This window comes from Lynx rufus, unplaced genomic scaffold (genome assembly GCF_022079265.1).
Source record: "Lynx rufus isolate CCGP_SWC_20201006 ecotype Redwood Valley unplaced genomic scaffold, mLynRuf1.p SCAF_7, whole genome shotgun sequence".
Classification (NCBI taxonomy): domain Eukaryota; kingdom Metazoa; phylum Chordata; class Mammalia; order Carnivora; family Felidae; genus Lynx; species Lynx rufus.
In genome coordinates, this window is record NW_025814889.1 from 99,217,361 (window position 1) to 99,361,539 (window position 144,179).

Below are 144,179 nucleotides of genomic sequence, written 5' to 3' on the forward strand. Positions count from 1 at the left end.
CTTAAATTCTCACTTTTCTAAAAAACTGTTATCCCAGTTTATTTCCTACCGTTCTTCCATCACCTTTTTGTATCCACAAGTTACCATGGGAATAGTTATTTTGTTATCATGATTCTGTCTCCCTAGTTTGGGGATGATCCACTGACCACAGGTGGGCACAATCATTGCTTTTGGTTTGGGGATCCAGACAGACATTCAAGACAGGTTCTTCTTAGTGTCCTTAGTGGCTCAAGTTTTTATTTTTTTATTTATTTTATTTTTTTAAATGTTTATTTATTTTTGAGAGAGACAGACAGAGTGTGAGCAGGGGAGGGTCAGAGAGAGATGGAGACAGAATCCGAAGCAGGTTCTGAACTGTCAAATAGAACCTGATGCAGAGTTCAAACCCACAAGCCATGAGATCATGACCTAAGCCAAAGTCAGACGCTTAGGAGCGCCATCAAGTTTTAATATGTAAATCTCTGAGGCTGTTTAGCAGACTGTATGGAAAGAAAGAATGGATACAAACAGAAGCAATGAAAGACTGTTGTCCCTGATACCTGGTTTTATCCCCACCTTTCAAATGTATTGGTTTTTTTCCAGAATATATCCTATTTTCAGCCAATAAGTTTTCCTAGGTTATTTTGAGTTGGATTCTGTAACTGATTCCATGGGTAGGATATTCTTACTATAAAGTTATTTTCATTAAAATGTTCATTATTCTGAAACAGCATGAACAATAATGGCTCTAAAACTCAAATCCTTCATAGAGGTCCCTCATAGCATTATATGGTCAAAGGAATAGAGTGTCTTTTTAAGTTTTATTTCCTAAGTCTTGGTTCTCGATATCATCTCCAGCTCTCCCAAAACCACACACCCTATGTTCTTAGAACATTTACTTTTATCTTTATTACACAAGTTACAGGTTGACTCCCTACATAAGGGATCATTAGCGTGAATCCCAGGGGTGTCAGGGAAAATTACTCTTATTCAATTTCCATGGCACTGAGTTTCAGGAATGTACTTTGACCAGGATGTTCTGGCCCAAATAGTCTTGAGTGGTGAATGAGCATTCAGTTCATTCCTTAAAGTACCATGTATTCTATTACACATTGTAAAACTTAGACTGTTGAAATGTCCTTGGCAATAGCCAGCAAATGTCTATACTACATTATGTGTAGTATATACTTACCCTTGGTTTAGTTAAGGGTTGGTTTAGTTAAGGGTTGAAAAAGTGTGAAAGACTCACTACACTCCACCAATAAACATTGACATAACATTAGTGATCCAATGCTATCTTGAGTCCTTCATTTAATTGGTCCAGGATCAAGTGTGTCATTCCTTAAAACCAGATAAAGGTAAAGATTGTTGGTTCCTCAACTTCCCATAGCAATGAGTTACAGGGAGGGTGGTAATAGACACTACACAAAGGGAGCCCAGGGAAGAGCAAGAATGAGTAAAGAATGTTCACAAGGAACAACATACAGAATGGGAATGGGAAAGAAACTGGAGTCATAAGGGCTTGGCGACTGTAGAAGGGGTAGGACATGCAATTATTTAAGATAGCCATGAACTTTTTCTACATAATTCAACATAATGTTGCTGAGAAATCAGGTTGGCCAGCATTGGTAGGTTGGGGTAGAGTGGAGGGCATTGGACAGTGCCTTTTCTTTCCCTTCCCTAGCAGAAGGAATTGCCAAAAGCACATGCCCACTCAAATACAAAGTACCACCTGACTGAGGGAAATAGATTATGGACAGTATTAGACAAGATCTCTAAAAATATTTAAAATCTGAGGAACACTAATGATATTCCTGTTATTAAACAGATTGGATAGAGGTGCCTGGGTGGCTAAGTCAGTTAAGCGTCCAACTTTAGCTCAGGTCATGATCTCACAGGTTCATGAGTTTGAGCCCCATGTCGGGCTCTGTGCTGACAGCTCAGAGCCTGAAGCCTACTTCAGATTCTGTGTCTCCCTCTCTCTCCTCCCCTCCCCAGCTCTCTCTCTCTCTCTCTCTCTCTCTCAAAAATAAACATTTAAAAAAATGTAAACAGATTGGATAGACTTCATCACTGGAGCGAGACCTCTGATGGGATGCTGTATGCTTATATGGCGTTCTATTCCTGTGGCACTCAGGAAACCCACACACGATGATGTTAGCTAAGACTCTCGAGGGCAGTAAAGTCACACTCATACCCAGGAAAGATGTCATAATAAGTGTCTATTTCAATGAGAATGAACCACTGGCTTTTCCAGGATGGAAGGAGTCCAATGTAGTCAACTTGCCACCAAGTGGCAGTTGGTCTCCTCAAACAATAGTGCCATGTTAGGGACTCAGAATTCACCTCCGTTGTTGGTAGAATCTACATACAGAGGTACTTGGAGCAACACTGATAAATGAAAGTCCATGCAAATGGACCAACGTGTGCATTCCATGTGTTCCATTTGTCTGCCCATCATGCTAACTTTGCATGGGGAGAGGACAAAGTCTAGATAATCTCAACTGATAAATTATTTCATCTACTTGTCATTCAATGCCTCTGGTGGGCAATAATACGTAAAAAATTTCTGCACACCATTCCCACTCCCTTGTTTCCATTCACATGCCTCTGCCCCAGACCTTCTTATTTCTCCCCTTTCCATCCTTTTCCTTCTAAACTCCTAACCTCTGGCTAGATATTTGCTGCTGTCCATGTGTCCATATTGATTCTCATCTCAAGCCACTTGTGTTTCCATGCAAAGTGGATGGTCAGATGTACTACCCTGAAGATTTTCTCTCACTGCTCACTTTCAAAGCCACTCCCTGTGTATGGCTGTAATGCAGCCATTGTCCATTTTCAGCTTGCACCCATATCTTGGACCAACTGATCGATAAATTAAGATTTTACTTTTAAAAATTACCTTTATTTTTAGGTACAAGACCCCTCTCAATATAGTCACAAGTGTGAACTGAGACAGGGATGTTGGTATAACTGATGGGTGAAATTGAGGTCTAGGTTATCTGCTCATGTAGCTTACTCTTGCCCTGTGGTTCCACTTGGATTCAATCACATGATAATGCTTTGGTTCAGTGTCAGCTCAGATCATGTGTCCAGCAGTTTCCCAAATATGTGGATATTCCCCCTTTGCAAATATATACTCATTCAAGTAAATGTCCCTGGGTCCCTTTTGGAAAGTACTAGGAAAATCTTTAAAGTGCATACTAGTGGCCTCCTAGGAACTCAGCCACCTCTTCAGTGGTTTCCCCATGTAAAAACTGGCTCAGTTCCAGTACCTAAGCAAGGGATCATGGTTTCTTACCACTTGCTTCATTGGATCACTACTGAAACCAACTGTGCCATTTCAGATCCTCCTGAAGCCAATGTCAAGGCAGAATTATGGGCACACGGGTGGCTCAGTTGCTTAAGCTTCCAACCCTTTATTTCAGCTCAGGTTATGATCTCATGGTTGGTGGGATCAAGTCCCACATGGAGCTGACAGCACAGAGCCTGCTTGGGATTCTCTCTCTCCTTCTCTGTCTGCCCCTCCTCTGCTCACATGGGCACCTACACATGCTCTCTCTCTCTCGCTCGCTCTCTCTCGCTCTCTAAACTCAAAAATAAAAAAAAAATAAAAACAAAAAACTTAAAAAAAAGACAAAACTGAAGTATAAGAGGTTTATTAGTTGATTCCTGTAAAACTTGAAGTATCAAAGAATATAGTATGGGAAGGAGGGAAAAAAAGAGTAACTTTATAGTGGAGAAACCTGATAAACCCTCCCTCAGACACAAGGTCGACATCAGCAGGGTAAGTCATGTTAATATTATGTATCTTTGATATGATATGATGAAAATGGCATTTTATCTTTGTGATCTTCTCAAAAACATAGAATCCCAGTCAAATCATGAGAAAAATATCAGACAAATCAAATTAAGGGATATTCTATAAAATACTGACCAGTTCGCCTAAAAACTTTCAAAACTTTCTTTATTTCATCAAAAATAAGGAAAACCTGAGAAACCATCAGAACCAAGAGGAGTCTAAGTTTAGACGAATGACTGTTAAATGTCATATGGTATTCTGAACAGGATCCTGGAACATAGGGCATTAGGTGAAAACTAAGAAAATCTGAATAAAGTATGTACCTTAGTTAATGAAAATGTATTGATATGCATTCATTAATTGTGTCAAACATACTTAAGATGTTAATAATAGGGGAAAGTGGGTGTGAGGTCTTTGGGAACTTTGTATGATCTTCATATTTTTTTCTGTAAATCTAAAATTGTTCTAAAACACGGTTTTTAAGAAAATAAAAAATATGATATATGAAAATTACATAAAATTCAAATTGCAGTGTCTATAAATAAAGTTTTATTAGAATACAGAAACACACACAAAGGGCCAGAAGAGCAGGAGTAGATAGGGAAAGACTTCAGACTATAATGCATATCTGACACCTGTGAAATTCAGTCAGAAAGAGGCTCAGACTGCAATGTAACTCAGAAAATCTGAGCCCACAAAGGCAGGGAGCTATGGTACGAAAATCCCCTATGTAAATCTTTTGTGTTAGGAGAAGTATGTGTTGGGCAGTGTGTCAGAATTTTAATCTGAAATTAAATCAGAGGATATGAAATGGAAAATCCCATGCATGTCCCCTCAGGAACACAAAATTTAAGGAGTAAGAGACTGCTTTCCCATAAATGAATGATTTACAGAAAACTCATATTATTGGAATTTGCTTTTTTTTTAATGTATGTTTATTTATTTGAGGGGGGAGGGGGAGGGGCAGAGAGAGAGGGAGAAAGAATTCCAAGTAGGCTCCAAGCTCAGTGCAGAACCCAACATGGAGCTTGATCTCATGATGGAACAAATCAGTAACAAAGTCTGTTAGGAATCCCAGAGCTCATTGTTGGTGAGGAGGGTATGAGTCAGTAGGAGAACCTGCTGCTGCCACCATGGAGCAAGTGACAGAGGGTTCTTTACATGGGAACCTTATAATAGTCAAAGCTGAAAGGCATAGGAGAGTTTAACAACTCAGACCCTGAGGGACACAGTAGGAAATTGTACTTCTGGAAGAAGGCTGGGGAGGGCTACAGGGAAGAACATTGCGCTTTTGGACCTAATGATCTTTGATCCACCTATTCACCACTTTCCCTTTGAAATACAGCCATAGACATTCTCCAGGGTTGAATGCCTTGGTTGAGACTTTGCCTACTCATAACGATCTCCAATAACTTTAAGATCAAAGATTCCAGTAAGAACCTGGGCATTGTCAGAAAAGCATTTGAATAAAAAACAGGCAGCTCATCAAAGTGACCCAATTAAATGGAAATGACACATTCGGAAACCTGTCTGTAAGTAAGGGAAGCCACCTCCCCGGGGCCAAGACTGTCCCCAAAAGATGATTTACTTCTAACACTGAAACTTTTTCCCCACCAGATGAGTTTCTATGTTCAGAAAGAAAAAGAAAGATGGAACTTGATTTGTGGATGGCAATGCTTGACTGAGGGAGGAGATATGTTTCTGAAAGAATGCCAGCTAACAGAAAATTTCTAGTAAAAGAAAAAGAGGTGAGTAATCAGCTAAATGGACAGTTATATACAGTGTGGCTAATACAAACCCTTACTGAGATTGATTGATAGATATGATAGACAATGACTCAGTCAATGACCAGTTGTCTAACCATTTGTTTTGGCAAGTGAGACACATAGATTCAGACTTAAAAATACCATCATTTGGATGCTGGACTTAAAGAAAAGCCATGAGCTTTTTTTCTTAAAATATAGATTACTCACATGTGGTTGAAAAACCCATCAGTCACATTCAAAGGAGAAAAATGCTAGTGACTGAAAAAACAAGATATATTTATTTGTGCAAGCTTTGACAGGTTTAGGTCCCTGAGATGAGTGTACATGAAGTTGTAAACCAAGTTTCAATAGACACATTTCCAGGACTTGCTCTTGTTTCCTGTCCAGCTTATAATTTACTGAAGACATGTTTACATTTTAGTCCTTAAACAGACCCCCAAGTTACATGGCTCATCACCCATGGGAATAATAAGTTACAACGAGTTTTTCTCTGCTATTGACAATTTTAGGGGTTTTGACTTTGTGACTGAGGCCTTGTCAAAAACAAGAAAGGCTAAAAGACAAGATTACCCACAAATATAAACCCAAACTTAGATATCAGCCCATCAGGGAATAGCATTTTATAGCACAGACCGTACAAAACACAAAGGAGCAAGAAATTTAATATGAACTGAGCCTCTCAACAATTCATATCGATCACAAAGCAGAGGAATAAACAGAAATTTAAATGGACACTTTAAGTAATTGAAGCTGCCTTGATCTTATAACTAGCGTGGTGACCTTTAACAGGTGTTCTTAATTTTATCTGATTGATTTACTAACTCTCCTATTATATCTTCTAGAAGGAGAATAGAAAGCCCTTGCACGTCACAGGACAGGAATTAGACCTCTTGCTCAACCGCCAGACACTGAAAGCTGTAAAGAGGCACCACTAAATCTACACGGAATCAGGAAATGTTACAGGCCACTGCACCCCCTCCCTAATTAACTACGCCCAGTCCCTTTAAAGCCCTCTTGGCTAGGCAGAAACCATGGAGCTGGCTTTTGGACCAGAGTCTGCCTTCTCCCCAGGTGGCCGGCCTCCTGAATAAAGCTCATAGTCCTTTCCAACCAACATGGGCTCTTGGGTACTGAGCAACAGGCAGAACTTGGGTTCCACAACACAATTACTAGACAAAGCAGGTGGGGGGAGAGGGTGCATTGTGATGTAGTATTGAGTAATATCCCAGATTAAAAGATGTGTTTCAATTCATGTTGCAGGGCTATAAAGGTAGATCACCAGGTGAATGGTTTCTAAGAAAGGGAGTTGGCAAGATGGGATAAAGAGGAAGGATGCAGCTCTCTGAATAACTTCTCCAGAGGTAACTTACTTTTCTGGCTCCTACACAAAGCAGAAACTAGCTATCTCCATTGTGTCCGCAGTCTGAAACAGATACCACCTGCCCCTCCTCCTTCTTCTTTGTACTTGGAGTGTGGAAGTGAAGCCATAGATGCAGCAGCAGTCCTGTGACCTTGAAATAAGAAGCACGAGTGGAAAATCCACATGCTAAGGATGACGGAACAGGAAAATAGAAAGAGCTGGAAATAGTCACATCATGTTGCTACTACACCAGTCCTACACTTCCGACCTTCAGACTTCTTATTATTATTTTAGAAAAATTATATCCCAGCCACCTGGGTGGCTCAGTCGGTTAAGTGGCTGACTCTTGATTTGGGCTCAGGTCATAGTCTGGCAGTTCATGAGTTCAAGCCCCATGTGACTAACAGTGGGGGCCTGCTTGGGATTCTCTCTTTTTCCCTCTTTCTCTCTGCCTCTCCCTGCCTCTCTCTCTCTCACTCTCTCAAAATAAATAAAGTTAAAAGAAAATCTCTTAAAGTATACCCCGTTGTAGTTAAGTTACTGTGGATGAGTTGTTGTGCAACTATCCTTCTCTTCAAAAACCACCTCAAAACAGTGAAATTCAAAATGCAGCAGAGAGAGGAAACAAAAATTGCCAATATCAGAAATAAAACAAGGGATACAACTAGAGATCCTAGGGGAGAAATTAGAAGGACAATAAATGCAAACAATGAATAACTTTTTGTCAATAGATTCAACAATTTGGTTGGAATGAGCAAATTATTGAGTGAGTCCACTTCAAAACCAACATGAGAATAAAGAACAAATCTAAGTAGCCTCCCATTAAAAACAAAACAAAACAAAAAAACCAAGAAAGTTCTGAAATTGTGTGTTGCCTGCAAACTAACAAGCTTGTCAACCAGTTTCAAGGATATTGAAAGAAAATACAGTACTCGTGGGTCAGATACAAAGGTCAATATTTTACTCAACAATGGTTATGAATTAAAGCTTTTAAAAACATTTTTGTTTCTTAAATTGTATTTATATTTAAGAAATCACATAGTCCGATAAAACCTGAAATAAAAATATAGTTGCCCCTGGAACCAGAGCTGACAGAACATGCTAAAGATGCTTTAGCAAAGAAACTGCAAAAAGAAAACAACAACAAAAAAGTTAAGAACTAGAACATTCAAAAGAAACACCAAAACCGCTGTTGAACCCACCATTTCCTTTGGGTTGAACAAGTTCAAAATCATTTTCTTCTCAGAATTGAGAAATTACCTAGGCTAAAAGTCTATAGCTACTTGAATAGTGTAAACATTAATTAAGTCAATGCTATGATTCTATTGGTTACATTATCTCTTCGAGCATTTATATCTTGTATTCCTACCTGAAACACTTGGGTTATGTTTAGATACCTAAGAGTTTCTAGTGCTCAGGTATGTGACAAGTTTAACTTATGCATGATTAAATCTAGCAGCATTATACAACACAGTGTAAGTACTTCATAAACACCAGCATTAATCTTTTAACATTTATTTTCGTATGTGTATAGATTTAGAAAATATATTTATCCTTTTTGTATTTATAATAATTTTTAAAGTTTAGCCATTACAATTAAGATAAATTGGTTTCGTGGGGCACCTACATGGCTCAGTCTGTTAAGCACCCAACTTCAGCTCAGGTCATGATCTCACAGCCTGTGAGTTCAAGCCCCACATTGGGCTCTGTGTTGACAGCTCAGAGCCTGGAGCCTGCTTCAGATTCTGTGTCTCCCCCTCTCAGCCCCTCCCCTGTTCATGCTTTGTCTGTCTCTGCCTCACAAAAATAAATAAATGTTAAAAAAATTTTTTTAATAAATATTTTTTAAAAAAGATAAACTGGTTTCAGAAAAGGACTGTTTAAAGGAAATATACTTTATTTTTTAATGTTTATTTATTTTGAGAGAGATAGAGAGCAGGGGAGGGGCAGAGAGAGAGAGAGAGAGAGAATCCCATGTAGTCTCCATGCTGTCAGCACAGAACCCGACGCAGGGCTTGATCCCTGGAACCATGAGATCATGACTTGAGCCATGTCTCAGTTGCTTAACTAAATGAGTCACCCAGGCATCCCTAAAGTAAATATACTTTAAATGAGAACCAAAATTTCTAAATAAAATGTGGCAAAAATTATTTAAATGGAGTTTTATTTTGAAAAATGAAAGTAGTGAAAATTTGGAAATTGAGCTTGTTTTTTTCATATTTAACAAATGTTTAACTGAGAACTGCAACTATGGACTAATTCTTAGAAAAAAAAGAATAAAATGAGTGTTAATTGATCAGCATAATTTTTCAGGAAAGTTATATGGTACAAAAGAACAGCATATTTCACTTCACATTAGACTTTCAAAGTAGAGAGGATCATTTTAAAAAATAAAGTTCAGTAAAACCTTGGTTTGTGAGCATAATTCATTCTGGAAACATGCTTGTAATCGAAAGCACTCGTATCTCAAAGTGAATTTCAAGAACCAATGACTCAGTTGTGATCATGTGACATTCAGCGTCGCGTACTACTCGTATTGCAAGACATCGCTCGTTTATCAAGTTAAAATTTATTAGAAATGTTTCCTCGTCTTGCAGAACACTCGCAGAACAAGTTAATCACACGCATACTGATATGTCAGAGGTCTTCAGAGTTCTTCATCGATTTTCTCAAGAATTCTTACAATCTTTTGACATTTAAATTGTTCTCTTTTTACAGACGAATAGTCATTATTTTTTCATTTGTTCTCCTTCAAATGTTAACTAATTTAATCCTAGACAACATTTTATTTGTCAATATCTTTTGAATAAATTCCTGAAGTCCTAAATCTTTTGCAAGAATTGCAATTTCATATTGCAATTGCATCGTATTGTAGCACGTTGACAGCATTGCACAATTAACAAGACACTTATAAAGGTGTTGACTCTTCCTGCAAGGATTAGGTGTTAGTGATAATGGAATAGGTATATTTGAATTGGAAATAATTGTGTGTAAATTTATAAACAAGTTTTTGTGTATGTTTCATGACTGCTTTAGCTGTCCTTTGCCACCTTGTAATTGTGCTGATTTGAATGTGAATATTTTCACAATGAGGATATGTATATATTAATTGTTTTACAAGAATATTTTAGGGCAGAATCTATAGTATCTTCTAATAATGGAGCAAGGTAGCATTGTCACCAATATCCTTTTAATCCTATTCTCATATTGATAAGAAACTTGAATTTACTATGTAGATTTCAGAATTATAAAAAATGGACGATTCCTGTAAGTACAGGTTTATACAGAGTTGCTGGTTGAAAATATTCCTAGACTCCACTAGGATGGAGTGTTAGTGTGTTAGTCACTATATTCATACTGTATATCATGGAGTATTTAAAACATTATTAATAGAAATATAATGCAAGCCACACATGTTATTTTAAATATTTTTGTAGGTATATTAAAATAAAATAAAAAGAATCAGGCAAAATTAATTTTACTAACAGACTTTATTAATCCAAATTATCCAAAATATTATTTCAACATTCAATCAATATTAAGAATATTAAAGAGATGGGCACCTGGGTGGCTCAGTTGGTTGAGCATCCGACTTCAGCTCAGGGCATGATCTCACAGCTCGTGAGTTCGAGCCCCGCGTCGGGCTCTATGCTGAGAGCTCAGAGTCTGGAGCCTGCTTCGGATTCTGTGTCTCCCTCTCTCTCTGCCGCTAACCCACTTGCATTCTGTCTCTGTCTCTCTCAAAAATAGGTAAACATTAAAAAATTTTTTTAATAAAAAAAGAATGTTAAAGAGAAATTTTACATCCTTTGTTTTACATAAAGTCTTTAAACTACAGTGTGTATTTTATACTTAGAACACAATTCAGTTTAACCTAGCTACATCTCAAGGGCTCAGTAAGCCCCATGTGACTAATGGCTATGACACTAGACAGCACAAATTTAAAGACTGAGATCTTGCAAGTGCCTCAGCTCTAGAGCACATCCTGTCCAATATCCCATCAGGCTTCTGTTTACTTAATGTGATTTGAAGTGAGGATTCTGAATCAGAGGGCATTCTGACGAAATGTTTGCACCCTCTCCAGATTCACACATTGAAGCCCTAACTCCCAAAGTGATGGTATTAAGAGGAGGGGCCTTGAGGAAGTAATTAAGTTTAGATGAGGTCATGAAGGTGGAGCCTCATGATAGGACTAGTGTCTTTATAAGAACAGGAAGAAACCAGAATTCTCTCTCTTGCTCTCATTCTCTGCACTATGTGATGACAGAGTGAGAAGGCATTCCTCTGCGGCAAGCCAGAAAGAGGCCCTCACCAGGAACCGAATCAGCCTGCACACAGATGGTGGCTTGTCCCACCAGTAAAGTTTTGTTGTTTAAAGCACTCAGTCTGTATTTTGTTATAACAGCCTGAGAAGACTAAGGCAGAGGGAGAGACAGTAAGAGGTGATATAATGCAGCCAGTTCGCCTCATAATTTAGCAGAAAAGGAAGACGTGTGTGTAAAGGGAATAAGAGAGCACAGAGGAAAGGAAGGTCAGAAAATGCAGCAGAGAAAAGGCAACATTTGAGTTGAGCTTTAAGGGATGAGTAGCAGTTTGACAAAGAAAGGAGTAAGAAAATGACAGTTGAGTCAAAAGGAACAGAAACACTGAGTCAGAGAGGAACTTGGCATGTGGTGCCTGCTGAGAAGCTTAATGAAGCCAAAGTACAGGAGAGCAGCTCTCCAGGGTGGGTAGGTGGCTTGAGGATTGTGAAAGGTTTGGATAAACCACTGCAAAAAAAATAAAAGTAACTGATTTAAAATGCTGAGGAACAAAAAAAACATTGATGATGCCCAGCAGCATGGGTTTTCTACTTTCTGTAGTTCTACTTAGTAGAAATCAAACCAACACACATTTTTGGTCAAGGATTGGCTGACCAAGCTCACAGGGAGATCCTAAAGTGAGGCTATGGGAGATACTGGTGTGAACATGCTTATGATTCCTGATCATTGGTACCTAGGTTAGATAGAAAAAAGGAACAAACAGGTTAGAGGGTGGGGTAGGTGATGGGTGAGAGAATAAGATGAGAAGCTTCCGAGTCACCAAAAGCACAGAGAGCAGATTTAGTAGCAGGGACTGTGCCAGCACTTGAGAGGTGGGAGGCAGAAGATTGTAGGAATTTGGAGGTAGGGTATTTCAGTTGGAGTTTGGAAGCAGAGTAGCTCTAGCTGATACATCTATGTGAGTGATTGTTAAAATCAATGAAGTAGAGGGGCGCCTGGGTGGTTCAGTCGGTTGAGCGTCCGACTTCAGCTCAGGTCACGATCTCGCGGTCTGTGGGTTCGAGACCCGCGTCGGGCTCTGGGCTGATGGCTCAGAGCCTGGAGCCTGCTTCCGATTCTGTGTCTCCCTCTCTCTCTGCCCACCCACCCCCCCCCCCCCGTTCATGCTCTGTCTCTCTCTGTCTCAGAAATAAATAAACGTTAAAAAAAAATTAAAAAAAAAAATCAATGAAGTAGAGTTGGCTAAAGAAATTTGTGGGCAGGGTGTTAGATATCCAAACAGAGACTACCACTATGGACCACACACAGTCCACATCTTCAAGGATTGTAGGGGGCATCTGAGGATGATGAGGGTAAGAATGGAATTCAATGCAAATGAATGTCATGTACTTAGAAAATCTTACTGAGGAAAGCTCATGTAGCGATGGTCCAGAAGCAGCAGTAGAAAACTAGGAGAATTTTGGCTCCACCGTCCTAAGATACAGGAAATGAGAGTGAATGAGTGCCCTCAGCCTAAGTACTCTGCCAGAGATAAGATGTCATTAGGACAAAGAGAATCTATGTGGTGAAAAAGAGTGGTTCTCAAACTTTGCCTGTAGCTTCGAAACACTAGGGAGAGATGATTAAAAGCACAGGAGAATTGTCGTGGTGCGGGCCACCTAATGCACAAGGTGTATGAGTCATTGGTACAAAGAAGAGAGATAACCCTTAGTTTAATTCACTTTCATTTACTCACTGTGAGCTTGAGCAAGTTACTTAACGCTGAGGCTCAATTTCCTCATCAAAAATTTAGCTGTACGAGACATACTTTCCAGGATCACAATGAGGTAAACATTAACTCAGAACATGGTAGACCATGATATGCCACGCCATGAAAAGTACACGACCATGGATCTCTGTCTTGTGAAGGGACCATAGTGACCTAGCAGAAGATAGCCATCTTTGTGTAAGTGAAATGGTCCAGGATATGACTATCAGGCTTCTCAGGCTTGGACAAGATAAAAGCCAAAGGGCAGAATGTGCAGGCATGTTGCTATGGTAACTTCATACCAGCTGTCTCAGCCTCTCCTCCTGAGAGCTGGTCTTCCTGCACACAATTTGCAGTTTGTGCAAAGATCTTTGTTGGTTTCCGGAGAGGCTGGTAATATAACTGCTGTAGCCTGTGAAGCACTCTCTGATGGAGTCCCTGCAGAGAGGCCCTGAAGCCACTTGATGGTATGCACAGTGACAACTTCCTTTTTGCTTTATTCAAATCAGAACAGCATCACTCCATAGAGAAGCAGAGAAGGTAGACCCAGGCAGATTTTTATGCTGAAACTCAGGTCATATTTGGACTCTTACTGAACTAAGAAATGCAGAGAATATGAACCTTCAGTAATGTTTTTCTCGGGAATATGCCCGTGCTAAGGAAAGTTTTTAGAAATATGTATAGAAAGACAAGTTTAGCAATGCTTAAGAGTTTAGAAATGCGTGTTACTAATTCTCATGGTAACACCTTTGAGTTCATATTTTTAAAATGACTACTCTGTTTAAGTTTGAGCAGAATTGATTCCAGTGCTTGTAAATTTGGTTTGGATGTTGTCTCTCTCGTTACACCAAAGGCAAAATTTAGAAGTTCCACTGTGACTTCCTTTGGAAAAAACTGTTCCTTGAGGTTTGTGCGGCTAAAGCTGAAGTTAGGAAGTGATAAACTAACATCTAACGTACAAAAGGATAGAGAACAGGAAGTACTTAAGTTACATACATTAACAAGACACTCTTCTTGATGAGACTTAGTTAGACTCCTCTAAGCTGTCCTCTTGACTAGACCTCAACCTTACCCCTACCCCCTATCCTTGCCAGACCAGCATAGCCCAGTTTTATCAACAGTCCTGTCAGTTGAGAGTGTTGGGGAGCAAGAATTCTGTCCCCTTCAAGGTCTTTCTAGCTTACTAAGAATCAGGGGTACCTGGGTGGTTCAGTTGGTTAAGCATCTGACTCTTGGTTTCAGCTCAGGTCATGATCTCATGGTTCATGGGTTCAAGCCCTGTGTCTTGGGATTCTCTCTCTCTCCCTCTCTCTCTGCCCCTCCCCTGTTCACTCTCTATCTCTCTCTCTCAAAACAAATTGAAATTTTGAAAAGGAATCTAAGAGATTCTTTGAGACAGACTAACAGGAGAAAATCAAATTTAATAATGTATGTGAAAGGAATCCACATAGACATGGAAATTCCAAAGGCAGTCAGGCAAAATGAGGTATTTATGTCACCTTGAACTAAGGAGAAGGGGGGAGGGGTCTAGGACCTCAAGGAATGCACTTCACAAGGTGAGAAGAAGAAGGAGGACTTGGGTGTAAATTTTAAAAATAATAAGTAAGTAAATAAATAAATAAATAAATAAGAATTTTAAAAAGTTAGAATAAATAAACTAAATAATTCCCACCACCCACCACCCCCCTCAAAAAAAAGAAGAAGGAAGAGGAGGAAGAAATGTTTGGTAATTAGATGTTTGCCCTTCCACACAGATGGTTCACTCAAGTACAAATTATCTCTGCTAATAAACCTCTATTCTGGAAAAGTCCCCCATTTTAGATGCTTCTATTTTGTTAAGGGAGGGGCAAATGGTCTTGATTGCTTGCAGGTCAAAATAATCTTTACAACGAAGTGGGCTTCCCTTGGCCCCAGCAAGAGAAAATCTCCCTCACCCTTGATATATGATTACCCTCAATATCTAATCAAATTTCTCACCCCTCACCCTTGATATCTGATAAGTCTGGCCTGCTCTTTACAATTTTTCATCCACTAACGCCTCCCCCACATCCAACTCTGCTTCCTGTCTGTAAATCCCCAGCTGCCTTTATTGTTTTCAGAACTGAGCCCAGTTCTATACTGGGGCCTCTTTTCCCCTTTTGCAATAGTTTCTGAATAAAATCTACCTTTACTGCTTTAACTAGTGTCTAGCTCTGGTTCTTTCAGACAATACGCTCAACCAGGTTCATATATATACATTGTTCCAATATTCAGGGTAATATATGATCTCAGTGCCCACATGATGGTGTCAGAAGTATAAATTAATACAAGTTCTAAGAGGGTAATTGGACACTCCATATTTGAAATCTTAAAAACACTCATACCTCATTATCCAGTAATTCTATTTCTAGGAATCAATCCTAATAAATTTGGAATAGGCCTTATGTATAAATATAATCATGGCAGTGTTATTTATAATAAATAAAAAATGAAAACAATCTAAATATCCAGCAATAAAAGCACAATGCATTCATTTGAGAAAACACTGTACAGTCCTCAAAATGTTTATGAAGAATTACAACAGCCAAAAATATACTCATGAAATGATAGTAAGTAGAGAAAAATAAGCAAGATACGAAGTTGCATAAAACTATGCCTTCATTTAACAAATAAGTCTCTGAATGTATATAATTTAATATGTGTGTATATATATATATATATATATATATATATATATATATAGTAAAACCCTGGATTGCAAGTAACTTGTTCTGCAAGTATTCTGCAAGACAGGCAAACATTTCTAATAAATTTTAACTTGTTAAATGAATGATATCTTGCAATATGAGTAGTAAGTGACGCCAAATGTCAAATGATCACAATTGAGTCAATGGTTCTTCTCTCTCCTTCTTTCTCCCTCCCTCCCTCTCTCTCTCTCTCTCTCTCTCTCTCACTGCAGGATTGTGGGTGATTGCCTCCCATGCTCAGATGCTCGGTCTCAGGCCACAATGTTTGGCAGAAATCAGTGACTTTTCAGAACATTGGCAAGTGCCCACAACTGGCATTAGTGTATTTTTTGTCACTTCAAAGCACAAGAGTAAGCTTAGGAATACTTTGCTTCATTCTAGATCAGGCTGCCTGCAGATATAGACCCTTTCCTCTGTTGCCTTATCGCCAGTTACACTAAAAACAGTATATGACAAGAGTTTATTAATACTGTACTGTGCCAACATCCATGCAAGTGTATATGATGGCTTCCATGCAGGAAAAGATGCCATTGAGCCAATAGATAACAGTGATTCCATTAGTGATCATGAAAGTCATCCTACACAATAAACCTCCTCTCTCTGGTCTCCCTCACACCAGTCACAAAGGTTTTCAAAGGTAAGTGCAGGTTAACTTATTTTTCTATATATTTTGTATTTTCTTCATTATTTTATATTATGTATTGTAATCATTTTTTTTTAATTTTTTTTTAACGTTTATTTATTTTTGAGACAGAGAGAGACAGAGCATGAACGGGGGAGGGTCACAGAGAGAGGGAGACACAGAATCTGAAACAGGCTCCAGGCTCTGAGCTGTCAGCACAGAGCCCGACGCGGGGCTCGAACTCACCGACCACGAGATCATGACCTGAGCTGAAGTCCGCCACTTAACCGACTGAGCCACCCAGGCGCCCCTGTAATCATTTTTATATGAATATTTTTGGATTGCGGAATGAACCATCTGCATTTCCATTATTTCTTATGGGGAAATTCGCTTTGATATACGAGTGCTTTGGATTACAAACATGTTTCCAGAATGAATTATGTTCGCAACCCAAGGTTTTACTGTATTTTAAAAATATACATATGTATATGAAACATTGAAAGTACCCCAAAATGTTAAAAAAAAAAGGAAATCTTCTGAGAGGTTTTTTTTTTCTCCTCAAAAAGTCAAGATTCTTAGTTGCAAACAAAAGAAGTCATTCTGACAAAGTTAAGCAGCAAAGGCACTTATAAGAAATTGACAGGGTGATTGAGGGCACTGAAAACACAGTCTGCAGGCAAAATTCAGAGCAATGCCTAGGTCTGGCTGATAAGAAAACCATCACCACTGTTGCTGTCAAGTAACAAATGCCACCAGCAGGACACAACTGTTGGCTGTCAGAAATTCTAGAAAGCTACCACCTTTTAACCACAAACCCCCAGAAGCTGTACATGTCTGTTGCTAATCACCCAGCAAAAAAACAAACAAACAAACAAAGGAAACAAGGTGGAGGCTATTTCTTCAAGTTGCTCAACTCCAAATCAAAGTCATGGAGGGTTTTGACATAACTGACTTAGATTATGAAGGGATACTTCTGACTGCTGGCAGGAAAGTATAATGTAGGGGCAGAGGAGAAAGCAAGGAGACAACTGAGGAAGGTAGTGCAATAATCCAGGTTGGAGGTGAAGAGAGGCTGATTGAAAAGGGAGTGGTGAGAAGTGGATGAATTCCAGATCTACTTCAAAGATGAGTCAATCAGATTTACTAATGGATTACATACACGTGAGGAGTGAAACAGGAATCGAGGGAGACTCCAAGATTTTGTCCCGAGAATTTGGAGACTGAGTTGTAATGTACTGAGATGGGAAAGATCGTGTATGGAGATGACAAGCAGCAGCTGAATACATGACAGGAGCTCAAGGCTGGAGATAGAAATATAGAAAATATTTTTGCATAGTGGCTCGTACCTCTTGAACAATGGGTAGGGATTTCCTGTTGGGGCCAAGTACAATCTGGGCATACCTGGGCATGTTTGGTTGAAATCCCATTTTCTTAAAAATATTTTTAAAATGTTTATTTATTTTTAAGAGAGAGAGAGACAGAGCATGAACAAGGGAAGGGCAGAGAGAGACAGAGATACAGAATCTGAAGCAGGCTCCAGGCTCTGAGCTGTCAGCACAGAACCCAATGCGGGGCTTAAACCCATGAACCAAGAGATCATGACTTGAGCTGAAGTCAGACACCTAACCGACTGAGCCACCCAGGTACCCCTGAAATCCTATTTTCATGAAGACTAGGGAGCCCTCCAAGAGGGCACTTAGGTTGAGTTGGAACCAATGGAAAATTATTTAGACTTTGACAGTGAGAAAAGATTATGAACAGCATGGGGACTATGATTTGGATTCATCTTTTAATCTAAACCCCGTAGGAACACAGAAAGGGTTTAAATAAAATCTAAAAGGCACCTGGGCATAGAGCACTGCCCTGGGATTCACCCTGATGGCCTGGTTCCTTTGTGGAATGGTGGCCACACAAGAGAAAGGACCAGAAAAGTAGCACATGCCTAGAAAAGTAGCACAAACTATTGGTGAAAATGGATTCATTCACCAGCTAATGTAAAACAAACACTTGGACACCATCTTATGGACGGTTTTGCAAGACTTTTTGGTTCTATGTTAGGTAGTAAGGACAAGAAACCAGGGTGTGTTACCAACCTAACGATGCAGTTGGCTCTGCTTGGGTAAAAAAAAAAAAAAAAAAAAACTGGTTAGAGTATGAATTTTTACTAATAAAGAGTTGAGGAAGGGGCACCTGGGTGGCTCAGTCAGTTAAGCATCTGACTTAGGCTCAGGTCATGATCTCACAGTTTGTGAGTTCAAGCCCCATGTCGGGCTCTGTGCTATCAGCAGAGTCTGGAGCCAGCTTCCGATTCTGTGTCTCCTTCTCTCTCTGCCCCTCTCCTACTCATACTCTGTCTATCTCTCAAAAATGAATAAACGTTAAAAAAACTTTTTTTAAGGAGTTGAGGAAAATGAAGGAATTCAGAATATTTTTCCAAAATGTGCCACTTTGGCATGTGGACTATTTTGAGCTGAAAACAATCAAGACCCTGTGGTCTCAGGGGAAAATTTTGACCCTCCATTAGTTGCCTAGAAAAATAACATAATAACCATACTCTTGTTTACTGTGCCTTTCCTAGTAACTTCTCATAACTGGCTTTCCCCTCCCCAGTCTTTGGTCTTTACTGGAAGATGGTGTTTAAGGCAGTGGCTTGGGCCATTTTAGGGAGCTACTCAGTTTTCCTGGGTATCTTTCATGTGTACAGGAGGTATACATGTTATTAAACTTCTGCTTATTTTCCAGTGTTAATCTGTCTTTTTATTATAGGAGATATCTCAGCCAAGAATTTAGAAGGGTAGTGGGGAAATAAATCTTCCTTCTTCATAGTTACAAGAAAAGTTTCAAGATAGTTATAATTATTCTTGAATACACAAAGATAATTCACCCAGTCCTGAGAACTGCACATAACCTCAAGCCCCCAATCATCCAAGCTAGGCAAAAGAAATGAAAGTAAAAATAAACTTTATAAAGTTACAGGTTTTAAGAAGGCAATTTAAAAAATTTCTTATTTATTTTTTGAGAGAGAGAGACACATACAGAGCGTGAGCAGGGGACAGGCAGAGAGAAAGGGAGACACAGAATCTGAAGCAGGCTCCAGGCTTCGCACTGTCAGCATAGAGCCCGATGTGGGGCTTGAACTCACAAACTGTGGGATCACAATCTGAGCTAAAGTTGGTGCTTAACTGACTGAGCCACCCAGGCACCCCAAAGAAGGCAAATTATATTTTGAAAGTGTATCTTCAATTGTTGAGTAGAGAAAAGAAATATATTTTTTTAAAAAAAGAGAGAGAGGGGCGCCTGGGTGGCGCAGTCGGTTAAGCGTCCGACTTCAGCCAGGTCACGATCTCGCGGTCCGTGAGTTCGAGCCCCCCGTCAGGCTCTGGGCTGATGGCTCGGAGCCTGAAGCCTGTTTCTGATTCTGTGTCTCCCTCTCTCTCTGCCCCTCCCCCGTTCATGCTCTGTCTCTCTCTGTCCCAAAAAATAAATAAATAAACGTTGAAAAAAAAAATTAAAAAAAAAATAATAAAAAAGAGAGAGAAAGAAAGTGGCATTTGCCTACCATTTTCCATTTAATCTCCAAAGATGTTTAAAAGCTAATTATAAAATATCAATTTGGGTGAGTCCATTCATTTTAAAATTAGGAAAATAAATAATTTAGTCTATCCAAATGAATATCAAATGCAGTGGCATAAAAAATCAGAAGATAAAGAATTTATTAAGAAACAAATTAACACCATTCTGAATAATTTGCATCAAAATCCACTGTGAATCTATAGCATAATTCTTATACTGTCAAGATATATTTTTTAAGCAATTAGCCTATCTAAAGGTAATGCTATAAAGTATGAAAATGTTCTAGGTTAAACTTAGTCTCAGTTGTACCTATGGGAAGCACATATGCATGCCTAAGTTATTAAAGGGAAGTAATAATAATAGTTAATAGATACAGTACTTATGTGTGCGTTGCACACAGTAAACATTTTTTTAACGTCCATTTTTTTAAGTTTATGTATTTTGAGAGAAAGAGAGAGTATGAGTGAGGGAGGGGCAGACAGAGAGGGAGAGAGAGAATCCCAAGCAGGCTGTGCACTGTCAGCACAGAGCCCGATGTGGGGCTCGATCCCACAAACAGTGAGATCATGATCTGAGTGGAAATCAAGAGTCAGATGCTTAACAAGCCAAGCCATCCATGCACCCCAAACACTGTTTTTTTACAAATAATTTCTTATCAATTCAATGAAGTATGTTATTACTATCCCATTTTTTTGAAGATAAGGAAGTCAAGGCACAGAAAACTAAAATGCTCAGTCATTTAGCCAGTATATAGGAATTGATTTGAACACGGACAGCTTAAAGAAATTGTGCTCTTCACTGCAAGTAGGATTTGCAATCAGGCAGACCCTATATTAATATCAAGTGAGGGCAGGAGACCAAGGCCTCTGTAAGGCAGCTGTACTTGGCTCTTGCTCTCCACCTTATTCATGCAGTGGCAAGGAGGGCATGTTCAACCTTCCTACAAACCATCCATCTTGAACAGTGTTCATTTTGCCAATGGAAATTATTCGTAAACATCCTTATACTAATTAACAAACTCTCAGGTGTCAATTTTCATAACCGTATCTAAAATACTAAGAGCACCTTTGGAGTCTGGATTCCTGATTAGAGTGCTTCAGTGCTAACTAATTGTTCCTAGGATTTGGATTAGACTTAACTTGTACACACTAGCATACATAAAACCGGCTTATACCAAGTTATTATTGTGTGAGGTATTGTGAGAAGTAAGGGAGATGATTCATTTTCAGAAATACCAAATAAAAGCTGTGTTGTCTAGTTAACAGTAGGTTTACAACCTTTTGGAAATTTATATGAACACCCCCCCCCATAATGGAGTCCCCAATTTTAGACACTTCACTCCCTGGTTCTTCTTCCCTTCTCCATTTCTCAGGCTTATTTTCAAGGGCTTTGCAATGAGCATGCACCAAAGAACAAAGGGAGGGCGTACTGAAAGTCGCTGCATCCCCTCAGGGAATGTACATTTGTTCCAGTCAGACTACTTTTTGCCTTCCATGGGCACAGGTGATGTCCAGGTAAGGCTGTAACCTCTGTAGTACTCAGCCAATGAGGAACCAGGGGAGGGACTTGCATGCCAAGAGACAAATTGTCTGCTATAACTGCCCTGAGTGTGCCTATCCATTAGACACCCACTCTTGCCATAACATTGATTAAAGCCTCACTTCACTGAAGTCCAAGTCTCCCCGTCCCTCCTTTCATTGGGTCAATAGGCTTATTATTTGCTTTTTTTTTTCATTGTTCTTTTTATTTATTTAAATCCAAGTTAGTTAACATATAGTATAATAATGATTTAAGGAATAGAATTTAGTGATTCGTCACTTACATATAACACCCAGTGCTCACCCCAACAAGTGCCCTCCTAATGCCCATAACCCATTTAGCCCATCCCCCGACCCAACACTCCACCAGCAACTCTCAGTTTATTCTCTGTATTTAAAGTCTCTTATGGTTTGTCTCCCTCTCTGTTTTTATCTATTTTTGCTTCTCTTCCCCTATGTTCATCTATTTTGTTTCTTAAGTTCCACATATGAGGGAAATCATGATATTTGTCTTTCTCTGACTCATTTTGCTTAGCATAATACACTCTAGTTCCATCCATGTTGTTGCAAAAGGCAAGATTCCATTCTTTTTGATCATCAAGTAATATTCCATTATATATATATATATATATATATATGTATATATATATATATATATATACCACATCTTCTTTATCTATTCATCCATAGATAGATTGGGCTCTTTCCATAATTTGGCTATTGTCGATAGTGCTGCTAGAAACATTGGGGTGCATGTTTCTCTTCAAATAAGCACTGTTGTGTCCTTTGGATAAATATCTAGTAGTGCAATTACTGGATCATAGGGTAGTTCTATATCTTAATTTTTTGAGGAATCTCCATACTGTTTTCCAGAGTAGCTGCACCAGTTTGCATTCCCATCAGCAGTGCAAAAGGATTCCTCTTTCTCCGCATCCTTGCCAATGTCTGTTGTTGCCTGAATTGTTAATGTTAGCCCTTCTGACAGGCATGAGGTGGTATCTCGTTGTGGTTTTGATTTGTATTTCCCTGATGATGAATGATGTTGAGCATTTTTTCATGTGTCGGTTGGCCATCTCCATGTCTTCTTTGGAGAAGTGTCTATTCATGTCTTTTGCCCATTTCTTCACTGGATTATTTGGTTTTTGGGTGTTGAGTTTGATAAGTTCTTTACAGATTTTGGATACTAACCCTTTATCTGATATGTCATTTGCAAATATCTTCTCCCATTCCATCTGTTGTCTTTTAGTTTTGCTGATTGTTTCCTTCACTGTGCAGAAGTTTTTATCTTGATGAGGTCCCAGTAGTTCATTTTTGCTTTTGTTTCCCTTGCCTCTGGAGACATGTTGAGTAAGAAGGTGCTGCAGCCAAGGTCAAAAAGATTGTTGCCTCATTTCTCCTCTAGGATTCTGATGGCTTCCTGTGTTACATTTAGGTCATCCATTTTAAGTTTATTTTTGTGTAAGGTGTAAGAAAGTGGTCCAGGTTCATTCTGCATGTCACTGTCCAGTTTTCCCAGCACCATTTGCTGAAGAGGCTATCTTTGTTCCATTGGATAGTATTTCCTGCTTTGTCAAAGATGAGTTGGCCATACATCTCTGGGTCCATTTCTGGGTTCTCTACTCTTTTCCATTAATTCATGTGTCTGTTTTTGTGCCAGTACTATAATGTCTTGATGACTACAGCTTTGTAATACAGCTTGAAGTCTGGAATTATGATGCCTCCAGTTTTGGTTTTCTTTTTCAATATTGCTTTGGCTATTCCTGGTCTTTTCTAGCTCCATACAAATTTTAGGATTGTTTGTTCTAGCTCTGTGAAGAATGCTGGTGTTATTTTGATAGGATAGGGACTGCATTGAATATGTAGATTGCTTTCGGTAGTATTGACATTTTAACAATATTTGTTTTCCGATCCATGAGCATGGAATGTTTTTCCATATTGTTGTATCTTCTTCAATTTCTTTCATAAGCTTTCTATAGTTTTCAGTGTATAGATTTTTCACCTCTTTGGTTAGGTTTACTTCTAGGTATTTTATGTGTTTTTTTGGTGCAATTGTAAATGGGATCAATTCCTTTATTTCTCTTTCTACTGCTTCATTATTGGTGTGTAGAAATGCAACAGATTTCTCTACATTAATTTTATATCCTGCCACTTTGCTGAATTCATGCATCAGTTCCAGCAGTTTTTTGGTGGAGTCTTTTGGGTTTTCCACATAGAGTATTATGTTGTCTGTGAAGAGTGAAAATTTGACTTCCTCCTTGTGGATTTGGATGCCTTTCATTTCCTTGTGTTGTCTGATTACTGAGGCTACAACTTCCAACACTATGTTGAATAACAGTGGTGAGAGTGACCATCCCTGTCATATTCCTGAACTTAGGGGGAAAGTTCTCAGGTTTTCCCTATTGAGGATTATATTAGCTGTGGGTCTTTCATATATGGTCTTTATAATCTTGAGGTATGTTCCTTCTACCCCTACTTTCTTGAGGGTTTTTATCAAGAAGAAATGCTATATTTTGTCAAATGCTTTTTCTGCATCTATTGAGAGGATCATGTGGTTCTTATCCTTTCATTTTTAATGTGATGTATCACACTGATTGATTTATGGGTATTGAACCAGCTTTGCATCCTAGGAATAAATCCCACTTGATCGTGGTGAATAATTATTTTAGTGTATTGTTGGATCCGGTTTGCTAGTATCTTGCTGAGAATTTTTGCATCCATATTCTTCAGGGAAATTGGTCTGTAGTTCTGCTTTTTAATGGGGTTTGGTTTTGGAATCAAGGTAATGCTGGCATTGTAGAATGAGTTTGGATTTTTTCCTTCCATTTCTATTTTTTGGAACAGCTTCAAAAGAATAGGTGTTAACTCTTCTTTAAATGTTTGGTAGAATTCCCCTGGAAAGCCCTCCAGCCCTGGACTCTTGTTTGTTGGGAGATTTTTGGTTACTGATTCAATTTCTTTAGTGGTTATGGGTCTGTTCAAATTTTCTATTCTTCCTGTTTCAATTTTGGTAGTTTATATGTTTCTAGGAAGTTGTCCATTTCTTCCAGATTGCCCAACTTGTTGGCATGTAGTTGCTCATAATATTCTCTTATTATTGATTGTGTTTCTGTGGTGTTGGTTGTGATCTCTCCTCTTTCATTAGTGATTTTATTTATTTGGATCCTTTCCTTTTTCTTTTTGATCAGTCTGGCTAGGGATTAATCAATTTTGTTAATTCTTTCAAAGAACCATCTCCTGGATTCATTGATCTGTTCTGTTTGATTTTGGTATCATTGATTTCAGCTCTAATCTTTATTATTTCCCTTCTTATGCTGATTTGGGGCTTTGTTTGCTGATCTTTCTCCAGTTCCTTTAGGTGTAAGGTTAGGTTGTGTATTTGAGACCTATCTTCCTTCTTTAGGAAGGCCTAGATTGCTATATACTTCCCTCTTATGACTGCTTTTGCTGCATCTAGAGGTTTTGGGCTGTTGTGTTTCCATTTTCATTGGCTTCCATGTACTTTTTAATTTCCTCTTTAATTTCTTGGTTAACCCATTCATTCTTTAGTAGGAAGTTCTTTTATCTCCAAGTATTCATGGTCTTTCCAAATTTTTTCAAGTATCATAGCATTGTGGTCTGAAAATATGCAAGGTATGATCTCAATCTTTTTATACTTGTTGAGGGCTGATTTGTGACCTAGTATGTGATCTATTTTGGAGAATGTTCCATGTGCACTAGAGAAGAATGTGTATTATGCTGCTTTAGGATAAAATGTTCTGAAAATATCTGTTAAATCCATCTGCTCCAATGTGTCATTCAAAGCCATTGTTTCCTTGTTGATTTTCTGCTTACATGATCTGTCCATTGTTGTAACCAGGATGTTGAAGTTCCCTACTATTATGGTATTATTATCAATGAGTTTCTTTATGTTTGTGATTGATTGATTTGTAAATTTGGGATTCCATGTTGGAGGCATAAATATTTACAATTGTTAGATCTTCTTGGTGGATAGTCCCCTTAATTATGATATAATGCCCTTCTTCATCTCTTGTTACAGTCTTTATTTTAAAATATAGTTTGTCTGATATAAGTATGACTACTCCAGCTTTCTTTAGATGACCATTGGGATGATAAATGGTTCTCCATCCCCTTACTTTCAATCTTCAGGTGTCTTTAAGTCTAAAATGAGTCTCTTGTAAGCAGCATATGGATGGTGTTGTTTTCTTTTCCATTCTGATACCATATGTCTTTTGATTGGAGGATTTTGTCCATTGACATTTAGAGTGAGTACTGAAATGTATGAATTTAGTGCCATTGTGTTGCCTGTAGAGTTGGTGTTTTTGGTGGTGTTCTCAGGTCCTTTCTAGTCTTTGTTGCTTTTGGTTCTGTTTTGTTTAATTTTGTCTTTTCTCCACTCAAAGAGTTCCCCTTAAAATTTCTTACCGGGCTGGTTTAGTGGTCATGATCTCTTTTAGTTTTTGTTTTTCTGGGAAATTTTTTCTCTCTTTCTATTTTGAATGACAGACTTGCTGGATGAAGAATTATTGGCTACATATTTTTCCAATTCAGCACGTTGAATATATCCTGCCACTCCTTTTCTGCCCTCTCAAGTTTCTGTGAATAGGTCTGCTGTGAGCTTGATCTGTCTTCCCTTATAGGTTAAAGGCTTTTTCCCCTTGCTGCTTTCATAATTCTTTCCTTGTATGTATATTTTGTGAATTTACTATGATATGCCTTGGTGATGGTTGGTTTTTGTTGAATCTAATGGGAGTTCTCTGTGCTTCTTGCATTTTGATGTCTGTGCCCTTCCTCAGATTAGGAAAGTTTTCTGATATAATTTGCTCACATAAATCTTCTGCTTCTTTTTCTCTCTCTTCACCTTCTGGGACTCCTATAATTTGGATGTTATTTTTTTAATAAGTTACTGAGTTCTCTAAGTCTTGTATCGTGATCTGTAGCCTATGTTTCCCTCTTTTTTTCTGCTTCATTATTCTCCATATTTTTTTCTTCTATATCACTCATTCGCTGCTCTGCTTTGTCCAGCCTTACCATCATGGCATCCAGTCGAGATTGCATCACAATTATAGCATTTTTAATTTCAGCCTGGCTAGATTTTATTTCTTTAATCTCCACCCAAAGGGATTCTCTGGTGTCTTCTATGTTTTTTTCAATGCAAGCTAGTATTCTTATTATCGTGGTTCTAAATTCTAGTTCAGACATTTTATATCTGTGTTGATTAAGTCCCTGGCTTTCATTTCTTCCTGTTCTTTCTTTTGGGGTGAATTCCTTCATTTTGTCATTTTGGGGGAAGAAAAAATAATAAAATAAAAAATTAAAATTAAAAAATTAAAAATAAAACAAAAAATCAAATAAAGGAAGCTGGATCCCAGGTATGTTTTGGTCTGCTTGTTGAAAGAGGCTTGACAGAATAGAGAAGAAAGAGAAAGGAAAGAAGAAAAAACAGTAAGAAAAAAATGTTTTAAATTACAGAATAAAATAAATGAAATAGAATAAAAAATTAAAAATAAAAAATAAAGTAAAAAAATAAAATTTTTTTAACTAAGAAAGAGAAAGAAAAGAAAGAATGAAAAAAGAAAACTTTAAGCAAATACAGAAGCAAAGAAAATGAACAAATAATCGAACCAGTGAGCAGAATGAAACGTGAATGGTTACATCCAGTTTCTCCTAGAACTGAAAATATGAAGCACTCTATGGTCCATATACTAAGCAGGTAGAGTGACTTGCAATGGTCTTCTGGGGGGTGTGCTTAGAGGGCACTGTTAGGCAGGGCTTAGTGTAATGGTTCTGTTCTCCACTAGGTGGCGCTACTTAGCTCACTGAGGTGGATCGGTGTACGTGTGCCCATGCACCGGTACCTGAGAGGTGGAAATGGCTTTACCCAGCTCCCTAGTCACTGGCGTAGGAACTTCATGCTCTCACACACCTTGGATCAAGCACCTCTACTTTGTCTCAGGTTTCTATCCACTCCCCACCTATAACAGGGGGCTTATTTCTGGCAATTTGGGGGCTTGGCCGAGATTCACGTCAGCAGGCAGGGTCCAGGTCCTCTTGTGAGAGGGGAGACGTGTCCCACCTCAGTTTGGGTGGCCTTTTTGCGGGAGGCCCCTGGCCCTTGGGGGATTCGTGGAACTCAAGAACTTTTTTTTTACCTATGGAGATAGAAGAAGTGATGCTGGGTGTAGCCTATGGCAGCGACCTGGTAATTCTGTGCAGGGACTAAGGTAGGCAAGTTAGCCTATAAGTATTACCTTGGGAGTCTGGAAATCCTCAGAGGCTGAGTGTGTGTGACTGAGACGTATCCTAGATATAAAGCGAATGCTGAGTCTTGAGTATCCTAGATACAAAGGGAATGCTGAGTCTTGATCCAAGGTTCCCTTCTCCTGCAAGGGAAACATCTGGAGACAGACGAAGCGGGTTCTGGAGAGTTCAGGAAACCTCCATTAAGGGTGGTTGAACATCCCAGGGAAACTCAGAAGCAGGAACTAGCCTGGTCAAGGATGGGGAACAGAAATTCTAGTATTAGGGGTAAAGGAAGAGACACCCAGAAAGAGGTGGGGACTCTTCAGATTCCCCCAGATAGTCCACTGGGACAAATGCTACAGTACTGGGTGGACGCTCCTTGTCTACTGGTTTGTGTCCAAATCTGAGGAAGGAACTGGAACAACGTGGGAAGGACATAGAGAACTTCCCTCTTCCCTCCAGGGGCTCAGGAAAGGGTTCTAGGTTATTCTCATTAAGGGAGGTCCCTTTGGGACAGGTAGAAATTGGCTTTGTCAGTGCCCCCCTCACCAGTTCTGAGGTAAGGAATTTCAAGAAGGAAATAAAACCACTGTTGGAAGCTCTATTGGGCTTGGCAGATCAGGTTGATCAGTTCTGGGGACCTAATGTTTATTCTTGGGCTGAGCTGATGTTTATCACAAATATCTTATTTACCGAAGAGGAAAGAGGAATTATCATGAGGGCTGCAATGTCTGTTTGGGAAAGAGAGCACCCACCCAGCCTGGATGTTAGGTGAGCTCAACAAAGGTGGTTGTAGACCTGGTTGGGATGATCCTGGGGACAGGGTTAGGATGCAGGATCTAAGAGAGCTAATAATGGGATCAGGGAATCAGCTCCAAGATATCAGGATGTCGCCAAAGCTTTTGAGATATAGCAAGAGAAGGAGGAAACCCCAACTACTGTCTTACAGAGGCTTAGGGATCAAATGAGGAAATATTCAGGCCTCTACATTCAGAGAACCTATTGGGCAGGGTGTCCTGAAGGTTAATTTTGTCACTAGAAGTTGGCCTGATATTGCCAGAAAGTGCAGAAGATGGATGGATGGAATGAGAAGCAAATAGAAGGATTGCTCAGGGAGGCACAAAAGATATTTGTAAAGAGGGATTGTTATGCCCAAAATTCGTGATCCCCAAATACTGCCAGGGAGCCGAGTCTGATGCAAAAGCAAAAGAGCCTTTATTCGAGCTAGCTCGAGCTCAATCCCCTCCCTACCTGCACCGACGCAGCGGTGAGATACCGAGGAGAGAGAGCGAGTTTCAAAAGCACAAAGGTTTTATAGGGGTCTAGGGGCAGTTGGTGAGGTAATGGCTGTGGCCTCAGCTGATTGGCTGGGGAAGGGTCGGAGTCCTGTTACGCAGGTCACTGGGCGTGTTTTGATCAGGAAGTTTGAACAGGTGAGCGGGAGGTTACTCAAGGGGAGGAGGCGTGGTCTAGGTGAAGGACACAGAACAAGATGGAGTCCGCCGGCATAGGCCGCCCTTTCAGGATGAGGAGAAACAAAAACAGAAAGCAAAGATGATGGTAACAACTGTGGAGAAGATGATTGAAAGGAAAGGGGGAAATAGAGGAGGGGGGAGGGGGGAAGGGGGAATAACGAGGAAAACAAAAGCTAGAGAGATGTAACTTAAATAAATCTCCTTGCAGATTGCAGCCCACTGATAAACACCTGAAACATGCAGAGCATGACCTTCCTTGCGGCTGCCTTAGTGCCTCAATGTCGTTTTATTACCTAGGCTTACTAAAGGTCAAATAAGCTCGTGTTATCTCTGTTGCAATTTGTTAGCAAAAAGACTTAAAATGATGGCCAATTCTATTTATTTATATTGAGAGAGACAAGGCAGCATGAGTGGGGGAGGAGCAGAGAGAAGGGGAGACAGAGAATCCCAAACAGGCTCCATGCTCTCAGCGTGTCAGGGAAATCAAAGAGCAATGTCCTGGGTTAGAAGATTATAGGGAACGCATTGCAAAGCAGAAAACTGCTTTTTGGCCTTGCTGAAAACAGCGGCCTTGCTTTGCTCATCTAGTTTATATCTACGGGTTAGTTAATGTATATCTATGGGTTAGGTCCTGCCTGTGTTCATAAATTCCTTAGACCATGTTATCTCATGGGATATTTTATTCTGCCTTGTTTTTCTGCACGCTTTCTATACATTCTTACTGGCACGTAGCCCACTGATGTATTGTGCAATGTTTCCCTAAATGCAGACTCAATGAATATGGGAGTTTGGGAGCAGCTGGGGGAAACTTCCCTTAGACTCCCTCTCACCTCTCTTGACTTGAATGGAGTTTTGAGTAGTCCTTTCTGCTCTCCTCAGCTTTGCTGGACAAAGCCGGAAGCCGAATCCACAACTGGTGACACTGACGCAATAGTGATAGACTTGAGAGGAAGATTTTCAGGGGGCAGAATGGACACATTCAGGCAAAGAAAGTGAAATTGTCCAGACTTCTGACAGACCACATCGCGGTAAGGGACAGCAGTACCCGCTTGGGATAGCTGCCAACGTGTCTAGTTTTCAATGAGAGTATTTTTCTCTTTCTCTACCATGAGCCAAAAAATGCCAAAGGACCAGCTATTATATTTAAAAACTTTACAGCAGCTTTTAAAGGTGGCTCATTGTATGGTTACAAAAGATCAATTAAGTAAATTGTTATGAGCAATAAGAGATGCCTGTTCCTGGTTCCTCAACCATGGTACAGTTGATTTAGATCTATGGGAGCTAGTGGGAAAAAATCTAACAAGAAAACTTGAAAAAGGAGAGAAGATTCCTGATTCCATTTTAGTGACCTGGAGTTTAGTCCATACAGCATTATGTCACTTACGTGTATCTCCAGAGAAGGAACAAATTAAGAAAGAAAGCCTAACACCCACCTCTCCTACGACACCTCCTACTATGGATGATGACCCCTCCACCGCCCCTTCTGTGCCTACTCCTCCCAATCATTCATTCATTCATTCATTTCCCTGGTTAATGACTATGATAATTGGAGCCAACTGTGGTTAGTGTACCTCAGGACAGGGACTTTAAGGAATATCTCCAAGCAGCTGCTAAAACCCCATTTGGTTCGGGAAAATTCCCTGTCTTCTCTGGCCTGACATGGATTGCCTAATTCCACTAGTTGATGGAAAACAAAACAAAACAAAACAAAACCTGGCGTCTGCTCCTCTGAGCTGACAGGCTTTAGGACCCGGAGACGTCTTTCTCTGCTCTCTGGGCATTTATCTGCTTCCAGGCTTCTTGGCCAAACCTCACTGACTCATCCTTCCCCTCCCCCTTCTGTTTCTGCAGCATCTGGGGTGCGGCCCCTGCATAACTGGTTCCTATCCCACCCTCAGTGCCTCAGGCACCGCTAGTTCCTCCTCCTACCCTCCTGTCCGGGAGCAAAGAGCACCCCCTTGGGCCCCCCCCACTTCATATTCCCCACCAGCATTCCAGGTAAAAATTAACCATGGAGAACAAATTGTCTTAAGTGGACCCAAGTAAACCGTATTCAGTGTTTAAGATAATTTAAGTTTGTTGGGTTTTGATAGACCTGTTTATCAGCATTAAATATGGAATTTATTCTATCTAGGTTTGCTGAAAGTCAAGTAAGCTTGTGTTATCTCTGTTGCAATTTCTTAGCAAAAGGATGACTTAAAATAATGGTTAATTTTGTCTGTCTCAAAGTTGTCATGGGTAATTGTGGAGATAGCTTTCAGTCCTTGGTAACCAGACGTTAAAGTTTTGTTTGCACAATAAATGGGATTGAATTCATTGGCTATCTAATGAGATAAAAGGCTAAAGCACTGATGACTAGATGTAGGTTTGTGCTTTTGACTTATTGCAGAGAAACTAAGACTATTTGGGTCTGATAAACATGCTTCATACTTTATTAAAATTTTACAATGGAAAACCTGCATTGCGCTCACTTGATAAACTTACCATCTGAAAAAAATTCTGATACAACAGTTCTCAATTGGTTACTGATGAAATTTTGGGGTGATAATGGGATGGTCTAGAGCCAAGAGTCAAGAAAGAATTCTTGAACACCTCTTTGGTGCAAAAAGGTTATTTTATTAAAGCATGGGGACAGGACCCATGGGTAGGAAGAGCTGCACTGGGGTTTGACAGGTAATTCATTATATACCCTCAGGTTGGGAGGAGGTCAGGGATAGAGTAAGTCTGTACAGAATTTTGGAAGCAAGGTTTCCAGGACCTTGAGGGGCTAGCTGTTGCTAGGGAAACTCCACTAATTACAGTTTAATATCACCTTAGTTATGAGACCCTTCAGTTGTATATCAGGGGACCATAAGCTTGGAGTATGATTGCCAGCATATATTTTGGGGCAGTTGAGATACAGGAAGTAGATTTACAGGATCCTCCCGTTTGGGACACTGTTAACCTAAGGTTCTCTTTTGCCCCCAGCAAAGTGTCATCATTGAGTCAGCTGAGCTCCTAGAGAGATGTCACTCTGCCAGTTTCAAGGACTTGTCAATGGGCAGTAGGCATTAAGGGAATTTAATTTTTCATTTACCTTAGTTTCTCACATCAGCATGGCAAGCACTTCAACCCCTTTCCTTTGTTCTTGGGTAGCCAGGAATGTCAAAGGAATATCACACATATTACACCTGGGGTGGGGGGTGGGGGAGGGGAGTGTGTGTGCCAGGCTGTATTTTACCCTCAGCTTGCCCCACACTCCCTCATCAGTTACGAAGTTTTCATTGGAGACTAAGGTTTCTAAAAGCTAAAATTCTGCTAAGTGTACTAAAGACTGATGGAAATAAGGAAAGCAATTCCATATGTAGAAAAGTAGGAGATATGTAAGAAAGATTAAAGAATGGAAATACATTTTTTTGTTGAAGGTAAAAGAAAGTAATTTTGTCCTAAATGAGACTGGTTGTTGGCAGAGAAATGGCTTGGGACAAAATCTGAATGCAAAGGAAAGTTGTAGAAGGTTCGTGAAGGGAAATATTTGGAAAGGAATTTTATGTGTGGTCAGGATGGACTAATGTTGAAATGAATAGATTTTAAAAGTACACTGGTATAAGATTCAAATTCTGCTTTTCTCTGTGTTCAAGAGACTAAGTTTTCTTGGACTGTTGACCTGCTCTTGATAAGAAAATGTAAACAAAGTTGTTGGTTTTTTTTCTCTTTTGTCTGCTGGGAAAACCAAAGCTTATGTTTTGTCTTTTTCAGGTCTTTATTTAGTTAAAACTTCTCAATGTTAAAGGAGCTAAGTTTTGCTAACAACCATATAACTCTACTGGACAAGCTATTATAAAATGTACACATGTCACTTTAAAACAAATGCTTCACAGGTGCACCTGGGTGATTCGGTCAGTTAAACGTTCAATTTCAGCTCAGGTCATGATCTCATGGTTTGTGGGTTCGAGCCCCATGTCTGTCTCTGTGCTGACAGCTAGGAGCCTGTAGCCTGCTTTGGATTCTGTGTCTCCCTCTCTCTGACCCTCCTACGCTTACACTCTGTCTCTCCCTCTCTCTTTCTCTCAAAATAAATAAACATTAAATTAAAAAAAAAAAACTGCTTCACAAACAAAAAAGGGTGAAACTGCACAATGACCCCCCACCTTGGAATTCACTGTACAAAGCCTTACACGCTCTAAATTTTTTAAATTGTGATTCCCATGGCCTCACAGCTGCTGAATGGCATTTTGCGCCACATCTCCTGGCTCAAGTATCAGAGCCTAAGTGCTACTTAAAGATATATGAGGCAATAATTCATGGAAAGGACCCTATGAACTGATAACATGGGGATGGGGACATGCATGCGTTCTCCCATCAGGACTGCACTGGGCACGTGCCCATCTGATCAAACCATACCATGATTTGGAAGGCTCAGCCTTTCAACTCGCTTCCTCAGATGGCTGATTTGTCTTTGTAAGGGGAGATCATGCCCACAAACGACCAAGGCAAATGATGTCAGCTGGGAACAACTTAAGAAGCTTGATCAACATGTCAGTGAGGTCATAGGCCGTGTCTGAGCGCCACCAACCCCAGAAAACAGGTTTTTAGCATATTTAGCTGTAGTTTCTCAAAACTCAGCTAACATAATGATTTGCTGAATCTTTTTCTTTATCCGGACCACTACTGCTTTTTCATCACTGTATTGGGTTGATATCATAGACCCCCCTTTCTTTCAGCTGTTTACATGGTGGGATGCAGACCGTCCACTAACCAGTAATGATTCTTTTTGGACTGGAGGCATCTGGCTTCTGCCAAAAGGCCCTCTTACTAAATGGAGAGATTGGTTAAAGCTGAATACTTCTGTTCCTTTTGTGTCCTTAATGAAGTTTTGGGATGATGGTAGGGTGGTCTGGAGCTGACGGCCAAGAAAGAATTCTTGAAGTCTTTGGTGCAAAAGGTGATTTTATTAAAGCACGGGGATAGGACCCGTGGGCAGAAGAGCTGCGTGGGGTCATGATGGGTAACTCATTACATACCCTTAGGTTGGGTGGGGGTCAGGGATAGAGTAAGTCTCTGAGGAATCTTGGAAGCAAGGTTTCCAGGACCTTGAGGGGCTAGCTGTTGCTAGGGAAACTCCATTTATTACTGTTTAGTAAAACCTCAGTCATGAGACCCTTCAGATGTGTATTGGGGGCCATAAGCTTGGAGTATGATTGCCAGCATCTATCTTGGGGCAGTTGAGATTAAGGAAGTTTCTAAAGGAATTTTTATATGTCAAAGTAGACTTACGGGATCCTGGGTGTCAGGATAATGTTAAGCTAAGATTCCCTTTTACCCCTAGAAAGTGTCATCATCGAGGCAGCTGAGCTCCTAGAGGGAAGTCACTCTGCCAGTTTCAAGGACTTGTCAATGGGCTGTAGGCAGTAAAGAAATTTAACTTTTCATTTGTCTTAGTCTCCCACATCACCATGGCAAGTACTTAAACCCCTTTTCTCTGTTCTTGAGTAGCCAGGAGTGTCCAAGGAATATCACACATAATCCACCTAGGGGTGGATGGGGTGATGTTAGCCTGTGCTTTGCTGTCAGCTTGCCCCACATCATCATCACATTTCCCTCCTTTTTGTGTAACCTGGATGTTTGAAAACCTTCTGGATGTTTAAAAATCACAGCACAGATGTATCTTCGCCACGTGCCTAAAACACAGGACCACAAGGCAAATTTGACATTTCAGTAGCCTCCTTCGCTACATCCACCTCCACCAAGGAGTCTCATCCACTCCTCCCCACTGATCATTGCCACATAAAGAAGATATGGTCCTCTTGTGGCTCTTCAGTCATCTAGCAGCCCTGCCAGACCTCCCTTGCCCATAAAGAGGAATTTTTTTCAAAATCTTACTCTCATTAACTAGGGTCCTAAAGGACACAACCTCAGTGGACAAACCAATTGGGTTTTCAGAACCTCGCAACTTCTCCATCCTTTGCACTGATGGTGGACTTTCAGGGCCAACATTAAGAATTGAAAACAGGTTCACATAACCTGTGGCATCACAACTTACAGCGTCTTAGCCTTCCCGTTTTGTTATGCCATCTCCCTCACAGGCATTATGCTAATAGTAATGGTACCTTTCATATGAATCTCACACAGATTGTCTCAGACAGCGTCGTGATCTGTACACCTCATCCCTATGTTTTCATAATTTCCACTAAGCTGGTTAATACAAGATTCGACAACCCATATTGTTTTTGAAGTACCTCCTCTGGCTTGGTACACAGCCTGTAGCAGCCATTATAACATCACCAAACTTTCTGTCTCGCCTATGTTTATCTTAAAAGGATAGCCTCAAATTTGGTTGCCGGTAAATCTAACAGGGCCCTGGGAAGGGTTCAAGGGTATTGCTGAATTAGCCCAAGCCATTTCTAAGTGAAGACCTAAAAGATTTGTTGGATGGCTCATTGCCTTCCTTATCTCATCTGTTGTCATCTTAACCATAGCCTCTGTTGCCGAGGTCTCCCTGACAAAGTCTATCCACAGTGCTAAAGTAGTCAATCACGTAATGACTGATATCACCAAGGCAACGACTACTCAAAGGCAGGTTGCTAACAGTATTAGGCAGAGATGACAAGCTGCTGAAGCAGCCCTCGAATGCATGGGGGACCGCCAACAGGCACTTGTTGATCATCAAAGTATACAATGTGACCGGCGACATGACAAAATTTGTGTCACTCCCTTACAATATAATATGTCTCAACACTCCTGGGAGTTAGTGAAAAAACACCTGCAAGGAGCTTCTTCCCCCAATTTACAATCTGAGATTAATGCTCTGTCTTCCCAGCTGCATCAAAACCATTAGATATTCAACAGGAAACACAGATACAAGTTGAACAGGAGTTATCTGACAATGTGAAATGGTTAAATCCAACCAACTGGTTCCATGACCTCAATTTATCTGGATTATTGGAGCTCTCCGCTTATTAATCTTTTTTGTCTTTCTCATAGCCCTGTGAATGATCTACACCTTAGTGGCCTCCTCATGACATCGTGAACAATGACTGGTTACCCTCCTCAACTTCCATTTGTTTGAGGCCTCTTCAAACAAAAAGTACTGGGATACTCGATAATCCTTTAGCATTTTATCTATGCAAGCCTTTATCAGCAGTCTATATGAGTTAATTTGTGTACGATTATAAAGATCCCATGGTTCTCCAAAATAAAAATAGTTCTAGGGTGTTTTTTTTCCTGATTACTATATGCTTACTGTAAAAAAAAAAAATTCCACAATAAAGAAGAGGAGGGAAGTAAAGAAAAAATCTAAACTGCTACCATTCAGAGAGATTAACACTGAAAACAAGTTTCTTTCTTAACACACATGCGTACTTTTCAAGGACACCATGGCAAAGACCAGTGTAAGAACAGGAAAGACTCAGCCAAGTTGTAAGCCTTCTTGAAAAGAAGCAGAGGCTTGCATTTTCTCCTTGCTAAAAGTTCCTGTTCTGAGCAAACCCTCTTCTGTGGGCTTTTGTTGTGGAGACCTTTCTGTTTGCGGAAATTAAGAAGTGTTGAGGGTTGTAGCTCAGAAGAGCTAATTTGCCTGGCATAATAATGTAAAAAGAGTCTCTAAGGGCAGACATTCCCTTTTGCTTGCTATTTTCAAGAAATTAGAGAAAAAATTGATTAGTTCTTTTCAATACCAAGATAATATTCTTATTCTTGGGAGTTGTATGTGTGCAATGGGGATTGCTCAAGCAATCACAAAATGTCACTAAATTTCCTTGTTTGCAAGGTCGCATTTTTCTTGTTCTGGTGTTCAAAACTCAGACAATCTAGCTCACAGAGACTCAGAAGAAGGTGGGACACAGTCCCAGGCCTGCATCTCACCTCAAGCTGCAGGAATGTCTCACTGTTGACTACCTTGATCAAAAGGTTACCTCTGAACCCTAGACAAGAAGTCTTAGGTCAATATAATGGAAAGAAATGCTGGTACCAATTAGGCAGCCTGGACACAATTGAGATTATTTATGAGTATTTTGTGAGGTTATCGGGGGTGGGCAATACATTCACCTCAGAGTTCTATAATGTTTCCTTTTAAGAGTTTCCATCAAAAATAATCACCCCCAAACCTGTTCCATTCTCCACATCTCTTGGTTTTCTAAAACACTATTGTTTCTAAAACCAGATCACACCCCAACTACAGCTAAAAAAACAAACAAAAAAACCCTTCTATAACTTCTCATTCGATTCGTGATAAAATCCAAATCATTGGCAGAAGCCAGAAATTTCTCCCTGATCTGCCTCTTACTGCTGTCTCTGTCGTGAAAGCACTATTTGGATTCTAAATTCCATGAGAACCAGGTACCATGTTTCCTACCAGCCATACTTGAAGACCATCTCTGTAGAGAGAGACAATGTGCAGTGGCTCTTTCTCTATTTTGTTTCCAACTTCACAGCTGGGTATGAGACACAGAAGCTGAAGAGACCTCATGGGGAAAAAACAAAAAAAGCCATTTTTTTTCCTTTGCTTCTTTTCCAGTTTCTATTCTTGCTAGGACCTGCACCCACATTCTACTCTACACATGCCTTGTAATGCAAATAGCCTATGTTCTCCTTTGTTTTTTTATTTTTTTATTTTTTTTTAAATTTTTTTTTTTCGACATTTTTTATTTATTTTTGGGACAGAGAGAGACAGAGCATGAACGGGGGGAGGGGCAGAGAGAGAGGGAGACACAGAATTGGAAACAGGCTCCAGGCTCCGAGCCATCAGCCCAGAGCCTGACGCGGGGCTCGAACTCACGGACCGCGAGATCGTGACCTGGCTGAAGTCGGACGCTTAACCGACTGCGCCACCCAGGCGCCCCTCCTTTGTTTTTTTAAAGTAGGCTCTATGCCCAACGTGAGGCTTGAACTCACAACCCTGAGATCAATAGTCATATTCACTACAGACTGAGCCATCCAGGCTACATATGTCTTCCTTGTAAGGGACAAAGAGATAATAATATGTTTGGAGTCTCCCAGCACAATAAATCTAAGGAGTGATGAGGCAGGATCATCATAAACATTCTCTAAGACTACTGACTCCAAACACCTTGGTGCCAAGACCCACGACTTCAGGGAATGAGTGACTTATGAAGGACACCCGGACTCTGTCCTGGTTCTGACCAGTTCCTAGATGCCTAAGAGGACACATGTACCTGACTATAATTGACAGTAAAAACCCCAGACCCCAAGCAAAGACGAGACTCATGCTCTTTTCCTTTCCAGGATACTCTGTCCGAATCTCTCTCTCTCCATATATATATATATATATATATATATATGTATATATATATCTTCAATAAACTCTACTTTCACCTCCTGCTGGCCCACATCTGATGTCCACCTTTCTCAAGCCAAGAACCCTCTGGGTCCTTGGACCCAGCCTGCCTGCAGCAGATATATGGTTCCTATTCTCCAATTCCCTTCACTTCCTTATTTTTTTTTTTTTCACTTCAACACCAGTCTGATTCCAGCTCAGCAAAGACCTCACTGCTGTTGTAGGAAGCCATTTCAACCCGTGTCAGAATGGGGTAAGCATCCTCCATAAGTCCTCAGCCCCTGGTGCTTCCCTCCACCCAGACCTTCAACTGTCCCTGGGCTTGTCACCACCCCACAGCTCCTGCTTCTCTCGGCTTCTTGAGGGCAGCGTGTTTATCTCCTATTACTAAACTGAATACCCAGTGCAGACATTTAATATGTGTTAATATATTGGCTAGTTCATTAGATCCTCCCAAATCCTCTCTGGTTAAGGGGCTAGAAAAAGTTTTATTTGCTTCATTCAGTAAATAGGCAGCTGCAACTAGTGAGGAACAGAACTTAAACTAAAATCTGAAATTGAGACCAGTGCTCTCTCTACTATTCTCTCTCTCTGCCCTCTTTGCCATGGTTACACACACACACACACACACACACACACACCACTGTGAATGAATTCTAGGTCAAGTTAAGATGTTAGCCAGATATTCCAACCACTGTGCTGATACGACTCTAAACAAGTTTGAAAAGCATTTTGCAAGACATTTATGGAAGTAAGAGATATGTTTTTATTTAACCACCAGAACCTCCATAAAAATTGAGACTGTTATTTCTGGAGATTCCAGAATTGCCTTTGAAAGTATCCCCCCTAACTCGAAAGAAAGTCTGATGCAGCCTCATAAATATCTATGTTGTAATAGGTGCTGTGTCACTGAGAACCACTGAAACGGCAGGGTTAAGAGCACAAAAGTGGCGGCAAACCATATATGGTGAAACCCATTTCTTTAAACTTGTGATGAACTCAAGTTCTGCTTTCCATTTTCTCAAAGCTGAAATCAGCCACGCTTTGTCAAACTGAGAGAGGCACACGCATTCAGAACCTTCACTGGCTCCGGTTTCCAGCCTCCGAGGGCTCCATGCCAGACAGACTGAGCATGCGGGCCACACTTGCCATGACAGCCTGGATGGTTTCCTTAGTTTCCAGCTATGAAAACACAGCAATTAGTTTGCCAGGTATCGAAAATGAAGATTTCATCAAAGACTGTGTTCGATTTCATAACAAGTTCCGATCAGAAGTGAATCCAACAGCCAGTGATATGCTATACATGGTAAGGAAAATATCAGTATTCGTGATAGAAGTAAGCTAACGTGTGTTGATTTTAGAGGTCAGTCCTTGCTAATCCTAAATGCCTTTTTGTTCCCATTGTGATTAACGTGTGCAGTAAATTCACAATCTGTGATCAAAACGAATCCGGTTTAGCTCTGTTGACTCATCTTTTCTAAGCAAGCTCAGCAAGTACATTTTACTTCTCTTTTTAAATCCTTCCTTTCCTCTGGTCAGAAAATGTTACTTTTTTTTTTTTTTTTGTCACTTTCTTCCCTGTTAATTTTTTGAGGGCTTTTTTTGTTTGCTTGTTTATCTCTAAGTTTACTTTTCTGTTGTTGCTGGCAGAGCATATTGACTTTCTCTGGAAGGCAGCATGGCATCTCAGGAAAGGATAGGATTTTGAATCAGTCAGGCATGGGTCTGAATGCCGGCTCTGTGGCTGTGAGCTGGTTTTTAATCTTTCTGAGCTCCTCAGGATACGGGCTGTTGTGTTTATTAAATTATATATACGATGTGAAACACAGCCTTAAGTATTCTGCACATAACCGGCCCTCAGTGAAATGCTGATCTGTGTCCCTCATTTAGATTCTAAATTCCACAAAACAAGATCATCAGGTTTCTCAGTGGCCTTATTCAACACTGGGAGACCACACGTACAGGGAGGACCCTTCTCTATTCAGTCATCGCCATTATCATGCCTCATTCCCCCCTTCAAATTCTCACTTTGCTCATTCCAGTTACATTTTTTGGTAACAGTTTTCATTCTTTTTGAATGAAGCTTTACTCAGGAGGCCGGCCACCTGATGAGAAGGCAGACTCTGGTCCAAAAGCCAGCTCCACGGTTTCTGCCTAGCCAAGAAGGCTTTAAAGGGACTGGGCGTGGTTAATTAGGGAGGGGGTGCGGTGGCCTGTAACGTTTCCTGATTCCGGGTAGGTTCAGTGGTGCCTCTTTACAGCTTTCAGTGCCTGGCGGTTGAGCAAGAGGTCTAATTCCTGTCTGTGATGGGTGAGGGCTTTCTGTTCTCTCATTAACTGTATGATGCCACATAACCCTCTGGTCATCAGTTCCTCATCTTCCAGTGTCTGTACTGATCCCTCTCCAAATCTTTTTCCTCATTGTAGTTGAAAGATCTTTACAAAACCCAATTTTCATTCTCGACCCTCCTACTGTTTAACGTTTCTTTTTGCAGACTTGGGACCCAGCACTAGCGCGAGTTGCACAAACATGGGCAAGAAACTGTCAGTTTGTACACAACGTTCAGCTGCATTCAAGCTACAAGCTGCATCCAAATTTCTCCTCTCTGGGAGAAAACATCTGGGCTGGGTCTCTATCCCTGTTTTCTGCATCTTCAGCCATCACAAACTGGTACGATGAAGTCCAATACTACGACTTCAGGACTCAGAAATGCACCAAAGTCTGTGGCCATTACACTCAGGTAAGTATCTGCCTGCTCCGTATTCTCTTGAAACTATCTCTTCAAAGGCAAAGAGAAAACTGGAATCTGGTGTTAAGAAAATATAGAGTAAGCTGGTGTGCCTGTACATGTCAGAGAGTAGAGCTTACAAGCTTACCTAAAAAAAATAAAAAAAAAATGGAGCAGACTTCAATAGCAGAGGGGGTGGTGCTTGAAGAGGTTAGTTATGTGTTTAAACGCAAAAGGTGAGGCTCACCAATCTGGACAGACTTTGAGTATTTTGGTAACAGCTGCCTGCCTGGGGCACTTTGTTCCATTTGTGAGCAATCAGAGGACTTTATGAGTGAATGGATTTTCAGGTATGCGTCCTCTATAAAATTTGAGGCAGTTGATTAGGGTCTATAAAATTGGGAGAAACAAGCCTCTCAGACAGAAGCATCAATTCCATAGCCTCCTATTCCTTCAAACATGAACCGAGAGCCTGTGATGGGTCACACAAGGAAGAGAAAAACAATGGTGAGGCCAACATGTAAACTTGTGTAAACCATTCTGTGGCTATTCTGCCCCCATTGAGATTTTTTTTTTTTTAAACTCAGGTTGGTTTTGGTTTCCTAACCCTAAGGCATGTTTGCAACGTGATGTCAACAAGTCCCTAGGGTAGCATGTCTATTGTCTTACTATCCTGCCTCCTGATCCTGGTCACATTTCATTTATTTACTTTTCTTCCTGGCAGTCCTTGTCAAGCCAATAAGTAAGGGTGCTGAACCTATGTCTGACTGCTTCTTATATACAAAAATTCGCTGAAGTGAGGTATGAGGGTACAAACATTTCTAACAAGGCAGTTAACTTGGAATAATAGGTGTTTTTAAAGAGCAAAATGTTGTTGGAAAAAGTCTCAGGGCAGCTCAGCCTCATAGAGCCTCTGATCGCGCTGGTGTTGTTACAGGTGAAACAAGTTTGGCACAGATATTTACTATCATGATGTGAGGGGAAGGGTGGATTTCAGTGAAATTTTCATCTCTAGATTATTATAGGCAAGAATGAGCTATCAAACCACCAGCAATATTGGTCCCTTTCTTGAAAATATGAGTTAGGTTTCCCCTAGACTTATCCCATAAACAATTAATCTTGGCTTATGTTTACAAAAAATTTTAACCAGAAAAGTGATTCCATCAGAATCCCACAAGTCCTAGAAGGCAAGAAAGCTAAATCCAGTTTGCCCACAAGCAGCACTGGTACCATTAACCATTGCACTGTTTAAATTTTTTTTTAAGTTTATCTATTTTGAGAGAGAGACAGCATGAGCAGGGGAGGGGTAGAGAGAGAGAGAGAATCCCAAGCAGGCTCCACACTGTCAGCACAGCCTGATAGGGGCCTTAAACCCATGAAACCGTGAGATCATGATCTGACCTGAGATAAAGAGTCAAACACTTAACCGACTGAGCCACCCAGGCGCCCCAACATTGCACTAAGTCTCCAAAAATAATTGTCAGTTTGAGGGTACGGGCTCTCATTCAGTGTTTAAGCTTCTATCATATGCCAGGCACTGTGTAAGGCGCTCACTGATCATATGTCTTAGTGCAGATTCCTGCAAAACAGAGCCTGGAACAATAGCTTATGTCCTACCGCTTTATTTTTTTAATGTTTACTTTGAGACAGAAAGCACACAAGTGGGGGGGTGGGGCAGAGAGAGGGGGGAGAGAAAATCCCAAGCAGGGTCTCTCCTGTCAGCACAGAGACCCGTGTGGGGCTCTACTCATGAATCAAGAGATGGTGACCTGAGCCAAAATCAAGAGCGGGATGCTTAACCAACTGAGCCACCCAGGTGCCCCAGTCCTAACACTTAACTGAGGAGTACAATCACCAAGAAGTAAAAGTGAGGAGAAATGGGGTGGTGCAAGGAATGAGGGACACAGATGGCAATGACCCCTGACCTTTAGGAATTGACCTTCTTTGGGGAGAGACCAATGTGTAAGTGGCTGTAATACAATGCATTGTTGGTGTAATTTGGAGAAACTGACAAGTTGCTATGTGAGCGAAGAGGGCAGAGCAACTTATCTGGCCAAAGGGAGGTATGGAGACATAGGAGTTATTCACACAGCAGGAGCCATATCACTTGGTTCTTGAAAACTAATGGACAGTTTATCAAATGAAAAAGAAAAGAAGAACTCCAGGCAAAACTGAAAAGGGGTACAAGGTAGACAGAGTGTACAAATGAGCCTTGTACTTCAGAAGCATGGCTAGTAGCTCACCACAACAAATATGCAAAGATCTAAAGACTGTCATATCGGCCACAGACTCCTGAACCATGCAGTTAAGACACTCCGTGTCCATCCTTCCAGGGACTCAAAACAAGAGGAGGAAACTTGATTTTACATCCGTCACATAGACCTGAGATTTCAGAGATGGCCCTCCCCAAATTAGCTGGGCTTATTTGTAAATGTTCCCTTTCCATATAGGACAAAAAAAGGAGAGCTAACATTTCAGATATGAGAAAATTCATTTCCTTACATACAGGTATCAGAGCCCAAGCTGAGTGATCCCTAATCTGCTCTCGCAAGGAGACCACTACATTCTACCCCCAATTCTGAAAAGCAAGCCTTTTCCTGGAGAGGAAGTCCAGGGACCCGCTGGGTCTGACATAATGCATCCACAGCAACCATTTTTTAAAAAAATGTTTATTTATTTTTGAGAGACAGAGTCCAAGCAGGGGAGGGGCAGAAAGAGAGGGAGACACAGAATCCGAAGCAGGCTCCAGGGCCTAAGCTGTCAGCACAGAGCCAAATGGGAGGCTGGAACCCACGAACCATGAGATCACAACCAGAGGTTTAACCAACTGAGCCATCTAGGTGCCCCCGCAGCAACCACTTTTAAGTGAGTGTGGTACTCAGCTCTCCATGGTTAAAGAAACCATTCAAATCTTATCACAAACCTGTCAGAGAACCACTATCATCCATAGATGAGACAACAGGCTCAGAGAAGTTAGGAAGTTGTTTTCCCACATCTTACGTGCCCACTTGTGTAGACCTAACCTCAGCTGGTCCACCTTAGACCCCCTGAAAACAAACCCTAGTCCCCCTGCATGGTCCCATTTCTGCTCCAACAAGATGAGAGAAACTATCATGAACCAGGAGAAACAAGTCAAACTAAAAGCATAAATATTCATTGGTGGGAAAGGAACTGTCCACCTAAAGAAGAAGGTGATTCTGGGGTGCCTGAATGGCTCAGTCTGTCTACAGCTCAGGTCATGATCTCAGTTCGTGAGATGGAGCCCCACTTGGGGCTCTGTGCTGTCAGCACAGAGCCTGCATGGGATCCTCTGTCTCCCTCTCTCTGCTCCTCTCCCCCCACTTCAAAAATAAATAAACATTAAAAAAAGAGAAGAAGGTGGTTCATAGAACCGCTACAGCAGATGATAAAAAACTTCAGTTCTCCTTAAAGAAGTTAGGGTTGAGTGCTATCTCCGGTATTGAAGAAGTGAATATGTTCACAAACCAAGGAATGGTGATCCACTTCCACGAGCCTAAAGTTCAGGCATCTGGGGCAGTAAACACTTTCACATTCCAGGCCATACTGAGACCAAGCAGCTGACAGAAATTCTGCCCAGTATCTTAAACCAACTTGGTGCAGTCTGGCTAGTTTGGGAAGACCAGCTGAAGCTCTGCCCACACAGTCCGTGGACAGAAAAGCACCACTCGCTACCGGAGAGGAGGAGGAGAATGAAGTTCTAGATCTTGGGGAGAATTTTGATGAAGCTTCCAAGAAGGAAGCAAACTGAACAGAGTCAACTTCTGAAGATAGAGCTTGAAGAAGTTACTGGGAGCTGCTATTTTGTACTATGACTGCTTTTTAGAATTCTGTTCATGGATCTGATAAAATCTAGATCTCTAATATTTTTAAGCCCAAGCTCCTTGGACAGCGTAGCGTTTTTTAGTTTTTGCTTATACACAATTCATTCTTTGCAGCTAATTAAGCTGAAGAGGCCTGAGAATAAAGTTTGAAACAAGGTTAATAAAGTTTTTTTTGCCAGGGTGCTTGGGTGGCTCAGTCGGTTGGGCGTCCGACTTCAGCTCAGGTCATGATCTCACAGTCTGTAAGTTTTTTTTTTTTTTTTTTAATTTTTTTTTTCAACGTTTTTATTTATTTTTGGGACAGAGAGAGACAGAGCATGAACGGGGGAGGGGCAGAGAGAGAGGGAGACACAGAATCGGAAACAGGCTCCAGGCTCCGAGCCATCAGCCCAGAGCCTGACGCGGGGCTCGAACTCACGGACCGCGAGATCGTGACCTGGCTGAAGTCGGACGCTTAACCGACTGCGCCACCCAGGCGCCCCCACAGTCTGTAAGTTTGAGCCCCGCGTCGAGCTCTGTGCTGACAGCTCAGAGCCTGGAGCTTGTTTCGGAGTCTGTGTCTCTCTCTCTCTCTCTCTGACCCTCCCCTGTTGATGCTCTGTCTCTCTCTGTCTCAAAAATAAACATTAAAAATAAAGGGTTTTTTTGCCTAGTTAAAAAAAAAAAAGAAGAAGAAGGATTTGTTTGCCCAGTGTCACAAAACTAATAAGAGGAAGAGCTGGGATCCAGATATCGGGTATGTTGTAAGGATTAAGTAATGGAATGTTTGTAAGTTATAAAGTGCTGCTACTTAGGCATTAAACAAAGGTTAGATCTCCTCCATAAGCTGGTTTTCCGCCAATTATATAGGAAGAACACTTTGACAGCTTGGTTAAAGATGCCTTTACATTAAAATTTGATGTTTTCATCCTTACTGGGAGATTCAAGACTACTCAGTTGCCATTGTAAATTCTTGCTAGAAATTACCTCAAGTGGCTATTATAATAGCCCACTTATCCTCATCTTCTATTAATAAAAAACAAGCTATTTTCAGATTTTGGCTGGTGAGGGGTGATTGTACAGAGTAAAGATAATAGATTTAGATCCAATCATTATCTCCTAAAGATGTGATATTTCTTGACACATGAGGTCCACACTTTAGCTTTGTGTTCACTAGAGATAGATTTGCACTAAGAATTTTGGTATATTAATATCGGAGATTAGATATTTTATTGCTGGCAGCTCACCTTTATAACATTTGGTAACAGAATGGTTCGACTTAAGTGTATGGGAGGGGCAGCAGTTTAGGTGTGGTAGTGCTGAGAATGCCCACTAGATGGCACCATTGATCGCATTTTTGGTTTTATCCCCACCTCCCCCACCAACTGCTAGCCGCTTATTTTTACACTGTTACAGACCAATAAAGTGGGACATGTTTCACAGTTTCTCTACCTGGTTTTATATATATGTTGCAGCGTTACCAGACTCCTGATAATAGTGCCTGATAATGAGTCGGATGGACTCATACTGAGACTTGAAAGATGGTGGGAAGGGGGTGTTAACTCCAAAGGAGAGACATACCTGCCCCTAGTAGGTTCCCCAGATGTGCCGTTTTCGTTAGAAAGGCTTTTGTTAGAAAAGCAGGCTTTCCCTGCTTCTGCTAGAAGGGAAAACAGCATCTTGCTCAGGACATGTACTGCCCTCATAGTACTTTGTGGTCAAGTAGAAGTACGTTCCAACTTCCACCAATAAAAATAGAGGCAATACTTCTTTAGTGATGTGTTAAACATGATGTTGCACGTAAAGTGCTTAACATTACTTTGGCACCAAGTAAATTCCCAATAATCAGCAGTTCTCATTATTTTTTTATAATTAGGTTTATTTTTTTTTTTACCATATTGGAAGAAATGAAAGCACACAATAGGAATATGCCTGAAACGAGAGTTTTCAAAGATTTTAAAACAAGAAAATTAGTAGAGAATAAAACATGAACATTTGCTGACTGCTTGCCATGTGCCAGCAGCTGTTCTAAGCACTTTCTTACTATCCCATTTAAAATGTCAAAATAAGCCTTAGAGTTGAGAGCGTTATCCTCACTAAATAGTCGAGGAAGCGAAGGGCAAGGTTGCACAGTGAGTGGCCAAGCTGGAATATGAACTCAGTCTTTGTGGCCCCAGAGCCCACAAGTTGAAGCCAGAATCTGAGTGTCCATACAGCCTTTAAAAAAAATTTTTTTTTAACGTTTTTTTTTTGTTGTTTGTTTTTTTATTTGAGAGACAGAGACAGAGTGCAAGCCGGGAGGGACAGAGAGAGGGGGAGACACAGAATCCAAAGCAGGCTCCAGGCTGTGAGCTGTCAGCACAGAGCCCATCGCGGGGCTCCAACTCACAGACCATGAGATCATGACCTGAGCCGAAGTCCGATTCTTTTTTGTTTTTGTTTTTTTTAATGTTTATTTTTGAGAGAGAGGCAGAGTGCAAGTGGAAGAAGGGCAGAGAGAGGGAGACACAGAATCTGAAGCAGGGTCCAGGCCTTGAGCTGTCAGCACAGAGCCCGATGTGGGGCTTGAACCCATGAACTGTGAGATCATGACCTGAGCTGAAGTCAGATGCTTAGCTGAGCCACCCAAGCGCCCTGTCAATGTCCATAAAGCTTTTAACAAGAGACCAACTTGAATGGATAACTAAACTGTGGGACATCCATGCAATCAAGAAGTGAACCCAACAGTATGAATGGGTCTCAAATACTTATGCTCAGTGAAAGATGCCAGAGTGAAAAAAACCTTTTAAACTGACCCCATTTATATAAAATTCTGGGAAAAAGCAAAAGTAGAGAGACAGAGAACAGATTAGTGATTGTCAGGGGGTGGGGGTAGGAGCCAACCACAAAGGAACACAAGGGAACTTTCTGGGGTGATGGAAATATTCTAGGTCTTGAATACAGCGGTGGCTACACAACTATGTTTTTATCAAAATTCATGGAACTGTACACCTAAAAAGGATGGATTTTATTGTGTTAATTACAACTTGACTTTAAAGGAGAAAACACCAATGAAAACAAAATGGTAACTAACATTGCATGCCCTTGGAAAAAAAGAGACTGGAAAAGAAAAGTAAAAGACAGTAAAACAAAAGAAACAGCATTAAAGGTGTGTGTGTGGGAAGCCCAAAGATATAGAATACTTGAGATAAAACAAACCCTGGAGAAAGTGCTCAAAGACCAAAGGATAAAAAATAAATATAAAATGATTGATAGTGGTGATAGTAAAAGGAATACAGACAACATTGCACCCAATTAGCATGCATAATAATCACCTGAGGAACTTGTTAAACTATAGATTTTGTTCTTTTTTAGGGCTAAGTAATATTCCTATATATGTAATACATTTTCCTGAAGAAATACCATTTTCCTGGTATTTGCAACAACATGGATGGACCTAGAGGGTATTATGGTAGTGAAATAAGTCAGGCCAAGAAAGGCAAATACCATATGGTCTCACATATATGTGGAATCTAAACAAGAAACAAACTCTTAGAAAGAGAGAAAAGACTACCGGTTGTTGGGATGGGGTGGGGAGACAAAATGAGTAAATGTGGTCAAAAGCTCAAACTTACAGTTATAAAATAACTAAGTCCTGGGGATGTAAAGTACAGCATGTCAACTATAGTTAACATCATATTGTATATTTGAGAATTCCTAAGAGAGTAAATCTTAAAAGTTCTCATCACAAGAAAAAAAATTTGTAACTATATGGTGATGGATGTGTCAAATAACAAAAGTTCAACCAAGTAAATTTTAAAGATCTAATTGGTTTTATGAACTAATCCATGAATCAAGTAGCATCCCATCTAGCAAGTAGAGGGGAGCTCTAAAGGGCTATAGAAAGGGAAAGGTGTTTTTAAAAAAATATATATATATATATATATATATTTATTTGGGTTGGGGGCAGGGAAGAGAGTGAGGAGGAGAGAGACCCCCAAGCAGGCTTGCATCAGTGCAGAGCTCGACGTGGGGCTCGATCCCACAAACCGTGAGATCATGACCTGAGCCAAAATCAAGAGTTGGATGCTCAACTGACTGAGCCACCCCGGCACCCAAAGGAGTGCATTTAATTGCTGGCTTATCTCTAGTGTCTAGATACTAGCTCTTTAAACAGCTTTTTTCTTTAGGCTCCATTGACACCAAACACTCTTGGTTAAGACGAGCTATGTAATTTGTGGGGCCTAGTGCAAAATGAAAATGTAAAGTCCCTTGTTCAAAAGTCAGGGGGAAAATGCCACTAAATGTGGGAAAATAGGTGACAATGTTGAACTAAATCAAGTATGGAGTCTTCCCATTGTGGGGCCCCTCTCCCTGAAGAAGCTGGCTCTGTTCTTGGTTTTCCTCCTGTGCCACTCACCACCCTTTTTCCATCTAGCCTTGATCTAGATAATAATCTAGAGACGGTCACATTCAGCAGCAAAGTCACTCTGCACTTGGACGTTTAATTAGGCGTCTCAAAGGGAATGGGACTTGAACGGAAGCCCTGTCCATACTCCCACCCACCCTGCTCTTTCCCTTCCCCCATCTCAGTAAATGTTACTCAGGCCCCAAATGTTCCCTCTCACCTCACACTCAAGGCAAAAGCAAATCCTTTCTGCTGTACCTAGAGCTAAAGCATGAACTTGACGGAGTCCCAGGAACCCGCGACCGCCACCCAAGTGTGGGTCACCGTCTTCTCTTGCTTGCACCCCTGGAACAGCCTCCCAAATGCCCTCCCTCTTTCTTCCCTTGCTCTTCTCAGTCCATTTACTTCATGACAACCAAGTGATCTTTCTGACGCAAAAAGGAGCCTGTGCTCACTTGCCTACGAGATTCCCCATGACCTGCCCCTCTGCCTCCTTCCTCAATGCCAATGACTCTCCCCACTCACTGGATCCCAGCTCTGCCTGCTTCTTTCCACCACTGTCACCGCCGCGCCGTCCCACCTCAGGGCCTCTGTGCCACTGCTGTCTCCACACGGAAGGCTCTTCCTCCCACGTTGAGGTCTCCTGCGAGGTCATCCCCAGCGCTGCCCCCTGCAGGCCTCAGCTCCAAGGCCTCCTCCAGCGCCCCTTCTCTGGGCTCTCAGGATGGGCCCCTCACCCCAGCACTCTCTATTTTATTTCAAATGCCAAAATGATCTTAGTATCATTTATATGTTTATTTCACACACTCACACCCCAATAATAATTACAAGTCTTGTTTCTAACTGAGTTCTCAGCACCTAGGAGTCCCCTGGTAATAACTGCTCCACCTAAACAAGAGTGAACACACCTCACCACATTTATGAAGTCCTAATCATACTCCAATGTTCACTTTATTGTCTCTCTCTCTCGCTACAAATCCTTATTTCAGGTTGTTTGGGCGGCTAGTTACAAAGTGGGCTGTGCAGTACAGTATTGTCCCAGCGTTCATGGCACCGGTATTTCCCATGGAGCGCTTTTCATATGCAACTACGGACCAGGGTAAGTACCCAAATCGATTCTTCTAAGAAAAACTTCTTAAATCTTTTTTAGAAGTATTAATCTTCATTACAGAAAATTAGGATAATAAAGAAAGGGTAAAAAAGAAAATTAATATCCCCTTAATTCCTCTAACCCAGAGATCTACTCCATTAACATCTGGTACATTAAAAAATATATATATACATGTGTGCTTGTGTGTCTGTGTGCACCCCTTACAAATGCTATATAAATACACACGCAACATATATGTTTAGAGTGGCAACACTAAAATGTTTGCAGGGACATAGATTAATTGGAAATGGTAATAATACCACGGAATAGGAGGACTGATGTTACTCTATTGGTTTATTAAAAACTTGGCATGTTATACAGAATTTTCAAAGCAAAAATAAATTGAGAATTAAATTTCTCAATTTATGTAATTTATTTCATTTACTTCTGAAAGTTTTGTTTTTGAAACGGATACAATTTTTCTCCCTTTGGAAAACAGAGTAGACCCATGATATGCCACCTACCACCTTTCTTTTCTTTTCTTTCTTTCTTTCTTTTTTTTCTTACCATTTATTCATTTTTGAGAGATAGAGACAAAGCATGAGTGGGGAAGGGGCAGAGAGAGGGGGACACAGAATCCAAAGCAGGCTCCAGGCTCTGAGCTGTCAGCACAGAGCCCAACGCGGGCTGGAACTCTTGAACTGCCAGATCACGACCTGAGCCAAAGTCGGACACTCAACGCTCAACCGACTAAGCCACCCAGGCGCCCCTCCCCCCACCTTTCTTTAAACTTCTATATGTATGCTTATGCATCATACACATTATTTAGAAAATGGATATCATACTGGAAATGCACAGTTTCTACTTTTTACTTAAAATTATACCATGAGCATTTTCCACATCATTAAAATTTTAACGAGATATCAATAATTATAAAAATATGAGAGTACTCTTTCATGAAGATGATGCCAAAGGTGAAGAAGGAAGTCCCTGCCCCTCCCAAAGCCAAAGCAAAGGCTTTGAAGACCAAGAAAGTGGTGCTGAAAGACATTCACAGCACTTAAAAAAAAGATCCACATGTCAGCTACCTTCCAATGGCCCAAGACACTGAGTCTCTGAATGCAGCCCAAGTATCTTTGAATGAGTGCTCCCGGGAGAAACAAGCTTGACCACTATGTCATCATCAAGTTCCCCCAACTACCAAGTCGACCATGAAGAAAGTAGAAGACAAAACACTTGTGTTCATTGTGGTGCCACCAAGCATCAGATCAGACAGGCTCTGAAGAAGCTCTATGACATTGACATGGCCAAGGTCAACATCCTGATCAGGCCCAATGGAGAGAAGGCATATATCAATTTATACTTCTTCATTAGTACTGGATATTATAATTTTTTAGTATTTTCTAATTTGAGAGAAACTGTTATTTTATGTTTCTTTTGCATCTCTTTGACCACTGGTGATTATAAATTTTCACCTGATTGCCTATTTACATTCCTTCTTTTGTGAACCATATGGTCTGCTCATTTTTCTACCAGAGTGATTTTCTTAATGATTTATGGTAGTTGTTTATATTTTAAAGCTTTAACTCTTTGCCATATATACACCAATCTTTTTCTTTAATTTGTTGCCCTAGAATTATGTTTGGATTTTACCAATCTTTGCGATTCCAGAAGATTTGTTAGAGGAAGCCTCTCTTTCTTTCCCTGAAGTAATGTTCTGAAGAAACGTTGGATAGTCTGATTGAGTGTAGGTGGGGTAAAAGGATTAAAAGCAGGTGTCATTCAGAAGAGAATAGCTTTGACCTAAAATCCGTAAGTCAGAAAACAAGGAAAACCTAGGAAAAACTAGCCAAAGCCATTAAATCAATCAATGGTGACTCTTCATGACATTTATATAGCTTAATGGTTACGATACAGGGTCTTGAGAACCCACCACTTTGGTTCACTTGACCTTGGACAAGTTACTTAACCTCTCTGAATCTGTTTCCTCTGTAAAAAATTGGGATAATAATAGCACCAGCTACTTATCAAGTAGCTATGAAAATTAAACAAGAAAGTTATGTAAAACACCAACTATATCTAATACCTGGCAATGGTATTACATTATTTGAGATTATTAGAGAAGTATTCATAGTTACTATTGTTGTTATAATAAAAAGGCACAAATGGAAATTCTCCTGGTTTAGCCTGACTTTATTTGCCTTTTAGTGTTATAAACAAGAAGTTGTAAAGCTAATAACCAGTTTTAATGCTTCTATAGAGTTAACATTCATTTATTCATACAAATAAGTGGATTCATACAATCATCCAACAAATATTTGTATACTGAGATGCAAAGGAGAACCAGCCAGACACAGTCCCTGCTTTTATGGAATTTCTATTTCTATGGAATATCTATGGGGCAGATAGACAATAAACTGCATTATGATAGGAGTAATGAAGGAAATACAATATGATACTGTAATCAACACTATCAATTGGCAGGACCCTTTGTTGGATAAAATGATGTATTTAAGCACAGGCATGAAGATTAGAAAGGAACCAGACTCGTGAAGAACTTCAGGAACAGATGTCTGCTGCAGAAAACACCTGAAAAGCTTCTGTGGAAAGGATGCAAAAACAGGTCAGGGTGCTTGCATCACTGAATCAGATGAAACGGGGAAGGAGGCAGTTCAGCCTTTGCAAGGCAGTGTAGGCCATGGTAAATTTAACTTTATTCACATCCCAAGAGGAATCATCCAAGTATTTTCAGCAAGGGAGTGACAAGACCTGCCTTACATTTGGAGATCACTCTGAATGACATGTGGGAAATGGATTGGAGGGCATAAGGGAGGAGCACAGAGACCAGTTAGGGATGTCCTCATTATCTTCTGCCTTCTCAGCTTGTTTTCCTCCTTCCATGTACAAAAAGTCACATGATTAGCCCACATAATTCTAGGAAGTCCAGTATCCTCTCCATACTTCTGAGATTTCCTAAGAGTGGGGTGCAGGGTGCTTAATTCTCCAGTCACCTGTAACTCAATCTCTGGAGTCATTCATTGCCCAGACTGGCTTTGGCCCCTCCTCCTAGCTGCTACGGGTCATTCTGATCTGCAGTTTTCACATACACAACTCTCTCTTCAAGCCCCTGGGCCCCTCTGAGCAAGGCTATCTTGTGATTAGTGGGAGAAAGGATTACAGCACAGAAGAGGAAATGACAACCTTGACTATGTATTATCTACAGGGTACGAATACACCCTTTGAGAACCCTTACTCATATTTATCTTTTTCTTTAAAGATCTTCTCTCAGGGGGCCTGGCTGCTCAGTCAGTAGAGCATGTGACCCAGGGTCCTGAGTTCGAGTCCCATGTTGGCCAAAGAGATTACTCAAAAAAAAAAAAAAAAGTCTTTTCCTCAGTCCCAGGGCCCCAACCCTTTCTCCCTCAGGCTGCCAGGGGAAACAGTAAAACTTCCTGCTTCTTTATGGACAGAAAACATCAGGGCACTTTGTGTCAATTGTTCCTATCCAGACAAATCCAGGCCTTTCCAATAGCATGTTTCTCTCAGGATGAATTGTGCCATTTCCCTAGAATTCACAACTGCTTTTTGTTTTTAGCCAGTTTTTGAAGTAGTAATTTCTCCCTCTGTATAGTTTTCACAATTCAACAAAGAATGAAATAGGATAAATGATTTTATTCTAGAACTTGCCCTCTCAAAGAGTATGGTGCTTTTTAACAATGAAAATATCCACAGATTAATGTGCACTTTGGGCAATTATTATCAGAATCACTATATTCCTTTAACTGTTTCCCACAGTGTAAAGCAAGCATGAGGATAAACAGAGTTTCGAAAACAACCTAAATTAATTTGGAGCCAAATAAGATTAGAACACATATTTTGGGTTGGAAAGGAGGTGTTAATGAAAGTAATGTGTCCTTAACTTTGGTTCTTAACCAAAGTTTCTTAAAGGTGTTTCTAAAAAAAAGTTTCTAAAAAAAGTTTCTAAAGTATTAGGGGAGGGGAGTTGAGTCCATGAACTTGGATTAGAAAAGTTACATCTTTATTTTCACTAACCTCTACTGAAACTATTTTGGGGTGCCTGGGTGGCTCAGTCAGTTAAGTGTCCAACTTCAGCTCAGGTCATGATCTCACAGGTCGTGGGTTCAGGCCCTGCATCGGGCTCTGTGCTGACAGCTGTGAGCCTGGAGCCTGCTTCAAATTCTGTGTCTCCCTCTCTCCCTCCCCCTCCCCTGCTCATGCTGTCTCTCTGTCTCTCTGTCTCTCGCTCTCAAAGGTTCACAGACATAGTCCCATGGAGGGAACTCTGCAAATATGAACAGGCTTCTATTTCCGCTTCCCTCACCAACCCTCTGAATCTGTGGACTTCCATCCTGCAGAAAAGATGAGTAGCAAATTTCATTGCAACAACAAAAACCCACCTCTCCTAATGGACAGCTTTTTTTCTACTTTATAGACAATACAGAAGTTGGCCATACAGAGAAGGGTCCACCTGCAGTGCCTGCCCCAATGATGACAAGTGTTTGGATAATCTCTGCAGTGAGTAAAAGGAAAACTCTACCAATAATACAATGTGTTTGAAACTATTAGAACTTTCTACAGAGTTAAGAATGCAAATGTTTGCTTTCTCCTAATAGCTGTTTTCATGGAAGTTGGCATCAGGCAGCAATCAAACCAATGGCTTACTGTCCTAGTAATGAACATATATTTAAGGGAAACTTAGGGAAGCAAAGAATAGCCTTCTTCTGTAGCTCTAATCATTACCACAAAAAGTGACTAAGAAGATAGGAGCTGTAGACCCAAGGTTTGCTGAATTCCAGCAAGATCAAAACAACTGATTTGTAAACACTGAGTTGTCATCTTCAATCCCAATACAGCAACGCTTTTTCGATCAAGCTTTCTGAGCCAGTCACCTCTCTCCCAGTTCGACCATCCTTTATTTCATTCACAGCAGTTTTGTTAAATTTTTTTTTTTTCAACGTTTATTTTATTTTTGGGACAGAGAGAGAGCATGAACGGGGGAGGGGCAGAGAGAGAGGGAGACACAGAATCGGAAACAGGCTCCAGGCTCCGAGCCATCAGCCCAGAGCCTGACGCGGGTCTCGAACTCACGGACCGCGAGATCGTGACCTGGCTGAAGTCGGACGCCCAACCGACTGCGCCACCCAGGCGCCCCAATTCACAGCAGTTTTGTTAAGAGAACTTAGTAAAGTGCAACCTCTATGCGACAAACATCTCCTCCGAGTATCAACCTATCAACTGAGTATTTCCTTTCATGTTGTTACAACACTACAAAGCATATTATTTTTTCCCAAGTGAGGCAGTATAAAGTAGGAGTTAGAACCACACATTTTATTGTCTTTTATTTTTATTTTGAGAGGGAGATAGAGAGCAAGCAGGGGAGGGGCAGAGAGGGAGACAGAATCCTAAGCAGGCTCCGCACTGCAAGCACAGAGCCTGATGCGGGGCTTGAACTCAGGAGCCACGTGATCTGAGTCAAAGTCAAGAGTCAGACAACCAACTGAGAGCCACCCAGGCGCCCTAGAACCATGCATTTTAAAAACCACATGCCCAACTTCAATTTCCAGTTCCACCACCGTGACCTGGGGCAACTGTCTGAACAGATTTCCTCAGCAATAGAATGTAGATGGTGGGGCCTCTTCACAGGTTTGGTGAAACAAATCAATGAAAAAAGAAAAAAAATACTTCTATTTAGAACAAGAGCCTAGCATACAGTAGCACTCAATAAATATTACCTATTATCCACAAATACATCCTCCCAAACTCAACTCCCAAATGTTGAGTTGACTCTTGGTGTTTTCTTTATCCCCAAACTTTGAGACTTTTTATGCCCATGAACGATTCTCATGATGCTTCTTTAAAATCTGTGGTGAAAACTGAGACAATTATTTTAAATTATTTAAAGAGTAACTTAATTGTTGCCACTGGTTCACTGTCTTTCCTGCTGGATTCTAAATTCCAAACAAGTAGGAATTATGCGTAATTCACTTATACCCTAGTCTGGCTGGCAAATAAGCACTAATCTGGATGTATGTTTCCTTAAAAAAATCATTCCTTCTCTTTAAAAATCTAGATAATTAGTAACACCACCTCCACAATGACAAGAAAAGCTCCTTTTGGCTTTTTAGCTTTTCGTTTTAGATGTATCTTGAAATGGCCTCTGAAACTTCAGAAAATTAAGGCTGTGGTCCAATAATGAAAAGCTCCTGGGCTCTTAAGAAAAATAAAGGGAAAACATGCTAATTTGCATGGGGGTAAGGGTTAGAGGACAGAAGCTTTCATTTAACAGGGGCGCCTGGGTGGCTCAGTTGGTTGAGCAGACCGCTCAGGTCATGATCTTGAGGTTTGTGGGTTCAGGCCCCGCGTCAGGCTCTGTGCTGACAGTGCAGAGCCTGGAGCCTGCTTCAGATTCTATGTCTCTTTCTCTCTCTGCCCCTCCCCCGCTTGCATTCTGTCTCTCAAAAAATAAACATTAAAAAAATAAAAGCTTTTAACAGATTCCATCTTTGACAAATTATGGTAAATATTGGAGGAACAAATTCCTTTCTGGTCCTTTAGGTACTGTTGGCAGGTTCAATAAATACCCATGGAGGCCAAATCAGCATGGTTTTTACATAATGTGCTGGGTATATCAGTGGTACACGGGATGATTTTAGCTAGTGCATGAATGTCCATTTGTCTCGATATTCAAGAGTTGAATATTTAACATTTAAAAAACGTGTATGTAAGAAAAAATATAACTAGCACAGCACATCCTTGATTTCATGGTATTAACTGCCAAAACAGGTAGAGCAGCGGCAGCTTCCTTGTAATTCACCAAAGCCCAAGCAGGGATGCTCACAAGTACCCAGAAGTACTTGCCAGAGTCCCACAGAATTCAACAGCAGCTGGCATACAACTGGCATGGAAACGTCATCTATTTAATAAAAAAAGTATCATGAAGGCTAAGGCAGATGTAGAATTTTCTACCTAGTGCTCTGAATGTCAAAATCTGAATAAAGCTCAGTAAAAGGAGAGGAATAATTATGACAGGAGAGCCAAATCCCTATTGACAATTTAATGACATACTGGAATGACGGAGAGCGAGGTCACGGTCTCTTTATTACTGACTGATCATAAATAGTATCAATCTTCTCGGGAAAGAACATATTTCCAGGAAAATATTTTAATACATTGCTCACATTGACTGTTCCTAATATGTAATTCTTTATTTTTCAATTCTCATGGTTTTTCATTTTAATTGTATTTATTATCTGCTAGTTGTGGTATGTAAAATGATTTTCCACTTATAGTAGTATATAAAAAGTTTATAAATAAAGTCAACTTAAAAATGTCAAATTAGTATAGTTAGTACAAAAAAATCTTAATGTTTAAAAAACACTGCAATAAAGTCAAAGCAAGTTAATGGTTATAAATAGCAACTTGGCTTTTTAAAATAAAATTTTAAACGTACATTTTTTCTTTCTTCTGACTCCACAGTTAACCCACAACGAGACAAAGTCACACGTATGTATACAAATCTTTTAACTGTTCCATTAGATCGATGTGAATTATATTACTGCATTATGAGAAACAACATTTAAGAGCACATCTGATGTTTGTTTCACAGGTTACTACTCTATTGTGTATCCTGACTGGCCAGTATCTGTGCGCAACAGGAACTTATCTCTCTTTCTCATTGTTAGTCCACCAATCCTAATACTGGGTGTCATAATGACCATTTGGGTCAAGCACAGATACCCTCAGTTCTTTTGAACTAAATCCAGAAAAAAACCGCAACTCATTCATGTATGGCATTAAAAAAATAACAGTTGGTTGTATTTATTTCTTATTTTAAAATATTTCAGAAAAAAATGTTGCAATAAACCCTTCATCAAAAGAAAAAGTCTCAACTTCCTAACTCTAGAATAAACTTTTTACTTCCCACTTTTCTGTGAATAAGTATTGTTTTCAGGCTGCCACAGCTGTGACTTTCAGTAAGTAACTCAGCCCGTCTGTGTCTCAGCTTCTAAAACTACAAAATGAATGTGCTAGATTTAGGTGATTCTAAACGACTCCACTGGCCCTCATTAGTAAAAACATTTCTACATAACTTGCTGCATGCTGCTTCCATGCTAAACATCTGGTTTTCCCCACTCTCTTGCAATTTGAGGTCTTTGGTTTCCCATTTTCCCAGACTCAAAAGAGTAATTAAGGGATTTAAGAGGCTTTTGCTTTTGCTTTTTGCTTATGGGTTGTTTAATCTTAAACATAATATAAAGTAAGATTATAAAAAGAAACCTAATGTTTACTCATTATCATTAGAGACAGCACTGCAAAATCTGTATTTATCTTCCTCAAAACCAAGTTGTGGGACATGATTATATGTAAAGACTAAACAGTGGCAGCAAATACTGGATTTGATGGATAATTACAATAGCCACATTCTAAAAAGATCGTTACATAAACAACCTAAAAAATTACACCTAATATGCTTAGGCAAACATGCCAAAACAGAAAAGGTGCATGGTATACAAGGACATACATACCACTCTGCAGCATTAAAATTAAAAACTCACACACAGAGAATACAATAATTTATATTTATAAAGACACAGCTGTTTATATAAACACTGATTTGAAGAATGACACAAACTAGAAAAATGTGATCAGGGTATTCTTCTCACACATAAGGCTACGAACATCCTAGTATCTCAAAATCCTTTACAAAAGGAGATAGCTTAATGAGTTCTAGTTCAGGGGGTTTATTTAGTGTTACTTTTTCTTCTTCTTCTTTTTTTCATCTGTTTCCATTTTAAGCTTAACTTCTTCAGCTGAAAGAGCTCCCAGTTTCTTATTCTTTGCTTTCTTAACCTTTTCCTTGATGGCAGCCACATCAATTTTATTTTCGGTAGAAGCTAGACAAATTAAAAACAACATATGTAATTCTTTATGCTTTACCAAATAAAACATAAAGAATATGTATTTGGTACAGTAACTTCAGAGTACTGTAATAAGTGAAAGGTCATGTTGTAAAATATAAAGCACCTGCCTAAAGGAATGTTAGACATTTAAGAGAAAAAAAATCATAAATTACTTTATAAGTACATTAATGAAGGTACACATGAAAATGGCATTATAGTTTAGCTATCTGAACAAATCACTGAATTCAACAATATTAAAACTTCATTTTTACCCCTAAATTGTACTTGAGATTGGATTATTTTTACTTATATTCTTTCCGATATTTTGGAACTTTAGAGTACTCATTAATATGCCAATTTCCAATTCTGCACACTAAAATACTTTGAAATTACATTTCAAGAAGAATATTACCACGTAGCCCTTCCAGCTTGAATAATTTTAATTAACTAATCATGAAGCTTTAGGTCAAATCTACTTCATCTAATACCACACATAAAAACTCAAAGTTTTCCAAATATTAGTTCAATGAATGACTAGCAGTATTTCATTTAACAAGATTTTGGTAATAAAGACAATAATCTGAGCATATCTGGAGGTCCTCCTAACAGAATCCAACCATCAATGCCAAAAGCCTGAACAACAAAGACAAAGGAGGAGACAAAAATGCACCTTTTCCTCACCATGTAAAGGACAGTGTTCAGAGCATAAGAGAATCACCAGCTAAAATATCATCAGACAAACTTCCCAGCAACTTGAGGAGCAGAGACTTAAAGCCTCCACTACAGTGAAACAGCTACATTTTAAATCATCATAAACTGAGATTAAACTGGCTACTGAACAACGTCCTAAGCAGAAAACTCACAGGCTGAACAAACTGCAAATTTTAATGTTTATGACATTTTTAACTTTTATATAACCAGTGACATACATAGAAGAATACAGTACTTTTAAAGCTATTAACACTGATGTAATACAGGAAACTAAAATAGAAACGTCATGTCTGGTCTTGACCAATAGGTCATGTACAACAATACCAGTGACTTCCCTCCCCTCACTGTGCCACTGGCTACTTCGGAAAATTACTTAGGGAAGAGTACAGGTGTTACTAGTGGGAAAGAGAACACAGAAGAGGGCAGGATGGATCAAATGAGACTAGGAATGGAAAAGAGAAGACAGAACACTGTTTTCACGGAGTGTCCTTTTAACAGCCCCTAAGACCTTCCTACTACTTTGATGGTGTCCTTTAGCCCAAGGTGATCAGAAATCCATCGTTAATAATATAGGAATCAAACTTTAAGCCACAGATCACATAAGTAAAGAGAAGAAAAGCGTAACTTCTGATAAGCTCTTTCTGAGAGGCATGATAACAGAGCTTGGGGACCTCATTGCTTTCGTTACTTTGATCTCTACAGAGGATTCACTGCCCTGGTTTAGAGCTTTCACAATGAAGAGTCCTTCTCCAGCACAATCAGAGGTTAGGAGAGGACTGTCAATCTGGAGACTCTGAAATAGGCATCAGCTGCTAATAAATTATAAAACACTTCAGTGGTCTCCTGTCCCTAGTATTAATGATTAATGAAGCAGCAAGAGAACTGATGAAAGATGGTTATTTCTTTAGTTAACATTCAAAGAGATTCAGACAAATTCATATGGGTTTACTTTTCAAAAACAGACTTTCATATCACATCAAGAATTGGAAAACGAGCACTTACCTCCCTTCGGTTTCACAACTGGTTTTTCTTTAGGTGGAATAAAAGCTTTGTTTCTTTCCTCTTGTCTCTTACTGAGAGCTTCTGCTTGTTTAGCCTGCGTTATTAATAAAAAAAATACATTAGAGAACACAATTTATAGTTAAGTAGGAATTTAAGTTTCTGTGAATTGTACTATCAATGTTGTGAGCTAGACAGAGTCTTACCTTTATGGCTTCCATTTTCTGTCGCTTCTTTTGACTTGCCTTCAGAAAGTATTCACCACTAGCCAATTCTTTATCAATCTGTTGAAAGCAGTATTTATAATTACATGAGAAATAAGGTAGATGAGAAATCATTTCCTAAAAAAGGCACAGTGTCCTTGAGGTGAAGACAGTGAAGTCAAAAATCTGACTAATTCATAAAGGCAGTGACATGAAAAGGAAATATACTCTAAGCTAAAGGAAATACATGCAAAAAGCACAGGGATAGGAAAGGAGGTGATGTGTTCATGGAATACACAGCAGGCTGTTTCAACACAGAAGGGGATGTGTCTACATGCTGAGAACAAAGAACTAGTAGAGAGGAAAGACTTTAAGATATAGCCAAGAGAGTGAATTATGAAGTAAGATCCCTTAGGAGACAGGTGAAGACAGAATTCAAAGAACAGGTAAAGAAAGGACTGGGTGCAGATGGGAAAAAAAAAAAAAAAATTACAGGTGAGAGAAAAGGAAGTTGAAGGAGTTCTCACCTGATGGTCTTAAATACTTCCATAAACTGAAATGCAGGGTCATCAGGTAGGAGTGGGAGGGGTGCTTCAAGAATTAAGAGGATGCACAGAACTACCAGACAACGGTGAGGACCTATCTGAGGCTGGAAACGTGAATTTATAGTGGATACAGTCCAAAGAGAAGACTTTTTCCAGCTGTGTTCACTAGCCACATTATGGGAAAGAAAACAAATTTTAGAACTGATTAAGTTTGAGAGTTTTGCTGGACAACTATGATAGAAGGAAAAGGCAGTACGAAGGAAACAGTGATGGCCAAGAGAGAAAAGGAAATTTGGGGAAAAAAAGGAACCAGAAAACAGCTGCTAAAATGAGAGACATTCATAATTTAGAAAAATGATAGATATTATCACTTAAAGACCTCAAAACTGAGCATTCACATAGCATGTGGTCATAAGAATGGTGCTGACGCAGAGTGAGAGCATTAAGGGTTAAATCATTAAATGTGTGTATCCATGGGAAGTGCAGAGACTGGATTGGCTGCAGGGACACAAGTGACACCAACCACTCATACCGTGAAGCCGCCACTCCACCCCACGCACTCAGCTCAAAATAAGCCTATTTACATTACCTTTAGTTTCTTATACCTATACGCACCCGAACACATACACACTCACATACAGAAAGTCCACCTAAATTACTCTCCATGAAGTTTCTGACAAAACAGATTAAAATGGTCTCCCCCGTCATGTGAAGAAATTCAACATTTAATACTGACCTGACTTTCTGGCTGTGGTGGCGGGAAGGGTGTATACTCTTTCTTGACAGTTTTCTTCTTTGGTTCCTTGCGTTTATTCACATTTTTGTGCTTGAACTGTGGCAAAAATCTTTCCCAACTTTGTGATCTTAATTCAGAATCTTTTGCCAACTCTCGTTTAATCATTAAGGTCTTTAGTCATGACAATATATGAACAAAGTAAGAATTTTTAATTTTATAAGCCATATATTTGTCAAACCAAGACATTATAAATACTGTTCCTATAAATAACAAAATTAAAAAGAGTAGTTCTTAATCTCCACAGTAGGAGCAAACCAATTCCATAAAAAAATAAGTAATCTAAAACTAAGCTTCAGAAAACCATTAGAAATTTAGATTAAGAAATGCAGAAACAGTTTTTAAAAAATTTTAAAAAAGCTTTATGGACAGCTGGGTGGCTCAGTCGGTTGAGTGTACAACTTCAGCTCAGGTCATGATCTCACAGTTCGTTGAGTTCGAGCCCTGCAACGGGCTCACTGCTATCAGCACAGAACCTGCTTCAGATCCTCTGTCTCCCTCTCTCTCTCTGCACCACCCCCGACTTGCGCTTTCCCCCTCAAAAATGAATACACATTTTTTTTAATTAAAAAAAAAAATGGGCGCCTGGGTGGCGCAGTCGGTTAAGTGTCCGACTTCAGCCAGGTCACGATCTCGCGGTCCGTGAGTTCGAGCCCCACGTCAGGCTCTGGGCTGATGGCTCAGAGCCTGGACACTGTTTCCGATTCTGTGTCTCCCTCTCTCTCTGCCCCTCCCCCGTTCATGCTCTGTCTCTCTCTGTCCCAAAAATGAATAAACGTTGAAAAAAAAAATTAAAATAAATAAATAAATAAATAAATAAATAAATAAATAGAAATGCAGAACTGTTAAAATAATTGAGATGAAAATGAGATTAATCTAATTCACCTTTTCAACCATTAATTCATTAAAACCCTTAAAATTCAACTTTAATAGTAGCAGGGAGAGTTAATTAGTAATGTCCCCTGAAAGCAGGAAGCTTTTGGTAGTACTTTAATTATCACAGGAAAAGAAAAAAGTAAACTTTCTCATGATCAGACAAAACCCATTTCTCCCACTCCACTGACTTCTGCACACATTGGAACATCCAAGGAAGGAAACCAGGTATCAGATACAAAACTAGCTCTATTTTTAATGTCCCAAAGTAACTCAAAATCATTCCTTCACCCCAATTTACTAGTGACTTCTTAAAATATATGTATTTTTTATTCTTTTAAGTGCTTATTTATTTTTGAGAGAGAGAGAGAGAGAGAGAGAGAGACAGAGCACGAGCAGGGGAGGGGCAGAGACAGGGAGACACAGAATCTGAAGCAGGCTCCAGGGCCTGAGCTCTCAGCACAGAGCTCAACGCGGGGCTTGAACCCATGAACCCTGAGATCATGACCTGAGCCAAAGTTGGATGCTTAACCAACTGAACCACGCCAGGCACCCCTAAGAGTGACTTAACTTCATCAAATGTAAGTGGACTGCTTAATAAATACCCCTCACAGTCGCTTACAGCATGATTAAATTTCCAAGTACCATCACGAATCCTGTGTGCACAGGGATGTAACAGATCTCTCTCAGAGAGTTTATAATTTTGACTGTTAAATTAAGAAAAAAAGTTTTAATCCAATCTGAAATATTCCAGACTCTATTTAACAGAAAAAGGCAGAATACTGAAAGATGACATCTTTAAATATAGTAATAAGCCCATAATCCAAGAAAATCTGATTTTTATCATCTACGACCATTTCTATGAAGCTTATTTCCTCTGTATAAAAACTATGTCATGTGTTTGAGTATCCCCTTCAACAGTTTTCAGACTGTAGGCCAGAGACCTAAGCCTCCAAAGATGTAACAACAGGACTGGGTAGAGTTGAGTAGGCTGAACTATCTCTAATCTACCCCAAATAGTTCTGTTCATCTGTTTTGTGCATTAGGCTTCCATAGAAGATTTAATTTCAAGAAAGGTTTCTGTAGCTAAAAGAAGTCTGACAACCACTGTTATAATAATATATAATTAACACTCACCTTAATGTTATAAATTGGATGAATATTCTTCATAGTATCTAGGACTACTTTTCGTACCTGAAATTTGCAAAGAAAAATCAATTAGTCACTTACATAGATTTTAATAAACTAAATGGAAGGGGATTAATATACTGCAACATATCCTACGGACTAGGCAACGGCTACCAAACTGAATACAGGAGGTCCTTCAACTGCTGAGTGACTTCTAGATTCTTCATAACAGTAAAACTCTCTTAGATACAATGAAGTGTCTCAACTTTACAGCTAAAATGTAACATATAGAATTAATACAGCAACATTTTGGAACTGTGTAGTTTAGGGAGAAGGCTAGATTTAGAGTCAGAAAATGTGGCCTCAAATAATGGGAAGGGAACGTCACTTAATTGTCCTGTTCCAGCTTTCTCATTTGTAATATGTAAATAATATGGAAATACAATTTTATAGCTTTGCTGTGAAAATTAAATATATTTAGATTTTACAAAATTATACAGTATTTATTTCAGTTCCTATTGCCACATGAGAAAAGGGCAGATAATTTATGAGAAAGGTGTTCAACAGAATTGCTAATAAAGGTCCTGGAAAGGGAACAGTACTTCACAGCAGACAGCAAACGGAGTTAACAGAAATGTGTATCTGCTCCACAGATTTTCTCATAACATTCAATTTGATAAGTTAAAAAAAAAAAGTTCATCAATACATTAAATAAACATTATACTAAAATTCAAATAAAACAAAATATATTTTAAAGGAAAAGAAGTTTATTTAGACTCTGACCTTTACTGGCTTTATAGGTTACTGCAAATAACAATTATCACTATTCAATTCTCCAATCATTTGAGCACATGTAATTACATATCTCCCATATGTGCTATAGACTAAAATCTTAAATACCCATTTAAAACTTGTAGTGGAAAGAGTGATGATGTGCAGACCTTCTAATTCAGAAACGGATACCTCTTTAGTTGCCGAAGATTGGCCGTAATATGTTAGGATCTAAGAGTGATGATTGCCTCAAATAACATGAAGCACAAAGTATTTATTTACTAATGGTAAATCAAAGGACACTCTAAAAAAGAATAACAATTGTAAAACAATATATTATCCAATGAAGTATTATAACCAAATTACTTAATTTGTTCTCTGCTGAAAATTAACTAAAGATAGTAAATGGTTCTCACCTCTTTTAAGCCACTAAAAGGTCCAATGGCTGAAACTGTATTTCCCTGAACCATAATGTAACAGTTTGTTAAGAGTTCCAAAGCCTGTTATCAAAAGAACAGTAAGTTGAAGTTCAGTACACTGGAAAACTAATGACAGAGGAAGACACTTAAGTTTTCCACTGATAAAAAATACCTTCAATGTAGATCCTTTGGGACCAATGAGACGTTGTCTTCTTTTTACAAATCTTTCTTTGTTTCTTACTAAAGAACCTATTTTAATGATGTCACATGCAACATCATCCTGAAGAATTCGTACTGCCTTTGGGAAAATAAAGAAAATACTCCATCAATATTCTTTACAAATAAATTCATTTTCAAGGCCCAGGCTAATGAAATCTAAGCCGAAAAATGAAAACTCTAAGAGGGAGGCATGCAGTGTTATATGTTGTCTCTGATGTTGATGCAAACAAAACAAAGGTTTTGGAATTCTAAATTTACCTGTTCAAATGAAACGCTCCTTGCCAGAAGTTTTATTAGGTCTCTGGCCCTAATGATGATATACGGATCAAAAGTCTTCTTTGTTGTACAGACAGTCATGCTGCCCTCGATCAGGTCCAGGGTTGCATTAATGTGCTGCAACAAGGAAAGAGCAAATACACAACTGTCTAAAAATCAATTCGATCTTAGATAACCAGAGAGCCTATCCTAATCAAACTATTAATTACTATACATTAAGCTCTCTCAAATTCTATCAACTCCCTCTGTGAGGAAGCTGGGGAGTTGATATAAATAATTAATACTTGATTACTTTCATATTTCAAAATGTTAGAGACTCTGGCACCTGAAACCATTTATACTTACTTGGCTTTAGAATACTTTGTCCTTATTGGAATAAAGACTATTTCTAGTCTAAAAAATATGTATCAAGGCAAATGAAGACCCAAGGTAAAAATGTAAAGCTACATATAGCTTCCCTATCTTGGACCCAGCTCTGATCGGTAGATCTGCTCCTTAGGGTGAGAACAGACTTTCTCTTTCAAACTTTTGTTCTAGCTGGTTTGTACTGGCTAAATACAAACTAAAAACAAATCCTCACACACTGAGAAGGATGCAATCATTGGAACGTTATGCATGAATATATGCGTTCATCTTAATATGAAGAGCCAGAATTTGACAAAGCAAATTAAAATGCTATTTCTGACTGAGAGCATCCTCTGAAGAGTATTTCAACATAGTGAGTGATGAACAATTCAACATAAGGTCAGGTCTCTGAGTTTACGAGAGTTCAATCTCAGATGCAGACCACTGTAAAATGCTTGCTGTTTCCTGAAGCACCCCAATACTTAATGGGCACAAACAACTCCAGAACAGTCACATGGTTGAGAACTACATCATATGTCCCAACCTGGTGTGTGCACATGTGCCCACACACACACACACGTAAGTGAGCCAAAAGCTGTACAAAATGGTATTTACCCTTACCCACATGTGATACATTCTTTTTCTTTTTAAAGGCTCGTTATATCCACTAAATGAACTTGTTGCTCCACTAACAGATTTCAATCCAGTTTGAAAAACAAAAGCAAATACACTGCTCGAGGGGCATGGCAGCAGCAACAACTAGGGGAAAGTTGGCCACATCCTCGTCTTGCATTTAAAATGAAAATTAAGGGGCGCCTGGGTGGCTCAGTCGGTTGAGCGTCCGACTTCAGCTCAGGTCACGATCTCACTGTCCGTGAGTTCGAGCCCCGCGTCGGGCTCTGTGCTGACTACTCAGAGCCTGGAGCCTGTTTCAGATTCTCTGTCTCCCTCTCTCTCTGACCCTCCCCGTTCATGCTCTGTCTCTCTCTGTCTCAAAAATAAATAAACGTTAAAAAAAAAATTTTTTTTTAAATAAAAAAATAAAATGAAAATTAAGCAATCATCCAGGAACATGCCTCAACTCTAACTATACAGAAACATGGCAACTAATCACAGTACAGAACAGGCATCCTGAAACCTGGAGGTCACAGGTGACTTTCAGACAGTCCAGGAGATCCCTAAAATTTTAAAGGTATGTGACTATTTCAAAGTAATGCATTACAAAATTAAAAACAAATGGATTATAAGAATAAAGCGTCTATCCAGGCTGTTTAAAATACCAAAGGAACTAAATTAACCAGTTATGCTACTACTTTATAGAAAAGTCCATCAGCATCCATACTTGTTTGAAAGTAAAGGTATAAGGGCAAAATCTCACAGAAATGTATAAAATGTGCATACATGTTCATTCAAGGCTTTCTGTACCAATGGCCAGCACTCTTTCAAGTAAGCCTCTCTGTATTTTGGGAACAAAGTTGCAAAACTGCTCTCCTCCAAGAGTCCTCTGGGATTGTCCTCTTTGGAAAAAGCTGGTTCTTTCCAACCATCAGGAACAGTGAGGAGTTCCGATTCATCTAAAGAGGGGAAGAAACGTACACATAAAATTCTACCCTTCTTTTGGACACTTTTTGAACACTTACATGCACACATTTACATGCTTCCAATTATTCTCCTTGTAGTTCCTGTCCCCATGCTTTTTAGATTATTCAATAAAGAACATGCCTCTGTCATTATTACCAACACACTATTAAAATTATGTGTATGGGGCGCCTGGGTGGCGCAGTCGGTTAAGCGTCCGACTTCAGCCAGGTCACGATCTCGCCGTCCGTGAGTTCAAGCCCCGCGTCGGGCTCTGTGCTGACAGCTCAGAGCCTGGAGCCTGTTTCAGATTCTGTGTCTCCCTCTCTCTCTGACCCTCCCCCATTCATGCTCTGTCTCTCTCTGTCCCAAAAATAAATAAACGTTGAAAAAAAAATTAAAAAAAAAATTATGTGTAAATACTTCAGCCTCATAAGACAAAGGTCCTTAAGGGCAGGGACCCTCTTTGGATCCACGGTAATTAGCATATGCCTGACAGACACTGGGGTCCTCAAGAAACTTCTATTGCACTACACTATCTCAGAGTTGAAGATTCAAATACAACTCTGTTTACAACACTATTTTCAATATAAATAATCTTTCAGACTTTCCTGAACTGGAGCCTGCATATGCGCGTATATATGCATATGTTTGTGTTTGTGCACATGTAAAACTTAAAAGCTGATATTCCAGGGTACACTCTCAGGTACTAATCACTAGTAAAGAGTTTTAGGCTTCCCAAAGGGGTTTCATATGCCTATTTCTGTACATCTTTCATGACAACTGTCATTTTACAAAAGACATTCAGTCCGAAAATATTAGTGACTTGCCTAAGGGGACACAAAGGTGATACAGTCTAGGTCTCCTGTCAATAAAACAAAATGCCTCCTAAACGCCGTAAGTGATCTCCCACATCATTTATTAAAACTCCTGGTCCTGGATTTTAGCAATTTCTTAAATCTAACAGCTATGCTTTAATTTAGTACTACTCGAAATTATGAACCACAGGCCTGCAGCATCAGCATAAACTAGGGGTTTGTCAAAAATGCGATTCTTGGGGCCCCTGGGTTGCTCAGTTGGTTAAGCCTCCGACCCACATCATGGTCTCATGGTTCCAGAGTTAGAGGCCCACATCGGGCTCTCTGTTATTAGCATGGAGCCTGCTTCAGATCCTCTGTCCTCCTCTCTCTGCCTCTCCCCCGCTGGTTCTCTCTCTGTCTCTCTCTCTCAAAATAAATAAATAAACTTTAAAAAATGTCCAGTTCTTGGGCTCCAGCTCAGACCTAACAATTCTGAATCTCTGGGATGAGGCCCAAGAATCTGTGTTTTAATAATCTCACTAGGAGATTCTTATGCACACTAAGTCTGAGAAAAGGGCCTACGTAGTTCATGTTCTCCACCACACATAAACTTGCTTCGTTTCTAATACTCGTATCTACTTTGCTATTTCTGGTTCAAATCACAGAGAATTAGTCTTCATATATTATTCACTTCCCAATATCCTAAACAACAACAACAACAAAAAAACAAAACCTCAAATTCTACAACTGTGATTACTTAAAATGTATTATCTTCCCAAGTCCCTACCCGGTTTAAACATTTCGACAGCTACAGATTAAACAAAAAAACAAGTTAAACAGCTACAAATTAAACAAACAAAAAACTGGCAAAAGAAATATACAGGAGTTTCACAATAGAGGGGGTGTAAATAGCCCCAAAATGTACAAAGATGTGTAATAAGGAAAGTTCAAATTAAAACCCCGGCCAGACACCATTTCATACTTACCAAAATGACAAAAATTTGAAATTCAGATAATATCACGTGTTAGTGTGGGACGTAGAGCAATGACAACTCTCACCCACTGCTAGTGGGAGCGTAAACTGGCACAACCCCTTTGAGAAAGATTTAGTATTACCTCCACATACCCTAACCTTCACGGATTCCAATTCCATGTACATAATCTGGAGAAACTCTTCAACATGCAAATGAGGCGAGACATAAAAGATGTTTATAGGAGCACTGCTTATAATAGCAAACAATGCGAACAATCCAAATGTCCACCAACAGTAGACTGAAAATACAGATATGTGTATGTTCACAGAAGGAAATGTCAACAGCAAATGAAAAGAATAAACTACAGCTACCAGTATCTTCTTGACTGAATAAGAAAAACAAAGTTAAGCCTAAGAACAATGTGAACAATGTCTACAGCCCTCTTGCATTCATATAAAATTCAAAAACTGACAAAACCAAACCATTTTGTGCATAGTTGGAAAGATTACGAAGAAAACAGAAACTGCTAACACGATTCAGGATGGTCACTTCACGTCCTGTGAGGGCAAAGAATATGATCTGAGAGGTGCTGCTAGAGGGGTTTGGACTTTGGTGATGCTGCTTCTGCGTAATGGTTCTTTCTCCGGAACGTGTAGGTTTTATTCTTCAAGCTGTACACATACAGTACTCCGTGTACGTTGCATAATTAAAAACAGCAACAAAACTCCTTTTAATACCTCCCTAATGCCTACAGAATGACAGTCCAAGGTTTTGAACACTTAAAACAAGATTGGTTGCTCAGGTCTTGAGCTACTTCTCTATCCCCTCTTCCTGTCCTTCATACTGAAGAAAAATGTATGAAAACAGACTACAAAGCAAGACGGCAATTTAAAAGTAAGGCGGTCTAAAGTCTGTGAAGACACAGTGCGAGCTGTGTCGTCTAATATTTTAGCCATCTGACCAAGAGGAATAATGATAAATGTTCCAAAATTTCTTCACTAACAGGCAAACTAGGGTTAAGAACACGCCAAGTAACCTCCTGCTCCGTATCTCTATGTCTGTTTCACTCCTTCATTATCAGCTGCTTCATTATCAGCCACTTGTACATCAGACGCTTCCTTTGTCGGCATTCAATAACGTACATAAGGCCCTCCTATACCTACTTCATTCCACCCCTCATTTTGTCAACTTGCAGCCCCCGCCTTAAAGCAAGTATAAGGTCTCGCAGCGCCCTCCACAATTTCTTAATCCTCCTCATTTTACAGAAAACAAACTCTGTAATATCTTCACTTTGAAAGGCCCCTAGCAAAAGCGGTCAGAAACACGTGGCTGGCACCATACCCGCCAGTCGGTCCCGCAGGCCTGGCCAACATCGCCAGTCGTCAGCAATGATAGGTACTCAACTTCACAAAGCAGACTCAAGGTAGCGTTACACGTCCCCAGACAGCCAAAGAAAACAATCGCAACCCAATATCCAAATACCAGGCTTCGGTTCTCCCTCAACCTCACCTCGGTTCTCCGGCTTCGGCTTCTTGTTACGAAATTCACTTTTCCCCTCCGCGTTGGCTTGCCCGCTAGAAAAGGAGAACGCCATCTTCAAATTGCTTCCGGTGTTACCGGAAGTGGAACTGTTTTTAAATCCTACCGGATTCTTGTCTTGAAAATGTTTTCAAAATGAGTTCCGCAGAGCTCAGACGAGGAGATCTGCGCAATCTCCGTGCGTACGTACGCTAGAGAGCGCGTATTTGTGCAAACTACAAGCGCTTCTCCTGCGTGGCCAATGGAAAGCCGGAGATTTATTTTCCGGGATGCACTGCAACCATGGCGTTTGGTTGCATGCTGGGAATTGTAGTTCAGCACTATGGGCAAGTTGGAGGCCTTCTTACCCAGATTGTTCTTTCTGCCCCACTGTCTAATTTAGGATCCCGGACTCCAGGATTTGGCCACAGAGTGCAACTGGTCTGTTCCTGATGTCATTCACTCATTTATCCGATAAATATCTTTACGATCCGCAAATAAGCAGTAGGCGTTGGGAAGAGATCCAAATACGAAAATACATGGTCCTTGACAGCCGGGAGTGGCGGTTAATAGCTACCATTTACTGTGAGACTACTTTGGGTCAGGCACTTTATTTGCATTTCCAATAATTTACTTATTTTTATATGTTTCTTTTTGAGAGAGAGAGAGAGTGTGTGCACCAGTGGGGGAAAGGGCAGAGAGAGGGGGAGACACAGAATCCAAAGCAGGCTCCAGGATCTGAGCTGTCAGCGCAGAGCCCAAGGGCAGGGCTTGTACCCAGGAACCATGAGATCATGACCTGAGCTGAAGTCAGATGCTTAAACTGAGCCATCTAGGCACCCCTGCATTTCTAATTCTTAAAACAGCATTAAAACAAACACAACTCTCTCAGATTGATAATTTTTTGTAAAATAAGTTTTAAAAGTCTTTGTTTCTGATCGTTATTTTCTGGGGTCTTGGTATTTCTCTTTCTAAGCCAGAGGGATAGTAATTAAGTGACACTTATGAAGTATTTCACCTAGCCTAAGATCTCCCAAAATGACTACCTCAGCACTGTATATGGCTGACTTCAAGATGTGAGGTTCATCACTACTACAGTTTTTTACATTTCTAAAAATCTAAAAATTCTTAGACATGCTAAAGATGAAACTTATTTTAATGACTGATCTTATTGCTTGTCATTTCTAAAACTGTCTGTAGGACGAATAGGGAAAGACTTTGATAGGTTGAATTTCTTGCATTAGTGAAACTCGGAACATTTATTTGAAATTCACCCATTGTGTGTCTTTCATAAAAATCTAGATTGTTGTATATAAGGTACATATATAAAACAGAGTGTTAATAAGGTACAGAAGGTCCCAAGACACATGATTTTTTTTTTTTAACGTTTATTTACTTTTGAGACAGAGAGAGACAGAGCATGAACGGGGGAGGGTCAGAGAGAGAGGGCGACACAGAATCTGAAACAGGCTCCAGGCTCTGAGTGGTCAGCACAGAGCCTGACGCGGGGCTCAAACTCACGGACCGCGAGATCATGACCTGAGCCGAAGTCGGACGCTCAACCGACTGAGCCACCCAGGCGCCCCACATGATTTTGTTAAAAAAATTTTTTTCTGTGGGTCTTATAAGTGGAAGGCCAGGATTTCATCCCTATATTCTTACAATTTACTCAAAAAGCAATGAAAAAATCCTGGGGCACCTGACGGGCTCAGTCAGTAGACCGTGGGACTCTTGATCTTGGTGTTGTGAGTTCAAGTCCCATGATGGGTGGAGAGATTACTTAAAAATAAAATATTTTTTAAAAAAGCAATGACAAATCCCAAATAACAATAGGCAAAAGTTATAAAGTAAGAAGCAATTCTTCCAGTGTTCCCAGGAACCCTGTGAAGCAGATTTTTATTACTGTTATTTTAAGGAACTCAGTCACTAATCAGTGGTGAGTTAGAAATTAAGTCCAGGCAGTCTGACCATTAGCATCTCCAGAAAAGTTACTAAAAGGATTAGCTGTTACAAATGTGTTGGAAGGGAAACTGGGTTTTCAGCCTCATAGCTTTTGAATTTGAGTGGCATCAGCTATTCTCTGGATCTCCAGTCTGCTGGCCCACCCCGTAGCCTATGGACTTGTAGTAGAATAAATCCAAATAGCTGATAAGGATATGATGCTCAACCCCACTAGTGTCCAAAAAGCATATAAATGTAAAAGTGAAATATCACTTCTCACCCACTAGATTGGCAAAAAAGAAACAATAACACACACACACATAATGAAATAAATAATAAATATATATATTAAATGATAATCTGCAAAAGAGTATTTTACACTGCTGGTGAAAATGCAAACTGTCACTGCCTTTTTGCAAAGCAATCTAGCTATAAAATATACACATATTCTTCCACAGTAATTCCACTCGTGGGACACTGTCAACTAGAAGTAAAGCACCATTCCATTAGGATGTATGTATACCTGTGTTGATTACTGGCTTGTATAGAAGTAATGCAGTGAGAGGGACAATGGGGCCACACTGAAGAATTTGTTGCCCACTGGCTACATAACCTTGGTTAAGCTTCTTACCCACCCCTGTTCAGTTTCCTATAACAGGAAAAATAACCTTAACTCAGTGACTTTATACATGTAAAAGGCTAAGAAAGAATGCTTCACATGTGGCACATACTCAGTAAGTGTTAGCCATTATTTATTTATAGTGACAAAAAAGTAAAAGCATCTTGACAATCAAGTAGAGATGTAGTTAAATAAATTGATGTTACTTTGATAGTGGTAAAATATTATGCAACCATTCATAATAATTAATTAAATCTAATGAAGAGATTACCTATAGATATTGAGTAATAAAAGCCAGAAACAGTATAATGTAAATAAAATTATTATATATTATAATTATATATGATTTATATAATTATCCAATTTTTATAAAGCAAACCATTCATTCAATAAATATTGAGCCTCTATAATGCTTTAGCTTCTGTTCTAAATACTTGGTTTTATGTGCTAGATATAATAATAATATGCATATGTGTACATATATATGAATATGTTTGTGTGTGATTGTATAATGAAAAAGGATTTGGAAGGCTATACATTAAGGTTTTAAGGCTGGCTACCTTAGGGATGAAGGTAGTTAAAAAAGAAAAAGGAAGTAGGCAGAAAGACTAAACAAAATAGGTAAAAATTAATAGTCTTGAGAAAAATAATGTCAGCAAAAGTAAAGGATTCTGCATGAAAACTTAGAAAACCTGGGAATCTAGGAGAAAGACCAAATTTGAGAAACATATTCAGCCAGTCTGGGAATGTTTGCTGTGCAGCAAAATGTTTCATATGTCATGGTGTTGGAATGAAATATCCTTGCAGCATATCAACCTCTTCCTGCAAGGCCCTGTTTAGCAAACTCTGTAGATATGGAGATATGATGTATGGCTTTGGTTGCCACCCAGCTTGAGTAAGCACTTAACCAACCTCTGTTTCTTCAGTTGTAAAATGAGAATGTTGTTATATTACTGGTTTTTTCTCTCTCTCTCTCTCTTTTTTTTTTTTTAAGCAGGCTTCACACCCAGCATGGAGCCTAATGTGGGGCTTGAACTCAAGACCCTGAGATCAAGACCTGAGCTGAGATCAAGAGCTGGACTCTGAACTAACTGAGCTACCCAGGGGCCCCTAGATTACTGTTTCTTAAACTTTAGCCAACCTCAGAATCACGTGGAGGGATGATCCTATTGCCCCAGTTTATAGTTCAGTAGGTCTGGGGTAGGACCCAAGACAACAAAGGATTATCCAGCCCCAAAATGTCAATAGTGCCAAGGCTGAGAAACCTGGGTCTGCAGACATTCTTAATTTCTGTGATTCTACTTCAAAGGGTTAGTAAGGGCTTTACTTCTAACCAGGCATGCAATTAAAGCAAAGTTATTTCTCACATTTTACCTACCTAGAGTAGAACTTGCCTGCTATCAAAAGCCAAAGTCTCCAGCTGGCTGTTCATTATTATGCTGGGCTCCTCAGTGGGCAATCCTGCTCCATTTCCCTCAACTCTGTCCCTGTCATTCTGGAATTCTGTTGTCTCATTACTCAAACAAACAATGATACTGATACATACAGTGGATGCTTGAGGTCTAAAGACACTCATTACTGCTTGAATATTAGTCTCTCTGGGCCCCAGGCCCACAGAACATTAATATTTCATTGGGCCTCCGCTACTATTTCCAAGGCAATCTCCCCTCTTTCTCTTCTTGATTGTTCTTATTGATAAGCAACAGCTTTGATTTAATTTTCAGTTATAATATTCTTCTCCCTAAAGGAAGGCTGGAACACATTTCATAATATGAGGTTCCACCATAGCAACAGAAGGCTTTTTAATGCACACATGAATATTCAAGATTTAATCAGTGGCACGTGAAATGTATTGATACTGCTGAGGATTATTATTTTATGCAAATAGAACAAACAAAATACAGTCTTTTATTTGTTTACAGGACACCGAGGGAATATTTGAACTTCTCTAGGAAGCGGATTTCTAATCATTTGTTAAATCTATATGCCTCTCCCATCCTTCAGATGGTGGTAACCACAGATGGCCCCCAATGAAAGGAACTTTTTAGAAGACATATTTCAAGCACTTAATGGGTTTATCTTTAAACAAGTCTTTTCATGATGTTAACAAGATGGTGACATGGCTTCTCCACTATTTCAAAATCTCAAATTAAAGAAGTCAAGCTATCTGATACACTTAGAGACATGGAAATTCAGAGTTTAACACTGCACTTTTGCTTTTGATCATCTATCAGTGATTTTAATATCTTTTGGTTTACCAGTCCCTTTACTAATGTGATGAAATCAATGGACCCTTTCCCCAGAAAAGCACATATATTTGGGTACCCACATCATTTTACCCAAAGTTTGATGGGATGTTCATATATCTGTCACACTCTTTCATAATACCCCTAGAGGGTCAAGATATCAGGTTAGGGACCCTTGCCTTAAAGCAATAGGGGAGGAGTGTCTCAGAAGCTTGGATCTGATCTTATGAGCACTCAGGTCCCCCACTCTTAGAGTTCTTCAGGGGAGGGTGAATTAGAGTTTTAGTATGTTTTAGTACTTGCATGTAAGTATACTTTTCAAGATTCCTTTCACTGCAAGTCATAGAAATTCAAACATGTGAAAAAGAGGATTTATTGTCCTACATACCTAGAAACTGGACCTAGTACCTTAACAATGTCATAGTGACGTTCATGCTCTTTATCATGATCTCAAGATCTCTCCCCCCCACCCTGCGCATTCTGGGTGTGTGTGTGTGTGTGTGTGTGTGTGTGTGTGTGTGTGTCCTTCCATCTTTTGGCTCTGCTTTTTCTGTGCTGTCTTTATTACAAAGCAAAGATATCTGTCAGCAGCTCAGAATGAAACCTCAACAGAAGAAGAGTTTCTTTTTCCCCAAGAATTCCATCCAAAGTCCCAGGAAGATTCTCAGTGAGCAGTTCTGGATCACATGCTAGAGCCAGAGGTGGGCCACACCCACATAAACCATGTGGGCCTGGAATGGGAAGGAATGAGTTCTAAGGAGTAGTTGAGAGCTGTGCCACAAGAAGGAGAATGGATGTTGGCTGGAGGGGCAAAAACACACAATGTGTACTACACTAAGTAGAGCGAATTATACAGGGGATTAATGGATTTTCAGGTTTTATCCATCACCATCTCTCATTCCCATGCCACCATTCCATTAAAAGAAGCCGCACACTTAAAGAATTACTTAGATCCAGTCTCAAGATAGATGAAGGAATTATGTACTAACATTTTATTTAGTGTATGTATGCGTAATTACCCTCTATATTTGCTGTGAGGATTCTAAAATGCATTGACTGGTCTGTTAGGTTGATTTATACTTCTCTAGTCACATGTGGTGATACTGAAACAGTGATCTGCTGTAATTGTGTTGACTTGGCATAACCCCTTCTTATAATATTATTCTCTCATGTAGCATATTTCCCTACAGGAAATGGCTATATTTTTTCTTTTAATTTTGAAAAGAATAAAAAAGGAAACTGAAAGGAACAATGCAACCATCATCCAAGACCCCCCTGCCTAAATTTAATTAGTGTTAACATTTTAGAATTTTGGCCCCAGATTTACATAAATATTTGTATAATAAAATCTCATCCATATGCAAAATGAAGTCACTCCAGAGTCTTGTTTCTCTCTTTTCTTTTCTAGAAACAATAACTAGATGTTTTGGTTTGTAAGAACCATATCAGACTTACTAAAATGCAGATAGACTAATATAACAAATCCTTTTTTTCTAAGTTTATTTATTTATTTTGAGAGAGTGTGGGGGGGAGGGGCAGAGAGAGAGGAAGGGAGAGAGAGAATCCCAAGCTGAGTTGAGAGCGAGCTGAGAGCGTGGAGCCCGGCGCGGGGCTCAATCCCATGAACCACTCAGATCATGACCTGAGCCAAAATCCAGAGTCAGATGCTTACCCCACTGGGCCACCCAGGCGCTCCTACTACAAACACTTTTGTAGTCATAATTAAATTTAAGACATAAAATACTGCCAGTTAAAGCCCCTATGTACACCTCCCTAACCCCATCCCTCCCGTCTTCCACCAGAGGTGATCACTTATGCCAAGACAGGTGTCTATCACTTCCATGAAGATTTTTGTTTATATGGCTACTCCACACACATAATCTCTAAGCAAGATAAAGTGGGCTTTAAATAAATGTTTTACATATGACATATGTACACATTATACATTAATAAACTGGTATATAACTACATTAATTATATAAGTATTTTATATTAGTTATATACATACAAGGTATATATTAAATGTATACAAATTTATATACATATGTATGCTGTATGTACTCCTACAACTTGCTTTTTAATGGCATGGTTTGTTTTGAGGTTTATTCATATTGAATCTATGTGATTCTAGTTCATTCATCCATGGTATATAACTTGAATTAGTATGTAAAAGACATGGGAGCTTCTGTCCAGGTTTCTCTCTCTCTCTCTGATAGCTTGCCCGAGAAGGTGACAAGTTGCCTTGTCTTGAGCAGCCCTATGGAGAGATCCAAAAGGCAAGGAACTGAAGCCACCTGCCACCAGCCTCGTGAGGGAGCTGGGAAGCACATCCTCCTGCCTGATCAAGCTTTCAGATGACCAGAGCGTGCCTGACTCCTTGACTGTAGCCTCCTGAGAGACGCTGAACCAGCAGCACCAGCTAAGTTCCTGACCCTCAGAAACTTCATAAATGTTTGTTGTTGAAAGCTGTTAACTTCAGGGGTAATTTTTATATAAACATAACTGGAACAATATTGAGGCAAGCACAAGTGTTCACCAAATATATATATATATATATATATATATATATATATATATATTTATCAGATTTCAATAGGGATGTGGATGCGAAACTTCTTCTCAGGAGGAATAGTTTTCCTTGATTCTTGCCACTAGAGGGCAAAATGTTCATAGATGATGGCTTGAATAAAGAATTGAAAGGCTTTTGCTTTTTCCATGGAACTGCAGATGTCCAAGATGGAAAAAACCTTAGAGATGATCTGGTCCAGCTCCATTAATTTACAGATGAGGATTCTAATGCCCAGAGATATTAACCAACTGGTGCAAGGTCACACAGATTAGGTCTGAATGTACAAACTCAGCTGCATTTAATAACATGCAGACCTAGTAACTATTAATCAACTCTGTTGTTTCTTAAAATCACTAGGTATAGAATAAAGAGAGAAGGCTTTTAAAAGTCCTATTTCAACTAACATATTAGTATTCCTAAGATCCAAAAACTTGTGATAGAGGCATCTGGGTGGCTCAGTAGGTTGAGTGCTTGACTATTGATTTCAGTTCAGGTCATGATCTCACGGTTTGTGTGACTGAGCCCCACACTAGGATCCACACTGAGCATGGAGCCTGCTTAAGATTCACTTTCTCTCTCTCTCTCTCTCTTTCTCTCTCTCTCTCTCTCACACACACACACACTCTTTCACTCTTTCTTAAAAAAAAAAATAAAGACTTGTGATAATAACCATTCCCACTTACTGGATGCCTATTATAAGCCACTACTCACACATTATGTGCTATGTCTTTTCATCTAATCTGCACAACAGAACTTTGAAACTTATACTCATCAGTGCAGAAGGGCCAGTATAGCTAAAAGGAAACATTGGGCGCCTGGGTGGCGCAGTCGGTTGAGCGTCCGACTTCAGCCAGGTCACGATCTCGCGGTCCGTGAGTTCGAGCCCCGCGTCGGGCTCTGGGCTGATGGCTCGGAGCCTGGAGCCTGTTTCCGATTCTGTGTCTCCCTCTCTCTCTGCCCCTCCCGCGTTCATGCTCTGTCTCTCTCTGTCCCAAAAATAAATAAAAAACGTTGAAAAAAAAATTAAAAAAAAAAAAAAAAAAAGGAAACAAAACAGATTTGAATCTGATACAGGTTAAATCTCATTACAATGATTTTGGCGGGGGGGGGGGTGGGGGGCAAGACATAGTGTTTGATTATAGCAGAAGTTTGTTGCTTCTGGAAATCAGTTAGCATGTTAAGACACTTAAGTGGTTGTCATATAGCATTGGAAAACAAAAGATGATTTCTAAAAAAATATTTATTTATTTTGAGAGAGAAAGAGAGAGAGTGGGGGAGGGGCAGAGAGAGAGGGAGGAAGAAAATCCCAAACAGGTTCTGCAATGTCATTGCACAGCCCAACAAGGAGTTTGATCTCATGAACCGTGAGATCATGACCTGAGCTGAAATCAAGAGTTGGATGCTCAACCAATTAAGCCACCCAGGCACCCTGAAGAAAAGATTTTGATGGCTCTATTTCTTGCCTTCCCAGAGAGGACTTTTTCTCTCTCATTCTCCCTCTCATTCTGTCTCTCTGTATGTCTCTGTCCCTGTCCCTGTCTCTGTCTAATACACACACACTGCCCCTCCCCTTTATTCTAGTCAACCAGCTGTGCGATGTTGGATAACCTTCTTAGAGCTTCACTTTGTTGCACTTTCTTCATTTCTAAAATGAGAATACACCTACTTCCTTCAAGCTCTCATCAGGGATGCTGCAATGATTAATGAAGAAGTCTTTGTGAATCTCATTTGGTTTTGCAGAAGGCAGGTGTTTAATAAAGCTGAAGAATCATTATAATGGCAATTAGTCATATTTGAGGACAGATGGGCAAGTATTTGGCAGTAGTGACTTGGCTGGAGCTGTTGCCACACCAAAGCAATGAAGTAATGTCAACATGTCAGCAGCATAAGTTAGGAGCAAGGAGGCCATACCTTCCTATCCCACACACTGCTTTGTTCATCATCCCTGCCTGGTACATACCTCTACATAGTCACAGCATTTCCAATGTAGTTAGGTAGGCAACCTTAGGAGAACCACCTCATTATTGTGGTTTATAGTCTCCAAAGACAGCCACCATTGACACCTTCTCTCTTTATATAAGGATGCCACTCACATCAAGAGATTGAGCCTATTCCTTCTCGCACTGAATCTGGTCTGGCCCTGTGACTTACTTGGACCAATAGGATACTGTGGATAGGACTTTGCTAATTCCAAGTCAAGCCTTCAGGAAGAGTGGCAGTTTGTGCTTTCTCTTTCTTGGAAGACAGCTGAAAGGTAAGAAGTTCAACTACCCTTAGACCACCTCACTGTGAGGAAGTCCAACCTAGCTATGTGAAGAGAGAGAGAGACAGAGACAGAGACAGAGAGACAGACACAGACACAGAGATGCCCAGGGCCAGCTCTCAGATGTTCCAGTCAACATTGCTTGTGTTCTGGACATGAAAACATGAAGAAGCAATCTTAGACATTTCAGCTTTAGTACCTACCGTGTGGAGCAAAATAACTGTCCAGCCTAATTACAGAAATAGGAAAATTAATGAATATTTGGTGGTGTTTGGTCACTATGTTTTCAGGATGTTTGTTACACAGGAATAGATATTTGAAACCATTATCAACATTTAAAATAGGGTCATATAAATGGAATAGATTAGAGAACCCAGAATTGGACTCACAAATATATGCCCAACTATTCTTTGGCAAAGCAGGAAAGAGTATCCAATGGAAAAAAGAGAGTCTCTTCAGTAAATCGTGCTGGGACAACTGAACAGCAACATGCAGAAGAGTGAACCTGGACCACTTTCTTACACCATACACAAAAATAAACTCAAAATGGATGAAAGACCTAAATGTGAGATAGGAACCCATCAAAATCCTAGAGGAGAAAACAGGCAACAACCTCTTTGACTTCAGCCACAGCAACTTCTTACTTGACACGTGTCCGAAGGCAAGGGAAATAAAAGCAAAAATGAACTATTAGGACCTCATCAAGATAAAAAGCTTCTGCACTTCAGAGGAAACAATCAGGAAAACTAAAAGCCACCCGATTGAATGGAAGAAGATATTTGCAAATGACAAATTGGATAAAGGGTTATTATCCAAAATCTATAAAGAACCTACCAAAGTTAACACCCCAAAATCAAATAATCTAGTGAAGAAATGGACAGAAGACATGAATAGACACTTCTCCAAAGAAGACATCCAGATGGCCAACAGTCATATGAAAAGATGCTCAATGTTGCTCATCATCAAAGAAATAAAATTAAAACCACATTGAGATACCACCTCACACTGGTCAGAGTGGCTAAAATTAATAGCTCAGGAAACAATAGATGTTGGCGAGGATGTGGAAAAATGGGAACCCTCTTGCACCGTTGGTGGGAATGCAAACTGGTGAACAGTGTGGAGGTTTCTCAAAAAATTAAAAATAGAATTATGCTACGACCCAGCAATAGCACTACTAAGAATTTACACAAAGGATAGAGGAGTGCTAATTCATAGAGGCACATGGACCCCAATGTTTATAGCAGCATATCAACAATAGAAGAATTATGGAAAGAGCCCAAGTGTCCATCAACTGATGAATGGATAAAGATGTGGTTTATATATAAAATGGAATACTACTTGGCAATGAGAAAGAATGAAATCCTGCCATTTCCAACAATGTGAATAGGACTAGAGGGTATTATGCTAAGTGAAGTAAGTCAGTCAGAGAAAGACATATTGTAAGTCTTCACTCATATATGGAATTTGAGAAACTTAACAGAAGATGATGAAGGGAAGGTAAAAAATAGTTTCAAACAGAGAGGGAGGCAAACCATAAGAGACTCTTAAATATAGAGAGCAAACTGAGGGTTTATGGGGGAGGCAGCAAGGGAGAGGGGAAAATGGGTGATGGGCACTGAAGAGGGCATCTGTTGGGATGAGCACTGGGTATTGTATGTAAGCGATGAATCATGGGAATCTACCCCTGATGCCAAGAGCACACTGTATACTCTATGTTAGCTACAATAAATTATATTAAAAAAATTTAAAAACATAAAAAATAAAAATTAAAAAAGAATAAATAAATAAATAAATAAATAGGGTCATATATCTCTTAATGCCCTGTCTTTGCTAAATGACAGAAAATTCCTTCAGAGAAATGAAATGAGAAATAAATATTTTGGTAAAATGGAGGGGTAATTCCTTTTTAGAGGATACAGTTTTTAGTGTCATAAAAGTCCTAATAAAATTAGAGCACTTATTCCTTCCTTCACTCACTCACTCATGCTCAATAAATATTTGTTGGGGAAACCTGGATGGCTCAGTCGGCTAAGTGTCTGACTCTTCATTTCAGCTCAGTCATGATCTCACAGTCTGCGAGTTCCAGCCCGAGTCAGGCTGTGCATTGACAGGATGGAGCCTGCTTGGGATTCTCTCTCTCTCCTTCTCTCTGCCCCTCCTCCACTTGCATGCACTCTCTCTCTCTCAAAATGAAAAAACATTTTTTAAAAAATAACAAATAAGTAAATATTTGTTGAACAAATAAATTGTTTATTATACACCTGTCACAGTTTTAGGCATGGACTACATAGTGCTAAATGAGAAAGTTAAGGTCCCTGATATCATGGTGCTTACCTCCTAATTGGAGAAGACAAATAACAACAACCATAACAAGAAGATTATTTCAGTTAATGATACTGTAATTGGAAGGGGGGTAATGTGGATAGCATTGCCACTGTCTTTCTAAGGTTGCCTTTCTGATCCATCAGCAATAAACTAACAGACAAAAAGAAAAAAAAGGAAAGGAAAGAGAGAAGAAAGAAAAGAACAGAAAAGAACAGAACAGAAAAAGAAAAGAAAGAGAGAGAGAAAGAAAAGGAAGGAAGGAAGGAAGGAAGGAAGGAAGGAAGGAAGGAAGAAAAAATAACCCCTCTGAGTTACTTGCAGTTCAGTTTAATTGTTGGCAACCTAATTAGCAGTTTCTTGGTATGAGTGTATACTCACAACTCAGGATTTGGGGGAGTGCCTTCCCATTTGGGACTTTATGTCTGTTAACTTTGCTAACACTGAAACAAATCTAATAAGGGAGGTGATTTTCCTCCTACTCTATCAGCTATGGAGGAGGTAAAGACGGAATGTACCAGCATTGGAGGAACAGGTGTGCTGGCCTGCACCCTGTTTATTAACACAGTCCCGGAGACATGGCCATTGCTGCACTCAATGAAAGTGTTTGAATTAGGAAAGAAACAAGGAACTGTATATTTTATAGTCTTAAGTGTCTGGAAGTTTCAGTGGCTGATTTTCCTCTGAAGAAAGGGCATTTCCCATAAGAAAATTCCAAGCAGAAAACCACTCTTCTTTCATACATAGCATGGTTCTCTGTGATATCCTACAAGTCTACTGCTGAGGCACTTCCATATTCTTTTAAAATCAGTGGTGACTTCTTTGAAGGCAGGAACTCTGACTTACTTTCTCCTCTCTTCATCCTCTCACACAATATCCCTTCCATCGTACATACTTGATAAATATTTGCTGAAGGGGCACCTGGGTGGCTTAGTCAGTTAAGGGTCTGACTCTTGATCTCAGCTCAGGTCATGATCTCATGGGTTTGTGGGTTCGAGCCCCATATTGGGCTAACACGCTGTCAGTGTAGAGCCTACTAGGGATACTCTCTCTCTTTCTCTCTGCCCTCCCTCCACTCATGCTCTCTCTCTCAGAATAAATAAAAAAATTAAAATTTTTCCTTTTGCTGAATGAGCAGATACTGGATTAAAAGACCAGGGCCTGCATTTGAATCCCAGCTCTGTAATCTGTTGGTAGTGTGTCCTTGGTCAAGTTACTTAATTTTTCTTCATTCCATTTTCTCAATTGTAAAGTAGGAAAAATAACATTTTACATGATTGGTTGTAATAAAAATTAAACTATACACATATATACGTACATATACATATACACACACATACACAAATACGTACTGCAATTAACACGGAGCCTGCATGAGCTAATTGAGTGTAGCTCCTTCCCAAAGAGGTTATTTGCCTTTAGTTAAAATTTGGGAAAAGTGAAGATCACTATAATCTGAATATTTGTATCTCCTCCCATCACCAAAATTCGTATGTTGAATCCTAACCCACAAGGTGATGATATTAGAAGGTGAGGCTTTTGGGAGATGATTAGGTCTACCCAGGAGAATGGGATTAGTGACCTTCCAAAAAAGGCCAGAGAAAGCTCCCTTCCCCCTTCCACCTTGTGAGGACACAGCAAAAAGATAGCTAGCTGTCTATGAAGCAGAAAAGCTGCCCTCACCAGACACTGAATCTGCAGGCGCCTTGATCTTGAACTTCCCAGGGTGGAGAACTGTGAGAAATAAATATTTGTTGTTATAAATCATCCAGTCTATGGTATATTGTTATAGAAACCCAAACAAACTAGAACAATCACTATTGCTAGAATTGCATGTATTTTTATTTAAATAGTGGCTTTTCAAACTCTGCTTTCATCTGAGATAAATTTCTTATTTGGCCACTATTAACACTGGCAACAGCTGAGCATCTATTATGATTTTTCAAGAGTCACTATTTTGGAAACTTATTAACTTAATTTAAATGTTTTTAATATTTTATTTTTTTAATTTTTTAAATGTTTATTTATTTTTGAGAGAGAGACAGAGACAGAGCATGAGCAGGGGAGGGGCAGAGAGAGAGGGAGACACAGAATCCAAAGCAGGCTCCAGGCTCTGAGCTGTCAGCACAGAGCCCTAGGCAGGGCTCAAACTCACAAACCGCGAGATCCTGACCTGAGCGGAAGTCAGACTCTCAACCAACTGAGCCACCCAGGTGCCCCAATGTTTATTTTTGAGAGAGAGAGAGAGCGCCTGCGCGCTAGTGGGGGAGGGGCAGAGAGAGAGCTGGAGACAGAGGATCCAAAGCCAGCTCTGTGCTGACAGCAGAGCGCCCCATTCGGGGCTCGAATTCAGGAGCCCCGAGATCATGCCCGGAGCTGAAGTTGGACGCTTAACTGACTGAGCCCTTTAGATGCCCCGGAAACTTACTAATTTTAAATGGATGATGCAGTGTCAAAATTTGCTAGCGTGGAAGAGTCAGAGGGACAGAAAAGGCGCAGCAAACTTGACTCATTCTACAAATTGTAGGTCCAACTAATGCCAGAAGAGCTAATTTCAAAATGTCTGTTTGAAAGAGGACTTCAATTACTTACCTCCATTTTGATCTCGGTTTATACTTTCTACCTGATTAAGCTCTTTCCGGCTTATCTTTAACCAAGGCAAAAATCCCAGGGGACAAAGCATCCTGTGATGGGAATGTGAACTATCCCCCCAAGCAATAGGGAGTGCCCTGATGCCAGCAAGACCCTGTGTGATTGACTCCAAGACAAGGATCAGCCTGACCCTCACTGCCCACCTGCACGTATCCACTGACCTTTGTCCCATGTTTTCCTTATGTAACCTGTAAGTATTTTCAGCACTTTGGAGACAGTCTTTGAGTTGTTAGTCGGCCGTCTTCTCGGTGATGGCCTCACAGAAGTAAATTCCTTTCTTGTTTCACTACCGCTCGTCCCTCTGCCTTTAGATTCTGTCGGTGGCAAATGGCAGAAGCTGGTCTATTTGGGACCCCCCCCCCCCACCCAGGGCCAGGTGCTGTTGCATCCTTGCGCCCCAGTTACATGTTATAGAAAACTCATTAGAAGTTCCCATGATATTAACGAGATACGTCCTTGTATAAAAGGGACCCGGGTAGAAACTTCAAAAAAAAAAAAAAAAAAAAGTGTCTTGAACAAAAGGTAATAGTAGAGAGAAAAAATATGACACAAATGAATAATTTTTGTTCTTTTTTATGTTTACCATGTATTTGTGGAATAAGTGGTCGAGGAATTACTGACACAGACTTTGAAAAACTCAAATAAGATAATTATGATTTTTAGAGCATGGGCTTTATTTGTCAAGATAAGAGTATATAATGACTAATTCACTAGTATTATTAAACAAATGATAATGAGATAAAATTGTAGTTAGAACAATCAGTTTAATGTTAAGAGCCATTTGTCTTAAACTGTAATTTTAGAGAAAATAAAATGATAATATTCGATGTATAGGATAATCTCAAGTGGTTAGAAAACATAGGATTTAAGAGGATTCAATCGTTTTCTTCTCTAACCGCTAGGGAGAGCTTTATTTGTGTTCAGGAGTTGCTGAAATAGCCTTTCTGATCTTTTAAAATCTGTATCATTTCTAATTGCATGGTGCCTCATCCTGCAGTGAATATAAGGATTTATAAACAGATTTAGAAGTAGCAACAAGTGATTCCTCTTTCTGGAGTGCACTCCTACCTTGGGTAACAAATGACAGATTCCCAACTACTCACGTGCCTGGATGACCAGGCCATCTGCAGTCTGAGATGTTCTCTAGCCCCCAGCAGACTGAACAGCATTTCAGTTTGGAATAAAATTGAACAGAACAACTATCTCTGTAACCTTAAAAATGCTGAGAGCATCTCCCAAAAGTAATCCATTGAAAACAAAGTAAACAGCAGACCCCAAGGATGTGGCAAAAATTAAAACGGTGTTTTTATCACTGGGCTCCTGCTCGATGTCGGTTATAAGGTAAGAGACCATGTGAACTGGTTACACACTCTGTACCACCCCAGATGGCTCAGTGAAGAATCCTCAGGATTTAGCATCATGACTGATACTAGTATAGTCTCCTTAGCAATGCATTAAAATGTCCACTTAGAATTTCTGGGTCTAGGGATGCCTGGGTAGTCGGTTGGGCATTCGACTTCAGCTCAGGTCAGGATCTCACAGCTTGTGAGTTCACTCTTGCATCAGGCTCTGTGCCAACAGCTCGGAGCCTGGAGCCTGCTTCAGATTCTGTGTCTCCCTCTGTCTCTGCTCCTATCCAGCTCACACTCTGTCTCTCTCTCAAAAATAAATAAACATTTTCTAAAAATAAAAAAAAAATTTCTGGGTCTATACTATTGTCAGGTAACCAATATCTTCTCAGATAGCAGAACATTTTAGTGAAAATACATCTATTTCCATTCATTCCCAGATTCACAAACAGGAAGGACTTAAATGCTCCTTGGTCCTGGGAAAGTGGGTTATTGAGGGGGTCAGGAATGGCATAGGTAGGAAAATCTTCCATAGTCTAATACAGTACTGGCTCTTTACCCAATTTCTGCAGATGACCAGAATATAACAATAGCCTTAAAAATGCTGGTGATTAGGGAAAAAAAGATCATAATCTCTATCAAGTGTTGCTTATCATTTTTTCGGCCATCTAGTCCTTAATTTATGCATTCTGTTAAAAAGCAAAATTCAACTGAGTAAATTTGTTATGTATGTATGTATGTATTTATAACACTGAAGGGTAGAGAGGAAGAGATAGAATTCTGGTGGGGGGGGAGAGGGACAGACTCGAACTCACGAACAGTAAGATCATGACTTGAGAGTCCATTGCTTAACTTAAACTGAGGCACTGTACCCAGGTGCCCCCTCAACCGAGTAAATTTGAAGATCTAATTTGTTTTATTTAGTGATTCATGGATTGGGGAACCTCAAGTTTAGCAAAGACAGAGATACTCCAAGAAGTTGTACAAAATGGAAGGTTTTCATAGGAAGGAGGGTAGGGCAAAGAAGTATTAGCAAAAGAGGGGCACCTTGGTGGCTCGTAGGTTAATTTTGGTTCAGGTCATGATCTCATGATTCATGAGTTCGAGCCCCGCATGGGACTCGGTGCTGACAGCCTGGAGCGTGCTTCAGATTCTGTGTCTTCCTCTCTCTGCCTCTCCTCCACTCATGCTCTGTCTCTCAAAAATGAATAAACATTAACAAACAATTAAAAAAAAAAAAGTATTAGCAAAAGAAAAGAAAGGGTTGTTTCAGACCAGAACAGTCTTCTTTTGTTGGGAGGGGAATTGCAGGGTTTTTATCATGCAGATTACCTCACTAGTACCAATCAGAAAATTCCAGATTGACTGTTTAATGGGCACATTCCTGGGATAGGTTGAAACTATAATTAAGTCTTGATTTGCTGGGGGGGTGGGGGTACAATGACTCCATTTGCATCTTGTCATTATCATCCCTTCTCTTCCTCCTCCTCCTCCTCCTCCTCCTCCTCCCCCCCTTTCCCTCCTCTTCTTTCTTCTTTAATAGCAATTCCATAAAAAATATATGGAGTGCCTACTCTATCTGCAAAATTGCACCAAGCCCTAGAAATAGTGCATTTAAGACAGACATAGTCCCTACCTGCATGAGAGTTTACAGTGCAGAGGTGAAGGACACTAAACAAATGTTTATAGTCAAGTACAGGAAGCACACTGTGCTACGGGGAATACACTGTAGGAGTGTTCCTAATTCTTCCAAATGCTAAAACAGAAAAGGGTACCAAAGTGGTCCTCATCTGGATGTCCCAGTGCAAAGGACTTGATTTCCTGGTCTTGAGTTTCCTCAGATGAAGTAAGAGGGCTTGGGCTCAATGAATTCTAAAGGTCCCTTCTGTAGAGGCCACTTTTAGGCAACAGGCTTGAGCAATAGAGTCTTGATCAAGGCCAAAGGGCCCACAGCGACCACCTGGCTGAACACAGACAGGCCCATCAGGTGACCCACCTCAAAACACCCATAGGCCCTAACTTACCAATGGACTACTTACAACTAGACACAGTCACCAAAAAAGGGAAAACTCCATACATTCTGTTCCCGTACCTCCTCACCTTCTCACTTTATTTTATTTTTTTTTAATTTTTTTTTCAACTTTTTTTTTTTTAATTTATTTTTGGGACAGAGAGAGACAGAGCATGAACGGGGGAGGGGCAGAGAGAGAGGGAGACACAGAATCGGAAACAGTGTCCAGGCTCTGAGCCATCAGCCCAGAGCCTGACGCGGGGCTCGAACTCACGGACCACGAGATCGTGACCTGGCTGAAGTCGGACGCTTAACCGACTGCGCCACCCAGGCGCCCCTCACCTTCTCACTTTAAATGCAGCCCCCACCCTCTGCCTCAATGCAGTCTCTCCTCTGCTGTCCTGTCCACTGCTCCCTTGCGGTGTATTCAACTGATTTCTACCTCCTCTGTTCTGCCTCAGGTGAATCCTTCCATTGCCCATGCCCCTGGCTTCCACCAGATCATTGCCTTACACTTGGGGGCCCCCATCTCACTGGCGAGACACCACACCTGCCATTGGTAAGGTGCTAACATTTTATTCAAATCTCCCCAATCCCAAACGGCATTATCAAGGGCTTTCTCTGAAAAAATAATTTGAGGACTTCTTGGGGACTAAGTGCAAACAATGTGAACATTCCTAAAGTGGCAGCTGTGACGCTCCAATTCAGAATCCTGAGATGCTCACTCACTTCCACTGGAAATACCCTGTGAGTAAGGTCTGGGTGGTATACACCACATGGTCTTACTTCACGTTTCCCAAAGGCCCCCTTTTTTGTGTGTGCACCAAGCTGGGTGGTGAATACTACTGTCTTCTGGTTCATAGTGAGCTGTCACATGCCCCCAAAGTGCCACCTCAAAAGGTTACATCCTATCATTTCCTCTCTGAGGTAACCAAGTGGATTAGCAAAACCCCCAAATTATTCTTCTTAGAAACTTCATAACCAAAATGAGGGATGAGTTACAGAGATGTAGAAACATTCACATGTTTTCCATAGTTTTCAAGATAAATATGCAAAAACCTTCCATAGTTAATGCTGCAGTATGGGTCTTTCAATACCTTTCCCAACCCTTTCCTCTTCTAGTATTGAGGCTAGACAATGAATATGTTCAACTCCCAGCCTTTCTCTCAGCTCAGCGTAGCTATATAGCTCAGTTGTGGCCTATGACACGTAGGTGGAAGGCCTTTGAGACTAAGAGAGCTTTTTGCTGCTTTGCTTTCTTCCATTCTTCCTGCTTGGAACATGCCTGTGATGACTGGAAGTATAGCAGCCATCATGAAACCATAAGGATGAAAGTTATCACTAAGGCTGATGGAGCAAAAGAGAACAAATTTAATTATCTGCTGACATTTTAGAGATGCTGTCTCAACTGTGTACAATCTACATGAAAGTTGGTATTTTAAATGTTTACTGGGTTTTTGTTTCTCATAGATGAATGTCATCCTACTGATCAACTTCTAATAATAATGCTGACCATATATAATTAATCCTGTAATTAGCAGGATCCTGAAGTTGATCAGAATATGCTTATATGTGTTTGGGTGGTATAAAATCATTTTGTTTTGGGGGCACCTGGCTGGCCCAGTTGGTAGGGCACACAACTCTAAATCTCAGGGTCGTGAATTCAAGTGCCATGTTTGGCGTGAAGCCTACTTAAAAAAATCATTTTGTTTTTTTCATAGCATTTTATCTTCTAAGTATGAGGTTTTAATTAACCATGTGATTGCTGTGCTATGTTTTGATTAAAATGAACTCCATGGGGTTCTTAGCTAATTACAAAATTCACTTTCATCCTTAACTAAGTTTTGTCACCATTTAGAACAGTTTAAGAAAGAAATATAGAATGCTACATTGATTTTGGGGAGAATGTAACAGAGACATTGATATAAAAAAAGATTTTTCAAAAATACGTTCACTCACATTGTGTGTTTGTATGTGTGTAAGTGTCTTCCAGGATTACTAAATTAGAATAGATAAGAACTTTTCATATATGATCCTCTAATTTCTTTTTTATAGTATCCATTTAACAGGTATATTTTCTCAAACACCGTAGGTCTACGTTGAGCAAGTTATGTGCATATGCTTCCCTAAGGGAGCCCTAAATCCATAAACAGAGAGCTCCAAAGACACACGCTATGTGACAAGTGGTAAGGGCCATCCCAGAAGTAAACACAGGCTGGGAGTGGGGGAATCCAGAGGGCCTTGTAGTTTTCTTTGCCAGATGCTGTGAGAGAGACAAGGGCTGCAGAGGAGGGGATCCAGGAGGCCTGAGAGTCTTGTGTTACATGGCAGAGAACCAATGCAGCCTCAATTGTTATTCAGCCACACTGTCTTTAATCAGTTGTGCCGTAGCCACCTTTGAGGCACTTATCTGTCCCACAGAAAGAAACTCCTAAATCTAGTTTATGGTGAGTGAATAGGAAAAGCCCATCAGTCCTTAGCAGGCAGTTATCCCTTTAGCATGTGCATTCAAGGCTGCTGGCCTCCATGTTAAACAAGGGGCACTGAAGGATGACTGAGGGAGACAACAATCATTGAAATGCCCCTGCTTTCCATTCCTTCCCCTGCATCCTCATTAAAAAAAAAAAAAAGTAAACTGAACTCTCTCCAAACATAAATTCAGTTCTGGCATCCACAACTCTGTGCTTTATGCTGATTTGGCTAATAACAATAATTTATGTCTGTGCCCTTTGACATTTTCAGTGATTCAATTTATTAAGAGACTAGATTTATCTGCCACCTATTTTAACTTCTATCCTGTCCATTTTCTGAACCCCCACCATCTTCAGAGAAAGCATCACACAGGGATGTAGATGTGCATCAGGACTGAAAACATGGTTTCATCCTTTCAGTGATCAAAGTTTTGTACCAAGCATAGCTTTAACACTTGGGTAATGTATGTAATATGCCCAGATTAGGGAATAAGAATATTTTAGAAGGATATTTTTTTTGCCACAGTATTTGGCAGAAATTGGGTTTTTCAGAACATTGGAAGGTGCCCACAACTGGCACTATTTTATTTTTTGTCACTTCAAAGCACCTATGGACACTCCTTTGCTCTTCCATACAAAAGTAAGCTTAGGAATGCTTTGCTTCATTCTAGGTTGGGCTGCCTGCATATATAGACTCTTTCCTCTACTTCCTATTGCCAGTTACATTAAATTCAGTATATGACAAGTTTATTAATGCTGTACTGTAGTCAACATCTAAGCAAGCATATACAATGGCCGCCATGCAGAAGAAGTTTGAAAGGAAAGGCAGTAAGAAGAAGGAGCTGATTACAGTAGAGGTTAAGAAGGAAATCATTGAGAAGTATGAACGAGGTATGAGAGTGGCCGAAACTGCAAGATTTTATAAGTAGTCTATGTTGGCCATCTGCACACTTTTAAAGAAGAAAGAAGAATAAGGGGGCTAGATGCAGCAAAAGGAGTCACGAGAATATCAAAGCAACGGCCACGTGTTCTGGAAGATGTAGAAAAGGTGCTCCTGCTTTGGATAAATGAGCAACAACTAGCAGGTGATACTGTGACTGAGAACTTTATCTGCAAGAAGGCAAGGGCCTTGTGCACCGACCTCATAAGTGAACGGCCAGGCACATCAACAGAAAACAAAGAAGGCTTCAAGGCAAGCAGGGAATGGTTTGATAACTTTAAGAGGTGAAGCGGCATCCATAGTGTTGTGAGGCATGGAGAGGCTGCAAGTTCAGATGCTAAGGCAGCTGAGGCATTTGTTACTGAGTTCCAGAAGCTTATGGTTTCTGAGTGTTACCTTATGGAGGAAGTTTTTAACTGTGATCGGATGGGGTTTTTTTTGGAAAAAGATGCCAAAGAGGACCTACATTACAGAAGAAGAGAATGCAATGCCCGGTCACAAGCCAGTGAAAGACCATTTCAGTCTCTTGGTTTGTGCTAATGCAAGCTGGGACTTCAAAGTCAAGCCGCTGCTCATGTATCATTCCAAGAATCACGAGCCTTCAAGAAATGCAAGGTACAGAAGACCCAGTTAAACATTATGTGGAGGTCCAACAGCAAAGCTTGGGTCACTCGTATCTTGTTTGTTGAGTGGATCAAAGAGGTCTTTGGTGCTGCAGTGAAGAAATACCTCTTAGAAAAGAATCTGCCACTCAAAGCCTTGCTGGTCATGGATAATGCTCCTGCTCATGCTCCAGGCCTTGGAGATGAGTTACTGGAGGAATTCGAGTTCATTAAGGTCAAGTTCCTTCCTCCCAACACCACCCCAATCCTCCAGCCCATGGATCAGCAGGTCATTTTTCAACTTTAAAAAGCTTTACACCAAATCACTATTTCAGCGATGCTTTGAGGTGACCAAAGGAACAAACCTTACCCTCTGAGAGTTTTGGAAAAATCATTTCCACAACGAGAACTGTCTCAAGGTCTGCAATAAAGCCTGGAATGGGGTCACCAAGAGAACCCTCAATTCTGCTTGGAGAAAACTGTGGTCTGATTGCATTCTTGGACATGACTTAGAGGGGCTTGCTCATGAACGTGAGCCACCAGTTGTCCATGAAATTGTGTACTTGGGGAAGACGATGGGACTGGAGGCGAATGAGGAGGACATTCAAGAGCTGGTGGAGAAACATGGCCAGGAGCTGACCACTGACAAACTGATGGATCTGTATCGTGAGCAACAGCAAGAGGTTGTGGAGGAGATCTCGTCTGCAGAGGAGGAGGAAAAAAAAGGCAGAGGAATCCCTCACTTCAAATGAGATTAGGGAGATGTGTAAAATAAGGGAAACAGTGCAAAATTTTGTAGAAAAGCACCATCCGAATAAGGCTATAGCAGTATGAGCGATGAATCCGTTTAACGACAATGCAATGTCACATTTGTGTAAAATCCTCAAAAAGAGGCAAAAGCAAGTGCCATTGGATAGGTTCCTTGTTAAAGTCGCACTAAAAGAAAAAGAGTCCATGGAGCTGATAGATAGTAGTGATTCCATTAGTGGTAGTGTAAATTGTCCTAGCCAATAACCCTCCTCTCTCTTCTCTCCCTCACACCAGCCACAAGGTTTTCAAAGGTAAGTGCAGGCTAATTTGTTTATTTTTCTTTATATTTTGCATTTTCTTTATTGTCTTGTATCTTATTACAGTAATCATTTTTACATGAATATTTTTGGGTTATGGAACAAATCATCTGAGTCCATTATTTCTTATTGGGAAGTTCACTTTGATATACAAGTGCTTTGGATTACAAGCATGTATCCAGAACAAATTATGCTCACAGACCAAGGTTTTACTGTATTACCAAATTGCTATGCATAATTATTCCCTTTTCTTCACATTCTCACCAAGTTTAATATCCAGCCTTTAAATTTCATCAATAGAATAGTCATAAAATGGTATCGTGTTGCAAACAGCTTCTCACCGTAGGTAGCTTCTCTTTTCATTTTATTGGTGTCCTTTAATGAATAGACATTTTAAATTTTAATACAATCTAATTTGTAAAACTCTATGATTTTTAATTTTTGTGTCTTGTTTAAGATTTTTTCTCTTCTTCATAAAATATGATTATAAAATAGTCTCATCTTTTCCCCTAAGGTGTTCAGGGTTTTAGTTTTACATTTTTGTTTTAATTCACCTTAATTGATTTTTGTGTGTGGTCTGACGTGGGAATCAATTATATTATTTACAAGTGGAAAACCAGTTGTCCCAAAACAAATGATTAAACTGTCATTTCTGGTGGCTCTGCAATTGCATTCTCTATAATATTTTAGTTAGTGGGTACTAGGTGACTATTATGTTTTTTCTATAACTTTTTGTATGTTTAAAATATTTCACAATTAAATAAACTCTAAACAGAAATTTACTTTAAAGTTTCCAATATGGGCTTTCTAGTCTGTTCCATTGGTTTATTTATATCTATCCCTGTACGAACACCATGCTTTTTTTTTAAATAGTAAGTATTGATATCTACTAGGAAGATGTTCTGCATCTTGTCCTTTTAAAAAATTGCTTGAGTCATTCTTGTTCCTTTGTTAATGAAATGTTTAAAATAATTTATCTAGTTATACACACACACATGCACATACACAAACAAACACACAGCTACTGGGATTGGGATTTGATTTAAAATTAATTTAAAAAAATTTTTTTTAAATGTTTATTTATTTTTGAGAGAGACAGAGACAGAGCATGAGCAGGGGATGAGCAGAGAGAGAGGGAGACACAGAATACAAAGCAGGTTCCAGGATCTGAGCTGTCAGCACAGAGCCTGATGTGGGGCTCCAACTCACAAACCGTGGGATCATGACCTGAGCCGAAGTTGGATGCCTAACCGACTGAGCCACCCAGGTGTCACATGATTTAAAATTAATTTGGCAAAAGCTGACACCTATATGATATTGACTTTTTCTATCCATAAGCATGATATAATCTCCCCACTTATTTATGTCTTCTGTAATGTCTTTCCATAACATTTCATACACTTCTGAACATTTTTGTAGGTTTCCCCAAGTATCTAGAAATTGTGTTCTTTTTAAAATGATATCTTTTATTTTTTTATTATTTTAATTTTTTTAGTTTATTGATTTAGAGACAGAGTGAGAGAGAGAGAGTGCACGCACGCACACAAGCTGGGGAGGGACTGAAAGGAGAGAGAGAATCCCACAGGCTCTGCACCATCAGCGCAGAGCCCGATGGGGGGCTTTAACTCACAAACTGTGAGATCATGACCTGAGCCGAGATCAATAGTTGGACACTTAACCGACTGTACCACTCAGGCGCCCCTAAAATGATATCTTTTAAAGTTACATTTTCTGAATTGTAGGTAATTTAAAATGTAATTGATCATTATATACTAATATTTTATGTAGCAAGCATTCAGGATACTCTTATTAACTAATTTATTTGTTTATTTATTTATTAATTATTATTATTATTTTAATTTATATCCAAGTTAGTTAGCATATAGTGCAATAATGATTTCAGGAGTAGAATCCAGTGATACGTCCCTTTACATATAACACCTAGGGCTCATCCCAACAAGTGTCCCTTGCCTCCTTAATGTCCCTTGCCCATTTAGCCCATCCCCCCACCCACAATCCCTCCAGCAACCTTCAGTTTGTTTTCTATATTCAAGAGTCTCTTATTTTTGTCCCCCTCCCTATTTGTATATTATTTTTGCTTCCTTCCCTTATGTTCATATGTTTGTGTCTTAAATTCCACATATGAGTAAAGTGATATGATATTTGTCTTTCTCTGACTAATTTCGTTTAGCATAATACACTCTAATTTCATCCAGTTGTTGTTGCAAATGGCAAGATTTCATTCTTTTTGATTGCTGAGTAATACTCCATTGCACATATATACCACATATTCTTTATCCATTCATCCATCGATGGATATTTGGGTTTTTTCCAATACTTTGGCTATTGTTGATATCACTGCTAAACATTGGGGTGCATGTGCCCCTTTGAAACAGCATATGTGGATACTCTTATTAATTTATAATTTTAGTTGTGGATTCTCATGGGATTTTAACATAATCAAGAATGTAGTCTCTGTATAATGGTGGTTTTGTTTCTTTCTTTTTAATCCTTAACATTTAATTTTTTTTCTTACCCTGATGGTTTGGACATTCAATATAATGCTGCATAGAAGTATCACATATTGTTTTTAAATATCCTCAAATTAATCAAATATAACACACACATGCATACATATATGTTTATTTATAAGTCAATACTGGGGCACCTGGGTGGCTCAGTCGGTTGAGCGTCCGACTTCAGCTCAGGTCACGATCTCACAGTTTGTGGGTTTGAGCTCAGCATCTGGATCTATGCTGACAGCTCAGAGCCTGGAGCCTGCTTTAAATTCTGTATCTCCCTCTTTCTCTGCCCCTTACCCTCTCACACTCTGTCTCTCTCTCAAAGATGAATAAGCAAGAAAATAAAATAAAATAAAATAAAATAAAATAAAATAAAATAAAATAGTCAATACCTATTTAGATTGAATTACATGTTTATACATTTCTTTGCTCACTACTGCCCCTCTCACTCTATGGATTTACTTACTTTCTCATTGAAATATATCTTTATATATATCTATATCTATATCTATATCTATATCTATATATATATCTTTATATACTGAGTAATTCTTTCAGTGTGGGGGTGTGAGTACTCAATCCCCTAGCCTTCTTTATGTGATGTTTTTATTTTCACTCTTGAAGAAATTCCCTTGGATATAGAATTCTGAGTTCACATTCTATCAGTATTCTATGGATATTATTCAGTTTTCTTTCTGCTTTATTGTTCCTAATAGAAATATGACTATTAATTTAGTAATTGTTTCTCTGTAGGTAATCTATGCTTTTTCTTCTTGTTGGTTTTAAATATTTTTCTTTGTCTTTGAAATTTTGTAGTTTTCTGTAATTAGCAATGTATCTATCAATGAGTTTTTTCTTTTTTTTTTTTTTTTTTTTTAAATTTTTTTTTTTTTTCAACGTTTATTTATTTTTGGGACAGAGAGAGACAGAGCATGAACGGGCGAGGGGCAGAGAGAGAGGGAGACACAGAATCGGAAACAGGCTCCAGGCTCTGAGCCATCAGCCCAGAGCCCGACGCGGGGCTCAAACTCACGGACCGCAAGATCGTGACCTGGCTGAAGTCGGACGCTTAACCGACTGCGCCACCCAGGCGCCCCGAGTTTTTTCTTATTATACATAAGACCTGTGTGTTTTCAGTCTGTAAACTCATGTTTTCATTAACACTGAACATCTTCATCTGTTTTATTCTTAAATATTATCTATTCCCCACTCTTTCTTTTCTTTTTGCAATTCCCATTAAAGCTTTATTGATCTCACTGTGACCTTCATTTCTCTTAACCACTCTTTGATATTTGGTATCTCTACATGTCTCTATGCTTCATTCTAAGTGATTTCCTTGGAACTGCCTTTCAATTCACTGTTTCCCCTTTAGCTGTATAATTTCTACACAGTTTGTTTTTTAATTTGTCTTCTCTCTTTCAGGTATCCTTTTTTCTTGGTTTCTAGTCTTTTTATCTTTTGAACGCATTAAACATTTATTTTATAGTCTTTTTCAGATTGTTCTTTTAGCTCAAGTTCTTATAGAGTGTTAATTCTCCAACTCGTTATGTCTACTAACTTTCCCTCATAACAAATATTATCTGTGTAGTAATTTTTCCTATTGTGAACTCATTTTCTTTTTTTTGTTGTTGCTTATTTATTTAGTTTTGACAGAGAGAGAGAGAGAGAGAGAGAGAGAGAGAGAGAGAGAGAGAGAAAGCACACAAGCAGGAGAGGGGCAGAAAGAGAGAGGGAGACAGAGATCTGAAGTGGGCTCCAGGCTCTGAGCTGTCAGCACAGAGCCTGACGCAGGGCTTGAACCCACAAACTATGAAATCATGACCTGAGCCAAGTTGGATGCTTAACTGACTGAGCCACCCAGGCACCCAATGAACTCATTTTTGACTGAGGATTTTTTTTTCTGCTATGAGAGTCCTGAACATTCTATGTTTTGAACTATTGGTATAAAGCTCCTACCAGTTGCCTCAAGGTGTTCATTGGTCCAGAATTCCCTCACCGTTATTTTTCAACCTAAAGAATCTTACACAAAGCTAGAAATATACAACTGGATTCCGCATCTGAATATTGCCCAGCCTTTTAGAGTTTCTTTTTTTCCTCTCAAATTTTTCTTTATTTATTTTACATTTAAATACTGAATCTATTTGAAATCTCAATCTCCCTTTTAAATCATTTCAAGCAAATATGTCCTTGGGATAGGGTTGCTAAATTTTACAAATAAAAACACACTGCCCCATTACTTTTGAATTTCAGACAAACAACGAATCATTTTTCAGTACAAGTGTGTCCTGTGCAGTACTGGGAGTTTTACTAGGGACTGACTTATAATAAATAGTGATTCACTGTTTATCTGAAATTCCAATTTAACTGAGCATCCCATTTTTTATTTTTTTTAATTTAAATACAAGTTAGTTAACATACAGTGTAGTTTTGGCTTTAGGGGTAGAACCTGGTGATTCATCTCTTACACATGACACCAACTGCTCATCCTGAAAAGTGCCCTCCTTAATGCCCATCACCCATTTAACCCATCCCCACCCCCCACCCCCTCCAGCAACACTCTGTTCTCTGTATTTAAGACTCTCTTATGGTTTGTCCCCCAAAAATGCTGATTCAAAGGGGCACATGCACCCCAATGTTTATAGCAGAAGTATCAACAATAGCCAAATTATGGAAAGAGCCCAAATGTCCATTGACTGATGAATGGATAAAGGAGATATAGTATATATATATATATATATATATATATATATACACACTATGTATGTATATACATATATATGTATGTGTGTGTGTATATATATATATATAGTATATATATATACTATGTATGTATGTATATATATACAATGGAATACTACTCGGCAATGGGAAAAAATGAAATCTTGCTATTTGCAATAACGTGGATGGAACTAGAGGGTATTGTGCTAAGTGAAATAAGTCAGTCAGAGAAAGATAAATATCATATGATTTCACTCATATATGGAATTTGAGAAACTTAACAGATGAACATAGGGGAAGGGAAGGAAAAATAAGACAGATTTCCTAATAAAGCTTTTTTTCCCACCCAACTTTAGGACAAGACAAACTTTATTGTCACTCATCTGACAGCCTTTCCAACGTGCCATATATATGTAAAGGCATCTCAGTAACAATATTTTAATTCACAAAGACCAAATTTGCTCTCCTCACTTGGGCATCAGTAATTCCTATACCCATATTAGATTAGAAAAATGTCACACTGGCTGTAAATTTTCTCTTCCTTTCTGCTGATTTAGGATTTCCCTTTCAATTAAAAAATAATAGCCATTTATTTGTGTGTGTGTGTGTGTGTGTGTGTGTGTGTGTGTACACACTTGTCTTTATGTTATGTTATATTTTGTCTAGTATTTCCATCTATTTTAATTAAATTTTTAAAAATGTTTATTTTTGAGAGAAAGAAAGAGTGCAGAGGGGGGGCAGAGAGAGGGAGACAGAATATCTGAAGCAGGGTCTATTATGACAGCAGAGAGCACAATGCAGGGCTCGAACTCACGAACCATGAGATCATGACCTGAGCCGAAGTTGGATGCTTAACTGACTGAGCCACATATGTATACTAGGTTGGACTGCATTATTGATAGACCTAGTTTGATTACTTCTTGAATACACAGAAACTTAGACTATATGAAACTTTCCTTCTCATGAAACTTGTTGTATTTCTCCCATAGTGCTAAGATAACTTAAATAAGCAAGCAGATCCTCAAACACGGGCTTACTAATGACTGTTTAGACCCATAGGACCATTTCTAAATCCTGATTTCTTCACTAAAAAAAGGCTCAAATAAAGTTTCTTCATAAATAAATGTTAGAAAGTTTATTGTTATGATCATGTGTTATAACAGCTATTCATCTTAGGAAGATATTTGAAACATAAGTCTTAGGTCACTGGAGGCAAATTAAGCACATCAATAAGGAGTGCTTGCAACATGTCATTATTTTGCAGGAGAATAAGTGGTTTGAGTTGAATATTATTTGTAAATAAGAGACAGACAAGATCTCCCACTTTCACTAATAAAGTGCCCATCTCATTAAGATAGAAGTAATGGGTGTTTTAAAAAAATTCTGATTTCCTCAATTGTATAATTTAATGTACAGACTCCTAAGGATATTGATCTAATGAATTATTTAAAATCCATCTTTTTTATATCACACATTTAAGTGTCCACATGCCCCTGACTGTGGAAACATGAGAATCAATGACACTGTCCCTGATTAAAGAATGACCTAATCAGAGATATAAACATGTAAACAAATGATTATACTGTATTTTGATATATGTTACACTAGAGGTACATACATGATCAAGAGTCATGGAATCATAGGGAGGTGGGTGATTCTGTGCAAGACTTCACCAAATGTCATATTTAAGCTACAGTTTTGAGGGCTAATGAGTGAAATAGTAGAAACATTCAGAACTATTCAGCTTGGAGTTGAAGTGAGGAGTGGCAGAAAGATAGGTTGGGGCCAAATCAGGGAATACCTTGAATGTCATGCTAAAAACTTCAAAATTTATCCTGAGGATGGTGGAAAGCCATTAAAAAAATTATAAGCAGGGGAGGGATGTGGTCTGATTTCATTTTAGATAGATGAAAAATTTGAAAGGTCAAATCTAGGAATAAGAAGACAAGTTAGAAGGTTATCCTACCATTGTAGGCAAGAACATTCCCAGTCCAGATAAAGGGCTATAGCATTAGAGATGAAGGTAGAGGGAGGAGAGCTGAGAAATATTTAGGAAGTAAAATCATCAGGGTTTGGAGACTAATAATATGTAGTCAAGAACGTAAGGGTAAAAAGAAGTCTCAAGTGACTCCAAGGCTTTTGGCTTCAGTAGGGGACAGTGGTGCTGTTATTTATTTTATTTTATTTTATTTTATTTTATTTTATTTTATTTTATTTTATTTTATTTTATTTATTTTATTTTATTTTTAAGTTTTTATTTTAATTCTAGCTAGTTAACATACAGTGCTATATTAGTTTCAGGTATACAATATAGTAATTCAACACGTCCATACATCACCCTCTGATCATCACAACAAGTGGACTCCTTAATCCCCATCATCTATTTAACCCATCCCCCAACTCCCCTCTCCTCTGGTAACAGTTTGTTCTCTATAGTTAAGAGTCTGTTTCTTGGATTGCCTCTCTCTCTCTCTCTCTCTCTCTCTCTTATTTTTTTCCTTTTGCCTGTTTGTTTTGTTTGTTAAATTCCACATATGAGTGAAATCATATGGCATTTGCCGTTCTCAGACTTATTTCACTTAGCAATATACACTCTAGCTCCATCCATGTCATTGCAAATAGCAAGATTTCATTTTTTTGATCACTAATATTCCATTATATCTATATCTATATCTATATCTATATCTATATCTATATCTATATCTATATCTATATCTATATCTCTATATCTTTGGGATAGTGGTGCTACTAACTGAGATTAGAAGACAGAAGGAGAGAAGATGTGGGGAAACTAATGAGCTTTAAGTGGCTAGGGGAATCCAGATGTACAACCTTAATGCCCAGGAGAGAAGGAAGGGCTCGAGACTGAGATTTCTGCATCATTAATATATAGATATGATCAGTACCACAGAGAAGCCAAATATATCTGAGGACAGGATGCAGAGTAGAAGTAACCTAGGATCCAAATTCTGGAGAGCACCAGTGTTTGAGAACAAATGGATGATGAGATAAAAGGGAAGTATCAGGAGGAGAGTCCTAAAAGTCAAAACACAGAATTTCCATAAGAAAATGTGTGTATGTCTTATGTTTCTAATACAGGTCCCATTTTGATACTTCTGAGATACATCAATTCACTGTCTTCACTCTTAATAAGAACTGATGGGTAGCTGGGACTCTGTAGAAATAGGCATTGGCCACAAACAAACAAAACTTTGAAATTCTTAAGCACAGATAGTTCTAGAAAAGAATAAGAATTTCATCATGCGTCTCATTTTCCTACCAGCCAGCAGGGTGCCACCATTATTGCTAATAGCTATTGTTAATAGAAGAGTTAAAAAGTTCTCTTGAAGAGAAAGACATCCCTTTACCCAGAAAGTAAGTAACTAAAAATCCCTACTATTACACAAATTGAAAACCAGGAGGCAAATTTTAATTAAAAATATTTATAGCAAGCGGAATACCAGCTGCTAGTTTCTCTCACCACTCATGAATGTGTTTTGCAGCTGGCCATAATTCTCTCTTATTTCAATCAGCTTAACCAATAATAACAGCTGTTCATTAGGCAAGGTCCATTTTATTAGCACCCGTGTGATATGCAGTGACTGGTAAAGAAGTCTTTAATAGGAACGATTTTTAAGAGAACCACCCTTTGATTTGATGGATCATTGTTTGAAGAAGTTTTGTTTCTTTAAGTAAGAAAAAACTCCTATGACCTTAAAAGCATCTCCATATTCTGTAAGGCTAAGATGTTTCTATGCATTTCCTGACCTATCCATTTAAAACTATAAGAGCATCTTAGACCACATTAAACATAACAGGAGGGGGGGTGCTGGGAGATGCTAATGAGTGTATATAAGGATAAATTTGATGCAATATATGTAGTGTTTCTTAAGTGACGATGTCCTTAGAAATATTAGCAATCTCCTTCATCAGTGCAAAACATCTGAGTCCAGGGCCTAATCACAGCTGTTTGTTTGTTTGTTTGTTTGATTTTGTTTATTAAGTTGCCAGAGTTTCTGTGTCTATCTACTAAGACATTCTGTCCTACTTAGTGGAAAGCAGAAAAGTCAGACAATTCAATGAAATGAACTGAGGTTGCTTAAACCATCAACACATATTACGATAAGGAGTTTAGTGAATTTATGACCCACATTAAGAGAAGAAAGTGATGGGACACCTGGGTGACTCAGTGGATTAAGCATCCCTCTTGGTTTTGGCTCAGGTCATGATCTCACGATTTGTTCGTGAGATCGAGCCCTGAGTAGGGCTCTGCACTGGAGCCTGCTTGGGATTCTCTCACTGACTCTCTCTCTCTTAATAAATAAATATTTTTTAAAAAAAGAGAGAATAAAGTGATGATTCGTTTGAAGAGAACCCATGGAAGAGCCCGGGGCTCAGAGGTGGCTGGGTGAAGGTGACATTGCTCTCCTATATACTCATGGGGAGTAAAACAGATCTGATTAGTATGACTTACTAACAGAAGGAATAAGTGTTTTCTTCAAGAAAAATATATCGAATAAGTAAAAAAGTATGTGAAATCTGAGCAGATTCTGACAGAGTTCATGGTCCTGCTATCAGGAAGACAGCAGAATTGAAGCTTCGTTCTCATAAACAGATCAAAGGTACTCATAAATGGGACAGCTCATGTTTTTGTTTCCCCTTATTAGAAACTATTATTTATGGAATTCAACTACATACCAGAGGTCAACTTAATCCCTTGTTGTATTCCCCAAATGTCTTATAAATGAAACTTACATTTTTTTTACTTGAAACATGTATTGAATTATAGAAAAGAGTGACAGAAAAATAAATAAAACCTTTTTTTCTGACATGTTCCTTTTAGGCAAAAAAGAAAGCAGTAAGTGATATTTTAAGATTTTAAGATAGTTTTCTTTTCCTTCATAATATTTAAGCATGATGATTTTCTTCTTTTTCTTTCTTTTTTTTTTTTTTTGAGAGAGAGACACACACAAAGAGAGAGACAGGGTATATGAAAGCTCGGGAGAGGAGCAGAGGGAGAGAGAGAGAATCTTAAGCAAGCTCAGCGTGGAATCTAATGCGGACTCAAGTCCATGACCCTAGGATTATAACCTGAGCCAAAACCAAGAGTCAGACGCTCAACTGACTGAGCCACCAAGGTGTCCCAAGTATGACGCTTCTTATGAATGAGCAATCCTTTTTGAACAAAGTGAAATGGATTCTGAAACTGTCTGTGAGAACTAAAGAGAGCAGGAGACTGGAAACCAAACAACCGGAGTCTGAACCACAGGTTTCTAATGGACGCTCTTACCCCGGCACAGAGACCCAGCTCAAGCTTTGAGGGGGTCTGTTGCAAAAGTCTGATTACATTTGCAGCCAAGGTCTTTCTGTGTATCAGTCTTTATTTGATGGGAGAGAAGAGAGATTTGCTTCATTTTCTAGTTACAAGTAAAATGAAGGGGCTCTAGATGACTTTAAAGGGCTCTTCCTGTTCTAATTTTCTTCAAAAATGTTAAGCGCCTCCATTTGAGTTGCTGTACTAAATTTACATAGGCAGGCATAGAAATAGTCAGTAAGCCAAATTTACTTCTAAATGGGCCAGAAACTTCATTTTAAAATAGGGAATTGGCAGGAAATAGGAATGAAGCCAAAGCAATTTAGAAAGGAGAAGAGCATTTGATTTTCTTAAAGAGGCAAGTGGAAAAACAAAATTAAGGAGAATAAGACAGAGGGAGAACTTTTAATAGTGGGACTCTTTTATTATTTCATTTAGGTGCTTACAATTACTGACTGGTCTGAAGCAATTTGACTTCGTTTACTTTTAGTGCAAAGCAAAACATACAAATACGGGGCTTTGAGAGAACAAATTAACAAGCAGAAATGATAATAACAGAACTCCATTCTATTAAGTTTCACTGGACATCCCCATTGAGAGTACTTACTGGCTTCTGTGTAATCCTCATGTTTATAAAAGGACAAGCTCATGATTTTCTGATCAGATCAAGACAGAATAATTAAAGTATGCAAAGTGCAAGTGGTTATCCCTGCTCTAATTCTGTAAACACCAGGGGGATTATCAATTAAAGATGCCCTCTCCATCTGCTATGAAAAAATTTACATGTTGTAAGCCTCCTGAATTTTTATTATTCCAAATTCCCTGTTTCCTAACAATCTCTTCTACAAACTGTTTTTCAATCTTGGATAAACTTTTATGACTGTGATACGTGTCTTGGTTCGTGAAGTTATAAGCAGACCACAGTCTTTGGAGCAAAATGGGACGTAGTTGAACCATAGGCTATACATCTCCTGTTATCATATCAGAGTTGTATGATCTTAAAGATCAGTGTTTTTCCCTGTCTTTTTACACTTTTTTTTTAATTTTTTTTTTAACATTTATTTATTTTTGAGACAGAGAGAGACAGAGCATGAACGGGGGAGGGGCAGAGAGGGAGGGAGACACAGAATCAGAAGCAGGCTCCAGGCTCTGAGCCATCAGCCCAGAGCCTGACGCGGGGCTCGAACTCACGGACCGCAAGATCGTGACCTGAGCTGAAGTCGGTCGCTCAACCGACTGACTGAGCCACCCAGGCGCCCCTCTTTTTACACTTTTTAAAGCTAACTTGTATCTGCATGACTTTGTGTCTACTTTAGTTCTTTACATTTATCCTTTAATTGCATTGTTTTTGAATATGCAAGCTAGACTCCAAAAAAGGTACTAACTCATAGCACTTCTCTAAGAATTATTTTAGCCTTAGTAGAGAGAAAGAGGAGGGAAAAAAGAAATAAGAGGCCAGTTAGAAAGGAAATTTCTAATTATTTTCTTGTTTTCCTTTCTTCTAGCTCTTCCTTCTGGCTCTCTTTGGATTGGAGGTGAGGGGATGGGATGAAAGGGGAATGAATTCCAAGCAGCCTAAACTGAATAGAACCTGAGGGGCCTGAACAGTAACTCAACTAGGAAGGAAGAGACTAGATGTAATTAAATATAAGTTGATGAACATTAATGAGCTCTCCCAATTCTATCCTAGAACTCCATAATTTATCATGAGGAATTGAGTAGAAAAAAATCTGGAATTTAAAATTTCCTGTTTGCTAAAGATATATTCTTTTTTTTTTTCATTTAAGTGAAAATTGCTCAAGTTCAAAAGTTCAATTGCTCAAGTTCAAAGGCTCAACTGCAAAAAGTTTCTGAGTAAATTAAAAATATGTCCAGGGGTGCCTGGGTGGCTCAGCCAGTTAAGCGTTTGACTGAGATAAGGTCATGATCTCACGGTTCATGGGTTTGAGCTCCGCATCAGGCTCTGTGCTGACAGCTCAGAGCCTGGAGCCTGTTTCAGATTCTGTGACTCCCTTGCTCTCTGCCCCTCCCCCACTCGCCCTCTGACTCTCTCTCTCTCTCAAAAATAAATAAAACATTAAAAAAAATAATAACTATATATATGTCCAGAGGCACCTGCGTAGCTCAGTCAGTTGAGTGCCCAAATGATTCTTGATTTATACTCAGGTCATGATCTCATACTTCATGGCATCTAACCCAGCTTTGGGCTCAATGCTGAGCATGGAGACTGCTTAGGATTCTTTCTCTCTCTCTCTCTCTCTCTCTCTCTCTCTCTCTCTCTCTCTCCCCTTCCCCTGTTCACACACACTCTCTCTTTTAAAAAAAGAAAAGGCCAATTGTTTATAAAAAGAGCCAGTTGTGTAGATATAAAATTACCCTTGACTTATCAATCTTGGTCTTAGATTGGCTTTCATGTAAAATTTTGTATAAGAAAAAACTAAATACCCCTTACTCATTAGTAAGAAAAATATCGTGCTTCATGTACTTTCATCAAGTATTTAGGGACTTTCTGTTATTTTTATCTAGTAAACAGCCAGAGGTTTGTTGTTTTATATTAAATAAAAGCCAATATTTCTGGAATACTGGACTCTCAGCCTGAAATTTGTCTTTCAACTCTAAAAAAGGTAAGGGAAGAAAAAAAAATAGCTGGGGGGAAAAACAAAAACAAAAACAAAAGAACACCACTTTAGACACCAGTAAAGATTTAACGTGCATCGTTTGTCTAGCACAGTACTAGGTACTGTGTGATAAGGAGGGAGTTACTGAAAAGTGAGACTATCAAGTTCACCCTCTAGGTGGGAAGTTAAATATATTCTTATCAATTGGATGAAAAACCAGTGCACTAATGAGAGGTGTTGTAAATAAGAAGCTGGGGGATTCAAAGGTCAGGGACTCAATAGCGAACCCTGATGGTATAAAGAAGACCACCAAGAAGGCTTGAAAAAAGGAAGAATGATTCTCACTGAGATGACTATCATTATCTTCCCATGTGGAAGAGTAGATAGGATGACATACTGGGTAAGGAAAAGAGGAAATCAAAAACATGGCTGCATCAAAGAATAGTACGGACTGGCCTTGACCAGAGTGGAGCGCCTGGGCTGGTTCACCAGAGCAGACAAAAGCAGAGTGAAGACGGATTTTGGAGGACTTTGGAGGTCAGGTAAAGGAGTTCAGACAGAACAGAATCTAAAATCTGTATTTGTTTTTTAAATATTTATTTATTTTTGAGAGGGAGAGAGAGAGAGAGTGCACATTTGTGCATGAGATGGGGAGGGAAACAGAATCTGAAGCAGGTTCTTTGCAGACAGCAGTGAGCCGGACACGGGGCTCGAACCCATGAATCATGAGATCATGACCTGAGCTGAAGTCGGACGCTCAACCGACTCAGCCATCCAGGCGCCCCTAAAATTTATTTTTGTAAATAGTGGGCAATTTCTGAGGAGAAAAAAAAGCAACCTGGAGATATCAGATTATTGAATGAAAGTACAAATATTTTTATTCAGAAAAAACTAAGGAGGCTAGTTATTCCAAAGACACCTGGTCTTCTGGATTTCTTCACTTTCATATACTGAGACTCCTTAATAATCAGCTGATCTGGATTTACTTAATTAATAAACGTAAATTAGATACCATAGTAAATCAGTAGGTGTTGAAAAATCTCCTGTATGCCAGACTCCCTTAAATCATCCTCACAACACCTCATGGTACGTTAATATACCTGTTATGTTAACTTTACAGATGGTTAACTGCTGTTGGCCCAATGTCACAGCCCATAAGTGATGAGCAGAACTTGAACTCATGTCTTCCAAATGTAAATCTCATTCTCTTTCCTCTATTTCACTCCATTCTCAGTCTGTGCCAGGGACTGGGTTGAATACTTCTCTTAAAAACAAAGCAGCAGTGATGCACCATATCTACTAATATTTTTATTTAAAAACCTATCTCCACATAATCGGAGACAACACTAATAATTCTAGGATTTTTCATAACTCACCCAAATCCAGAATTGGCAAACTTTCAGATACTTAAAAAACAGCCAGTAAGAAATCAAATGTTTAATCAATGAATGCCTATTTAAAAATTTAACAACTGGCATGTTTACAGAAATTACACTTTCACTAAAAATGGAAGTTTTATTGTTTGACCCATTTTTTTACTTCATGAAAAGAATCAGACTAGAATATGTAGCACGTTTGCCTCATGCTTTGAGAGGTGGGCCCTACAGAGCATAATGTTTATCAGAATTAGTTTTTATAAGTCCTCACATAAAATTAACCCAAGTTTTCTGTGTGTAGAACTAATCAAGATAAAGTAATGCCTGCAATATATTTCATTCTTTCAACAACATTTACAAAATACCTAATACGTGAAAGACACATGTGGTGCTGGGCTCTGGAGGAAAAAAAAACAAACAGATTTTAAGAATTTGGGGGTGGTTTCACAGACAGCAACCAAAAATGTCGAAACCTGAAATTCATCTGGGCCTCGATAACTAAATAAATGAAACAGACTTTATATAATACAATAGGAAGTGGTTCAATTTAGGTTATATGAACGTAAATACCCCCTCCGTTGAAAACAACTAAATTTCAAAGTAACCATTGAAATCAGTGACTAATTCTTTTTTGTTTAAAATGGGCTGCATAGTTGCATGGTCAGAGTCAGTTATGTGCTGGTAAGTGTTTTATGACTGGCAGTGTGGAAAAAAAGTCATGAAGTATAGTATTTGCCTATTTCTGTAGGGTAATGGCCTACCAAAGTCATTAGGGGGTTGTCCATTTTCAAGCCACTTGGCCCAATGACGTCATTGAACACAAGTAGGGAAGAGATGAATAGTAGCTTACCATGATGTGTCACTTTTGCCATAGAGATAAAATAGACATAAATGGGAGCATCCAGGTGGGTCAGCTGGTTAATCGTCCGACTCTTGATTTCAGCTCAGATCATGGTCTCCAGCTCCTGAGTTCGGGCCCCAAATCCAACTCCGTGTTTACAGTGTGGAGCCTGTTTGGGATTCTCTCTCTCTTTCTCTCTCTCTCTCTCTCTCTCTCTGCCCCTCCTCCTCTCTCTCTCTTCTCTCAAAATAAATACATAAACTTAAAAAAAAAAGACATAAATGACCCCCAGAAGACAGATAACAGTAAAATGCAGTAAAAGAATTAGTAAGTGATGAGTTTTGAGTATTCATCAACTTTTTTTAAATATAAAATTTTAATCCTATGTTTCGTTTCACCCATCGTTTAACATTGGCAGCATTTAATAACCAGATCTCAAAAGTCCCAAAAATGTGACAGTCGGGGGGCACCTGGGTGGCTCAGTCGGATGGGCGTCCAACTTCGGCTCAGGTCATGATCTCGCGGTCCATGAGTTCAAGCCACGCGTCGGGCTCTGTGCTGACAGCTCGGAGCCTGGAGCCTGTTTCGGATTCTGTGTCTCCCTCTCTCTCTGCCCCTCCCCTGTTCATGCTCTGTCTCTCTCTATCTCAAAAATGAATAAACGTTAAAACAAATTAAAAAAAAAAAAGTGACAGTCGGCTCTCATGAGCCAATGCATGAGCACAGCACTGGGAGACCAGGAAAAAGAAAGCAGGCACAAAAAGGCCGCAAGAATATTTTTCCAGGCAAAGACAAAACCCCCTAGCCTATGAGAGCCATGTGTATAGCGGATCAATTAGATATTCATTAGTATTTATTGAGACCTTACTAACTGCCAGGCAGCTCTTTATGTCTAATTTTGTATTTATCCTTCACAAAAATCTTATGACGACGTATCACTAGCATCGCTTCTTAGCAGATGGGGAAACAGACATAGAGAAGGAAAACTTTTCCATTAGGAAAGCAGGGATTAACTTCAGAGTGGTTTAGCTCAAATGTCTCTGCTGTTAAAAAATTATATACTATCCCCCCCCGCCCCCGACTCCCCTACCTCATGAGAGACCTTACAACCTTCAAAGGATTATAACCCTCAAAGCCACTCACAGCTCCAACTTGAAGGAGCAGTGAATTTGCTCCCCCACCAGGAAGGTCTAAATTAGCAAACATCATCTGGAGTAAATAAATTACAAAGATTGAAACAAATTTCACTCGGACCCTCTTCTATCTAAATTCTAAGAACGTACACACTCCTCTGATTACCACACTGCTTCCTTTCCATGCACTTGTTTTCACCGGGGCTTTCTAATTTCCGAAGAAATAAATGCAATTTGGGAAGGCTAAATGCTTTTCTCTCCCATTTCCTAGATTTCCGACCATTGTTCTGGAAAGAGTGGGCTCAGTTCTTGTCTGCCTGTCAGAGTGATTAATTAGATTTAATTTCATGCTGTTTTCTCTGCCATCCTGTCCCTTCCCCCGATGACTAATAATTCTTCCACAAAGTCCAAACAAATGGCCATGGTATCTAGTTTTTATTTTTGGAAGTTTTCGCCAGCCAAAATGCATAGAACCTCTTCACAGACAGCAGTTTAGAAATTCCTGGCTAGGATTCCTGCCTGTAACAGCCGCACTTGATACGGCTAGATGGCCCGTTGACTGATATCCTGGGTGGCATCGTGCCAGATCAAAAGTTGTGAGGCTATTTGAATCAAGAATCAGCACTGGGCAGTGATAAATATAGATGGGCAGCCTACAAAACAGCTCTGCGAGGGGCCATATCTTCTTCAGGAAGTACCTTTGTGCCAGCACTAAAGCATTAACACCACATGTCTTTTTCTGCACTTGACATCTGTGGACACTTAGAGTGTGTGACAAAAGGAGGAAGTGAATGAGGGTGGAATGGAAGACAAGAGAGTTTATAGGTGAAGCTAGCAGCCCAGAGAAGGATGAATTGCAGCCGGGGCCCGGAAGTCTGTTAGGAGCCTCACTGACTTTTTTAGCCTGTGGTGTGGGCAGTAACTACTGGCGCCTTGTTTCAAGGCCAGAGCTTAGCATGATGGAAGAAAGAGGTTGGGCACTGGGCAAGTCGAACCTCTGTTTCTGGCCGTGCCACAGACCTCCGCAAAAGGATCCATTCGTCAATATGCCACATGGCCACCAGGTGAAACCTTAGGATAGGAAACAGATCCTTCCCAATGAGTTAAAACATGTCACGAACCCAGATCACTGGCATCTCAAGGGGGCGAGAAAATGCGGCTGTTCAGAAAGTTCCAGACATCCAGACAAGCTTGACATAGCTTTAATAAATTCATCAGTGAAATGAAGATGTCTAGTAGTCTAAATATGTGTGTGAATACGGGAGGACTTCAGATTTGGGATTTGTGGAACTGAAACTCTGCCCTGTGACTAATTTAAGGCTCATGAAGGTTAACAACTGGCCCTGTATCATTTTACAGATAATCCTCAATTTCCTTATCTGTAAGCTGAGAATAAAATTAAAATATCCCATGCCGTGTTGTTATTAGGCTCAAATGAGATGATTTATGCAAAGCACTTTTTAAATGGTTAAAGTTCATTACAATGATCCTTGTGCTCACTCTTTTGTGAAAATGAGTTACAGCACCAATCTTCGCCATCGGTCCTTTTTAGAAAGCACATATAAAAGACACTTTAAGTCATGACTCTAGTATTGGGACTATAGTTGTTCTTAAACTGGTTATGTTTAAGAGCAGTCATCTTAAGATACTATCACTTCAGACTAACAAGGAAGTCTCTGTACTTTCTTGAGTCTTCTCACTGGGTTACCTTCAGAACCTATGTACAAATTGAACAAAAAATCAGTCTCAAAAATCACTGCTCATTTAAGATCCAAAATAGTCTCTGCTTTATTTAACTGGCATTTACTCTGAATGACTTTTGGCTCAGGTATGAAATTAAGCTCATCCTCCAAGGAAGATATTTGTATTATGTTTTACAGTAACAGTTTCACATAACCTTAGCATTCACACCTTCCCATGGTTTTTTAGGCTAGGCAGGGTACCTGTTTATGGACCTGGTTATAAAGAAACTGAGGTCCAGAGAGATAGACCTCTGATGCAAATTCTCACTTCCTATCTCCAAAGGAATTTTTTTTTTTTTTATCTTAGGGAGAAATTTTCCCATATTCCTTGACTACTCCCACTGAGGTTTTCAAATCATTAAGTATAGCTGCAAAACATTTCGAACAAGACTAACTCCACTGGAATATAAGTATAGTTCCCCAGAGTAGCCGTTATTGAAATTTCTAACATTTCACAAGTGTAGGTCCTGACATATTCATTTAAAAATCAGTCTATTAAAAATGTTAAATCTTTTATGTATTATCTATTTCTAAATCTTTCAGTTTTAGAAGAAACTGAGGCTCAGAGGTTTAAGAAACTCAAAATATTCATTGATGTCTGGATGAACTGCCAACTTCACACAGCAATCTGGTATCAAATCATGAAGAAATACGCAATGAACCCAGAATGGTTTTTCAGAGAACAAAAACAATATGGTGGTAAAAAAAAAAAAAAAAAGATACTCAAATGTATAAGGCATTATCAGTGTGCTATTATTTTCAAATTTTGGATTTATTTTCCAATCTTGAAAATTCATTTTATATTGCTTCTATTTTTTCTGGACACACCAAAGTTAATTCCTAGCAACTTAATATTACTTCCTCAGAGAAGCCCTGGGTTCTCTCCTTCATCCACTATAAACTGTCTTTCTGTGTGTTCCACTAGCACTTGGTTTATGACTCTGTTACAACACGGGCACATTATCCTTTAGTTTTTTTTTTCCAATTTTTTTAATGTTTATTTATTTTTGAGAGACAGAAACAGAGAGAGACTGGGAGAGGGGCAGAGAGAGAGGGAGACACAGAATCTGAAGCTGGCTCTTGGGTCTGAGCTATCAGCACAGAGCCCGATGAGGGGCCCAAACTCACGAGCCGTGAGATCAGGACCTGAGACAAAGGTGGATGCCCAACCGACTGAGCCACCCAGGTGCCCACCACCCTTTTTGTCATCCATCACCAGTTTATATATTGTGAGTTTAAGGGCAGAACTCTTACTGATTTCTCTTTCCTTGCACCTAGCATGGTGTCTGGTACATAACACAGTGTGTTCAATAAATGTTTAATGAATGAGTGGATGGATGCAGAAAATTTAAACTATGAGACAGTGTAAACACAAAGGAGTTTATACCATGGTAACATATTTCCAGCCCGACCAAATGCTTATCTATTTACTGTCTTTACTCTCTTCTCTTTATCTCTCAAAAAAGTATCGGGCATTTTGATTCTGCGTATTTTGAAGACTATAAAGGACCTGGGTTGAGGACACTGCATGACGATTATTGTTACTAGAATTATTTTTAGTACTTCTGTTTAGCAGAAGGCATTCCTTTGTGGGGAATTTAAAGTGCTTCATTCAGATGTCTGCTTAATTGTCACAATCCTGTGAGCTGGGTAGAGACAGGATTATTGCCTTATTTCATGAATGAGGAAGCTGGAGAAGCTTGACTCATTTAAGGTCACTCAGGTAGCTTTTAGTAGGAGAAAAATAGAAACGCTTGTCTTATTCTTGGTGTTTCTATTGTGTGGAACTGCCACTGATGTTAGCACTGGAGGAATCAAAGCTTGCCTGCTAGTGAGAGACTCAGGCATTCACTTGGAGACTGACCCTAGGTCCTTGTACAATTCAAAGCTGCCAGAGTCAAGAATATACTGTGTCAGATCTGTTTTACACTTACATGGCAGGCCTGGAGCTGTCACTGTTGGTTCCTTCCTTAGGGCTGGCTGCATAATTTGCAGGGCGCAGTGCAAGGTAGAAAGGCAGGCTCCTTGTACAAAAATTAAGAAATTCAAGAAAGCTTCTGCCAAGTATTAAACCCTTCCGAGGTTGCACGCTAATGAAAGTTGCTTTATCCTTGCTGTTCTCGTGTTATCTTACAAAGCCTCCTAAAGTTTAAGGTAACTATTGCTCCTAATAGCTCCTATCTTCCCCACCTGCTTTCAGAAGCATCCTATTCAGCGTATTCTCTATATTGGCATTGTGGTGGGACTTCTTTTTTTTTTTTTTTTAATTTTAATATTTATTTTTGAGAGACAGAGAGAGAGCACAAGTGGGGGAGGGGCAGAGAGAGAACGAGACACAGAATCTGAAGCAGGCTCCAGGCTCTGAGCTGTCAGCACAGAGCCCAACGCGGGGCTCAAACCCACAAACAGTGAGATCATGACCTGAGCCGAAGTTGGACGCTTAACCGACTGAGCCACCCAGGCGCCCCATGGAATTTCTAAACTAAAAATCTGTTGAAGTCCTTATCTTATCTAAAATCTTCCAACAATGTCTCATCACCTCTTGAGTAGAGACTTCTTAGGCATCTCTTTTAGGTACCTATTGCTACATAACAAACCATCTCAAAACTCAGTGGCTTAAAACAACCACCATGTGTTTGTTCACAGTTCTGGGTTTGACAGCTTGTCCCTGCTCCCTGCAGTATCTTCAGGGCAAACTCACATTTTGTGTCAGGTGGCAGATCAACTAGGGACTGGCAGGCCCCAGAGGACAGTCGCCCAGGGCCTGGGGCTGGGGTGCCTTAGTTTCCCTCCACGTGGACTTAGTTCCCCTCCATGTGGACTCTCCAGCAGGCTGGCTGGACTCTTCTCATAAGAGAAGATAGGAATCTCTGGATTCCAAGAGAGTAAAAGCAAAAGCTGGAAATGTTGCCCAACGCCGCAGCCCAGGACAGTGTCACCCATTCTCCATTCTGTTCAGGTCAAAATATTATGGCACTTACCTTCTCTGTCATGGAGGTATTTTATTTTCTCCTATTTTAGAGATGAGAAAACTGAGATGTTCAGGAAGCACCTGAACTGGGATTCAAACTCAGGTATGTTTGATTCCAATACCCGTTAACCTTTTACTATGCCACGCGGCCGTATCAAAACGTTTGCCTTGCTTAGCGTGTACTCACATGCCTTTGCGATTTTCACATGCTGTTCCCTTTGCCTGAAAAAGCCTCTATCTGTACCTTCTCTGTTCCTTGTTCTTTTCATCCTCCTCTCTGCACATCATGGAAAACCACATACACAGCTCTTCTTGGAAACTCTGATTCCCCCAGGCAGAGCTAGGTGACCCACTTCAGTAACCCACACAACCCTTTCCTCCTCTTTTCCTCTTTCCTGATCATTTGTTCCTTCAGCATAGGAATCTTATTTTTCTTTGCATCTCCCAGGCCTAGTACGGTACTTGATTTATAGTGGTTTCAGAAATGATTATTGAATGGAATTTTTAAAAGCATGTTGACTTTGATAATTAAGATGACATTCGGGCACATTAATAATTTTCACTGAAATAAGCAATCAAAAGAGTCAAAATGATTGTCCACATGGTTTCAGAAAACCTTTCACACCTACCAGTTGCATCAGGCCATTCATTCATTCATTTATTCAACTAGGGTCTAAGAGGGCAGGGGTGTTTGTTTGGTTTTGGTTTATTCACAGTGGTAGCTCAAGAACTTGGAAGTGACTGGCACGTAGTAGGCGTTCAATCAGTGTTTGCTGACCGAATGAATGATGTAACTGTACGAGGAGCTGCCTCCTAAATGGCTTGTCCTCAATTCACTTCTGTGAGATGCATTTTCAGCCGTACACCTCAATGGTTCTCTGAAACTCGACTCAGCCACTGAGTCTGAAGCGTCTTGAAGCAAAGTTTCCTGCAGCCTCAGAAGAAGTCAGGGCATAAATCACAGGAGCCCTCTAAATTTGGTGACATTGTACGCTCGCTTTATTATAATATCACAAAGGCCAGAGTAAGAGGATATGGAAGAGGGACCTGAACTCTCAGCTCTAAATAAAGAACCATGTCACATATTTTATCTGGGCTCACCGGCTGTGTATGCCTGAATCTCTCACACTCTCTCTCAGGCAGGATGTGATCTAATAAGAAGGCTGGCCCCAAGCACCAAAATGCGGTCATAAAATTTGCAGTTTATTGCCTCCTCTCCACATTTTATCATCAGGGAAATGATGGAAGTTCATGAGGCAGAGAAGTGCTAGTTGTCGAACTCTGGGCTTTATGTACGCACTCACCGGTATTTTCCTCTCTTTCACATGTAGTATCTCGGAACAGACTGGAAGCATCGAGTGACATCTGAGTGAATTTCATACTTAAATAACTAAACATGAGTCATTATTCCTCTATCAGGCTTTAAGAGATACTTTAAAGGAAAATTCTTCCTCCTGTGGATCCACTCTAACAAAAACATCTTGCTTTGTTTTCAGGGCTCAATATACCTGTGACAAAATACCTGTTACACATGTAATTAATTCTAAGCTGTCAGTGCAAGGAAAACAACGCTGAGGTAAAAATAACTAGGGATGAAATTCACTATGCACAATTAATCTGTCACCCTCTAAAAGATTTTTATCTGCTACTATTATTATTAGTCCTTTTTAAAGATTTCTTTTTTAATTTTTTTTTTTTTAAATTTTTTTTTCAACGTTTATTTATTTTTGGGACAGAGAGAGACAGAGCATGAACGGGGGAGGGGCAGAGAGAGAGGGAGACACAGAATCGGAACCAGGCTCCAGGCTCTGAGCCATCAGCCCAGAGCCTGACGCGGGGCTCGAACTCACGGACCTCGAGATCGTGACCTGGCTGAAGTCGGACGCTCAACCGACTGCGCCACCCAGGCGCCCCCCTTTTTAAAGATTTCTAATGAAGGATTCATTTTGATTCTTTAAAACTACTTCTTTGTTAATCTTCACAACTGCTTTTACTTCTACAGAAAACAATACCAAATACATGACTTCAAGCGGATTTTTGTGCTATAATAGTTGTGCCAGTAATGTCCAAGGAGAGAAATTACTCTCTGGAGAATAGTTTAAACTAGTCCAACAATTTGCTTGAGGAAAGCCTGAAGTAACAGACTATTTTCACTTTGTTTTTAAAAATAGAAACACATGCAGCAGCAGGAGTTCAGTGTCCATGAACATGCCACATCCCAGCCAGAAGACACGAACTCCTTAGTTTCTTCATAAGAATTAGTTCCGTATTAGTTCACTATTGGGAATTTTCATCTTCCTACTCTCTTTGGAATTCATGGGCTCTACTAAGTACGGTTGTATACTTTGCCATTTCCTTGAAATGTGCCAGAATGTTAGTTACGGGGAACAGATTTGGGACTTGTGTGCCTTATTGTGGCCTTCCTTGTTGTTCTCCATTCGGGATTTTGCTCGCCTTACACACAAGCCAGTACATCTATTTTTGGAGATTTGTATTGGGTTTGCCTCTGCAAAAAACTAATTGGATTCCTCCATTGATTTGTGACCCCTGTCCTAACCTCGACCATCGCCCTTTCTCTAGCCCAAGGGAGATCTGAGCTTTGTTTATGAGCAAAAGAGCTGTCAAGAGTCAAGTGACAGGTGAGGGTCAGGTGGTAATGAAACACTGGGATCAGGTGGTGGCAGCTTCAGCATCTTTCATGCGACACTGAGCCAGAGTGAAGACTCCCGGGCCCCTTTCATAGAAAAGCAGAGGTGAGGATCGTATTGGCTACGCGGAAGCCCCCACTGGCCATTGTTGTCTTGCAGAAACATTCCCAGCTGTGTGACTGGCCTGGTTTATGGAAGGATGGAGTCGTTTATGGTTGAAATGCTCTGCAAATCATTTTATAACCTTGCAGGGTGTTAGACATAATCTATGAAGCAATGAAAAATATGAATACTTCACAGATTATCTCCCAAGCTTAGCTTCCCAGGAGTTCCCCTTGTACAAGTCTGTGGTTTATGTGCCTTTGGGCGTGGAGGTCGGATCACTATTTTGGGAACTGACAGTGGGAACAGTCAGCTTGGCTGTGTTCATGCTCTTGAGTGTATATACAAGCAGGCACAAAATTTGGCTTCTTGACGTGAAATGACACCTGATATGGAATGGTCCCCTAAGGAGGTGTCAAACATAAAAATTCAACAAAAGGAAGAAGCATAGTGCCGCTGAGTGCGCTCACCGAGTGAAGACTGGAACTGGTAAAAGTGAGTGCTATAATGATTTTTCGTTTCCCATATGCTCTATTAGGATACTGGTTCGGACCTTGGTTAAGGAATAAAGACCTCTCTGGAGGCCATGTCAAAAAAGTTGCAAAAGCTATTTTTTTTAAGATATCAAATGTTTACTCAGTGTTTGTGAAGAGCCGGAGACTGTATTAAATATTTTTCAAGGATCATCTCATAGGCTCATGATTCCATTTTTTGAGGAAGGCGTTTTTGTGATCCCCATTTTATAGCTGAGGAAACTGAGGTTTAGAAAGGCCAGCTAACCAACTAACCTGGGTTAACCCAGGTCTGTCTCAGTCTAGTGCTCCCAAACCTTAACTGATAGACCCTGTTCAACATTCCGGCACAATTTCAGAGTCAGGCCTTGCACCAGATAAAATTAAGACATAATAATCTGAAAATGTGAATTGTCATTGGATCTCAACAGGAAGTTTATACAGACAAATCCTGAATTATCCCATTAGACGGCCAGCTAAACTTGAGTTGCACAAGGATTCAAAGAAATTGACATATTTGCCCCACATAGCAATTAATTTCAGAATGGCACTTTGTCAACATGAAAGTCCTTCCTTCGAAGTACTGATTTTTAAGAATACAGGCAGTGAACCCTCTTTATTGTTTTGCCTTTCACCGAGGTCCTTATGGTGGCACTGCATGACCTCTTCTCCCCTCTATTCAGCAGTTTGTGATGTCCTAACTTTGTTAGGTAAAGGCATAGGTGCTGTCAGAATTCTTCTTGTTAAGAGTTTCTTTAGCCCACATTATTAAAAGTGTCGATTTTGCCCAGGAAAAGCCCAGGGTGGGTTAGTGGAAGGCACTTCCAAAACGCTCATGCTGGAGATGCCATGCTTGTTCTCAAAGCGCTAACATTTATTTTCCCCACTAGAGGACAGTGCTTGAAAGAATAACAGTTCTTACCTCTGAGGTTAGGCGGTACTGAGGACTGGAACAATCCCCTCATTGTTACTTCCCCTAACCCACGTGCAGAGCACATAAAGAATTTATTTCTTTGGAGGAAAAAGGAGAAATAAATATGTTTGCTCTAACATGATGCAGAAATCAATGATGGTGCTGTTTTAACTTGCTGAGCATGGAGAAAAAGAAATGCCAGTAAAATGTAATACTCAGAATTACCAAAGCATAAATGAAAGAAGACATCCTTATAAGCGTAGGTGAAATGCTTTTACAATAAACTCTTAAAGGGAGAATATTTGTTGAAGCCATGACTAAGTGCTCAGAAAAATAATCTGTTTGGCTTGATCATTAGAATTTACTGTACTGAGTAACTTATTTCAATAAATATCTTTATTCCCCCTTCACTAGTATAACAGTCACACATGGTATATGGTTCAAAATACAAGCTCAAAAGATGTATAGTATTATGTAATGGTTAAGCTTTCCCCTTTGAAGAAGGGGATGGGTGTTGAAAGGTGAGTGGTTAATACTATTTGAAAATGGATTTAAAGGCTGTAGAACCTTGCTTGCCAAGAACCCCTTTCTGGTTACCTGCTCAAACCTTCCAGTAAGAGTGTCACTAATTAGATAGACTGCCAAAGTGGAGGCATTGTTTCCTTAAACCATAATTAAAGCCCACATTCCCCGGGTCTTGATCTCTTCTTTAACAAGAACGACTTGGGACACTGAGGGATTAATTGAGGACTCATACTTTTCAAAAGGGGCTCCTGGGAGTGAGGGGGCAGGGGAAGATCAGAATGAGAGAATGAAGTAGTTTATCAAAGGTACCAAATCAAACTGTTCATTTTTCCTGGAGTCAGCCCAGATGATTCACCAATCAGCAAGTACTTATTGAGTTCCTACAGAGTCAAGAATTGGAAAATATTGGAAAGCCTGGCACAGTGCTGGGAACTGTAGGAGTTTACAAAAATTATAAGCCTTTTCCCTGCCCTGAAGGATAAATAAATACATTGATCAATACAAATGGAAGATGAGGAATACAGTGAACGTGGAAAGGAGTCTGATGGGAGGATGGGGGAAGGGAGGGTACTGCTCCCATCTCAGTTCAATAAAACCGGCCACCTTCCTGCTAAGAGCTTACAGGCTAATGGAAAAGAGACCCCGACACTCAATTAACCATTTTCTTTCCTACTCAGAGGGCAACCCAATCTGAGGAGCATCCACTCAGTGAATACTGGGTGTTTACTCTTATTCACTTTCTGCTCTTGACTTGAAGGGAATAGTCCTGGGGATCCATAAAGCAAGACTTGTAACAAAAATCACTGTAGTCAAGAAGATCAGCATTTTTGTCCAACCCTCACAAGCTGTGTGACTCTGGACAACTGAGCTGTTGCCCAGTCCGTGCAATACCAACACTGTTTTCCTCTTTGTAGAATGAAATTACAGATACACCTACATCACAGGATTCAGTGTATGGATGGACAGGAAATAAGGGCAGAAACAACCCTCAGCCCTTTACAGAGCTCTTTCTGTTAGAGACCCATCATGATCTCATAGACTTCACTAATTTCAAAGGAATAGGCTTTACTCAGCCTTCGTTTTGGAAGTACAAAAATTTAGCCCCAGATAAATGGAGACCTGATTATTCACATTTCAGAGGATCCAACTTTAAAAGCTTTAAAGCAGGATTTTAAAAAAATAGACATTCCCCCCCCCCCAAATAAATTAGCTGTAATTGTGGAATGCTGGATCTGGAAGAGATTTTAGAGATCTTTTAGGCACACACACCCATGTCTCCTAATTTATAGATAAGGAAATAACAATCAGACTGTTTTCCCCTAGTCAAGAGCCAATTTTTAGAAAGGCTGGAATCATGTCCTCTGATTCTCAGCTCTGTAGATTGGTCAGCTGAGAACTACAAGCACAAGTTACAATCATATGTAAAGATAAAATGACTTTAAAACCATCCTGTTATTCAATGAGATTTTCTTGCTAAAGAATTCTACACTGTATGACTATTTGGAAATATATCTTTAAGAAATATTGAGGTGCCAATGTCAAAAGTAACAAAAAATGTGTGAACAAACACCATTTAATTGCACGCAGTCACCAACCTACCAGCTTATTTCTAGTCTTATCAAAATCAACATGGCAATAAAATGTCTCCTTGTCCTTCCAACCTTCTTATTAAAATGCATGAAATTTGTTTTTCTCATACATAGAAAGATAAGGTTATTAATTACAGGAACTGCTTATCAGCAAAATGTAAAATAGCAAGCGAGTCATTTGGTGGTTTCGCTAAGAAGAAAAAGAAATGGAGGAAGGAAGAAATTCAGAATAAAGAAAAGCTTAGGGAATGGAATATGAAATTTATATTCATAAAGGATTTCATATTAAAAATTAAAATATTTCCTAGAAAGTATTCTCTGATTTTAAAAGAAAGGAGATACTGCAGAGTAAGTTAAGTATGTATATACTTAAACTGCCATTTAAAATTAAAGGAGTAAACTCTTGTATAGCCTTTACTAGAATTTTCACAAATGAAAAAAGATTACCTCGACTCTGGTATAGTCCTGGCAAGATTGTGGTTGGTAGGGGGGCACACAGGGGAATGAGGGAGAGGTGACCTCAGATGCCTCTCCAAATGCCTCTATAACCCCGTCAATAACTGCAGTCTGGGGGCATCTTATGTTGTGAGAACTTCATTTCATAGTGATTTAAAATAAATATGCTTTAATAGAGAGCAGGGGATTATCTTCTCTCCAGAAAGCAGAGAAATAGAAGGCTCAATTCTGTCCACTTTGACGTGTTTAGAATACTGCTGTTAAATGGGCAGCCAGCTCACTGCTGTTGTGTTTTCTTGCCCGTCAGTCAGAATGTTTGGGAAATTCTCAACATTGGATGTTAGTCAATGACCTCAGTCTTGAAACAGACCGTATCAAGGCTAGACCCACTGTCATTTAGTTTCTACATGCCATAGTCACAGATTTGAGCTTCCTCTGCAAAATAAATAAGTGAAAGCCATTCGTACTGACACAAAGGTTTTCAGCCTAATTCATCAGAAATATATACATATTCACCTGAAATACACATACACATTTAGTAAATTTAATCACAGCCCCTAATTTAAAGAAGCAGACACTGAGTATTTGGGAGCCGGTAGTCTTCTATTGTTTTTTCTTCAGTGGAAAGAAAAATTTTGAATATATTTGGGTGTTGGTACAGAAGAAGTTTAAATTCACAAAGCCTTATGGCTGGAAGCAATAGCTTTTATGGAAAACTGCAATGTTCTATATATACCGTCTGTCTATCTACCCATCTTCCTATTTATTAAGAGTAGTTTTCTAAAACTCTCTCAGCTAGTATCTTAAAAATCTGAAAACATAACATAGAAACAAAGTTGCTCTGCTGTGACTGGGGAGCAGCTCACACCCAGCCAGGCCCTGACGCTCCACTGTGTGTTTGGAAAATGGTTAGTGGTGACTGAAGGGATGGCTTGTGATCCCATGGTGGCTGCTTCAGGCAATCCCAAGAGGAAATGCTTGCAGACCAGCCTTTGTAAAAGTCAGCAAATAGGCTGCTTCAGTCTTTGCCAAACCAAAGATAAATAATTCACTATCATTAACTAATTAAAATATACAATCCTCCTTTTTAATCTGCACTGACTGGAAACACTATTTATAAACCCTGTTTAATAAAACAAAATTAGCAAACACTCTAAATAAGAAATCTTATGTATTAAACATCCCCACATCATAGTCGATGCATAAAAAAGGACATCTTCAGAGCTGGTGAAAAGTAGAGTAGCTCAGCGAGGATCCATTGTTAGCTATTTATAAAGAAGATATCTTGATTTATATTTTGTACTGCAGTGGCAGGGGGTAGACCGCTCTCAATTTATTTGCTTGCATTTTAATATTAGTCTATAAAAAATACCTATTCTGGCTGTTGTTGAATACTTGTACAGCTGGTCAAGTGGTGGTTAGACATGCATTTGAGCCTGTGTTGGTCCAGGACTATGACTTCTCAGAGGGTGGAGCTCACAGCTGCTTGACTTGAATTCTCGGTCAACTGTTATATATATGAAGCAACTAGGGATGGCCTTGGAGCTACGCCCCTTTCTGTTGCTTCCTGTTCCTCCTTGTGCTCTCTCTGATCCCTAGACTTTTAAAAAACAGCAAAGCCCTCCCTCCATAAGAAGATTGCATCTGCAGAACTTTCCTCTTGAGTTTCTGTCACAAAGGACTGAAAGCTCCAAGAATGCAGTTGATATTTGGCTTTTGCCAAAATAACTCTAAGAGACTTTGAAGGCTTAGGGGCCCCACTAGTTGTACTTTACTGGTGAAGTGTTACTTTTCTTTTCTTTTTTTAACTAAACATTGAACCCTAGGGTTAGCTCATCAGACCATTGAAATGACCAGACTTTCCAGTTCCACTGACAACATTTGATAGTGAATGTAAGAAACAGATGAGATAGGTGGGTAGAAACAGATGATATGAGTTATGATTCTCTATGACAATGGAACAGCCAAGTCCGGGGTCTTCCTAAACATAGGCTCAACTTCCTTCTGAAGCCTTTGCAGATTACATCTGATTCCTAGGTGCTTTCTAAATCAGGAAACACAACGTCATCAAAACCCTATTCTTCAACTGCCGCTTCAAGGTAAGGAGTCTTTGTGCTTTCAAAAATCCCTTCAAGTTTCCAAGAGGGAGGACAGTTCTTTGAAACTTATATGTCTCTCAGTAAATTTGTATTGGTGCGCTGGTCCTGGGCAATACAGTTTTTGGCTCTTGTGCAATCAAATCAACTGTGAATGTTTTTATCACTTATTACACATATAAGGGTTCTTACAGCTTTAAATAAGCATATGCATGGAACAATTGGTGATCCATTCACTCATTTATCAGTACATTCTCTAGATGTTTATTGGGTGTCTGAGATAACCAGGCACCGTGCCAGGTTTGGGTTATGATGGATAAGGCACATCTCCTTTCCTTAAGGGTTTTTAGGTTAGTGCTACAGACACAGAAGTAAGCAATGAGGACTGATAATGCACAGGCAGAAGATGCACAAGGTCCTAAGGAAGGACACACAAGGGGACCTAACACAGCATCGGATATGAAGGTGGCACTGAGTTTGCTGGGCTATAGGAGTATGTATGAGAGAGTGAGTGGCAAGAAGCGAGGGGGGAGAGATAACCAGGCGCCAGGTTTTGAAGGGCCTTGTACACCAGATTAATTTATCTGACCTCCATCTGCCTTTGTGTTTCTCAAGACTTTGATATCCTGGTGTGGCCCATATCCCAGAACCACAGGATAAACAAGAAATGTCTTCCTGGAGCACTGGTTCCACTTAGTGGTGAATAATCTAAAATATTTGTTACTAAAGGAGTAGAATGCAAAAGCTGCACACATTTGTAAGATAAATCATGAGATCCTAAGATATTTTGCTTGTGATACTTTCCTTCAGATTGTACCTCTAGGCCCACTCTCTCCTGCCATTAGGAAGCCCTTTCAGAAATTCTTGCAAAGCACACTGAAGGGAGCTACTTAAGGGTTTTAAGCAGACCAAAGAGAGGAGCCAATGGGCTCCTTAATGGCAGACTCCAGGCGACACTGTAGATAACTAGAGAACAGTAGAAGTAAAAGCGAAAGCAGGGAGAACAGCGAGGAGGCTCTTGTAGCCACCAGCATGAGAAATTGTATTGACGCTAACTAGGGTAGTAGCAGCAGGGATGAAAAAAGTGATTTGCAAGACATTATGGAGATAGAATCAATGGCGTAACTATTGATTGATTCATTATGTAATAAACATTTATGGAGTGGCTACCATGTTCCAGGAATCGTGCCAGGTTTATAGCGGGGAATAACACAGAAAGGACCCCTGTTGTCTTGGGCTTATATTCTAGTGGAAAAAGACAAAAACAAGTAAATAAGAAGTTTACTTAATCATATAGATAAATGACAAATACACCGAAGAAAATGAGCTGGGCAATGGGTTACTGCCTTGGAGAGCAGATAAGGTGATCAGAAAATGGACTGGAGAGTGAGTGGGCTGACACGATGGGTGAATGACAGTGTATTATGCTGAGGCCTGGAACACAAGAGAAAAGGAAGATTCGAGAGGAAATAGTGTTGAGCTCAGTTCGGGAGATCCATGAGAACATGCCCATAAGAGATATATGAAGATATGAAGATATAAACGTCTATATCACATATATATATATCTCACACATGCGCACACACACACACGGAATCCTTTCATTCAGGTACCAGGAAGTACTGAAGCTAGAGAACAAAACAACAGCAATACGAAGTGAAGGTGAGGTCCCAGAGACTTCTTAAGCATGTGTGAGGGTTTGGATAAAAGATAATTTATTCTTTATTAGCTAAGAATCGTCATGATGCGGGGCATGAATGGCATGTTCCCGCACATTCAGTATGCGAATAACTCATTCTGCGAGTGTTCCGCAAGACAAGCAAACATTTCTAATACATTTTTACTTGATACATGAGCGATGTCTGGCAATACAAGTAGTAGGTGAGGCCACATGTCACATGATCACAACTGAACCAATGGTTCTTGAAATTCGCTTTGATATATGAGTGCTTTGGATTACAAGCTTGTTTCCGGAACAAATTATGCTCGCGAGGCAAGGTTTCATTGTATAGTCCATGGTCTCATAGTTTGATCTGGCACAAGCACTTCTCTGCTGTTATTAGTGGAAATAACTGTTAGCATGTGCATAGGTAATTCGGTTGGTCAGCCTGTGCTCTCCTTGGGGGCATGCTCTAGACATCACTTCCTCACTGTCCACCTGAACTTCAAAAATGCACCTGCACAGTCCCCAGAGAGACTCAAAGCCATAATGAGGCCCATGCCCAGCAGCTCAGGGAAGCCATTAAGATAATGAGGGAGTTTGGTGTTCTTCCTTGAAAGTTCCCTGGAGCCCCAATTACAGAATTTAAAACCTCCAATTCCAAGGATGGGTCAATATTGAAAAACCCCAATTGTTTCCTCCCCAGACAATGGTGACACAAAACTCCAGGCTGGAAAAGGAGGAAGCCCAGGAAACTTTTTTGGAGGAGTGCAGGAACAGTACATAAACATTTTTCCCCCTCAACAGTCTTCTACTGCAGCTAAATGTCTTACTTCAACCACTATTGCTTAATAATGTTAGCATTTACATTGACCCTTAAATTGGTCATTTGGCTGGAGACAGTTTTAGCTAAGAAAGTGCCTGCTGGTTTGTGCTGAAATCCTTCATAATTATAAAAGCCACAGACCTCACTCATGGAGTCTTCCAACATCAACATTAGAAAACCACCCCACCTTCAAGGGAAAAAAAAGCAACTGCATAAAGGACACTTTGAGTAAGTGAAAGTGTCTTTTTCTGATGGGCAGCTTTAAATAGATCTTTTCATGGGTTATCCTATTACAGTAGATGGAAGTGAGTGATTCTTTCCCAATTATGGGGTTGCATGTTAGGAGCCAGCTTAACAACCACGGTTGTGCTGGCCAAATCCCGAAAGACAGACATTTTAGGAGGATACTAGTCATGTTGAACTGGTAACTGGTTACTCAGGGAACTGAACGAGAGAAGCTGGATGTTAAAAGAAGAGACCAGTGGGGCGCCTGGATGGCTCAGTCGGTAAAGCGTCCGACTTCGGCTCAGGTCATGATCTCACAGTCTGTGAGCCATTGGGTTCTGTGCTGACAGTTCAGAGCCTAGAGCCTGCTTCAGATTCTCTCTCTGCCCCTCCCCCTCTTGTGCTCTGTCTCTGTCTCTCTCAAAAATAAACAAACATTAAAAAATAATAAAAAAATAAAAGAAGAGACCAGGATATGAAATAGATAGCACATATTTATCCAAAAGCCATATTCTGGAATTGAACACCATCATCCTCATTTTTCTCGTTTTTTTTTTTGTTTTGTTTTCTGTTTTTTGTTTTTTAACATGCTCAGAGCCTTAGGAAATTCCTGATGCATGTCCACACTCTGAGGCTGTTTCTGTACTCATCCAGGCTGCCGTGCCACACACACCAAAAAAGCCTCTAATTTTCTAAGTCTAGACATGAGGGGATATCTAGTGACCAAAAAACTGTGCCCATTCTTTGCCTTTCTCCAGGGGGCAAAATCAACTGGACTCCACAAATGCAATTCTATAACCATACCTTTCCAAACCAAAGAACTGGATGCAATTGTCACCTTATTTTATTTTATTTTATTTTATTTTTTATTTAGTTTTGAGAGAGAGAGAGAGAGAGACAGAGTGTGAGTAGGGGAGGGGCAGAGAGAGAGGGAGACACAGAATTCAAAGCAGGCTCCAGGCTCTGAGCTGTCAGCACAGAGCCTGATGTGGGGCTCAAATCCATGAACTGTGAGATCATGACCTGAGCCAAAGTTGGATGCTTAACAAATTGAGCCACCCAGGCCCTCCTCAAATTATTTTTTAAAAAAGAATAAGCTGCATCCCAGTCAGATGAATTATTGAGGGCTACTGTGTGTCAGCACCACATTAGGATGGCATGCTAAAAACAGTTTTAGTTTAATATTCAAAAGAAATACCAACATAGCATTTCCAGTTTAAAGATATGATGAAAATCAGGGCACCTGGGTGGCTCAGTAGGTTGGGCATCCGACTTCGGCTCAGGTCATGATCTCATAGTTCGTGAGCTCGAGCCTCACAGTGGGCTCTGTGCTGACAGCTCAGAGCCTGGAGTCTGTTTTGGATTCTGTGTCTCCCTTTCTCTCTGCCCCTCCCCTGCTCATGCTCGCGCTCTCTCTCTCTCTCTCTCTCTCTCTCTCAAAAATAAACAAACATTAAAAGAAAAACAAAAACTGGCAGGAAGACTATCCCGGGGGGGGGGGGCCTTTAACTAAAAGGTCTCCTGCCCCCCCCCCCACACAGAAGGTCTCTTGTCTCTTCAAAGAAAAAAAAAAGATGAATGAATTAAAAGAGAGCGTGCTATGTTGGAAGTGAGCCGATCACCATTGGGAGCAAGAAGGGGCACAGGGGTTGGCTTTTGCATTGGTGAACTGACCACTGCTGAGGGCCTGGTTCTCATTCTTACAAGCTCAAAAATTTAATCTGGTCTGTATTCCAAAGTTGATCCAGCTCAGGTATATTCTTTCCACTCTCTTAAACATCATAAAGATGTGTATAAAACAAAACCAGTCTTTAAATTTATAAAATGAGAAATGTAACACCCAAGTGGAATGGACAATCACGTTAACCTGACCAACACATTCACTTCCCAACACACTCTCTTCCTACCGATTAGCTTTATGATGTGCCAAGTTATGGTCAGAATAAGCAAGATTTTGCATATTATTTAAAATATACCATATAAGACTCTGAAAGCCACCCACACAATTGGGAATTGATTACCCCTAGGCTGAGTAATCAATTGTTTTTTTATTATTAGACCAAGATTCAGTCTATCTTGACCACTTGGATCTAATTGCCAATGTTTTCCTCTGTTGTTCTCCTTTCCCAACGTTTTTATGCCTAAATAATTCCTTTTGAATTCACTACCTTAGCACAACTGATTAGACCACTGATAATCCTTGAGGCCGGGGACTCATTTTGATTTTTTTTAAGGTTTCTTGAAATACATTTGTGTTTAGCCATTATATGTTCATATCTCAACCTTCAGAGAGGAGCCATTAGCTTTTCCAAAACTAGCTTTCCACTCCCTGCCTAGGGGGGGAAAGAGGGTCTTAGCTATATCTGAGACAACAAAAAAATCCAACTGTCATTATATTGACATAATAAAGCAGATAATAAATGAAACTAAAATAATAGTGGTTCTGTCCCTTAATCTGATGCCTCATTGAGTAAAATCTCAAGCAGCTCATTTGTAGCATGAAACTATCATTCTGAAGAAAATTTTTCTCATGAGTCATTATACAAAAGTTAAACAAAAATGTTGCCACCAAGTAAATTTGTTAAATCGTACTCTTATTGTATCAGGGCCTCAATTTCATTGTCATCTGTCTAAAAATACTGGAGAAGAATTTGCCATCACTTTAAGAAGATAACGGCTGGCAGCTTTCCAGTTGTAATTACTCAAAGACAGGACAGCATAGTGGAGACAGCAAACCTTTGCACAAAGGGTATGGTTTATGTGTGAGGTAAAGGGAAGGCATGGAAGAGGAAATATTACTTTTAAGTCCATTACAAATATCAGGAAAAGATTAGGGAAAGACAGCGCCATTGAGTTGATGAAGGTCACATTCCAAAACATAATTACAAACCCATTTACAGAGAACTGTATGCTTCAGTAGCAGACATCACAGAAACCCATCAAATTTCAATCAGCCTCATGTTATAAATATTAGGGAGGAAGGGGTGGCTTGAGGGGAGGGGTAATTACTTAGAGCAGATCACTACTTTTCTAGTGGATGAGGTAATGATGTTAATGGAACCAAATACGCCTGTTTTTCAGTTCCAATGAAATAGAAGCAGGACAGATTTGATATGAATAGAATGATGCCTCAGAGAGCCCGGCTTGCAGGTGGAGTAGGCTCAGGGTGTCTCAATCAAGGAACAGGAAGGAGACCCTTTCCCAGAATAACTCTGCCCCTTACTCCCTGCCAGGGAAATTCCTCCCTGGAATTTCTCCATGACAGCGCTATTTTTATTCAGATTCAAAATGCCATTGAGAATGAAAGAACATTAGGCATCTGCCAATTATTTACTTTTCAGTGGGAAACAATTTCACAACATTTATTTCTCAAAAGTTTATTTGTATACCAGGCCTTGGAATAGGCACAATATGGAATTAATACAGATATGATTCCTTGTCTCGTGGGTCTTAAATTCTAGCTGGGGAGACAGACATTAATCAAATAGCCCCTCAATGAGTGTTTCATTGCAGTGGGAGATAAGACTTGTGCAGAAGAGAAAACTGGCCCTAAAATGCATATGACTTCATCTAAGCTGAGGTCTTGGGGAGGTTTTCTGAGGAAGTGATCACTGAATTGACTGCTAAAGGCTGAACAGGAGAAAACTAGGTGATGGGGAAGATGGAAAACATTCGGGGCAAAATAACAGTATGTTCAGTATCCATAAAATGGAACGTTATTCAGCTATAAAACAGAACAGGCTACTGATACATTCTACAACATGGATGAAACTTAAAAACATTATGTTGAGTGAAGGAAGTCAGATACACAAGGCCATGTACTGTATGATTTCATTTATATGAAATTTATCTCATAGGCAAATTCGTAAAAACAGAAATCAGATTATTAGTTGCCAGGATCTGTGCATAGGGGAGAATGCAGAGTGACTGTTTAGTAGATACAGGGTCTCCTTTTGGGATGATGAGAATGTTCTGGAACTCAGTAGTGGTGATGGTTACACAACACTGTAAATGTACTAAAATGCCAATGAATTATCTACTTTAAAATGGTTAAAATACTGAATTGCTGGTTATGCATATTTTATCACAATTAAAAAAAATAAAAGAGCAGTATATTTAAAGGACTTCCTCCTCCTGACAGAGATAAGCATGATTCCTTCTAGGAACTAAAAGATGGCCAGTGCGGACAGATGGCAGAGTGTGGAAGGCAATGTGAGTGGATGGCAGAGACTCGGAGGTAGTACATGTGGATGGCAGAGGACAAGAGAGACGTGGAGAGCTAGGCTGGGCCAAGAGCATGCAGAGGCATGGAGATCATGTTAGAGTTCGACCTTTATCTTAAGAGTAATGGGAAGCCACTGAAAGTTCAGGAAGGGGGGTGCATTATCAGATATATACTTTGAAAAGATAATCAAATATCTAATTAAGAGTGAGTTTTGGGGGCACCTGGTGGCTCAGTTAATCATTCGACTCTTGATTTTGGCTCAGGTCATGATCTCACTGTTGTGAGATCAAATTGAGCTCCCTTTCCAAGCCCTGAGATTGATTCTGCTTAAGATACTCCCTCTCCCTCTCCCTCTGCCCCTCCCCTGCTTACGCACATGCTCTCTCTCTCTCTCTCAAAAAAAGTGAGTCCTTTTAATGTTTCAAGTTTTCATTTAAATCCTGGTTAGTTAACATAGAGTGTAATGTTAGTTTCAGGGGTAGAATTTAGTGATTCATCACTTACATAAAACACCCAACAAGTGTCATCCCAACAAGCTCATCCCAACACCCAACAAGCTCATCCCAACAAGTGTCCTCCTTAATACCCATCACCCATCTAGTCCACCCCTCAGCCCACCTCCCCTCCAGCAACCCTCAGTTTGTTCTCTATAGTAAAGAGTTTCTTTTATGGTTTGCCTCCACCCCTCTTTTTTTTTTCTTTCTCTTATGTTCATCTGTTTTGTTTGTTAAATGCCACATGTGAGTGAGACCAAATGGTATTTGTCTTTCTCTGACTTATTTCACTTAGCATAATACCCTCTAGCTCCATCTACATTGTTGCAAATGGCAAGATTTCATTCTTTTTTATGGCTGAATAATATTCCATTGTTATATATACCCTATCTTCTTTACCCATTCACCTGTTGGTGCACATTTGGGCTCTTTCCATAATTTGGCTATTGTAGATAAGGAGTGAGTTCTTACAGCTTGAAAGTAAGATGTGGTAAAAGATGAGAGGAAGGAAGGGTAATGCACACAAGACAAATGCTGCCTCCTTCCCAATTTTTGTAGGGTTAATTTTGTCTGTATCTGCTAGATATTCCTGTATAGAGAAGTCTTAGATTATCAACATGCATGAGGATATTTCAGAGTGAGCTAAAGGAGAAACTGACACTGAGAGTAATCATGTGGGTTTGAGTGTAATGTGGTAAATTCTCCTGATATGGGAAAGCAGAAGACTGGATTAGCAGACATTTCATGGGTTTTTACGATAAGCACCCTAGTTGGTGCTCAATATAGAGGTTTATAAAATTCTTCAGGGAGAGGCAAGGAAGAGCAGGCCTCAGGCGAGTTTGAAATCATCAGTGACAAGAATATGATTTCAGGTTTCCATAGTTGGTGAAGTCTCTTGAAGATAGAGGATAACTTCTGGACTCCAGGTCAGTCATGGAATGCTGTAGACTGGCCTCAGGGAGTGTTTGCCATGCATCTCTCAGCATCAGGAGTGCGTGCTGCACAGGGGCAGAAACAAGGCTCTGACTCGGTTTAGAGAAGGAGCTTTAGGAGTAGATATGCTAACTAATATTAGAATTTGAGGGCTGAGGGGCACCTGGGTGGCTCAGGTGGTTAAGCGTCCTACCTCAGCTCGGGTCATGATCTCACAGTGAGTTCAAGCCCTGTGTCGGGCTCCGTGCTGACAGCTCAGAGCCTGGAGCCTGCTTCGGATTCTGTGTCTCCCTCTCTCTGCCCCTCCCCCACTTGCTCTCTCTCTCTCTCTCTCAAAAATAAATAATAAAAAAAATTAAAAAAAATAAATTTGAGGGCTGCTCAACAAACAAATGCAGCATTATAAAGGTATGTGTTCATTCATTTGTTCCTTCCATTCTCATTCAGCAGGTGTTGGCCATTATCTTATGCATAAATTCACAAGACTAATAATCAAAATTAGGTCATCTTACATAATAACTAAGAAATTACTAGTAATGTATAATGTTACAGTTAAGATACATGAAAGGACTTTTCTGTATAGATCATAAGGCCAGAACATAACCACTCTTGTTTCCTTTCTAACCGTGTATCTACTATAAAGAACTTTCTCAATGGACATAGTCTTTGAATAAATAGGTTAAAAACACTAATATAACTTTTTGCTCTGATGTCATATTTCCATCAATTGCTATTTGTGGCCCCCGTGCAAGTTGTTTTTTAAAATAATATCAGGAAGTGCAGAAACCTCAGGTAAAAGTTTGAAAATAGGTAAAAGATAAAGACTTCTTTTTGTTTCTATTTATGTACACATAAACTGTGTTGTCATAGTCCACTGTAAAATGTATGATTTTCAGACCCACCCGACAGAGGAAAAGTAAAATGTTCAGTGAAATCCTACAAAGCAATTTCCTTGTGAAAACAGTTCTCAGAAAAGAGAGTGGTCCAAGTTCCCATAGCAATACAGCAGCACTGCATAAAAATCCCCAATATCTTGGCTGTTGTTATCTAGCTCTATAATAGAAAGCCTTTCCACTGTGGCAGAGAGCAGATGGACGGGGGCTGCCTCCTTTCTGTGGAATTGAAGATTGGTCAAAAGATCAAGAGACAATCTAATTGAAATGTTTCCTATTGACTCAAAACGAAGAAGTCAGGGTAGGAATGAAGGGCCTCGCAGCATTCAAGAAGTTTAAAATTCCAAAATGAATGGTGAGATCTTCAACACACAATTCTATGGTTTAACAATATCTGAAATATTAGAGTCAAAGGAAAAAATTTCATTAATTTAATTTAATTAATTGTGACTAAAGTCAGTAGCATACATAATCTCTAATGATGGATGCATCCACTTGAAAAATTGGAAAATAAAACTTACGCTAAAAAAAGGTATTGTCAAGAAGGTCAAGAAGGTGACTCCTTAGTACCTAGAGAAAATTGATAAGCTTCTTACCGGTTGCTCTGGGGTAAAGAGAAAATTAGAAAGGCAGCAAACAGCATATTGATTCTTCCAGCTGTTATAACTCATTGACACTGATAAGATTAAATTTGGAAGGCATGTTTTCTTAATTGAGTCATTGATACCATTCCTATTAATTAGGAAAGAGACTGGTAACAACGCAGGGTTCCTAACCCATAGCCTATGCACCAATGGGCTTTCAGGGGTCCGTGAACCCCCAACCCCACCAAATCTTATGACAGCATGTGATGAATTTGTATTGTCTCAACTCAGTGAAGTTGGAACTGTGTTTTCCAGAATCCCCTTCTCTGTGGATTTCTAGGATAGTATGGTCCTCCCCAGAAACCCTGCACAAGATTGACAATGTAGAAATAGAGCCGTAGCCACATTATTTTATTTTATTTTTTTTTATGGCTTGAAAGGTGGATGCAAGGACACCAAGCACTGTTGGAAATCAGGCATGTTGTTACTTATCTGCAGGCTCACTTTGATGGCCCCGGGCAGCAGCCGTGGCCCCTGCCAGATCCTCCTGCCGGATCAGCTTCCCTGACTCCTGGACCAGATGCATATTTAACTCCGTGATGGAAGGCATCAGCTTCTCCTTTAACCAGCTTGCTCTGCTTTTCCCATCTTCTTTTCCCCACTGCCTGTGGACGTCAGCTGCCAGCACCAGACGCAGGAACAACTGTGCGTCCTCACTTAGACCTCCTAACCAACTCCCACAGTACAATAAAGTCAAACCCCTATAACTAACTCTATATATGTATATTTATTAATTACATATTTGTAATTAAGAAACACACACAAAATAAATATATATATATGGTCTTGCTTAAACCCGGATACATTCTACGCCAAAATATAGTTTTTTAAATGTTTATTTATCTTGAGAGAGAGAACGTATACGCAGTTGGGGAGGGGCAGAGAGAGAGAGAGAGCTCCAAGCAGGCTCTGTGCTTGGAGCAGAGTCCGATGTGGGGCTCGATCTCACAAACTGTGAGATCATGACCTGAGCCTAATCAAGAGTCGGACGCTTAACCGACTAAGCCACCCAGGTGCCCCAAAGTATAGTTTTTAAAAAACTACAATGTAACTCTCATACAAGTGCATAGTGAGCATAAAAACTTTACCTACTTTATTAATGAAGGAAAGAGCAAAGTGGTAAAGACTGTTCAAAGAAAGATGCAAGAAATTGATGTCAGTAAAAGAAAGAATGCTAGAATGTGACTAATAATTTAGATTAAAAGCTGGTTGGTGTGACAATCAGAGCATAACCTTTGGGATCATGTTCTTTTGGAGAGAAACCATCTGCACTTCAACTGGACAAAAATCATCTGTGCCTTATCAATTTCTTACAAGTTAAAATGTAACTTTCTAGCAATTAAGCTCTAATCAATAGTAAACAGTAAATCAGACAAAGTTATATCCCTCAAAGACAAGCTTGTAAGACACTGCTCTAGCAAGCTTTGAAATGGCTCAGTTGTCCTTTTACTTCATTTCCACTTTGGATATATGTATTTAGTATGCTGAAATGCATTTTTCTGCAGAGAACAGCCAGTGTCCACATTAAAGGGATTTGTAATATTTTTAATTTTTATTTATTTTTAGTTTTTAATTTAATTTAATTTAATTTTTTTAATATGAAATTTATTGTCAGATTGGTTTCCGTACAACACCCAGTGCTCATCCCAACAGGTGCCCTCCTCAATGCCCATCACCCACTTTCCCCTCCCTCCCACCCCCCATCAACCCTCAGTTTATTCTCAGTTTTTAAGAGTCTCTTATGCTTTGGCTCCCTCCCTTTCTAACTTTTTTTCCCCCCTTCTCCTCCCCCATGGTCTTCTGTTAAGTTTCTCAGGATCCACCTAAGAGTGAAAACATATGGTATCTGTCTTTCTCTGTATGACTTATTTCACTTAGCATCACACTCTCCAGTTCCATCCACGTTGCTACAAACGGCCATATTTCATTTTTTCTCATTGCCAAGTAGTATTCCATTGTATATATAAACCACAACTTCTTTATCCATTCATCAGTTGATGGACATTTAGGCTCTTTCCATAATTTGGCTATTGTTGAAAGTGCTGCTATAAACATTGGGGTACAAGTGCCCCTATGCATCAGCACTCCTGTATCCCTTGGGTAAATTCCTAGCAGTGCTATTGCTGGGTCAGAGGGTAGATCTATTTTTAATTTTTTGAGGAACCTCCACACTGTTTTCCAGAGTGGCTGCACCAGTTTGCATTCCCACCAACAGTGCAAGAGGGTTCCCATTTTTCCACATCCCCTCCAGCATCTTATAGTCTCCTGATTTGTTCATTTTAGCCACTCTAACTGGCGTGAGGTGGTATCTCAGTGTGGTTTTGATTTGTATTTCCCTGTAATATTTTTTAAAAGAGAGTAAGAACCACTGAACTAAAAGAGCAAAACGTAACTGATCTTATTCAAATTGTTCAATAGTTGCAAAAGTAAGGAAACCTGTCTAATCCTGGAAACTGTTATTAAGCTGAATTTTCTCCTCCCGTTGCTAATAAATTCCCTACACAAACGCTCAAATTTCCCGTATTTTTAATAACAACCATAACATTTGTTCACTTATTATTTTAAGACACCGCATTCTTTATTTTACTAAAGCAATAGCTTTACTGAGGGCTTACTGTGCAGCCCGGACCTTTGATTACATTGTCTCACTGAAACCTCCTAATGAGGCTTCATGCGGATGTGACTGGCCTGCTCCAAAGGAGGAGTAAGTTGCCTAAAGCCACGCTATGGCTATTTGAACTCACGTGTCTCTTATTTGAAGACCACACATTTAACCAGCACTATGCTTTATCACTTCTTTTGGAAAACTCCTTGAAAGATAAATATGTTTATTTCATATCCAATGCTTACCTTCTTTGAAATCAATATGTAATGTATGCAAACTGCCTTTTTGCTATTGCTATTTTGGGGTCTGACTCATAAGAGCACTCCATACATGTTAGCTCTCTGTCTCCCCCTTCCCACTACCAATCCCTCACAGAAAGGGATCCTAGGATTTTGTTTACCTTTTGTCTTTATGCAGTGTCACAGTTTTAAATCTTATAGTTTTAGAAATGACTCTGAAACCTATGTCCTCAAATCCAAATTCACCTCTAAATTCCAGACCTGCATTTCCAACAAATTGTTAGGTTTCTTCATGGGATATCTCTCAAGCATTTTCAAACCGTGTTCCAAATAAAACACACATTCTCCATCTTCTCCTTTCCTGTCTCCAAAAGATAATCGAGTTTCTGTGTTCCCTGGTGTTGGTGAGGTCACCACGATGTGCATAAGCCCAGGGTGCAGAAATACAGGAGCGTTAGGATACACTTTCTTAGAACATTAATTTTACTCACTGGTAAGTAAAGCACAACATAATTCCTCTCCCTAAATAGTTGCAGAGCTCATTCCCTCACCTTTAACAATTTTTGATACAATGTCACCTTTCCAATGATCCTGACCACCTACCTCATCTAACACATACTCTGTTGCTCTCCTGGTTGCCTTTATCCTGCTCTATTCTTTTTCTCTAGCATTTAACCTATAATAACACCCTATATAATTTACTTCTCTATCATGTTTATTGTTATTGTCAGCCTCACCTCTCAAGAATGTCAGCTTCACAAGGGCAAATATTTTTGTTTTGCTTACCAAATTATCACCACCGGATCTAGGGTAGGTCACACAAGTTGGCACTCTGTAAGTATTCATTCAATGAATAAAGGAGTCCATGAATGAATTTTACAGCAACACAACCAAAGCTATATTTTGTTGTAAACTGCAAAACTCACGTGAATTAAAAGGTAACACATCAATGAAAATACGTAATTTTTCTCTATAACTTGGTACACATTTTTCACTTAAAATTTTATTTTATTAAAGTTTATTTATTTTGAGAGAGAGAGAAATAGGGAGAAAGAGAGAGAGAGACAGTAAGAGAGACAGACAGAGAATCTACACTGGCAGCGCAGAGCCTGACGTGGGGCTTGAACTCACCAGCTGTGAGATCATGACCTGAGCCAAAACTAAGAGTTGGACACTTGACAGACTGAGCCACCCAGGCCCTCCTCACTCCAAATAACTGAGGATACCTTATAATACTAGTTTCTACACATAATCAAACCTTCAAAATTTTCAAAGGAAAACTTTTAGCACTACAAAAAAATGGAAATCAGGATCACATGCTTTAAATAGAAGGAAACCCTACAAAGGTTATATGATGATTAACATAAATATCATAAATACACCACGTAAAACCTGCATTCCACTGGTAACACACTGTCCCATAATTCAGGAAATAGTAGTCTAAGACATTTGACAAAATTTTAGGTTAGATGTTACTAACTCCTAAACCTGGAAGGGCTTGCAGAAACTAGCTTATTTGAGAAACGAAGCAATGGAAGTTGATAGACGTTTAAGTGACTTGTTCCCAGTCACATAATGATGGGTTAGGGCCTCCACCGCCTTATCATATAGCTCCCATGACATGCATTCACCTGTTTATAACTGTACCGTGCCATGTGCACTTAAGCAAATCCTCTCCAGCATTCACCTGCCTCTGAGTTTTTGTTCATTTTGAGCACTTCCTTTTGCCTTTCTGGCCCCTTGACCCCCACAGACTAGACTCATCTGGACTGCCACCTCCTCCACAAATGCTTTATTTGGATTTCTCTTACAGCATTTTTGGCCTCTTTTACATTATATTACTCTCTTTCTGTACTTGTTTTATATTTCCGACCTTGCTTGAGCTTTAGTAGAGAGTGTGAGCACAGAAACAGCCTTATTTTTATACTATCCTTTTAGGATACCAACCATTATACCTTTGTAGGAGTCTGTGCTTAGTAAGATTTTTGCAATGAACTATATTGAATCCCGTTACTATTTGGGAACAAAGCAGTGGAAAACGTGATGCTGGTGGTCTTTCTACATTAGGGGGCCCATCTGTTTGCTATTACCTGTTTCCCACCTGCTGTCAATACCAGCATAAAACTCCATCTGCTACTTCTCTTCTCTTCCAACCTGACTTGGCTGACTTGGCACTAACTTTGTCAGACTCTACCTCAGATCTGTCTAGTCAGCATTATTTTCCCTTAGTGGCATTTTCCTGATTACTAAAGGTCTGTTTTATTTGACTTGCCTCTTGAGAGTATCTAAGACGTGAGCAAGGTATCCAATACTGAATTCGGGACGATATGGCAAAACCATTCGAAAAAAAGCACTAAGCAAGCATTCCGGTTTGGAATTGGAGCACGCATTACAGATGGGAGAGCGTGACCTTGGGAAATCAATTAACCTTTCTAGCTCTCAGTGTTTTCTCCTTTAGGATGAGAGAATTAGGTACAATGTCTCAAAGCTCCCTTCTGAATGTAACATCTCTGGTAGCAAATATGCAGCCTTTATGACAGCCCTAGTTCCATTTCAGTTCTATTTCCTTCACCAATCTTTGCTGACCTCTATCACTGTAAAAATGGATCCCTTATTTCAATCCCTACAGGGTTTAATTCTCAACTCTCTTACAGTAATAATGGCTTACCCTGAACTGCAGTCAAGTTAGCTATGTTACCTCCGTGTTAGCCTTACTCCGTTACACTGATCCTCCTTTAAGTTATGAGTTCTAATTTTTTTTAACGTGTATTTATTTTTGAGAGAGAGAGGTGGGGGGGGGTGGAGGGAGAGAGGGGGACAGAGGATCCAAAGTGGGCTCTGTGCTGGCAGCAGAGAGCCTGATGTGGGGCTCCAACTCCCGAACTGTGAGATCATGACCTGAGCTGAAGTCGGACACTTAACCAGCTGAGCCACCCCGGCACCTCAAGTTATGGGTTCTTGAATGCGCTAATAGAGTCCTTGCAACTCCCGCCTAATGCCTGCAAAGTGGGTTATACGTAGTACGTGCAGGATGTGCTGAATGTATCGACTGAGCGAGTAAATAAACGAATGAAAAAGCATAACGTCATGATCATTCTGTGCGGAAATAAATAAAAACCCCAAATGCTACTAAACTGATGGTATAATGAAAGAAATTTAAGCTAAGGTTATGAATTTCGGTCACCATGGAAAGCAACTCCAGAAAATAATGTTTAAACATGACAGCAACATACAACATGTTTCACGTAGAAAAGACAAGCCACAGAGTGATCTGGGGCACAGGACCCAAAAATGGCTCCCCGACTTTTACTGTGGCTCCAAAAATTTGTATGACTTTGGGAAAGTTAGGTAACTGTTTCTCAGCTTTATGTTCTGTATCATAAGGGTATCTACTTCATTGAGTTCCTGTGAGAATTAATTGATTGCCTGGCCCATATTAAGTGTTCAATAAATGTTCCCTGTGTATTTTGTAATCGGTACTGACATATTTCAGTATGTCTATCCTTGAGTACACAAAACGGGAGTAATAAAGAAAGCTTTCTCCTGAGAGCCTTGTGAGATTTTCTTTAGATCTTATGACCATCGCGTATGTTCTACTTACATCATTACATCAGGAAAAAAAAAAATCTTAACTTAAAAATAGCTAAAAAGCACTGAGGTATTATCAAAGTGACCTGGATTCTTACTCATCCCAAGCCAGTTTATTTTGCCAGTTTAAGAAACTTGTAATCCTTGCTTGTCAAAAAGCCGGCATGACATGAACTGCACGCTGTACTTATCTTCTTAATGTATGCACATCAGGCAGAAAATGAATGCACACGAACACTCGCCCTTGATGCTTTAGAAAGCAAATTCTAGAATAGTCTTTAAAAATATCTTCCTCTTGGAGACAACCAAATGATTTCCTCAAATCTGTCATTTGATATGAGGCTGAAGCTGATGATCAGGTCACCGGCAAGGGTTTGTATTCTGGCTCCACCACTGTCTCTAGCCACATAAAACTGAACCTGTTATTACATCTTTTTAAGCCTCAGCTTCTCCATCTGTGATACAAGAATAATAACAACCTCCTTACTCGAAAGGTTACTGTAAGGATTAATTAAGATCACAAAGAAGGTACTGAGCATAGTGTATGGTAAACAATACGTGATCAATACATGGGATAGCTACTATTATTTCCAATGATATATCAATAAATTGGTAAATTTTATAAATGCTTTTAATGTTTTTATGGTTGAGAGAAAGAGACAGAGAGAGCACAAGTGAGGGAGAGGCACAGAGAGAGGGAGACACAGAATCCGAAGCAGGCTCCAGGCTCTGAGCTGTCAGCACAGAGCCAGATGCAGGAGCCCAACTCGTGAATCACGAGATCATGACCTGAGCAGAAGCTGGATGCTTAACCCACTGAGCCACCCAGCGCCCCTAAATCGGTAAATTTTAAATCCATTTAGGCATACTGCCTTTCATAAAGAGGGGCCAGGTTTCTACAATACCACCTAATTGAACAATCAGGAATATTTTTTTATGAAAGGCCAATGTTTGCTTGAGCACTGGACAGTCGTTGTAACAAGCTTTACATATCCTGGGATAGTGACATCACCACAACAAATCCCACTATCATCTCTTTCATTGCTGAGAAACTGACAGTCTGCAGAATTGCTGCCCTAAATATAGGCAGTTATACTTTTTGAGTAAGAAGAAGAATGAGATATGAGCAAGGATATGGGAGTGTTCTTTTTTTTTTATTATTTCTTAAATTTTAAAAAATATTTTTTAAGTTCATTTATTTATTTTGAGAGAGAGAAAGCACATGCACAAGCAGGGGAGGGGCAGAGAGAGAGGGAGAGAGAGAATCCCAAGCAGGCTGCACATCATGAGCACAGATGCCCAACAGAGGGCTCGATCCCACGAACCGTGAAATCATGACCTGAGTAGAAATCAAGAGTTGGATGCTTAACCAACTGAACCCAGACACCCAATATGAGAGTGTGTGGTTTTTTTTAATTTTTTAACACTTGTTTATTTTTTGAGAGACAGAGAGAGACAGAGCACGAGTGGGGGAGGGGCAAAGAGAGAGGGAAACACAGAATCTGAAGCAGGCTCCAGGCTCTGAGCTGTCAGCACTGAGCCTGACATGGGGCTCAAACTCACCAACGGGAATCATGACCTGAGCCAAAGTCAGCGCTTAACAGACTGAGTCACCCAGGTACCTGTAGGGAGTGTTTTTAAAGCAAGAGGATTTCCAGTGTTTTGCCAGGCAGAGGGCTGTAAACCCTGATACCACCTCCACCTGACAGCATCTGGAACAGAGGGGCTGCTTCAAGGTCAGCATATGCATATACATCTGCCTTTCCTGCCCCTGATCCTCAACTTCTCACTTCACTGATCACTGCAGGATCAAGTATGGAAAAGCATATGAAAAATGCAACAGCACAGCAGAATTCAGTGATACAATAAGATGACTTTTCAGGCAACTTAAACTATAAGGAATGTCTCTTGAAAAACGGGGAATTGTAACCTAGGCAGTTGGAGACAAAATATTTTTTATAAGACTTTTTTTTTGGTGGTTAAGTCGACGATTTAAGATTGTAAAGTGCCAAGGTAAAAAACAATCCCAGATTCAGTAATGAGCAGAGAAATGACCTCTAATTTTTATGACCCTCTTGAGCTCTGCTTTAATTCACAACATTTCCACTGACAGCTCACCGAACTGTGTACGTGTATCTTTTCATTTCCACATAAAAGTCATGCTCAGAAGCCCACAAGCTGTTTTAAAATGCGATGCTTCCAGCTGTAGTTCCACGACACAGCAGATCTATAATTTCTACATATATTTCCATAAATGGCTCCTATATGTGGGAAAGACTTTATGAGGCCAAGGTTATAATAGACTTCTATTATGAAACAACCCATTACCGATTATCAGCCCCCATCACCCAGTCTGTGCATACAGATGGAGAGCACAGAGAAATGTCATGATAAAGAAATGAAATTGCTCAAAAAAGATGGAACCAGAGACATTTGCCTAGCTCTACAAATTAGAGGTCCCGGAGCATAACTGTATCTCATTCATATTAGGTCATTAAGCCAGAAAGAGCTGAGGGGCATTAAGAACCTTGGTACTTAAAATACTACAACCATTTAGTTATCTCTCTGTCTCTCAATCCCTTTCCCTCTCCATCCCCCCTCTCCTTCCCTCCACCTCTCTGGTCTTCCTCTATCTTGCAAGTGAAAACCCCCTATTATTCAAAGGACAAAAGCAAACCTGTTTGAAGAAAAATATTAAAACTTCTCTTTCCTTCTACAGTTGGGAAAGCCACTACATGATTCTCATACTGCAGATTACCACTGAGTAATATCAGCGCATCAATAAAATAATAATTAAATAAATAAATAATAAAAATCATCTGGATTGCATAATCAGCTCTTTTTAATTAAGAAGTCATTTCTAAGCATCATTGTACAGGAAGGTATGAAAATGGATATATTTGAAACTGTATTTATAAACTGAGTTTATTGCAGCATTCTAGAAATTTAGAGATCTGGGAGACAGTCCAGCTGAATCTTTTTATCAAAGGACAGAAGAGTCTTGGAGGAAGAGCTAAGAAGAGAGGCTGGGTCTGGGAGGTGACGTCTGGGAAAATGGGCCAGAGCACAAGGGTGCAATGATTCTGAGACCAGAAGGTGCTGGAGATTCAGGTTATCATGTTCTAGTAGCCTTGGATTCACTTTCTGAGAGCAGCCTCCTTGAGTCTACAACACATACTGTGCTCCCTCTGTTAATTTTCCCCACAGCATCAGCAGTCTTTCTAGTAGAATTATGTATGTGTTGGTGTGTTTACC

The 144,179-nt window shown here is 39.7% G+C and overlaps 2 protein-coding genes and 1 pseudogene across 3 annotated transcripts; 2 read left to right on the forward strand and 1 right to left on the reverse strand.

The window, feature by feature from the left end:
* The first annotated feature begins 39,389 nt into the window (after positions 1 to 39,389).
* Positions 39,390 to 79,320, forward strand: GLIPR1 (GLI pathogenesis related 1). 2 transcript variants are annotated; one of them, XM_047067232.1, is made up of 6 exons: positions 39,390 to 39,670; positions 40,860 to 41,105; positions 50,291 to 50,400; positions 54,845 to 54,927; positions 57,889 to 57,915; positions 78,487 to 79,320. In XM_047067232.1, exons 1-6 carry the CDS (start codon positions 39,479 to 39,481, stop codon positions 78,501 to 78,503), a joined length of 675 nt encoding a protein of 224 aa, XP_046923188.1. In that variant the 5' UTR covers positions 39,390 to 39,478; the 3' UTR covers positions 78,504 to 79,320. The 2 variants fall into 2 exon arrangements, with proteins under 2 accessions (XP_046923188.1, XP_046923187.1); XM_047067231.1 differs by lacking the exon at positions 78,487 to 79,320 and adding an exon at positions 58,019 to 58,335 and having other exon boundaries at positions 39,391 to 39,670.
* Positions 43,882 to 45,167, forward strand: LOC124502544 (transcription factor BTF3-like; annotated as a pseudogene).
* Positions 58,973 to 71,555, reverse strand: KRR1 (KRR1 small subunit processome component homolog). Its single transcript, XM_047067230.1, has 10 exons — positions 71,456 to 71,555; positions 67,996 to 68,168; positions 66,232 to 66,366; positions 65,927 to 66,052; positions 65,752 to 65,835; positions 64,574 to 64,630; positions 62,507 to 62,677; positions 61,229 to 61,306; positions 61,026 to 61,119; positions 58,973 to 59,306 (listed from the first exon to the last, which is right to left on the reverse strand). The coding sequence occupies exons 1-10, from the start codon at positions 71,538 to 71,540 to the stop codon at positions 59,164 to 59,166; spliced, it is 1,146 nt and encodes a 381-aa protein (XP_046923186.1). The 5' UTR covers positions 71,541 to 71,555; the 3' UTR covers positions 58,973 to 59,163.
* Positions 79,321 to 144,179: the final 64,859 nt, after the last annotated feature.

Coding starts and splice junctions, on each gene's coding strand:
- GLIPR1 (XM_047067231.1), top strand. CDS start 39,479: ATGCCAGACAGACTGAGCATGCGGGCCACACTTGCCATGACAGCCTGG. Junction 39,671..40,859: donor CCAGTGATATGCTATACATG/GTAAGGAAAATA, acceptor TTCTTTTTGCAG/ACTTGGGACCCAGCACTAGC. Junction 57,916..58,018: donor ACAACGAGACAAAGTCACAC/GTATGTATACAA, acceptor TTTGTTTCACAG/GTTACTACTCTATTGTGTAT.
- KRR1 (XM_047067230.1), bottom strand. CDS start 71,540: ATGGCGTTCTCCTTTTCTAGCGGGCAAGCCAACGCGGAGGGGAAAAGT. Junction 66,367..67,995: donor AGAAAGCCTTGAATGAACAT/GTATGCACATTT, acceptor TCCTTGTTGCAG/CACATTAATGCAACCCTGGA. Junction 61,307..62,506: donor CACCACAGCCAGAAAGTCAG/GTCAGTATTAAA, acceptor TGCTTTCAACAG/ATTGATAAAGAATTGGCTAG.